Below are 121896 nucleotides of genomic sequence, written 5' to 3'. Positions count from 1 at the left end.
GAGGCTGAGGTGGGAGGACTGCTTGAGCTCAGGAATTCAAGACCAGTCTGGGCAACATAGTGAGATCCAGTCTATACAAACAGTACAAACATCAGCTGGTTGTGGTGGTGTGTGCCTGTGGTCTCAGCTACTTGGGAGGGTGAAGTGGAATGACTGGTTTAGCCTGGGAGGTCAAGACTGCAGTGAGCTATGCACTGTACTCCATCCTGGGCGACAGAGTCAGACTCTGCCTCACAATAAACAAAATAAGGAATCTATAATTGGTTGTGATCAATTAGTTGTAAATGCCACTGCATGCAGATCAGCCTGGTTTCATTTTATATTCTTCTTCTATCTCCAGAATATTTAAAAGTTAAACATTTCAATTTTTAGAAACTCTTATTAAATTTACCACCTAGCTGAAGATTCCTGAAGGACTTAAACAGAAAATCCATGCCCCTCTCAAATGAACAGGGCAATAACTCTACTGAATATAAACTTTCTATTTCTCTCCATTCATAAAAGAGACAGAAGCATTATTGTTTGTTCTCTATTTTTATTATTTGTCAATTTTCCCAACACAGGAACTATAACTCATTTTGAGGATTTTTTTCAGTGCATTTCACAGCAAAAATGAACAAGGGAATCATTAAAATTGTTGTACACAAACCAACTCTTTTTCTTATAATTTACAATTTGTTGAAAAAATTATTGTTTTGCTGTTTTCATCCTACTGACCTCTTTAACAGAACACAATTTATCAGAGCACAAAGCTTAAACTTCTTATGATGATGCAACAGACACAGCCACCTACAATGGCTGATAAACAACAGGTATGTTACACACACTGATTGGAAGACCATATCAGAAAAAACAGAGTAAGGCACCACTCTTGGGAAATTAAGGTAGCTTGCAGTAACAAGTGTTGAGCACCATAATAAGTAGGTGCTCAATAAATACATGAATGAATGATGAAAGCCATAATTAGCTCTATTCTTTTAAATGCCAGCAATTCTTCAACCTCAACAAAATACTTATTTAAAAAAAGATTTGTACCTGAATACAACTTCCTGATCTTTTTTTCTGATACCTTTTCATTTCATTGTTTCTTTAGCATTTACATTTCCTCAAAAAAAAAAAAAAACATACCTTACATGTGCGTTCAGTTACACATATAAGTTCTGAATTACTGACAAGTATGAATAGAATCATTTATTTTAATTTTTAACAGAGGTAAAATAAAGCATACTTATCCAAAGGGATAACACATAATACTGGATATTAACCTAGAGGTGAAAAGAAAGAAGGTAGAAAGTAACAGTTTTATTTTTTAATATTTGCTATTTTCTTTAATGCCTTAGTTCTGGAGAAAGGCTAAAATCTCATCATATTGACATTAACACATTTTTAAAAATTGTCTCTCAAGTGTAATATTTAATAAAACTAGGTACTGAAAAATGTTCTGAAATTTTTCAAGTCAATGTTGTTTTCAAGTATATTAAAATGCTCAGAAGAAAAAATTCTCCATGGTTATAATTCTGATCAATCTATAAATGTACTGTTTAAAAGAGAGTTCCAACAGAGGTGGATAATGGGTAAGTTCCTCAGACACAGGCATACAGTCTTTTTGAAGAAATAGAATGCCTTGTTACCACAACCTGGTTGATTTTTTTTTTAAACACTGATTTCAGGCACAATGGCTGAATCCACTTCTGGGTCATCTTTCTCCTCCTCTTGGTTGGTTTACAAGAGTAGTGAATACTTCAGTTATGGACAGAAAGAAAGACACAAACTCTGAAACAGAGACTTCACTTTTCACTACAAAGAAATCAAAGTCACTGAGTTCTCATTGTTGTGTGTTTCTGCTGCCCCTGTGCAAAAATAGGGGATTCAAACTTAATTTTAGGAGCAAGAACTGGATAAAAGATTCATCTACTGATTCAGGTAACAAGTTTTAAGATGGTATTGCTCACATCACATGAACAGGTTGGTAAGAAGTCCACTGTGTTTCTTTACCACTTTGGTCTTGCTGCAGTATTATGGTGCCCTAGTAGGTACATTCAGGTTTCGCTAGTTTCAGTCTGCGCAATCAGGAAGCAGGTCACTCAGTGCAATGACTCCATTCTGGGAGGATTTAGGGTAAACAGAGAAGAACCTCATTTGGTCGAGTTTTAGATAGTATGTGTCACTCTGCTGGTTGTGTTGTTGGAATTATTTTCCAAAGTGGTTTATGATAAACCCAGCCATCTCCCTGAAACAAATAAAAAGATAAAGAATCATCCCTCTAAAATTATCAAAATCAGTAACCAAAACTAGAAGCAACACCTTCACTGAAATGGAATTCTATTTTCACATTCAAAAAAAAGTTTTTGTGAAGGAATAAAGTCTTTGTGCTTAAGACATCAAACAATGCCTGTGGTTTAGCTAGGATTTAGGTGAGAAGGTATGGTACGGGAGGATCTAGTTTGTGACCCATGAACATTTAATTTTGCAAGAACCATTTGTAGCAATTTTGCGAATTTTGCCAAGATGCTATAGATTGAGCCTCACTCACAGAGTTATGGGCAGCAGGTGGAGTATAGAGAAATGATCGGGAAGGTATTAACTGTTCTCCCTGTCTCCACTGGCACCCCAGAACTCATTTGTTTTCTTTCTTTTTTTTTTTTCCCATGACGGAGTCTTGCTCTGTCAGCCAGGCTGGAGTGCAGTGGCACAATCTTGGCTCACTGCAACCTCCGCCCCCCTGGTTCAAGCAATTCTCCTGCCTCAGCCTCCTGAGTAGCTGGGATACAGGCACGTGCCACCATACCCGGCTAATTTTTGTGTTTTTAGTAGAGATGGGGGTTTCACCATGTTGGCCAGGCTGGTCTCGAACTCCTGACCTCATGATCCACCCGCCTTGGCCTCCCAAAGTGCTGGGATTACAGACATGAGCCACCGCACCAGGCCCCCCTAGCTCATTTTTTCTTTTTTTTTTTGGAGACGGAGTTTCACTCTTGTTGCCCAGGCTGGAGTGCAATGGCACAATCTTGGCTCACTGCAACCTCCGCCTCCTGGGTTCAAGCAATTCTCCTGTCTCAGCCTCCTGAGTAGCTGGGATTACAGGCATGTACCACCACACCCGGCTAATGTTGTATTTTTAGTAGAGACGGGGTTTCTCCATGTTGTCAGGCTGGTCTCGAACTCCTGACCTCAGGTGATCCACCTGCCTCGGCCTCCCAAAGTACTGGGATTATAGGCATGAGCCACCGAGCCTGGCCACCCCCTAGCTCATTTTTAATGATATATAGATGTTCTCACTTAGAAACTCTTCTTTCTTAGAATCTGTTCCTGGTATGGTATATCTGCCTTTTTTTTTTTTTTTTTTTTTTTTTGAGACAGAGTCTTGCTATAGGTCACCCAGGCTGGTCTCAAAAACAGTTGGTATTTATATACAGCCATACTACTTTTAAAAATAAAGATGTATAAGTGATAGCAATTCAACAAAGCCTAGTAAGCTAAAGTTCTCAACCAAGTAGATACATTTTTATCTTGAACACATGTACAGCATACCTCTTTAATAAAATATTTGGTTTTCCAAGGTGTGCCTGTTTCAGTACGATGCCTTTCTTCAGTCCTCTGACGTTCTTCCAGGGTATGCTTATGCTCTGTGGCCTTATCAATTTCAGATTCTCTCAGACAGTCTGTCACATTTTTCCACAATCGCCTGAAATCCAAAAACCACACATTTTACAAGCATTCTTTAAAAGAGATAATTAAATAGAATCAATACCCTCAAAATTACAATAATTTTATAAAATAACATTTCCTAAATCACATCTACAATGTCATGCTTATGAATTCCAAGAATAATGATACTGTGCTGCTGATGGTTATGTCCAGGATGCTGCTCCTTCTGCTTCTTTTTAAATTAAAAATAATTTGTATTTTTCCAGGTTATAAAAGGAGGATTTTTTTGTTTTTAGAAAACTTAGAAATTAACAAGTAGAAAGAGAAGTAAATTTTCAAAGTTGAAATGTAAGCAAGACCAACTGTGCTTCTGGACATGATGAAATAATGGGGAACACATTTATTTTCCTGCCTTCATCAACCAGGAAACCAGGCAACATATAATACGATAGTGGTTTTCAGATACTGAGCAAAAGGCAGTGCAGGGCAGTGATCCTTGAGAAAGGAAACAAATGAGGGGAGTCCTATGAGCGCTCTAACTCGCTGTTCAGAGTGTTTCTAGGCCACACACAGGGAGAGGAAAGCTTAACAAATCTCAAGCAAAAAAAAAAAACAAAAAACTGCCACAACACTTCTTTAGGGAAAGAACTGTTTGTTGAACAAATGGTGCTGGGACAACTGGATGTACATGTGAAAAAAGATGTAGTAAGTTAAACATAAAACTACCATAAACCCAGCAATTCCACTCCTGGGTATGTACCCAAGAAAAATGAAAATAAATGTCCATACAAAGACTTGTAGGAGAATGTTCACAGCAGTATTATTCATCATTGCCCCCAACTGGTAAATGGATAGGCAAAATGTGATATATCCATACAGTGCAATACTATTCAGCAATAAAGAGCAATGAACCACTGATACATGCAATTAATACTTCATGGATGAACCTCAAAAACGTTATACTAAGGAAATAAGCCAGGCATAAGAGATCACACATTATATGATTTATATGAAATATCCAGAAAAGGCAAATTTATAGAGACAGAAAGTTAGTGGTTCTCTGGGCTGGGGGTAATGGGGATTAACTGTAAATGAACATGAGAGATGTTACGGTAGGATGAAAATATTCTAAAACTTATTTATGGTAATGACTGTACTACTCGAGAAAGTTACTAAACATCTTTGTTTCTTCTTTCTTTCTTCCCCCCTTCCTTCTCTTCCTCCCCTTCCCTCCCTCCCTTCTCTCTCCCTCCCTCCCTCTTTCTCTTCTGTTCTCATCTCTTCTTTCTTTTTTTGAGACAGGGTCTCACTGTCACCCAGGCTGGAGTGTGCAGTGGCACCATCTCAGCTCACTGCAACCTCTGCCTCCTGGACTCAAGCAATTCTCCTGCCTCACTTTCTTGAGTAGCTGGGACTACAGGCGTGCACCACCATGCCCAGCTAATTTTTGTATTTTGAGTACAGACAGGGTTTCACCATGTTGGCCAGGCTGGTCTCGAACTCCTGACTTCAAATGACCCGCCCACCTCAGCCTCCCAAAGTGCTGGATAGTATGCCAAAGGTCTTATAGTTTAAAGAATTAAGGCTACATATGTATCTTAATGGCTCCAAAAGGTTTCCTAACACATTTCTGAAAATCAAGTATCAAATTTCCTTTTAAAAAAATATGATACAAGAGATGGCTCAAACATAAAAATGAATTTATAAGGAATTCTCCATAAATAATGAAAGACATTAAAACAAAAACAGAAACATCAAGACATAACAATCCTAAATATAAATGCCTGCCCTAATAACAGAACTTCTAATAAAATGAAGTAACAACTTGCAGAACTACAAAGTGAAATATTCAATTGTAATTGGTAATTTTAATAACCAATCTCAATAACTAAACTCAACTGATAGAATAAATACACAGAAAATCTGTAAGACCAAAGAAGACTAGAAAAATACTGTCAACTCATTTGACCTGACATTTATAGAACACACTCACCTCAGCCTCCTGAGTAGCTGGGATTACAGGCACATGCCACCACATCCAGCTAATTTTTATATTTTTTGTGGAGACAGAGTTTCGCCATGTTACCCAGGCTGGTCTCAAACTCTTGGGCTCAATACACATTCGTGTCAAGGGCACATGAAACATTTACCAAGGCCAGGCACGGTGGCTCATGAATAATTCTAGCACTTCTTTGGGAGGCCGATGTGAGTGGATCACTTGAGGTCAGGAGTTCGAGACCAGCCTGGCCAACATGGTGAAACCCCATCTCTACTAAAAATATAAAAAAATTAGCCGGGTGTGGTGGCACACGCCTGTAGTCCCAGCTACTCGGGAGGCTGAGGCATGAGAATCGCTTGAACCAGGGAGGTGGAGGTTGCAGTGAGCCGAGACTGCATCACTGCACTCCAGCCTGGGCGACAGAGTAAGACACTACTTTGTCTCACACACACAAAAAAAGGAACATTTACCAAGACAGAACATATTCAGAGTCATTAAACAAACCTAAATAAAGAATTCAAATCATACAAAGTATATTCTTTGACCAAAATGAAACTAAATTAGAAATAAATAATGGAAAGATAGCTGGAAAATCTCTAAACATTTAGAAATCATCAACACATTTGTAAATAAGTTCATGAGTTAAAAAAAAAACCCCACAAAGGAAATAAGAAAATATTTTGAAATGAAAACATATAAAAAGTCATCAGATAGAAATAAAGCAGTCCTCAGAGGAAAATTTATAGCATTAAACATTTAGGAAAAAAAAATTGATGAGCTAAACCAGGGATCAAACTATGGCCCACAGCCCATTTTTGTAAATAATTTTTTATTGCAATATAACAATGTCTCACCATTGACTTATTGTCTATGGATGTTTCATGCTGTAAGGGCAGAGTTGAGTAGCTGTGGGAGAGGCTATTTGGTCCACTAAGGCTAAAATATTAATTGGCCTTTTACAGAAAAAGTTTGCTGACCCCTGACCTAAGCTTCCATTGTAAGAAATTAGAAGAAAAAAAAAAAAAAAAAAAGCAAATTATTTACAATGTAAGGAGAAAAAAAGAGATTTTATAAAAGAGCAAAATTCAATGAGAAAGAAAACAAAAATAGATTAAATCAGTGAAGCCAAAATCTGGTTCTTTGCGTAAAATTAATAAACTTTTAGTCACACTGATGAGAAAAAAGATATTACAAATATAAGGAATAAGTATGGGGATATCACTACAGATCCTACATAGATAAAAAAATAAGGTAATATTAGGAACTATATGACAATAAATTTGACACATTAGCTGAAATGAACTAATTCCTTGAAAGACAAACTACCAAAGCTCACTGAAGAAACAGAAAACCTTAACAGCCCTATATATTAAACATATGTAATTTGTAATTCAAAACATTCCCCTAAAGAAAAGAACAGAGCAATATCCCTCATGTATATAGAAACTATAAAATTCATTATAAAATTTTAGCAAATAAAATACAGAAGCATCTTTTTTTTTTTTTTTTTTTTTTTGAGACAGTCTGGCTCTGTCACCCAGGCTAGAGTGCGGTGGTGCAATGTCGGCTCACTGCAACCTCCACCTCCTGGGTTCAAGTGATTCTCATGCCTCAGCCTCCCGAGTAGCTGAGACTACAGGTGCGTGCCACCACGCTGGGTGATTTTTGTAGTTTTAGTAGAGATGCCCGGCTGATTTTTGTATTTTTAGTAGAGATGGGGTTTCACCATGTTGGCCAGGCTGGTCTTGAACTCCTGACCTCAAGTGACACACCCGCCTTGGCCTTCCAACATGCTGGGATTATAGGCGTGAGCCACCACACCAGCCCAGAAGCATCTCTTTATCTGCCCATACATTCAATCTGTGGTGATATATTGATTTAAAGTATATATAGGAAAAATCTGGGCCGGGCATGGTGGCTCAAGCCTGTAATTCCAGCACTTTGGGAGGCCGAGGTGGGTGGATCACCTGAGATCAGGAGTTCGAGACCAGCCTGACCAACATGGTGAAACCCCATCTCTATTAAAAGTACAAAAAAATCAGCTGGGTGTGGTGGTGTGCACCTGTAATCCCAGCTACTTGGGAGGCTGAGGCATGAGAATCGCTTGAGCCCAGGAGGCAGAGGTTGCAGTGAGCCGAGATCATGCCACTGCATTCCAACTTAGGTGACAGAGTGAGATTCCATCTCAAAAAAAAAAAAAAAAAAAAAAAAATCTGGCGTCACACAGATACAGTTTGAAAAAGCGAAGAAATATTTTAACAGATTTTTCAAATAATTCAATTCTTTCATACTGTTTCAAAACTCGACAAGTGGTAATTTTAAAAAGGCTAGTTGCAATGTGGAAAATTAAAGAATGTCAATTATTTTTTCAAATAACTTATATGGAAATCCACTGGTCTAATGTGCATCCTGAATGGATCATTATCCATGCATGATTCTGGATTAGTCATTAGTCATGCATTAGTCATTTGAAAAATACTGGTTCATTGAGTTATGCATATCTTCCAGATGTTGACATACTATACAATATTTTAAAAAATCACATTCAATCATATCAGCACCAAGTTCACCAGAAAACTAATTGGGAAGTTTTCAAGTTCATGGTGGCAGATACAATTTTCTAAAATTCTAATTTTGCCTTGAAGCTCAAATTTTATTATTAGTAACATACTGTCAATTGTTTTTCTTTAAGTATCACATTCATGTCTTTCATTTACAAGAAAAATGTCTACCTAACATTGAAATTAGAAGAACCACAGTTTGTCTATCAATCATTCTTTTAAGTAAACACGGTATTTCATGAACAAAGTGATTAATTCTGCTTGTAACTCAAAAAATTATACAAGTGCTCTTCTTCCAGATAACTACTATATTTCTTCGGTAGCCAGCACAAATACTTATTCATATTCCCAATTTGTCATACAGAATACTAATAAGACATGTACTCTGCCAGGCACGGTGGCTCACACCTGTAATCCCAGCACTTTGGGAGGCTGAGGTGGCAGGATCACTTGAGGTCAGAAGTTCATGACCAGCCTGGCCAACATGGTGAAACTCCATCTCTACTACAAATACAAAAAATTAGTCAGGCGTGGTGGTCGATGCCTGCAGTCCCAGCTACTCAGGAGGCTGAGGAAGGAGGATCACTTGAACCAGGAGGTGGAGGTTGCAGGGAGCCGAGATCGCCCAACCACACTCCTGGGTGGCAGAGTGAGCCTGGGTGACACAGCGAGACCCTGTCTCAAAAAAAAAAAAAAAAAAAAGACATGTACTCAGTAATCCAGATTTTAAAAAAACTAATAATTTGTATTGCTTTTTCAAGGACATCTTAAGAGAAAGGGGCATGCGAGTACATGGCAGTGAAGAATATAATGACTGCTTGTGACATTTGGTGCCACTGCCTAGATTAGTCCTAAGGCCCACCAGTGCTACCCACAGCATTCCTTTTGCACCATCATAAGAGCCCACAGAGTGAAAAATGGTAAATAATATCTTAGTATTGTTATAAAAAAACTGTGAACTTGCAGATGCCCTGAAAAGGTCTCAAGGACCCAACAGGGGTCTGTTAGGATAAATCCCTGTAAGAATTCTTTAAAAATTCATTATTGCTGTATTTTTTGACCCACTCTGAATGTTTGATTGTGGACATTTAATCCCTTTTCACACCTAGTTAGAAATTGTTTGGTTCTATTTATGTGATCTTAATGTAAGATGTTTAGTGGTTCCCTGTATATTTTTTTTTTCTATTTTTAATTGATAGAGGGATATTTTATGTCCCTCATGACATAAAATTTAAACAGTGCAAATAGGAATCTTGTAAAAATTAAGTCTCTTTCCTATTCCAGATCCCAGTACTCTCTTCCAGAAGCAACCACTGTCAACACATTTTGGAAGCTGTACCTTATTAACACATATAGATCCACTTTATTTTTCAAGGTCTATGACACATACTGCCAAAATAACCTCTACAAAGATTGCACTGGTTTAACATCTAATCAGCAGCATGAAAATGCTCACACCTTTTCCCCAAAGAACTATTATTTTAAAAACTAATTTGTCTTATTAATTTGTACCTCTGAATTCTAATTACCCTAAACAATTTTTCATTTCCTTGGTTGACCATTTAAGATGTTCCGATATTTATGCACCACCTCTTCACATCCTTTGCCCAGTTTTTGTATTGGGGTGCCTGCCTTTTTGTTAATAATATAACAAAATTTTTTATGATAAAGTTTTTATGATACAGTAATTCTTTGACAGTAAATGTTTTTAATATTTTTGCTCCATTTACAATGTTTGGTTTTTACTAAAATGTGACTGTATATCAAAGAATCTCACAGCTGGCAAGGGGTTTAACATCAGATCAGACTAATGCTTTCAATTTACAAAGCTGATACAACCTGTGAAGTGACTTGGCCAAGGTCACCAGTTAGTGAAAAGGCTTAGATTAAGATTCAGAGCATCTGACTCTTTCCTGGATAGATGCAAGGATGACATACCTGGATTCAAATGGATCCTGCTTCTCCAGAGGTCTCACTCTTTTCTTCGTCACTGCCAATTTAGTCAAGTCCACATACTTTGTCTCTCCATTGCTATATGTGAACTCAAGAACACTATTCCATTCCCCTTGCACTCTGCATACCACAGTGTTGGTGATGTTGTGCTTTACTTCAGCTGTAACCCTAGAAGCAGACAGAAAAGAAAGATATGCTCTAATAAGTGATATCATGTTTGTTTCTTAGATCTGAAACCCAAGAACACAGCCTGTGAATCCTGTTGAAATTAGTTATACACCTCACTTCAATATGTCAGTGCCAAAGTTAGATTCTTTGTATGTCCTAAGGCAGCTTCCTTCATAATTTGTTCAAGTAATATCAATTTTAATCTTTAGAAAAAATGCCAGGAGTCAAATCAGAGACTTCATTATCATTAATGTCAAAATGTTATCTTTAAAATGCTTGCTATAAACAAAACTATAATATTAAAACTAAATAGAAATATGAAAAAATCAATATTTTATTAGTCTAAAAGTGTTACAACATTACAATCTATTTAACTTTTTTTTACTAGTTAATTCTACTTATTGAAATATTTGGCATCCCTACATTTGAAGTTCTGGATACATCAATCCTGTATTAAACTACATAAGCCTAATTTTAAATTTAGAAACCACACAAACCAATAAGAGGTAGAAAAACACAAAATAATACATTAAAATGTTTAAAATTCTCTTGCCAAGAGAAAAATTAAAAGAGTAGTACTGGTCTCCAAAAACTATAATTATCACCATAGAACTCAGAGAGAACTTAAACACTACTGCTATTGAAGTTTAATGAAGAGTCACCACAGCCATATATATATACAATAGCTATATATATGGCTGTTTATCAGCAGATAGCTGTATTGATGCAGCACAAATACATCAATAGGAACAGGCTAGGAATTGGAACAGGTGTAGTTGTTATTATTATTGTTATTATTTTTGAGACAGAGTCTCGCTCTGTTGCCTAGGCTGGAGTGCAGTGGTGTGATCTTGGCTCACTGCAACCTCTGCCTCCTGGGTTAAAGTGATTCTCCTGCTTCAGCCTCCCAAGGAGCTGGAGTAGCTGGGATTACAGGTATGCATCATCATGCCCAGCTAATTTTTGTATTTTTAGTAGAGACGGGGTTTTGCCATGTTGGCCAGGCTGGTCTTGAACTCCAACCTCAGGTGATCCGCATGCCTCGGCCTCCCAAAGTGCTGGGATTACAGGCGTGAGCCACTGCGCCTGGACTGTAATTATTTTTAGTGAGGTATTTTATGTTCACTCTAGGACACAGATAACAACAGGGTCAGATTAGATAGAGGTTCAGAACTTAGCGAATGATAGGCAAAGGTTAGGGTCTAATCAGTGTACAAGAGAATATGGCTTATCTAGATTCAAAAGGAAATTCAAAAGGTCAAAGCCTAGAGGTTCAAGTGACAGTTCAGGAATCCCAAGTAGCATTTGTCCGGCATAAGCTAAGGGAACAAGAAGGACAAAGTAGAATTCAGGGAGTCCAGTTTCAGTTTTGCAGCAAGCGGTCTGTGAACTCAGTTCAAGGCAGAGGTGTAAGGAGCCCAATAAGTAAACTATTTATAAACCAGATCTCTGGAATCTAAGAGCAAATCAAACATTCACAATCAAGAGTTAAGAGTAATTTTATCTACTAAAAATACAAAAAATTAGCTGGGCGTAGTGGCACAGGCCTGTAGTCTCAGCTACTCAGGAGGCTGAGGCATGAGAATTGCTTGAACCCAGGAGGCAGAGGTTGCAGTAAGCCAAGATTGCACCATTGCACTCCAGCCTGGGTGACAGAGGATGGCTCTGTCTCAAAAAAAAAAAAAAAAAAAAAAAGTAGTTGTATAGTTGTAGCTCACTGGACACAAAGAACACTACGACTATCAGTCAACTTGATTACAGCAGGAATGGGAACTCTGGGTTATGCCTCAAAGCATACGCACTTAAATAACTGCCCTGGTTTCTTGCCAGTGTGACTGTTTCTTCTGATGTCACTGCATGCTTCCTCTCTGATCCCACTTGCCAACATCGTTCCCTTCCTTGAAAATTTACCTCTATCAAACAGGATATGAGGAAGTGACACTGAACATTTATTTAGTCTGTTTCCCATCCACATACACCCAGAATTATATTCTAAGATAATCAGCTCCTCACTTGATCTGTCTTTTACTACCATAGCACATCTCTCAAGTTACTGTTATCTCCCATAAGGCTTTCCAATGGACAATCTTAGGGCCCTGTTCATGACTGCTGGGTATTACAGGGTCCATATTGTTTAGAGCAGCTACACAGCAAAAACAGCACGAAGAGAAGTGGGGCAGGGGACAGGAATCACATATACTACAGGTAGGCCATGAGGAACTTGCAAAGGAGCACGAGGAGGAAGAAGGCCTCATCACTTTGCTTATAACAATTCTTCACAACAGTCTAAGGCAATCATCACACTTCTTCCGTAAAGGGCCAGAAAGTAACTATCTCAGGATTCTCAGGCCAGACCGTCTCTATTGAAACTACTTAACTTTGTCACTGTAGCATGAAAGCAGACAGAAACAAGTACATGAATGGGCATGGCTGTGTTCCAATAAAACTTAATTTACAAAAACAGGTGTCACTAATGGCCTGAGCTCTTTACTTCCATTGTATGTCTTTAGGGAACTGATCACACAGTAATGTTATTATTGGTTTGCCATCCTTGCCCCTCCCCAAGACTGTAAGCTCTTTAACAGGCATGGAATGGGTTTCATCTCTATAGCCCCAGATAGCACTTAGCAGAATGCCTGATAAACAGTAAGTGCTTAATAACTGTTGCCTGAATTAATGAATGAGGAAACAAAACCTCAATTATATTATCACTACATAGAATAAGAGTGAGCAAAAGCATACATACACAAAAGGGTGCCAATGTGTGCAAGGAGGGGGAGTTAACATTTTTTGAACATTTAAAATATGCTGGGCATTTTACATAAATTATTTGTCAAGCCTTGTGAGTATACCATTTCTGTAGATGAAGAAACTAAGGCTCAAAAATTTAGGTAAGGTGCCCCAAATCTCTTTCTGTATTTTTTTTTTGGAGACAGAGTCCTGCTCCGTCACCCAGGCTGGACTTCAGTGGTGAAATCATAGCTTAATGCAGCCTGGACCACTTAGGATCAAGCCATCCACCCGCCTCAACCTCCTGAGTAGCTGGAACTACAGGCATGTGCTATCATGCTCAGCTAACTTTTTAATTTTTATTCTTGTAGAGAGTGGGTCTCACTATGTTGCCCAGGATGGTATTAAACTCCTGGGTTCAAGCGATCCTCCCACCTCAGCTTCCCAAAGTGCTGGGATTAGAGGTGTGAGCCACCGTACCCGGCCCCCAAATCTTATAGTTAGTAAATAATAGAGTCAGGATTTGAATACATGTTTAAAGGACTCCAAAGTCCGGTTCTTCCCAATACTTCTAGGTACAAATTTCCTTAAAACAACTTGACCTGAGGTCTGACATTACCATTATTTTGTAGCTATGATATACAAATAAAAGTTAAGTACTTCAGAGAAATATTTTACAGGACAAAGAGAAATTGAGAAAATAACCCGAAGAAATAAAATTCTGCTCCGATTCAAATCTGTCATTCTGCTTACATGCAGCAGCATGAAACAGAAACAGACTTCCTGCATAAACAGAAGATACAAAGGCAGAGCTTAGGAATTTAAAAGTAAAAGCTTGTACCAAACTACCATAAGAAAGGTATATTTAAAAAGTTACACCAATGATTAACACAAAGCAAAAGAAGTTAGGTTATGGAAAGCGATTCTTTTTCTTTCTTTCTTTTTTTTTTTTGAGATGCAGTTCCGTTCTTGTGGAGTGCAATGGTGCGATTTCAGCTAGGCACGATCTCGGCTCACCGCAACCTCTGCCTCCCAGGTTCAAGTGATTCTCCTGCCTCAGCCTCCTGAGTAGCTGAGATTATAGGCATGTGCCACCATGTCCTGGTAATTTTGTATTTTTTTCTTTTTTGAGACGTAGCATCGCTTTGTCGCCCAGGCTGGAGTGCAGTGGCACGATCTCAGCTCACTGCAAGCTCCGCCTCCCGGGTTCACGCCATTCTCCTGCCTCAGCTTCCCGAGTAGCTGGGACTACAGGTGCCTGCTACCATGCCCAGTTAATTTTTTTTTGTATTTTTAGTAGAGATGGGGTTTCACTGTGTTAGCCAGGATGGTCTCGATCTCCTGACCTCGTGATCTACCCGTCTCGGCCTCCCAAAGTGCTGAGATTACAGGCGTGAGCCACCGCGCCCAGCCGAAAGTGATTCTTAATCTTAGGGAAATTCTGAAATACTTGATAATTCTTCAAAAGCTGTCTGGTTAAGAGTAGAAAGGAAATGGTTATTGAATCAGATAGACCAGTTCTGTTGAGGGTCTTAAAGAGTCTCAATTTTCTTATCTATAAAACCAATACCTTTCCCTCATGGGGCTAGTAAGATTTTTTTTTTTTTTTTTTGAGACAGAGTCTCACTCTGTTGCCCAGGCTGGAGTGCAGTGGCGCAATATTGGCTCACTGCAACCTCCACCTCCCAGGTTCAAGCAATTCTCGTGTCTTGGCCTCTGAAGTACGTGGGATTACAGGTGCGTGCCACCATGCCCAGCTAATGTTTGTATTTTTAGTAAAGACACAGTTTCACCATGTTGCCCAGGCTGGTCTTGAACTCCTGACCTCAGCTGATCCACCCGACTTGGCCTCCCAAAGTACTGACATTACAGGCATGAGCCACCGCGCCCAGCCTAGTAAGATATTTTAGATAATATTTATAAAAACACTTATTTACTTGTTTTCAGTAAATTTTTAAATGTGACCATCAATAGTAGACAAGAAGTTAAAGCTGTGATCAAAAGCTCTAGTTTTATTGGAATATGTCAATTTGATATATCCTCGTCCCCTGCTAAGCTTTGTCTCAAAGCAACCATTTTGGGTTGGCACAGTGGCTCATACCTGTAATCCCAGCACTTTGAGAGGCCAAGGTGGGCAGATCACTTGAGGTCAGGAGTTCAAGACCAGCCTGGCCAACATGGCGAAACCTCGTCTCTCCTAAAAATACAAAAATAGCCGGGCATCACGGCATGTGCCTGTAATGCCAGCTACTTGGGAGGCTGGGGCAGAAGAATAGCTTGAACCTGGGAGGCGGAGGTTGCAGTGAGCTGAGATCGCGCCACTGCACTCCAGCCTGGGTGACAGAGTGTGACTCCATCTCAAAAATAAAAATTAAAAAAAAAAAAAAAAATAACCACTTTGTTATCTCTCTTGTCTGACAATAACTGAGTTATTAATTTATCTGGGACTATCATTGACTGAGATGATGAAAACACTTCAAATAAATTGTACTAATCATCTAACCGTTGCTTTTGATGAGCATCCTTATGAACCAAGATTTTTTTTTTTTTTTTGAGACGGAGCTTCACTCTTGCAATGGCGCGATCTTGGCTCACTGCAACCTCTGCCTCCCGGGCTCAATCAATTCTCCTGCCTCAGCCTCCCAAGTAGCTGGGATTACAGGCATGCACCACCACGCCCAGCTATTTTTTGTATTTTCAGTAAAGACAGGGTTTCACCATGTTGACCAGGCTAGTCTTAAACTCTTGACCTCAAGTGATCCTCCTGCCTCAGCTTCCCAAAGTGTTGGGATTACAGGCGTGAGCTACCGCACCTGGCCAAGAATGGTTTTAAGAAGCAATTTACCAAATGGTTAATTATATCCTATAAAAAACAGTTATATAAACATTGCCAAAACCAAAGTTGAATATTCAAAAATAAGATATTAAATAATTCCCTTTAACAGGTTAAGGTACTGGCTTCTTGTGGTTGCTATCTAGGTGCTAATATCTTAACCATCAGGCAAGTTCTCCAAATCCAAGTCAAATTCTGGATTCTTTATGACTGAGGCAATTGAAAGGCTGTCTTAAAGTTAAAAAATATTTCTAACACAGAAATCTAAGATTTCAACAAAGCACTTGCCTAGGATTTGAGCAGATCAGAATTTTCTCCTTGATAAAAACTTTGCCTCTCTCCACAACTCAGGCTTATGGAGATGAGATGGCCCTATATGCGGGTGAGAATGCAATTAAAATTTTATTTTCAAAGAAAAAAAAGGTTTCTTGACCAAATCTACAATATCTCAACTATGTACATCTTGTATCAATAAATGACATAGAATACAGAATATGCTGCCCTGAAGAGTTAGCAAAGAGCTAAATCTTACATTGTTGTCCCATTCATCTCTAAAGTGAGAATAATTGATAAATAATAAAACATATGCTTTCTCACTTTTTAAAAACTTGACAAGTCAGCCTTTTAGATTTTCTAGATCCTGTCTCTAAGAGCTCCCTGAGATACCAGAAAACCACTGGTTATGTTAACTTAGCTTCAAATAGAAAATATTTTATTGACTGAAAGTTAGCTTTGGGTTTCATTGATGGTATATATAAAAAATTCACATGAAGCATAATTACATTTTATGGAGAGCTACTGAAGAAGACACTGTCTATTATGTTACTCGATATCGCTATGTAAGGACACATGCAACAAATCCCTTTAGAATTTAGTGCCAGGAAAATAGTTTGTCTATCTCGAAAAAGTGATATGCTTCCTTTATCAGACTTTGGGAAGTATGTTGAGCATCATGTTTCTTTATTTGCTTTAACAGACGAATCAGAACTAAAAATTGATTTTTTAGCTATAGTAATCATCTAATCCTAGCTTCACAGTACCACTGTCCTTACCCATCTTTATGGTATTATGACAGACTTTATCTTTAACTATTATATATGAGTTTTTCCTAAAAGCCTTACAAATGCTTTCCAAAAATAGTATCCTGGATTACAATCTCAGACTGAAAGCTTCTTGTAGGCAGATAGTCTTTATTTTTATTTCTCTGTATCTCTAGTATGCAGTAAAGTATATAGATATATGTATATATATGCATGTATGTGTGTGTGTGTATATATATATATATATATATACACACACATCTACATATCCTAAAATCTTTATGATATTACACCACACACTATATATATAGGCATCCTAAAGTGAGTGTGGAAAATGGGAACAGAAGGTGGACATGAGAATGGGGAATAGTTAAGTAGGCTCACTTGGCTGCATCAGAGATAGATGTGGAAAATGAGGGAGTAAGGGAAGACAGGTAGGATATATTTATACCAAATGCAGACAGCAGATAATGTGTCTGTCCCAACTGCAGACAGCAGTTAAAAAAACTAGGCTATGTCTGAGGAAGGAGGCATGGGCATTAAATAAAGACATGAAGAACACCTTAGTTACAATAATTTGTAAGCACAAAGAAGAAAAGGTGTCAAGAATAAGAAAGTTGGCTGAGCATGGTGGCTCATGCCTGTAATCTTGGCACTTTGGGAAGCCAAGGATTGCTTGAGCTCAGGAGTACAAAACCAGCCTGGGCAACAGAAGGAGATCCTGTCTCTTAAAAAAAAAAAAAAAAAAAGAATAGGAAAGTCTATTTCGTTTTTTTTTGTTTGTTTGTTTTTTTGAGACAGAGTCCTGTTCTGTCACCCACGCTGGAGTACAGAGGCACAATCACGGCTCATTGCAACCTCTGCCTCCCAGGCTCAAGCAGTTCTCCTGCCTCAGCCTCCTGTGGCATTACAGGCACCTTCCACCACACTTGGCCAATTTTTTTTTTTTTTTTTTTTTTTTTTTTTTTTTGTGAGACGGAGTTTCACTCTTGTCACTCCGGCTGGAAAGCAGTGGTGCAGCCTCAGCTCACTGCAACCTCTGCCTACTGGGTTCAAGCGATCCTCCAGCCTTGCCTCCTGAATAGCTGGGATTACAGGCATGCATCACCATACTCGGCTAATTTTGTATTTTTAGTAGAGACGGAGTCTCACCATGTTGGCTAGGCTGGTCTCGCACTCCTAACCTCAGGTGATCCACCCACGACTAAAAAATCACATGTGACTAAGAAATACATCAATATTAGCCAGGTGTGGTGGCTCCCAGCACTTTGGGAGGTTGAGGCAGGCAGATCACTTAAGGCCAGGAGTTCGAGACCAGCCTGGCCAACATGGTGAAAGCCCATCTCAACTAAAAATATAAAAAGTAGCCAGGCGTGGTGGCACATGCCTGTAATCACAGCTACTTGGGAGGCTGAGGCACAAAAATTGCTTGAACCCAGGAGGCGGCTGCAAGGAGCCAAGACTGTGCCACTGCACTCCAGCCTAGGCGACAGAGTGAGACTCTGTCTCAAAAAAACAAATGACAAAAAAACAAACACATATCATTGACAATAAGAAGTGCTGGATCTGGAAATTTATCACTGCAAGTTGCTTCCACCTAAGCAACTACTAAAGCACATACACTGGCTTTAATCATTGTGCTTCCTGAACCATTCTTCATGATTAGATATATTTCCACCCTAACTTGTAGCTATAGCTGCCTTCACTGAGGTCCAGATCCAAATCTGTATCCCTTAAAGGCAGAATTGGGCCAGAGACCGCATGTTCATTTGTTAGAAATTCTACTGTAAAGCTCACTAGTTACTTCATCAGGAAAAATTTTAAGAGTAGATATCTTAATGTTACTACTTTTAAAAATAGAGCATGATTTTCAGAATGCCTTAAAAGATGAAATATTTTAAACAAGAAATAAACATTAATACAAATCCAACTTCACGTAAAACAGAGCAGAAAAAGAATAAGGGGTTGTAATACAAAATCAAAGTGGAAGAATAAGAACCAGATAATCATTAAAATGTTCTTACCGATGCAGTTTGCCACCATAAAATGGCTTGGTATGAAAAGTGATGCTGGCTGAATATCCAGTTTTTGCACAGTTGACACTGACTTTGCCACCCAGTTCTACCCAAGGAACAGTCAAAATTGACCGAGCATATGCACAAGGTAGAGAAAATGTGTACTCTTCTCCATGCTCCAACAGACTAAGGATACCTGAATGTGAAAACATGAGGGTGGTTACTATCTTTTTAAAGAAACAGCTAATGAAAAAATCCACATTTTTTTCCTGTCTAGTAAATAAGCATCATTATTTTTCCTAACCTTCATTTAACTTTCAATGAAACTGACTTCATTTATAACTATATCTGACAACATTACCAGGCAATAGTGAATCAGGTTTACTTTCACTATGACATGACCTTTCTGTCAATTTGAGGTTCATGGGCCCAGTAAACGTTACAGTGGAAACATTTCAAGGGTTTCCTCTAATGCTCCTAAAAATAATTTTTTTTTGAGACGGAGTTTTGTGCTTGTTGCCCAGGCTGGAGTGCAGTGGCGTGATCTTGGCTCACTGCAACCTCCGACTCCTGGGTCGAAAGATTCTCCTGCCTCAGCCTCCCAAGTAGCTGGAATTACAGGCGCCCGCCACCATACCCAGCTAATTTTTTTTGTATTTTTAGTGGAGATGGGGTTTCACCATGTTGGCCAGGCTGGTCTCGAACTCCTGACCTGAGGTGATCCACCTGCTTCGGCCTCCCAAAATGCTGGGATTACAGGCGTGAGCCACTGTGCCTGGCCCCTAAAAATAATTTTTTAAAAAAGGCCTTCAGTCAGAGTTTAAGACAATGGTATGCTAAAATTTTATCATTAGTATGAATAACTTTTTAGCAGTTTAGGAATAATGAGATGTTCAATGTTATAAAGTCATAGACATTCATCTAAGACAGTATAATGGGAAAAAATTGTTCTTCATTCTATTCTATGTATATTAAGAAAGAAAAAATGTTGTCTGATTATAAAAACTATGGTCATAATAATTTTGTTTGCCAAATTATAAAATATTTATGGTGAAGCTAGAAGAGATAATAGTGGTAGTTTTCAAACAAATATTATTCTAATGGAGAAAGGAGCTTGTTCCATATTAAGTGATGCTAATTAAAGATGGTTTAAAAGGTTTTATAAAAAGGGGACTATATTAATAAATAATCACTGTATACTAGATAATTAAGGGATACTAAGGATACTCGAGCTACATTACTAACCTTCTAAACTCATTACCTGTGTCATCAACAGACCACATATTGAAGTGGATATATACCACTAGTCCAAACTTTTATGGCATCTCCTTCTTAATAAATGCTCGTTAAGCACTCAGTTCTCAATGTTCACAAATAAGGGCAAGTGTATGATAAATATTTTAATATAGTTAATTTTTAGGATAAGCAAATGGACAAAATGAGATTCTAAAGTAGCCTACAGAAAGCAACATCAACTATTTTTTTTGTATTGCTCTTAATAGTCTTCACAAAGGGCAACAATAAATTAAGGTTTATTGAGCCATTTCATAAAAAACATGGTTCTGGCTATATTTATACATAATGAGAGCTGTCAGATGACAGACAACATACTTGTATATATTTTAAGTCTTTTTTTTTCGAGATGGAGTTTCACTCTTGATGCCCAGGTTGGAGTGCAATGGCACGAACTCAGCTCACTGTAACCTCTGCCTCCCAGGTTCAAGCGATTCTCCTGCCTCAGCCTCCCAGGTAGTTGGGATTACAGGTGCCTGCCACCACGCCTGGCTACTTTTTTTGTGTTTTTAGTAGAGACAGGGTTTCACCATGTTGGCCAGGCCGGTCTTGAACTCCTGACCTCAGGTAATCCACCCACCTCGGCCGCCCAAAGTGCTGGGATTACAGGCGTGAGTCACCACACCCAGACCCATTCCTGATTTTTACTTACTTTCTGTTGAGGATATCGATAACCATTAAATTTCCAATATATTCCATTAATATGTAGCAGCATAATAAAAAATTATTTACATACCTCCTTTATAATTAAAGCATGGTTAAGATATGAATGCTTTTCTCCATTTCTTTTTAAAAAATTTTACATTTGAGACAAGGTTCTCCTCTGTCATGCAGGCTGGAGTACAGTGGCACGATCATGGCTCACTGCTGCCTCAATTTCCTGAGCTCAAGTGATCCTGCCACCTCAGTCTCCCAAGTACCTGAGATTATAGAAGCAAGCCAACATGCCCAGTTAATTTTTTTTTAAATTTTTGTAGAGATAGGGTCTCATTATGTTGCCCAGTCTGGTCTCCAACTCCTGGGTTCAAGCTATCCTTCCACCTCGGCCCAGCAAAGTGTTGAGATTACAGGTATGAGCCACTGTGCTCGGCTTTTCTTCACTTCTTGAAGTATTTCCTTTCTTGCAGTGTGAGAGGCTACCATTTCCAGATTCTTACTGTTACATGAACTGATAGGAGTAACTGTCCTTTGGGAGAGTGTCAAAGAATATGGTTCTAAATGTATCTATTCCTTAACATTTATGACCTTAGACATGTCTCATCACCTCTAGACTTCAGTTTTTTTTCACTTATAAAATAAGCAAATTGATCTACGAAGTGCTTAAGGCTAATGTTACGGAGCTTATAAAGAAGGGTAGCAAACTTTTTTTTTTAACTAATAAAATATGAATGATTTCTGCTGGGTGTAGTAGCTCACAACTGTAATCCCAGAACTTTGGGAGGCTGAGGTGGGTGGATTACTTGAGCTCACAAGTTTGAGACCAGCTTGGGCAACATGGCAAAAATCTCATCTCTACAAAAAATACAAAAATTAGTTGGGCATGGTGGTGCACGCCTATAATCCCAGCTACTGTGGAAGCTGGGGTGGGAGGATGGCCTGAGCCTGGGAGGCAGAGATTGCAGTGAGCCAAGATGGCCTCACTGCACTTCAACCTGGGCGACACAGCTAGACCGTGTCTCTCTCTCTCTCTCACACACACACACACACACACACACACACACACAAAGAGAGAGAGAGTACTTTCTAATGTTATAAAAGTTGTAATTAACTTGAAATATTATTTGGAAATTGGTAAGACATATTACAACAGAACTTAAAAATGGGGAAAACTGAAAAAGACGGTATTTTCTTCATAATGACTATAACACAATCTCAAAATTAAAATTAGAGTGATAGGCTTAATGATGCCATGCTTACATTGTAAGATGACATTCAGAGCAAAGTGTTCTTTGCATAAGAGTTTTCCTTTAACATAAAAGTGGTAGTTTTTTTCCTATCATTATATTTTCATTAACTCTTCAATAATTTCTGTGGAGATTTTTGTTTTTGTTTCATATTCTTGGTCAAAAAACACTGTATTTCCAAAATAATTTTTTCATAATCTTCTGATGAAGTAGAATTAACTTTTATCAGTATATATTTTTAAATATTCTATGAATAGCACCTAAATATTCTATGAATAGCACCTCTGGCCTCCATCTCCTGAAGTGCTGAGATTACAGGCTAATGCCTGGAGGTGGAGGCCAAAGGATCACTTGAGCCCAGGAGTTCATGACCAGCCTGGGCAACATATTGAGACCCTGTCTCTAAAAATAAAAATTAAAAAAATTAGCCTAGCATGGTGGTGTGTGCCTGTAGTCCTAGATACTTGGGAGGCTGAGGCAGGAGGATGGCTTGAGCCAAGTAGGTCAAGGCTGCAGTTAGTTATGACCATGCCACTGCACTTCAGCCTGGGCAACAGAGCAAGACCTTGTTTCTACAAAGAAAAAAAAATTAAATTAAAAAAAAAAAAAGATTTACCTAGGTTTTTTGGTGATTTTTATAATAATAAAAATTTGGGACCAACCTCAATGTCCAAATAAAGGGAAATGTTTAAATAAAGGATGGAAAATCTATTTCATAGAATATTATGCAGTCATTAAAATATGTTTTATCAATGACATGAGAAAATGAATATATTTAATTTAAAAAGCAGGACACAAAACTATATATATTATTAATTCTAATTTTATAAGGCTAAAAGTATGAACATACACACACATAAAAAGTATAAAATATTAAATTATATATATATATGTGGATGCAGGCATTACAGAAGCTTTTATTTTCTGCTTTGTACTTTTCTAGTTTTCCAAATATTTGATAAGAAATATTTAAAATCGCCAGGCAGGTGGCTCATGCCTGTAATCCCATCACTTTGGGAGGCCGAGGTGGGTGGATCATCAGAGGTCAGGAGTTTGAGACTAGCCTAACCAACATGGTGAAACCCCCCATCATCTCTACTAACAATACAAAAATTAGCTAGGTGTGGTGGCGCGGTGGCAGGCGCCGTAATCCCAGCTACTTGTGAGTCTGAGGCAGGAGAATTGCTTGAACCTGGGAGGCTGAGTTTGCAGTGAGCCGAGATAGTGCCACTGCACTCCAGCCTGGATGACAGAGCAAGACTCCATCTCAAAAAAAAGAAAAGAACACAAACGAAAAGAAATATTTAAAATCAGAAAAAATAATTTAAAAAGAGAATTTACATTAGTTCATAGATATACTCCTCCCATCCCCCCAAGAAGCATTCTGGAACACTCTAGGAATTGGAGTGAAAAAGTAACATAATATTTTAAACTTAGAGTTAATATTTATCTAGGGTTCCTAAATTTAAGATTGTAGTTTGATATTAAAAATTATAAAACAGGCACTTGACCTTCACATGCCTGCTTGGGTTTCTTCCAAGCGAACTTTCCTTTCTTTCCTGTTCTAAAGCCTTTTAAAATAAACTTTCATTCCTGCTTGGAAAAAAAAAAAAAAAATATATATATATATATATAAAAAATAATTTTTCTACTTACCTTCTCCAACCATTGTCACGCCTATTGACATGCCTAAGAACTTGCTCTTAGTCCAGACATGCGCATTTACACACATCTTCCTTTCTGTACATTCTGCATAAAATCCTGAGACTGGAGGATGATGAGAAACCTGCTCAGCAACAAATCTGACTGTGTAACAGTCTGATTCCACCTGGTTCAAAGACTCCTCCGATAAAGGAGCATGATTTGTGACTCCCTGGGTGGAAGAACTGCTAAAAACACTGGATGCTACCTCACTTTTTGGCATCTTCCAGGAACAGTGAAATGTTTCTCCAATGATAGGATTGTATGGTTTTTTAGCAATGGCTCCCTTACGGCCTTCATGAAATGAGGTAAGGTAGTACTCAACAAAGCGAATCATTCTGTCCTCAGCTGTGGCTCCATTAGTGATGGCTATAAATAGGTCTGGATGAGACATAAAGTCTGCATACATTTCCAGCAAGGAACGCTTCTCTAGGATAAATGTAGGAAGCACCACCTAAAACAACAATCAATGAAAGAGGGGAAATTTAATCCATGTGTAGCATATCTGTAGACAACTACTCTCTCTCTGAAAACATTTCATTCTAGACGGGTATTAAAAACAAAGTCACAAAGAAAAAGTATTTAGTCACATTAAAAAATAAGCATTCCTGGCCAGGCGCAGTGGCTCATGCCTATAATCACAGCACTTTGGGAGGCCAAGTTGGGAGGATTGTTTCAGCGCAGGAGTTCGAAACCAGCCGAGGCAACATAGTGGAACTGTGTCTCTACAAAAGATACAAAAATTAGCTGGGTATGGTGCCTTGTGCCTGTAGTCCCAGCTGCTCAGGAGGCTGAGGTGGGAGGATCACTTGAGCCTGGGCGGTCGAGGCTACAATGAGCCATGACTGTGCCACTGCACTTGTACCTGAGCAACAGAGTGAGACACTATCTTAACAACAACAACAACAACAACAACAACAACAACAAAAGCATTCTTAAAAGGAAACGCAAATCTGCCCAAGACTAAACATAAATTCAAGAGGGTCAGAAGAAACTTTAAAAAAATCCTCAAACTTCTAGACTGGATAAAAGTATCACCAGGGAAATGGCGTTAAAACTCAAAGTAAATGTTAGCCATGCCTTTGCTCCTTTCCTATGTTAAAATTAAATTGTAGATGAATGACCAAGACATGAGAAGAGTCAATAAATGTCATTCCCTGAGAACAGACTAAAGAGATCACAGACCGAAGCAAAAACTGCAACATATATTTAATCTTAAGCACAAGAGAACTATTTCCAATAAGAGAAGTTTTCATACTTAAAACCAGGTAAGTGTAAGAAAGATTAAATATTTTACTTAAAGCAGAGTTGGGAGAGGCACTGCAAAATGGTTTAAACGTCTGAGAAAGCAAAATCTGGCAATATTTTTCAAGAGCCCTAAGATGTTCTTACCCATTTAGCCTAGTACTTATTATTCCAAGAATCTAGCCTTAGGAAATAAATAATTGAATGAAGGAAAAGCGATGTGAAAAAATAATTAGAACAACCTGTATTTTAAACTACGGTTCTAGCTAACTGAAGTAGGGAACTTTCATTTAATTGACTATTATAGTCATTTAAAAAGATGGTTTTGAAGATGATACAAATAATACAAAAGACAGTGGATGTTGCAGGTTCAGCTGGTGAATTGAACACATGCATCTTAATTTCACTTTCTGTCAAAATTCCACTGAAATTAAATTAACTTCATATAAAGACAAACCCAGAGATACCAGGAAAGTAGACAAAACACAACAAAATTTTGAGAGTTCCTAACTAAAAAGCTGAAACTTAGGCAGTAGGTTACAATATGCAAAGATTCCTAAAAAGGCTCAGGAGCTGATAGCACTAGGTACCTCTGGATCTGGGGATTCACAGAAATGATAAAATAAAAATAACTGAGTAAAATCTGTATGGAAAGCAATTAGATGCCTAACTCAAACCCCCAACTCCACACTGTTAGTAACTACCCTCTTGGACCTCAAAGTCTAGAGGTTTAGCCTCTGGATAAACAAGGTGGTCTATTCTCTAGACTGGAGAATAGCAAGGAATTCTAAGAGAGTGGATACCAAGTGATACATAACAAGGGCATTTAATAACTCCATATAAACTAAACGTTAGCTATTAACACCCTCTCTCATGCAGCCTTCTTCTCCTTTTTAACTCCTTTTGGACTCACCAAGTATGAGATGAAAAAATTTTTCTTCTGGGAAATTTGACTAAACCTAGAGAAAAAACCTAATGATTTTTAGTTTCCCAACAAATGGCCCATCCAGATTATGGGACAATGAAAAACATAGGCGCCACCTACGTGTTAAAGTTTAAAATCAGATTTTAGTTTCCCTAAACTTAATTGTGAGCAGAAAAGAAATACTGATTTCTGAGAAAACCTCTAACTAGGAATATAAAGAACAAAATAAAGAAATAGATTTGGAGGAAACAGAAACCTCAAAGGAGGGGAAAAAACAAAAATAAAAAATAATATCTTCAGACAATTAAGACGATATTATATACATACAAGAATGCTTTTTAAAAAAATCAGAAAATTTAAAAACATAACAATAACTAAAAGTCAAAAGAAGAGTTAAAAGATAAAAGGCGAGGAAATAAAACACAGAAGACAGACAAAGAGAGAAAAAGAAAAGTATGAGAGAAAAATAAAAGACCAGACCAGGAAGTTCAATGGCCATGTAATAAGGATTTCAGAGAAAACAAACAAACAAAAAAAAATAGAAGAAAGAAAAATCATTGTGATGGTTAATATTGAGTGTCAACTTGATTGGATTGAAGGATGCAAAGTACTGTTCTTGGGTGCGTCTGTGAGGGTGTTGCCAAAGGGGATTCACATTTGAGTCAGTGGACTGGGAGAGCCAGACCTACCCTCAATCTGTGTGGGGACCATCTAATCAGCTGCTAGGATAAAAGCTGGCAGGGGAACATGGAAGGACTAGACTTCTTGAGTCTTCTGGCCTACATGTTTCTCCCGTGCTGGATGCTTCCTGCCCTTGAACATCGGACTCCAAGTTCTTCGCTTTTGGACTCTTGGACCTTCAACCACAGACTGAAAGCTGCACTGCTGGCTTCCCTACTTTTGAGGTTTGGGGACTCGGACTGGATTCCTTGCTCCTCAGCTTGCAGATGGCCTATTATGGGACTTTACCTTGTGACTGTGTGAGTCAATATTCCTTAATAAACTCCCCTTTATATGTACATCTATCCGATTATTTCTGTCCTTCCAGGAACCTTAATACAATCATCAAATAAATAATTCAAGTAAATTTCAGAGAACTCAAAAACATGAGTTGTCACACTGAAACGGCCCAAGTGCCCAGATACAATGGATAAAAGAAACCTACATCAATGTTACAACACCAAGACATGATAAAGAGAAGATTCTAAACAATTTTGGAGAGAAAAACATACAAAACAAGTCACAAACAAAAGATCAGGAATCAGAATGACTTCAGTCTTTTCATTAGAACCCTGTAGCACGGAGATATTATCTCTCTTATCATTATTTTTTTTTTTGAGATGGAGTCTCGCTGTGTCACCCAGGCTGGAGTGCAGTGGCGTGATCTTAGCTCACTGCAACCTCCACCTCGCAGGTTCAAGTGATTCCTGTGCCTCAGCCTCCTGAGTGGCTGGGATTACAGGCATGTGCCACCATGCCTGGCTAATTTTTGTACTTATAGTAGAGGGGATTTTGCCATGTTGGCCAGGCTGGTCTCGAACTCCTGGCCTCAAGTGATCTGCCTGCTTTGGCCTCCCAAAGTGCTCGGATTACAGGCATGAGCCACCACACCTGGCCACAAGTAACAAATTCTATTTAAACCAGCAATGAAACATGAGGGCAACACAGACATTTCAGACACACATTTTCACATTTGCTTCTTACAAATCTTTCTGAGAAATTAATGGAGGATATATTCCAACAAAATGAGAGGCAATGAAGAAAGAAGAAATGGATACAGTAAACAGATTTAGCCAAAGAGAAAGCTAAAGGAAATCCTGTTCCAGATTAGAGTGATGTGACTCAAGAGACAGACATACTGAAAACTGTCATTCACATGCTTCATGCTGCCATTGTATCATCTTTTCAAACCTGAGGATAAAATAGCCTAGTGAAACTGATCCCAAGTATATCTGTATTTGGCTTGTGTTGACTATCTGCTGGTGAAGTTCTTACTCTCCTCTCCACGTTCTGCTGTCTGGATTGGCTGAAGATGCTCATTTCCCTGACAGAAGCCTTCTGACTTCAATCTATTCCTGAGAGTTGGAGGTAGGTCAGTTTGCTTTGAAACTGAAAATACTGAGCAGCTCACTCCCCTAGCCCACATTCCTCCTGTAGCTGACTCACACCAAATGCTCTGGGATGTATATTTTACAGGACTCACAACTTTGCCTTATAATTTCACAAGAAAGGGCTCTTCTAAACTTTCTCAATAACTTATAAAAAGCTAAAGCCAGAAACTCAAATGTTTAACTTGTCTTTTTCTGGGAGCTGCTTTCTACAAATGGCAAGACGGTCCTTTCCTTATGCTAAGCTTATGTTAGCTATTCATTTTTTCCTAAACATCATTATGGAGTACAAAAAAGCAGTAAAACTATAGCAAAAACTAGAGGGATAATTAACACACAAGTCAAACTGTTTTATGGAGGAAAAAGAAGAGGATTATAAATTAGAGGGGAACTCTGAGATTCCAAGTTCAGGCAATGTTCTATAACTTAATGTCAGAGGTAGATACATGGGTATTCATTTTATCTTTTTTCTTTGAATGTTTATATGTATTCCATTCAGTCTTCTGTGTGTTTAACACATTTCATACACACAAAAATTAACTGAAAAAAGGAAGTAAAACAAAATTCCATATAAACTATGACAATGTGAAGAAAGATAAAAGTGAGAGCTCTGTTATGTTAGGGTAGTGAAACGATAGACTTTCTTTGGTTTTCTAAAATTTTCTGTGTTTATACTAATTTCATAATATTATTTAAAAAGAAACAAAATGAACAGTAGGAAAATGCATATTACTTATTCACAACATGAAGGCTAGGACCATGGTTGTCTTATTTGTTCCTGTCCCAAGACCTAGCACAGTGTCTGGAATATAACATGGGCCCAGTAAATATTTGTTAATTAAGTGTTATTGTTAGATAAGAGGTAGCTGTAACTGCAGTTTAGTCACCAGGCTCTTTATTTTTATTTATTTGTTTATTTTTTTGAGACAGAATGTAGCTCTGTCGCCCAGGCTAGAGTGCAGTGGCGCAACCTCAGCTTACTGTAACCTCCGCCTCCTGGGTTCAAGTGGTTCTCCTGCCTCAACCTCCCGAGCAGCTGAGATTACAGGCGTGCACCACCATGCTCGGCTAATTTCTTTGTTTTTAGTAGAGACGGGGTTTCACCATGTTGGCCAGGCTGGTCTCCAACTCCTGACTTCAAGTGATCCACCTGCCTCAGCTTCCCAAAGTGTTGGAATTACAGGCGTGAGCCACGGCGCCCAGCCACCAGGCTCTTTAATATTGCCTGAAAAGTATCATTCCATTAAATGTTGTATAGATGTTCTTAATTTGTGGTTGGTTAATATTAATGTAATATATGTGTAACACATACAACTTTCTTTCTTTTTTTTTTTTTTTTTTTTTTTGAGACAGGGTCTCGCTCTGTTGACCAGGCTAGCAGTGGCACAATCTTGGCTCACTGCAACCTCCACTTCCCAGGTTCAAGCAACTCTTGTATCTCAGCCACATGGTAGCTGGGATTGCAGTCGTGCACCACCATGCCCGGCTAATTTTTGTATTTTTTGGTACAGACAGGGTTTCGCCATGTTGGCTAGGCTGGTCTCGAACTCTTGGGTTCATGTAATCCACCTGCCTTGGTCTCCTAAAGTGCTGAGATTACAGGCATGAGCCACCACACCCAGCCACATACAACTTTTTAATCAACAAGGTACAAATGTGGAGAAAGTATAGTATATGCAGTTATTCATGCCATGAGAGAACTTCTACCATGTGGATTACTATCACACCACACTTTTTTCAAATGCTCTTATGCCTCATAAACCTCAATGCTGTTCTTATGCCTTAGAAATGCAAATCTACTCAGGGACTGCAAACACCATGCTAACTAATACCAAACAACTCCTTCAGAAGACTATTCAGTTTTAACCAATTTCACAACTATGAGGTCTTTTCTGAACCATTAATACGAAAATATTTCTAGAACAGAAATGATTCCCAGTTGAAATACTGAAGCTATATAAATAATGAAAGCTTTATGGGTTTCTTTATTAATTCCTAAAATGTCTGCTTCTTATGCTTTCTATTTAAGTTATATTTTCAGATGAACAGTTCGTTGGAAACAATGTTTTTTTTTATTTTATTTTATTTTATTATTATACTTTAAGTTTTAGGGTACATGTGCACAATGTGCAGGTTAGTTACATATGTATACATGTGCCATGCTGGTGTGCTGCACCCATTAACTCATCATTTAGCATTAGGTATATCTCCTAAAGCTATCCCTCCCCCCTCCCCCCACCCCACAACAGTCCCCAGAGTGTGATGTTCCCCTTCCTGTGTCCATGTGTTCTCATTGTTCAATTCCCACCAGAAACAATGTTTTAAATCTACCTTCAATGGCATCAAAAAAATCTCCAATTGACATCTACCTCCTAAAGTCAATTTTGAAATTCCATACTAATGCAAAATTGTTTCATCAGTAATTCAAAGTAAATAATCCTACAGTAATAAATATTTGACATATATAGGTTTTGAACTTGATTGGCTTTTTAAATCAATGTCATGGATTAATTGTTAAGACAAATTAAGGAACACTAGTTAAACTGGGAACAGAGAAAACTGGCCTAAAATTAAAAACTATAGATTAGTGCTTCTCAAACTTTAATGTATATATGAATCATCAGGGATCTTATTAAAATGCAGATTCTGGTCCACTAAGTCTGGGACTGGGGCCTGAGATTCTGCATTCCTAACAAGTTTCCAGGTGATGGTGATGCTACTGGTCTTCAGATCACACTTAAAGAAGCAAAGCTTTTGGCCAGGAATCTGCAAACTGTAGTCTTTGGGTTAAATCTGGCCTCCTGTTTTAGTAAATGAAGTTTTGTTGGAATACAGCCATGCCCAATCCAGTATACTGTCTATGGCTGCTTTCATACTACAAAGGCAGAGTTGAATAGCTAACAACAGAGACCTATGTCCACATAGCTGCAAATATTTACTATCTGGCCCTTTACAGAAAAAGTCTGCAGACTCCTGTTATAGATAATATCCCAAATGTATGATCCGCATGTGGGAAGTAAGTGGAAGTGTCAATGCCTTTCATAGTTTTGTAGGATTACATACTTTTCTTTACATTTTCCAGTATAGTATACCAATGGACTCCTTTGATTTTGTTCTGAAACTCAAAGACAATTGGTATTACTTGCCAGACAACTTCCTGCTGCACAAGAAAGCCAGAAAGCCTTTTTTTTTAGTGATGGAGTCTCGCTCTGTTGCCCAAACTGGAGCGCAGTGGCACAATCTCAGCTCACTGCAACCTCTACCACCCAGGATCAAGTGATCCTCCCACCTCAGCTTCCCAAGTAGCTGGACTACAGGCCACCATGCCCGGCTAATTTTTAGTGTAGAGACAGGGTTTCACCACATTGGCCAGGCTGGTCCCAAACTCCTGAGCTCAAGTGATCCGCCCACCTCGGCCATCTCCTGAGACGGGGTTTTGCCATGTTGGCCAGGCACTCTAAAGTGATCTGCCTGCCTCAGCCTCCTGAGTTGCGGTTTCACCACATTGGTCTTGAACTTCTGACCTCAATTGATCCACCTGTCTCAGCCTCCTGAGACAGACTTCACCTCGGCCTCCCGAGGAGAGTGGATCATTTGAGATCAGGAGTTCAAAGCCAGCTTGACTACAGGCATGAGCCACTGTGCCTGGCCAAGAAAGCCGTTTTTTATGAAAATAAAAAATGCTGATCAGGAGACTAAAAAAAAAATCATAAAAAATAAAAATCACAAAAAATAAAAAGACCAGCCAGGTGCAGTGGCTCACGCCTGTAATCCCAGCTCTTTGGGAGGCCGAGGTGGGAGGATCATGAGGTCAGGAGCTCGAGACCCGTCTGGCCAACATGGTGAAACCCCATCTCTACCAAAAATACAAAAAATTAGCTGGGCTTGGTGGTGGGCGCCTGTAATCCCAGCTACCCAGGAGGCTGAGGCAAGAGAATCGCTTGAACCCGGGAAGTAGAGGTTGCAGTGAGCTGAGATCGCACCATTGCACTCCAGCCTGGGCAACAAGAGCAAAACTCCATCTCAAAAAAAAATTTTAAATTTAAATTTAAAAAGTAAATAAATAAAAAGTACTGACATAAACATGAACAATTACTGGTACAGCCCTTAACAATCTCCATAGCCAGCTTATGCCATTACTTACTCTCGTTAAATCCATGCCCAGCTTAAGCTGTGACAAGAGATGTAGGATGACACTACGTTGTTCTTCTACGGCTCCCAGGTCATCCTCTTTGTGGTCACATGTATCCTCTATCTCATCATCTGCATTTATTTCTTCAGGCTCCTTGATGGAAAACAAAGCAAAAGTCTTAGTATTTTAACTACCTATTCATATCCATTGAGAACAAAAGAATAAATATCAGACTTGAAGACATTTGTATTTGACCTAAGTGAATCTGAGTATGGGCAAAAATCTTTCAGAAATATAACTATTTGGCCATGGTATAAATTTCCTTCAGAGAGCCCCATTATTGCTGATATTGACATATTGCAGTTTTGCCATATATATCACATAGGAACTATTTTTCTTTTTTGGGGGAAAATATAATTTTTCAAAAAGAGTGAAGAATGTCTCCTTCAGCCTCCAGAGTCGCTGGGATTACAGGCGTGCACCACTGCATCCAGCTCATTTTTGTATTTTTAGTGGAGATGGAGTTTCACCATGTTGGCCAGGCTGGTCTCAAGCTCCTGACCTCGAGTGATCCACCCGCCTTGGCCTCTCAAAGTGCTGGGATTACAGGTGCCCACCACCATGCCCGGTCCCTTAATTGCTTTTTTCTTTTTGAAACAGGGTCTTGCTCTATTGCCTGGGCTGGAGTGCAGTGGTGTTAGCTCACTACAACCTCCACCTCCTGGGTTCAAGCGATTCTCCTGCCTCACCCTCCCAAGTAGCTGGGATTACAGGCACACACCACCACACCTGGCTAATTTTTGTGCTTTTAGTAGAGATGAGGTTTCGCCATGTTGGCCAGGCTGGTCTCAAATTCCTGACTTCAAGTGATCCACCTGCCTTGGCCTCCCAAAGTGCTGGGATTATAGGCATGAGCCACCACACCCGGCCCCTTAATTGTTTTTTATACACATTTATAATCACATAACCTCCTCTCATGTAAAATTTACATGTTTATAATTATACTAAACCTTTTTTCTCAAAAGACTCTTTCTTCCTAATTTTCCTTTGTGAAAGACAATACAATTTTATCTAACCATTTAGGGTCAAAAACTTGGGACTTGACTTGATCCAACTCTATATCCAGTCAGTCACAAATCCAATTGATTTTTCATTTGAAATGCACATAATCTATTCATTTGCCTTCATGTCTACTTCCATATCCTTCTATTCACATTTTATTCAAGTCGTATCATGTACCAATTTTCTTAAACATAGTACATTCTTCCCCATGATCATGACGCTATTGTCATTAAGACTAAACCCTTCTGCATTATTTTGATGTTATTTGGAGGCACAATTTACACTGCATTCTATGGAGCAGTGCTCCTGGAATCTTCATTCCACAGAGTACAACATGAATAGTGCCATTCAGAGTTGTAAAATCCAAAAATACTGTGATCATTTCCCATAAACCAGGTGTTCTACTAAATTCATTTTATCCTCATAAGCATCTTACAAGGTAGTATTATCCCTACCTTACCGATGAGGAAGTTGAAGCTAAGAGTGGTTAATTAATTGGTCCACATGTTAGTGAATAGCATATCCTGGGTTCAAAATTACCAGGCAAGCTTTCTCTTCAATAAACGCACATGCCTTAGGATCCTTGCTAGTGTTAGTCCTTCATCTTGAGATTCCCATTCTCTTCCTCCTCCCTTCAAATCCTGTCTCCTTTCAAAGCCCAATTCCAATCCTACTTTCTCCCCAAAGCATTTCTCATGTACCCGACTCAATATGTCTTCTTCCTTTCTCTGAATGCCCCTGTCCCAATAGCCTACGTGGTATCAATTAAGAAAAAAATATATTGCTTTATATTATCATCTTATCATTTTAGTGTATATGTTGTGACTCCAAGCAGATTATAAGTCTCTTCAGTGAAAAATCTGTATCTTCTAATTTTTGCTTCTCCTCTAATTCTTAGCATTGTACTTGCCATATACTAAGCTTAATAAATACTTACTAACTGCTGATTCTACAAATGAGCTAGTCAAACAGCTATAGAGAAAAAAGCATTTTATACATTATTGTTTTTTCTTCTCCCCTGCCAACGCTTGCCTGCAATGCCTGTCTTATCAAGCCAAAACTTTTGCCAACTTTGGAAGTCCCTGTGCCATATATTTCTTTAAAGAAGTAATTTACGAATATATAAAGTACCATAAACTATGCATTACTCTTGACTCAGTAATGCTACTTGGTAATATAACTTAAAGAGATAACCTAAAAAAAAAAATAGGAGAAGGCCGGGTGTGGTGGCTCACACCTGTAATCCCAGCACTTTGGGAGGCCGAGGCGGGCAGATCACCTGAGGTCCAGAGTTCGAGACCAGCCCGGCCAACATGGAGAAACCCCATCTCTACTAACAATACAAAATTAGCCGGGCATGGTGGCGCATGCCTGTAATCCCAGCTACTAGGGAGGTTGAGGCAGGAGAATCACTTGAACCCCGGAGGCGGAGGTTGCAGTGAGCTGAGATTGTGCCATTGCACTCCAGCCTGGGCAATAAGAGCAAAACTCCGTCTCAAAAAAAAAAAAAAAAAAAAAAAAAGGAGAAAAAGTTGGAAACAAGATAATAAAGTGTTATTTATAATTAAAAAAAAAACCCTCCAAACAATCTAGATATTCAACAATAGGGACATTAACTCAATAGACTATTTCAACCTTTAATTATACAGACAAGTACAACATAGGAAAATGCTTATCAAGTAAAAATAGCTTAAAATAACAGATGTGAACACAAAAGGCAAAAAAATCAATATGATTTGTTACAGTGGTAGATTATGAATAGAATCAAACACTCTTCAGCTTCTAAGAAATGTGAAATGAATAATAGCTTATAAAAATATAAACCCTAAGATTATGTGCTATTTTAAGTAGGGTAATACTTGAAACAACTGGCTTGGTAAAGTGCTTACTATGAAAAAGACTTAACTTTTAAGATTATAAACTTAATAATAAATAATGTTAAGATAATAAGAAACACAAGAGATAAACATTGTGCAAATCTCATTAGATAAGTTGTTTTCTAGAAAAAGAAAAACATAAATTTCAATTTTTTAAATATATTTTTATCAAGCAAAAGTAAACTAAAAGTTAAAAGGGCATATAATTTAACCTGGAAAATTCAACAATATAAGAGACCTCTTCAAAAACAATGCAGTTTAAAACGTTTTAGAATCAAGAGTGTTGCTCAGGTGTTAAGTTGATGTGCATGCCCCGACAATGAAAAGCAAACTGACTCTTTTTCAGTGATACCTAATTTTGCACATCAAAATCATATTTTTATATTACCTTACCCTTGCTAATAGTTCAGATTCTGCAACAGGCTGCTCTTCTGGGACTGCTACCGGCTTACTCTGCTCAGTTGAAAAGGGCTGGTCAGCTCCATTTTTATAGTGGTTTGATAAAGATATCTTTGGTTCTAACCACTCGATTGTCGTTCCTGATGGAGTAAGAGAAAACTTTCGCTGAAACTTGCTCATAATCTAGAAAGTTCGGCAGATGTGGATTTTAACAATTTCGTTTTGAGCCTACAAGCCTAAAGCAATTAAACCTGTTAAGAGACCCTGCAAGACAGCCACTTATATCTCATTAGCATGAGCACCATGATTGGGTATTTTACAACAGAGCAACTTGCAACTTGATATCAGATACTATTTAAAAGAAATCAACCCTGAATAGGACTGAATTTACTTCTTGGACAAGTCTGTGAATCACGAAGTATATTCCCAACCTAACAGTTGATTTGCTGTCTTTGTCCCTCTACTGATTAAGAAGTATGCAATTAGGCTTTAGAGAGGCACAGCTACAGGAGGAGTCTGGGACTGTGAAACAGTAAGATTTGTTTCAGTTTGGGATTGAGTCTTACTCTCAGCAACAATTGTCTAACCAACCAAAATAATCCCCCGGATCTAATTTAAGAATTGCAAATACATGTCCTTTTTTGAAATCATTTTTAAAAAGCCCCATACAACTTAAACTGAAAGACTCTTCTACTGAATAAATAATAACTGACCCAGTGAAGACAGTGGTCACATTTGGAGACCTGTCATCTTCTCGGTTAATGATTCAAATGTCTCTTGTTACCCTCAACTAGTTTAACAAAGTGGATTCTATGCCTAATCAATAATGGAAAATGTTCCATTTGATTTCAGTGGCTGATCTAGGTTTCACAGAAGCTTGGTGATAGAGTGCTATAATAAGGGACGCTCAGACTACTGCAGCAGAAATGTAGGAGTAGGAAATGTATTATCCTTTTTTTTTTTTTTTTTTTTTTTGAGACAGAGTCTCGCTCTATGGCCCATGCTGGAGTGCAGTGGTGCGATATCAGCTCACTGCAACCTCCACCTCCTAGGTTCAAGTGATTCTCCTGCCTCAGCCTCCCGGGTAGCTGGGACTACAGGTGCTCACCACCACGCCTGGCTAATTTTTGTATTTTTAGTAGAGACGGAGTTTCACCATGTTGGCCACACTGGTCTTGAACTCCTGACCTCAGGTGATCTGCCTGCCTCAGCATCCCAAAGTGCTGGGATTACAGGCGTGAGCTACCATGCCGGGCCACAAATGAAATTTAGTATTTAATTAATCAAGTATTTATTGAGCATCTAATATCTAGCACTGTGTTACTTGACATACTTTTAAAAAATTAAGTAAGCCTGGGCAACACGGACAGACTCCATCTCTACAAAAACTAAAAGGAATTAGCCAGCCATGGTGGCATGTGCCTGTAGTCCTAGCTACTCGGTGGGCTAAAGCAGGAGAATAGCATGAGCCTGGGAGGTTGAGCTGCAGTGAGCCGTGATGGTGCCACTGCACTCCGGCCTGGGCAACAGAGTGAGAAAAAAAAAAAAAAAAAAAAAATATATATATATATATATAATATATTGTCTTAAAAATAAGCAAATAATTAAGTAGTATAGACTGGAAACAAACTGTTTCATCTGACTAAGAATTATGATTAACAACACTAGAATTAACTCAAATTTCATAGCTAAGCCTAACTCATCCAATGTTCAACACAGGGATATAGTTAAGTAAACCAAAATACATTTGTCTCCTCAAAGGAATATAAATACTAAGCAAATTTATCAATAGCATATGATTGGAAAACATTTTTGATATAAAGTGAAAAAAGATACAAACATATGTTTTCCAATAACAACAGGGCAAAAGAAACAAAAACTAAGAAGAAAAAAGAGAAAACCTGGGATGGGGAGTATACTAATATATCAACAGTGGTGGTTTCTGGTTGGTAGGACAATGCATACTTTTTGTTTCTTCTTTTGACTCTACAGTATTTTCTATAACGAGTATGTTGCTTTGTAAGAAGAGAAAATTTATATTGAACTACTTACAATTCCTACAAGTTATGAATTCACATTCACAACTCACAATTTAGACTCTTCTATCACTTTGGAATGCCCTTTCCTCTACCTCTCACTCCTAAACTATGAATGCCCTTTCCTCTACCTCTCACTCCTAAACTATGAATGCCCTTTCCTCTATCTCTCACTCCTAAACTAATCGGTCTTTGCAGCTTCTCTGTGCCTTTCTCAGAACTCTTTCTACCAGCCATTCAGCTATTCTCCCACAGTTTGTTCCTTTTGGTAGCAGCACCCTATGCGTTATCTTTTTTTTTTCTTCAGCCATTCAGCTATTCTCCCACAGTTTGTTCCTTTTGGTAGTAGTGCCCTACATGTTATTATTATTATTTTTGAGATGGAGTCTCACTCTTGTCACCCAGGCTGGAGCGCAGTGGCATGATCTCGGCTCACTGCACCCTCCGCCTCCCGGGTTCAAGCGATTCTCCTGCCTTAGCTTCCCGAGTAGCTGGGATTACAGGCACCTGCCACCACGCCCAGCTAATTTTTGTATTTTTAGTAGAGACGGGGTTTCACCATGTTGGCCAGGCTGGTCTCGAACTCCTGACCTTAGGTGATCCACCTGCCTCGGCTGCCCAAAGTGCTGAGATTACAGGTGTGAGCCACCGCGCCTGGCCCCTACATATTATTTTATACTTACTATTTACATATTTCTTCCCTAAGTGGACTATGAATGTTTTAAGAGGAACATACATAACTGATTGGCCTCTCTCAATATTGCCCTAACCTACATCTACAATTGCCATTAAAAACAGTTTGTTGGCTGGAATTCTTGAATTTAGGCACACGTGAGGATGAGGTCCATCCTATATCCATCTGAGTAAGGGAAACTGTCTCCTGAGCAGAGACTCTACCTTTCTAAAATATCTTTCTTTTATGAGTAAGGTGAATTAGTTAAATAAGAGAACAATGAGATGTAAGGTATTAAGTTACATCTTAATACAATGAGATGTAAGGTATTAAGATGTAAGGTATTAAGTCATCACTAGCATTATTAAGTTATTGCTCATACAATGTGATGAGCATCTTATTTATAGAAAGACTCATTTTTTTGTAGTCCCGTGCAATAACATTTCCCTAGCACAATTAATTTCAACAAATAGGTGTTCTCAAATAGTGGACATATATATATATATATATATATATATATATATATTTTTTTTTTAATGGGGTCTCATTCTGTCACCCAGGCTGGAGTGCAGTGGTGGGATCACAGCTTACTGCAGCCTTGGACTCCTGGGCTCGGGATCTTCCTGCCTCAGCCTCCCAAGTAGCTGAGATTACAGGCATGAGCCCCTCGCCTAGCTACACATTATTTTTCAAAATGAAAAGTGACTGATAGACTTTTATATACTTGAAAATAATGACAGTGGACTAAGCCAAAACTCAAAAAATAATGCCCAGGTTTCTACTTTGGTCAACTGGATGAACAGATGGATAGTGGGCCACCAATTTTAACAGAAATATAGGAGATGCACATTTTGAGTTCAGTTTTTGACATGTTGAGCTTGAGGTCTCTTCAGGAATGTTCAGTGATATTAGACATTAGTCCTAAAATCATTTTAGATTCAAAAAAAGGACACAAGCATTAAGAATTTGTATAACATCAGCATGATAATTAAAAACCAACAGGCTCTGGTTTTCTTTTCCTTTTTTTAAATTAAGATTTTCTGAAATTAGAATTACAATAAATGCAGTCCTTTCCATGTGTTGGCCTTCATTGTGAAGCCCTACCTTTAATCAACAACTTACCTGAAGGCAATGAGCCCTTCTGATGTGATGCGTGCTGTAACTGGAGAATATGAAAGCAGTCATGTAAGCAGTTCATAGTTGCCATGGAAGTAGCTTTGAGCATTAAGAGATCCTGGTCCAAGGAACTAAGATGGCCAGAAGTAGGAAGGCATTCAATTCGTCTAATTAAGTCTCTTTGTTGTCCTTCAGCATGAGACATCATCTAAGGAAAAAACAATTCTGTGGGTCCTACTCATGATTTCTGTAAAACATGTATACATACAGTTGCCATTTTAATTACCAGATTCAGCTTCTAAGCCATTTTTAAAGACCTACTAGGCCAGGCATGGTGGCTCACACCTATAATCCCGGCATTTTGGGAGGCTGAGGTGGGAAGATAACTTGAGCCCAGGAGTTCAAGACCAGCCTAGGCAACATAGCAAGACCTCATCTCTACATAAAATTTTAAAAATTAGTCAGGCATGGTGGCACATGCCTGTAGTCCCAGCTACTTGGGAGGCTCAAGTGGGAGGATCACTTGAGCCCAGGAGGTTGAGGCTGCAGTGAGCCATGATCACACCACTGAACTGCAGCCTGGGCGAAAGAGTAAAACCCCGTCTAGAAAAAAAAAAAAAAAAGACATATTAGGCCATATTAGGCTTTTTAAAAGTTTGGCTATTTTCATTTAATGAACATTTAATGGTGCTTATCAATTGGGCAAAAGATTGTTATCTAAGGCAGCTGCAATTTTTCTTTGGAAGCAACAAAACTTAAAAGACCTGGCACTTTTTATTAAGAGTAATCCCAGCACTTTGGGAGGCCGAGGCGGGCAGATCATGAAGTCAGGAGATCGAGACCATCCTGGCTAACACGGTGAAACCCTGTCTCTACTAAAAAATACAAAAAATAAGCCAGGCATGGTGGCAGGCACTTGTAGTCTCACCTACTTGGGAGGCTGAGGCAGGAGAATGGTGTGAACCTGGGAGACGGAGCTTGCAGTGAGCCAAGATCGTGCCACTGCATTCCAGCCTGGGCGATAGAGTGAGACTATGTCTCAAAAAAAAAAAAAAGGGAATATTAAGCCATCAAGTTATCAGAAAGATTCTAGAAGATCCTTAACAGGAGAATCAAATACTTCATTCCAAAGTTAAATTAAGTTCCAGTCTGGGCTCTCAACCACTTACTTCTCATACCTTTAGTCAGGCTCAATTTGAACCTACTATGAGTGCATAATGCGTTTCCTGCTTCCTCTTTCCTAACCAACCTTTCTGGTCCTGTTATGCTAATTTTGGACCAAGTACTGGATGCAAGCTTTTCAAGTTTCAAAGATTTTAATACACTCTGCTTTTATTAGGAGCATTGTCCAGCTTTCCTAACAGAACCAATGGAACAATGATTGATGAGCAAGCCAATTTTTTTAGAGGAAAACTGAATTTATGATGCTTAATGACTTTCAGGTATGCGTGGAAGGTTCTCTAATGGGCCATCCTTTGGATACTAGTTTAATTCACATAGAAACTCTATATAGTGGACAGACTCTTTTAGCTTTCAGAGGCTCTGTTCCAGGTGATTATTTTTTTCTTTTTTTGAGATAGGGTCTCACTCTGTCACCTACGCTGGAATGCAGTGTTGCAATCATGGCTCACTGTAGCCTTGACTTCCCAGGCTCTGAGGTTCTCACCTCAGCCTCCCAGGTAGCTGGAACTACAGGTATGTGCCACCACGCCTGGCTAATTTTTTGTATTTTTCTTTGTAGAGACAGGGTTTTGCCATGATGCCCATGCTGGTCTCAAACTCCTGGGCTCAAGCAATCCACCCACTGTGGCCTCCCAAAGTGCTGGGATTACAGGCGTGAGCCACTGGGCCCAGCCCAGGTGATTTTTAATACGGCTCATCGGGGGCAAGTGAAAGAGGCGTACAAAATGATCCTACTAAGCAAATCAGTGTCATATATGGAATAGTCCCTGAAAACATGTACCACAGTTAAGGATCAAACATTTACCCATCCCAGAAAAAAATGTTTCATAAGAGGATGAACTGTATGTAGGTATGATGGTATCTATTAATATATACACATTTATACATGCATATATAGTGTGCTTTGTGTGTGTATAAATGTTTTTGTATACAAATTTAGGAACCAACTCCCACTAATCCAAACTTATAAACAGGTAGAACCACTCTGAAATACAGTGTGGCAATATCTACTAGACATAAGTAAATATAATTTATGATCCAAAAATTACACTCTTAGCAACCTAACCAAGAGATATATACATGCATATGTTCAGCAACTCATGTCCATCAACACCAGAATGGATAAAAAATATTATAGCATAAGCATACAGTTAATATTATATAGCAATGAAAAGGAACAGTTACACTCAACATCCTAAGTAAATCTCAAACACATACAGTGAACTGAAAAGCAGCCATACCCGAACAAGTACATACTATATGATTCCAGTTTTAGAAGTATCAAAACTAGGCAAAATAAATCTATGGTGTTAGAAGTCAGGATAGTGAGGAAGGGTGTTGTGATAAGGGGCATAGAAGTGGCCCTAGGGTGCTCGTAACATTTAACTTCTTGATCCAGGAGGTGGTTCTGCAGAAATTACAAGAGGCACACTTATAATTTGTGTACTTATCTATAGTATGTTATAAGCCAATAAAAGTTTAACAAAGGAAAAAGAATCTTAAGACATTCACAGCATAATCAGAAGTCACAATATAAAAACACTTGAAAGAGAAAATAGTATGTTTCTTTGTGTAGAAGGCCCAAAAGAGCCACCTGCTAGTAATGGTGTTAGAAGTGGTCAAAGAAAGTAATGTTCTTTGCTAGAAAAAATAAAATTAAAAAAAAATAATTGTATCTTTGGGAGGCCAGGGTGGGAGGGTCACTTGAGGCCAGGAGTTCAAGACCATCTTGGGGAACATAGCAAGACCCTATCTCTAGCAAAAAAAAAGAAAAAAGAAAAAAAGTAAAAATAAGCTGTGTGTGGTGGTGTGTGTCTCTAATCCCAGCTACTTGGGAGGCTGAGGTGGGAGGACTACTCGAGCTCAAGAGTTCGAGGCTGCAGTGAGCTATGCACTCCAGCCTGGCAACAATGAGACACTGTCTCTTAAAAACAAAGTACATATATGATATGGTTTGGCTGCGTCCCCACCCAAATCTCATCTTGAATTTCTGTGTGTTGTGGGAGAGACCCAGTGGGAGGTAACCGAATCATGGGGGAAGGTCTTTCTCATGCTGTTCTCATGATAGTGAATAAGTCTCATGAGATCTGATGGTTTTATAAAGAGGAGTTCCCCTGCACAAGTTCTGTCTCTTTGCCTGCTGCCATCCATGTAAGACGTGACTTGCTCCTCCTTGACTTCCGCCATGACTGTGAGGCCTCCCCAGCCATGTGGAACTGTAAGTCCATCCACCTCTTTTTCTGTATAAATTACCCAGTCTCGGGTATGTCTTTATCAGAAGCATGAATATGGACTAATACAGTAAATTGGTACCGGAAGTGGGGAGCTGCTGAAAAGACACCTGAAAATGTGGAAGCGACTTTGGAACTGGGTAACAGGCAGAGGTTGGAACAGTTTGGAGGGCTCAGAAGAAGACAGGAAAATGTGGGAAAGTTTGGAACTCCCTAGAGACTTGTTGAATGGCTTTGCCCAAAATGCTGATAGCAATATGGACAATAATGTCCAGGCTGAGGTGATCTCAGATGGAATTGAGGAACTTGTTGGGAACTGCAGCAAAGGTGACTCTTGTTAGGTTTTAGCAAAAAAACTGGCGGCATTTTGCCCCTGCCCTAGAGATTTGTGAAACTTTGAACTTGAGAGAGATGACTTAAGTATCTGGTGGAAGAAATTTCTAAGCAGCAAAGCATTCAAGAGGTAACTTGGGTGTTGTTAAAGGCATTCATTTTTATAAGGGAAGTACAGCATAAAAGTTTGGAAAATTTGCAGCCTCATGACATAGTAGAAAAGAAAACCCCATTTTCTGAGGAGAAATTCAAGCTGGCTGCAGAAATTTGCATAAGTAACTAGGAGCCGAATGTTAACTCCCAAGACAATGGGGAAAATGTCTCCAGGGCATGCCAGAAGTCTTCGTGGCAACCCCTCTCATCATAGGCCTGGAGGCCTAGCAGAAAACTGGTTTCATGGGCCGGGCCCAGGGTCCCCATGCTGTGTGCCACTTAGAGACTTGGTGCCCTGTGTCCCAGGTGCTCCAGCCATGGCAGAAAGGGGTCAACGTAGAGCTCGTCTGTGGCCTCAGAGGTTTCAGGTGCCTCAGGCCTTGGCAGCTTCCATGTGGTGTTGAGCCTGCTAGTGCACAGAAGTCAAGAATTGGGGTTTGGGAACCTCTGCCTAGATTTCAGAGGATGTATGGAAACACCCGGATGCCCAGGCAGAGGTCTGCTGCAGGAGCGGGGCTGTCATGGAGAACCTCTGCTAGGGCAGTGTGGAAGGGAAATGTGGGGTCAGAGCCCCCACACAGAGTCCCTACTGGGGCACCACCGAGTGGAGCTGTGAGAAGAGGGCTGCTGTCCTCCAAAACTCAGAATGGTAGATCCACTGACAGCTTGTACCATGTGCGTGGAAAAGCCGCAGACACTCAATGCCGGCCCATGAAAGAAGCCATGAGGGAGGCTGTGCCCTGCAAAGCCACAGGGGCGGAGCTGCCCAAGACCATGGGAATCCACCTCTTGCATCAGGGTGACCTGGATGTGAGAGATGGAGTCAAAGGGGATCATTTTGGAGCTTTGACTACCCTATTGGATTTTGGACTTGCATGGGGCCTGTAGCCCTTTGTTTTGGCCTTTTTCTCCCATTTGGAATGGCTGTATTTATCCAATGCCTGTACCCCCATTATATCTAGGAAGTAGCTAACTTGCTTTTTATTTTACAGGCTCATAGGCAGAAGGGACTTGCCTTGTCTCAGATGAGACTTTGGACTGTGGACTTCTGAGTTAATGCTAAAATGAGTTAAGTCTTTGGGGGACTGTTGGGAAGGCATGATTGATTTTGAAATGTGAGGAGATGAGATTTGGGAGGGGCCAGGGGCAGAATGATATGGTTTGGCTGTGTCCCCACCCAAATCTCATCTTGAATTCCCACATGTTGTAGGAGGGACCCAGTGGGAGGTAACTGAATCATCAGTGCAGGTCTTTCCCATGCTATTCTTGTGATAGTGAATAAGTCTCACAAGATCTGACGGTTTTATAAAGAGGAGTTCCCCTGCACAAGTTTTCTCTCTTTGCCTGCTGCCATCCATGTAAGACGTGACTTACTCCTCCTTGCCTTCCACCATGATTGTGAGGCCTCTCCAGCCATGTGGAACTGTAAGTCCATCCAACCTCTTTTTCTGTATAAATTACCCAGCCTCAGGTATGTCTTTATCAGCAGTGTGAATATGGACTAATTATATATATATATAAAATATGTACATATTATATATATAGTGTGTGTATATATATACACACATACACACACATACTTTAAAGCAGACTGCAAGATATAAATATAGTAAGATATATATCTAAAGATATATATAGTATAGTGTGTGTGTGCATGTGTGTGTGTGTGTGTGTGTGTATAACTTGCAGAGTCTGCTTTAAAACAAAGTATATAATTATAGCATAAATGTTAAAAGTTGGTAATGGCTCTCTCCAAAACAAATTAGCTAATCAAATATATTCAAAGAAATGGAAAAGTGATTTGTGAAACTGTTTTAGTGATGGTTCCTTGACACTATAAAACCAGTTCCTTTAAAAAAAAAAAAGAAAACTTCAAGAAAGCTGAAAACTTGGTGAACCTGTGTTTTGTAGCTAGAAATGGCAATCGTAGTGATAGGAGTATATCATTCAGGTGGCATATAATTTGTCTGAAAACCAAATTAGAATCGTGATTTTAATCACTTGTGTTTTAAGTTTCTGTCTCACTTACTAGACTGGTCATTTGAGTTACTCACAGGGCATAGCATAGTACCAGCATGAAGCATGGACTGAAAAGGAAGGGAACTGACAAGTAGTACTAATAAGAAACAGTAAATAGGAAACAGATGATTTTAATAAAGTAAAGCTTTTGTAATAAATTCATTTTCAAGGACAATATGATACTACTCACAAGAGTTAACTGCTTTTAGGCCAGGTGCGGTGGCTCACGCCTGTAATCCCAGCACTTTGGGAGGCCGAGGCGGGTGGATCACCTGAGGTCAAGGGTTCGAAACCATCCTGGCCAACATGGAGAAACCCTGTCTCTACTAAAAAAATACAAAATTAGCCGGGCATGGTGGATGCCTGCAGCATGCCTGTAATCCCAGCCATGTGGGAGGGTGAGGCAGGAGAATTGCTTGAACCTGGGAGGCAGAGGTTGCAGTGAGCCATAATTGTGCCATTGCACTCCAGCCTGGGCAACAAGAGCAAAACTCCGTCTCAAAAAAAAAAAAAAAAAAAAAAAAAAAGGAGTTAACTGCTTTTACAAACTGCTACCTAATCTAACACTAAACTTATCCATAGATCTGATTAAAATGTTTGTTTCAAACTCACACCAATTTATATCTTTGCATCACAACCTCCTGGAACTGGATAATTCTAGAACAGTAATTCTCAAAGTGTGCTCTACAGAGACCCTGTGAGACTCCTTTCAGAGAGTCTGTGAAGTCAAACTATTTTTATATTAATTCAAAGAAGTTATTTGCCTTTTTCACTGTGGTGACATCTGCATTAATGGCGTAAAAGCAATGGTGGGTAAAACTTCTGGAATGATAGTGAAAAGGCAGTGACACCAAACCCACTAGTGGTCACTGTATTCTTTACCTGCCATGAACTCACAGGAAAAAAAAAAAAAAGCCAATTTACTGAAGAATGTCCTTGTAAAGCAGTAAAAATCATTAAATTTACTACATCTTGACTCAAGTACACATTTAAAAAATTCTCTATATAAAAGGTGGGAAGTATATACAAAGCACTTCTGTTGCATACCAATACACAGAGGTTGCCTAGAGAAAAAGCACTTTTGTGACTGACTTGTAAGCTGAATTAGCTGTTTTTTTTTTTCTATGGACTACTATTCAGAATGTGAAAGAATGACAGAAAGAAACTATGGAGATTCAGGTTTGGGGAATGAGGTAGACATTTTCTCAAGATTGAATAAAATAAGGCTATCAATTAAAAAGACAGTATTTGTTACCAATTACAAAATTTGAGCTTTAAAATGAAAATCAGAATTTCGCACAACCTTATCTGATATATCTGACAGCTTCCCAATACTTTTCTGATGACACTGGGGATGTTAATAAATGTGAATTTTACTCACTGTATAATAATAAAATGGATCAATATTTGCAAGATCTGCATAACTCTGTAAACTAATATCTCCAAAATGACTAATGCATGCCTGCACAGTGTTACAAAATCATGGATAGGTTAAAGACCCATTCAAAGTGCAGGACAGACCAATGGATTTTCATGTAACGAAATACAAAAAGTTCACCGATATGTATTCGATTCCACACTGCATCTAACATTTAAGAAACTATCAGTTGTCAAGTTTTGGTATAGTAACAAAGAATAGCCACAATTATCTAAAAAGGCTATTACAATGTTCCTCTTTTTTCCAAACACATTATCTGTGAATGGCCAAATTTTCATCCTGTAGTTCAACTAAAACAACATATTACAGTAGATTGAATACAGAAACTGATATGAGAATTCTGTTGTGTTCTGTTATATATTCTATATGTTCTATACATATATTTGGAACTTAATATTTAGAACTTAACGAACTGCATGTTTTATTAACTAGAATTACTTGGTACACAGTTTAAAAGAAAGAAATGGTGATATAAGGCAACATCAAAGATTTAATGATTCTATACGTTTGAAATGTTTTATATATATATATATCAGTTTCTCTCTCTATATATATCAGTTATATATATAAAAGTTTTTTGTTTGTTTTGTTTTGTTTTAGAGACAGGTTTTACTATGTTGCCCAGGCTGGTCTCAAACTCCTGGGCTCAGCCTCCCAAAGTGCTGGAATTACAGGGATAAGACACCGTGTCCCACCACTGTTTGTTTTTTTATTTTTTGAGACAGGGTTTCACTCTGCTACCCAGGCTCGAGTGCTGTGGCACAATCATAAATCACTGCAACCTCAAACTCCCAGGCTTAAGGAGTTCTCCCACCTCAGCCACTGGAGTAGCTGGTACTACAGGTGCACACCACCACCCCCAGCTAAAATAAAAAAAAAATTTTTTTTTTAGAGACAGGGTCTGGCTTTGTTGCCCAGGTTGGTCTCAAACTCCTGGGCTCCAGCAATCTTCCCACCTTGGCTTCCCAAAGTGCTGAGATTACAGGCTTGAGCCATCATGCCTGGCCTATATCAGTTTGTTTTTTTTTAAAGAATCACCTGTTTGGCTATAGAGCCTTCCCACTAGGCTTAATTACCCTTTTGATCATAAAATTTACATAAAAGGAGTCTGTACTTTTACTTGAGAATTGAAAGATACACACTTTTGAAAAATGACCACGTACCTAGTACGTGACAGACATGAGGAAACTTAGGACATTATATATTCAGGGAATGTTTATGACTTAAAAATTATCTCAGCATACTAGATGGGAAACAATGAAGGCCCTTGAAGACACAAACAGTATTTAAGTTTTTTTGTGACAAAACCAAGCAAGTAAGATCATTTTGTGCATTTTAACTCGACTTTAATTCATACTTACTTCTCTGACTTCCACAAGATGGTCTGGAGGTAAATTAGTTCTTTTGCTCACTGATTGCAGTTTGGAATGTCCAACATTAAAAAAAGAAATGGCATTTTGACTTGGTCTCCTCTGCGATATAGGAGAATTACCACTAGATGCAAGTGAGAAGCTCCGTGACTTCAGAGGAGGATTATTCTGATAGACAAAGAAAATCATTCCTTTTGTTTTCTTCTTTAATTTAGGATTTCTAACCATCTAACTACCATACACTTAAGATTTACACATGAGCAGCGTTTAAAATTAACTTCAGAATTGACTATGAGAACATTTCCAAAGATAATAAAATCTGAGATACTCAAAGCTTAAGCATTTTACATATCCCAAAGTAAACTGGTAATTTATTTAGAAAATAATTTTCTAGCTTTGTGCTGTCAAAAAATATTCTTTCACATTTTATAAATATTAGAATAACAAAAAGTTTCTAATTTCAGATTTTTAAACACCACGAATTTTTTTTTTTTCTTTTTGAGACTGAGTCTCACACTGTTGCCCAGGCTGGAGTGCAGTGGCGTGATCTCGGCTCACTGCAACCTCCGCTTCACAGATTCATGCGATTCCCCTGCCTCAGCCTCCTGAGTAGCTGGGATTACAGGCATGCACCACCATGCCCAGTTAATTTTTGTATGTTTAGTAGAGACAGGGTTTTGCCATGCTGGCCAGGCTGGTCTTGAACTCCTGATCTCAGGTGATCTGCCCACCTCAGCTTCCCGAAGTGCTGGGATTATAGGTGTGAGCCACTGCACCCAGCCTTAAACACCATGATTAACACGAAAAATGCACTCAGCAATATAATACATTTCCTAATGTAATATGCCAAGTATCCTTTGATACAAACTAGTACTTTCTCACTGACAATGACTAGAACCTTGCAGAATGAGAAAAGCTGTTGTGCTGGATTTCCTGAAGACTAGGTTTTAGGCCAAAATTACAGTTTTTAAAAATTCACTTCTGGGGGAAACCACCAGAAGAATGATTAAAAAAAATAGTAAAAGACAAGTTATCACCTAGGTATGAAATCCTTTAAATATGCTGCCCATATATTACTTTTTAGACATCTCTAACCTCAGATTTCAAGTAATGAGACTCTCCTTTCACCTTGAAAAATATTTTTCAAAACACTCCAAAGAAGATATACAAATGACTAACCAATAAGCACATGAAAAGGTGCTCAACATGATTAGTCATTAGTAAAATGAAATCAAAACCACAATAAGATTCCACTTCATATCCACTAAGATAACCATAATAATTTTTTTAAAGGACAATAACAAGTGTTGGCAAGGATGTACAGAAATTAGAACTCTCGCCGGGCGTGGTGGCTCACACCTGTAATCCCAGCACTTTGGGAGACCGAGGCGGGTGGATTGCCTGAGCTCGAGAGTTCAAGACCAGCCTGGCCAACACGGCGAAACCCCATCTCTACTAAAAATACAAAAAATTAGCCGGGCGTGGTGGCGGGCGCCTGTAGTCCCAGCTACTTGGGAGGCTGAGGCAGGAGAATCGCTTAAACTCGGGAGGCGGCGGTTGTGGTGAGCTGATATCGTGCCACTGCACTCCAGCCTGGGTGACAGAGTAAGACTCTGTCTCCAGAAAAAAAAAAAAAAAAAAGAAATGAGAACTCTCAATGAGAACTCTCATATATTGTTAATGGGAATGTAAAAAAGTGTGGACGCTTTGGAAAACAGTTTGGCAGTTCCTCAAAAAATTAAACAGAACTATCACGTGATCCAGCAATTCTACTCCCAGACCCTAGAGAAATGAAATCATATGTTCACATAAAAACTTGAACACTTATAATGTCATTCATTAAAATAATGAATGTTTTCATTATGAAAACTTGAAAGTGTTCATGGCAGCATTATTCATAATGCCTATAAAATGAAAATAACCCAATGTCCACCAATTGATGGATAAAAAAAGTAGTATATCTATACAATAAAATATTAGTCTTAAAAAAGGAGTAAAGGAATAAAGTACTGATACATGCAACAACATGGATGAACCTTGAAAACATGCTAAATGAAAGACACCAGATACAACAAACCCCATATTATATGGTTCAATTTACATAAAATGCCCAGAATAGACAAATCCATGGAATAGAAAATAGAGTTTGCTAGGGGATTGGGAAGGAGAGAACAGGGAGTGACTGCTAGTGGCTCCGGATTTTTAATTTTTTTTGTGGGAGGGATGACAATGTTCTGAAATTAGAAAGCTGCAATGCGGCCGGGTGTGGTGGCTCACACCTGTAATTCCAGCACTTTGGGAAGCCACGGTGGGCGGATCACTTGAGGTCGGAGTTCGAGGCCAGCCTGGCCAACATTTTTAGTAAAGAAACAACTTTTTTAGTAAAGAAACCTGTCTTTACTAAAAGTACAAAAATAAGCTGGGTGTGGTGGTGCGTGCCTGTAGTCCCAGCTACTTGGGAGGCTGAGACAGGAAAATCACTTGAACCCGGGAGGCGGAGGTTGCAGTGAGACAAGATTGCGCCACTGCACTCTAGCCTGGGCCACAGAGAGAGACTCCGTCTCAAAAAAAAAAAAAAGAAAGTTACAATGGTTGAACCACCTTGTGAATATACTAAAAACCACAGGATTATAAGTATATACTTTAAAAGGGTGAATTTTACAGTAGGTGAATAGTATCTCAATTTTAAAAGGCAAAAAATAAAAAATATTCCTTCCTCATTTTTGTATATTAATATTGTATATAAATCTAAATACCTTTCCAATAGCTTCAGTATGATGTTGTGTACATATCTGAAGTCTGCTAACCCAGTGCTGTCGCTCTTTTGCATCTGTAGCTGTTAAAAGAATGTAAAAGTTATTTTACATTTATTTATTTTGGAACACAGTTAATCGCCCACAGTATGAAGGCTGTCACTCTTTTGCATCTGTAGCTGTTAAAAGAATGTAAAAGTTATTTTATATTTATTTATTTTGGAACACAATTAATCGCCTACAGTATGAAGATCAGATCACTGAAAAGCAGATACTGGTCTTACTCTCACTAGAGCAAACTTCCCTGACTGGAGGGAGGCAGGAAAGAGGCCAAAGCACCAACCTTGTTAGGGAACACAGTAGCTGGATGTAGTTACTTCATTAAAAGGATAAATTACATGCAGTGAGGTGAGGATGAGAGACTGACATGTTGTAACTCATAAAAATAGGTTATTTAAAGAAATAACCCCTTAATTATTTGATGTATAATCAATACTTTCAGATCTGCAGGAGCATGCTCACTTAGGATTACCATTATACTTTGTGTATTTATTAAATAAAAAACTTCTACACAAATTAAATTTATCTTAACAGAAGTTATACATTATTTTAATGCATGACATTATAATAAATCCCAATAATGTACATTAGTTACTGAAAACTGCAAAAAGGGCATGTAAACTAAACCAAGTAAAGGGGTGAAATATATAAAAAATATCATTTAAAGTCTATGTTTCTAGATTTCCAGTAATCAGAGTTTCACCTACACAGTTTTTTAGAGGGGCCAGTCCTAAACAAACATACATTGTCCCACTTGAAAACAGTTATTTATTACAAAAGATTTCATAAATTCTCAAAGCAGTTCCAAGGTTCAGAATATTGTATTTACATCACTGATAACAGTAGTTTCTATTTCCAAAGCCCATATGAAAGCATGTAAGACACCAACTTCTCAAAAAAAGAAAATCACAGTATTAATTCTCATATTTTGGTCATACCTCTGAGTTTATATTGTTCCCCACTGGCAGCGTTTACAGTGAAGGTGTGAGAATCCTCATCACTGGGTGATATTACAGCTCCTGCAAGCTGCAAAGTTCCTCTAGGTTTCTGATTTCTAGACTGTTCATTCACAAAGTACTCCAACAGCCCAGCTTCATTGTTTAAAACAAAAAACCTGTAATGATTTTTTAAAATCCATAATTTGTAAACATTTTCCCTCTGCAAACTAAAGCAAAGCAAACTCCAATTACTTACACATTTCAGGGTTTTGCTCTTAAAAATAAAATTTAAAAGCATTTCAAGAGGTACCTGGAAACACTACACTGAATTTTCTAGCAGTGAAGATTACTAAAAATTGAATGAGTTAGGCCAGGCACAGTGGCTCACGCCTGTAATCCCAGCACTTTGGAAGGCAGAGGCGAGCGGATCACCTGAGGTCAGGAGTTCGAGATCAGCCTGGCCAACGTGGTGAAACCCTATCTCTACTAAAAATACAAAATTAGCCAGGCATGGTGGTGCATGCCTGTAATCCCAGCTACTCGGGAGGCTGAGGCAGGAAAATCGCTTGAATCTGGGAGGCAGGGGTTGCAGTGCACCAAGATTGAGCCACTGCACTCCAGCCTGGGCAAAAAGAGCAAAACTCCATCTCAAAAAAAAAAAAAAAAAAAAAAAAAAAATTGAATGAGTTTAATAAAAGATATAAACCCTTCAGCTGAGGGAGAGGCATTTACTAAGTAAGAGGTCTATCAGTTAATGCACGAAAGGAAGCAAAGATACCATATCCTTTCAGAGACAGATTTTTCCCCAGAATTCATTAACAGAGGGTAAACTGCCAAAGGACAAATGGTAGTGAAAATTTTTATTTAAAATTCACCAGAAATAAATCAAAATATGAGCTCTGAGGTTAAGGCAAGATATACTAGGCAAGATATGCATTGTGATTTAAGATTTAATCAGTGAAATATACAACAAGAATAACGGTAAAAAAGATTTGTGAATGAATCATTAAATAAGTCAAAACTAAAGATTACTTCTCCTGTTTAAAAATGAAAAAGCTGCACTTGGAGATGCTGAAACATAAGGACCTTGAAACTAAATGATGAAATGCTGATACACTCTGGAAAAGAATTTGATGAAATACTAATACACTTTGGAAAAAAAAATTGATTTGGTTCTAGATTAACTACTTTCAAAAATACATTTCAGAAATTCCGATTTAAGTAGTGTAATAATTTTTTTTTTTTTGAGATGGAGTCATGCTCTGTTGCCCAGGCTGGAGTGCAGTGGCACCACCTTGGCTCACTGCAACCTCTGCCTCCCAGGTTCAAGCGATTCTCGTGCCTCAGCTCCCAAGTACCTGGGATTACAGGCGCCCACCACCATGCCCAGCTAATTTTTGTATTTTTCGTAGAGATAGAGTTTTGCCATGTTGGCCAGACTGATCTCGAACTCCTGACCTCAGGTGATCCTCCCGCCTCGGCCTCCCAAAATGCTTGGATTATAGGTGTGAGTCACCTCATCTGGCCCCTTTTGTAAAAAGGAACGCTAGGCCGGATGCGGTGGCACACACCTGTAATCCCAGCACTTTGGGAGGCCAAGGCGGGTGGACTGCCTGATCTCAGGAGTTTGAGACCAGGCTGGGCAACACGGTGAAACCCCGTCTCTACTAAAATACAAAAAACTAGCTGGGCAAGGTGGCATGCACCTGTAATCCCAGCTACTTGGGAGGCTGAGACAGCAGAATCACATGAACCCTGGAGGCAGAGGTTGCAGTGAGCTGAGATCGCACCACCACACTGCAGCCTAGGTGACAGAGTGAGACTCCATCTCAAAAAAAAAAAGTAACTCTAAAAAGGGCTGGATGAGATTGCTTGAATCCAGGAGTTCGAGACCAGTCTGGCCAACATGGCAAAACCCTGTCTTTACAAAAAAAAAGACAAAAATTAGCCGGGTGTGGTGGTGCATGCCTGTAGTTCCAGCTACTTAGGCGGCTGGGGCAGGAGGATCATTTCAGCCGAGGTGGAGGTTACAGTGAGCTGAGATCATGCCACTGTACTCCAGCCTGGGCAACAGAGCAAGACCCTGTCTCAAAAATAATTAATTAATTAATTTATAAAATGAAAAGTAACTCTAAAAAGTTTTAAACTTTTAAAATTCATGTTGGGTGGCCAGGCATGGTGGCTCACGCCTGTGATCCCTGCACTTTGGGAGGCCAAGACAGGTAGATCACCTGAGGTCAGGAATTCGAGACCAGCCTGACCAACATGGTGAAACCCCGTCTCTACTAAAAATACAAACATTAGCCGGGTGTGGTGGCGCATGCCTGTAATTCCAGCTACTCAGGAGGCTGAGACAGGAGAATCACTTGAACCCCAGAGGCGGAGGTTGCAGTGAGCCGAGATCATGCCATTGCACTCCAGCTAGGTGACAGAGTGAGACTCCCTCTCAAAAAAAAAAAAAAAAAAATTCATGTTTGGGTTTGGAGAAGTCTGGCACTCTACGTTAGCCTGTTCTATAATAGAACTTGGTAGACAATTTGATCCCGTTTAATATGCCTGCCCCACAACTACCAATTCTACAAAGTATTTGAGATAGCTGGTTTTCCTGCTTCCTGACAGCTTGTGTGATCCTTGGCTGGTTACTTAAGCTCTCCAAGATCCGAGAGAAGCTGTGGATCTGGCACAAGATGGGAACCTAACACAAATGTGTTTGCTGCCTCCAAACCCCTATTTCTCTTCCCCTAAGAACCTAACTTCTGCAAGTACAAAATGCCCAAGCCAGGTGAACAAGCGATTTTAATCCTCATTTAATAGTAACATCTGAGGCATTTAAAGGCTGCTACTTGGACAGATGTCAACTTTTCCCACCCTCTAAGAAGAAGTCACCAAACTTTTAGAAACTGTGGGAAATCCTTCTCTAAAAGGTTTCCCAGCCATGTCTGTCTAAAGTAATATCAAAATATAAAATTATTGGGCCCTATTTATGGTCTCTTAGGAGAGACTGATGTGACACAAATAATCACACTTACCTGTATTGCCACCCAGTGACAAGGTTGGTATACTTCATTAAATAGCCATACACATTTTCCATGTGATCACTGTTTCAAAACGAAAAAGCCAAAGTTAGTAAAAATTAGAAGAAATCCCAGGAAGATAATGGTACAATTTTCAAAATAGCTGCAGATACATATATGCTCTATAAATACCTCAAATTTTATTCAGAAGTAAAATGTATAGGTCAACAGAGGCATTTAATCTCCCAAATTTCATATCTATAGGACTTCATCAATTTCCTCAAAACAAGTACAATACCTCATAAATTATATATTATTATAAATATTCCAAATGTAAAATCATTATACAAATATAAAATTACATAAACGTAAAACAAATATACTACAAATATTATATTATAAATGGGGTGGCCGGGCTCAGTGGCTCGAACCTGTAATCCCAGCACTTTGGGAGGCCAGGGCAGGAGGATCACTTGAGGTCAGGAGTTCGAGACTAGCCTGGTCAACATGGAGAAACTCCATCTCTACTAAAAATACAAAGATTAGCTGGGCGTAGTGGTGTGTGCCTGTAGTCCCAGCTACTTGGGAGGCTGAGGCAGGAGAATCACTTGAACCCGGGAGGCGGAGGTTGCACTGAGCTGAGATCTTACCACTGCACTCCAGCCTGGGCAACAGAGTGAGACTCCATCTCCAAAAAAAAAAAAAAAAAAAGGGCTGAGTGCAGTGGCTCACACATGTAATCCCAACACTTTCAACACTTTGGGAGATCAAGATAGGAGGATCACTTGAGCCCAGGAGTTCGAAACCAGCCTGGGCAACATAATGAGACCCTGTCTCTCTTTATTAAATACATATAATAAATAAATAAGAATAATAAATAAAGCCTACAACTAGAGGAAAGACTTCTTCTCTAGAAATACAGCCACTTGGGTTTCTGCTAAAGTTCTTATACTTCCGGCCCAGGTCACAATCAAGTTATTTATTTCAGTTATTTTGAGATACATTGCTTAGAAAAGCAGAGAGCTATATTTTTTGTTTGGCTCCCCTGTATTCCCCTAAAGAGTTCCTCCTCTGTTTTAGGTACTTAGTACACAGCTCAGCTTCCCGAAAAACTTATTCTTTGCCGGGCATGGTAGTTCATGCCTGTAATCCCAGCACTTTTGGAGGCCAGGGCAGGTGGATCACCTGAGGTAAGGAGTTCGAGACCAGCCTGGCCAACATGGTGAAACCCCATCTCAACTAAAAATACAAAAAATTAGCCAGGCGTGGTGGCACACGCCTATAATCCCAGCTACTTGTGAGGCTGAGGCAGGAGAATCACTTGAACCCGGGAGGCAGAGGTTACAGTGAGCTGAGACTGCACCACTGCACTCCAACCCGGGTGGCAGAGTGAGACTCCATCATAAACAAAAACAAAAACAAAAACAAAAAAACAGAAAAACTTACTCTTTCTCCATTCTGTCCAGTTGCTCCATAATCTGAATATTTGCTTACATTCTGCATCAATCCATAAGAGGTTTGAGGTAGTATACAACCTAAATATTTTCTCAAAGTGCCAAGATATTTCATAATTCGCCATTTTGGGAACTACTCTTTAATCTAGGTTCTCTACACCCAGCTTTCATTACTACATAAATGTCAATTCATAGCCATTAGCATGTAATAAAAAATATCACAACTGAATTACAGTTCAATTCCTCTGGTTTTAAGACTGTATATATTCTTCAAATGTATGTGAACTATGGGGCAAAACCTTCTTAAAACCTTATATATACTTATCTATACCTGAGAAATACAAAATTTTTATTTCAAAGCAATAAATAAAATACATCATCTTTATTTAGTCACTACTCTCATATTACTGAAAGTACTCCCCATTTTGGTCATATCTAATTATCTATATCAGTCATTTAACAGTTCGAGTGACCCTCCTACCTCAGCATCTGAGTAGCTGCAACTATAGGAACGTACAACCATGTCCAGCTAATTTTTAATTATTTTTGTGGGGATGGAGGGGGGTTTCACTATGTTGCCTACGCTGCTCTCAAACTCCTGGGCTCAAGTGATCTTTCCACTTTGCCTTCCCAAAGTGTTGGGATTACAGGCATGAGCCACAAATTTTTAAAAGTGTACAATTTCAGTAACATCAATCGCTAAAAAGATCCCACGTGTATCTTTTTTTTTTTTTTTTTTAATTGCAACAGAGTCTCGCTCTTTTGCCTAGGCTGGAGTGCAGTGGTGTGATCTCAGCTCACTGCAACCTTCGCCTCTGGGGCTCATGCGATTCTTCTGCCTCTGCCTATCAAGTAGCTGGGACTACAGGCACCCACTACCATGCCTAGCTAATTTTTGTATTTTTAGTAGAGATGGGGTTTTGTAAAGATGGGTTGGCCAGGCTGGTCTCAAACTCCTAGCCTCAAGTGATCAGCCTGCCTCAGCCTCCCAAAGTGCTGGGATTACAGGTATGAGCCACTGCACCTGGCTCTAAGTGTATCTTCATATTTCACATCATAGTAATGTTCTGTTTAATTTTCTAAATTATTAATATTTTGTTGACTCATATATCTAAAGAGTTAGCTTTCTGAAAAAACAAAACAAAACTATAAGGATATTGACATGGTTTATTTGGTAGTAGCATAAAGTTAGTTTCAAAAGAACCAGAAATTCAAGTAAGTAAACTGCTGGCCTATTTTTATTATATAAAACAGCTGTCTCCAGATTACAAAGAACCAACTTGAAAACATCCTATTCTTTGGAACAGCTGGTTGCAATGTCCCTCCCTCATTCTTACCCTTTTCCATGTATCCCAATAGCCACTATTGAAGGCAACCAGCTGGTGTGGAACAACTGTGCCATCTGGTGGTCAGCATAAAAAGTGCTCTGTGACTGAACAGCTGGTTCACACTTTCTTTTCTTCTACAGTCTTATAATTGACTTACTGTACAGTATCTCTAACTCTCATGCTTTATTCCTATCTAAAATGTGTGAATTTTCAGGGCCTGGTGTAGTGCCTCATGCCTGTAATCTTAACACTTTGGGAGGCCAAGGTGGGACAATTCCTTGAGTCCAGGAGTTTGAGACTAGCCTGGGCAACATAGGGAGACCCACCCCATCTCTAAAAACAGTAAATAAAATAAAATGTGCAAATTGTTATAAAATATTTTTAATGTGTCTGTTAATATGAATAAAATCTAGCTACTGAAGTGGGAACATACCACATATCTGATTATATTATACTATTTTGTGTTCTATAAAATAGAAGTGATGGTCCAAAACAGACTAATACACTAAAAAATAAGCTATGAGAAAGTTAATTTCTTCTTCAGTCCTCCAAAAACTTCACTGCTCAAGAAACTGGGTATATTTCTGATCTTTTAAACTTGTTAACATTTAATTGGGATTAGTAGTGGAAGCTGATAGTCTATAAAAATAACTGATTAAACTTTGCCAAGTGGCTTTATTACATTGTGTATAGTTTGATACTCATTTTCTCTTAAATATCTTAATAATAACTTCTTCAATTCTTTAACCTCCATTACTATAACATACATATTTCTTTTTTTTTTTTTTTTGAGATGGAGTCTCGCTCTGTCGCCTAGGCTGGAGAGCAGTGGTGCGATCTTGGCTCACTACAACCTCCGCCTGCTGGGTTCAAGTGATTCTCCTGCCTCAGCCTCCCGAGTAGCTGGGATTACAGGTGCGTGTGTGCCACCACGCCTGGCTACTTTTGCTATTTGTAGTAGAGACGGGGTTTCACCATGTTGATCAGGCTGGTCTCGAACTCCTGACCTCGTGATCCACCTGCCTCGGCCTCCCAAAGTGCTGAGATTACAGGCGTGACCCACTGTGCCCGGCAACATACTTATTTCTTAACCTTTCTTTATCAGACTTAAGATATATAAAAGTTTTTAAAATTAAGCTACCTTTTAAACAGTTTCAAATCCTTTCAACTCAAAACAATTACTCAATACCTACTAAAGCACAGCACTCTGAAAAACCATTGAAAAGCATAAGAAAATCAAAAAGGCAATAACTAATAACTCTCCAACTCAAATCTATAATCTAATCTAAGAGAAATATATTTCCTTGAAGAAAAAGACAGTAACATGGGTTCCTGCTACTGGAAAAGACACACAATGGGACTACATTTGCAGCTGCCATACAAATAAAAAAGGCATTAAACAAATACATAGGATTCAGTAGTGAGTGAGAAGGCTGAAATGACTAGATTTGATGACTGATTAGATGTGAAGTGAGACAGAAAGAATGAAAGTGAGAGAGAAAGGACAAGAGCAACACTCAGATTTCCAGCTGGAACAACTGGGTGGATAACTAATGCCTTCACTGAGATAGGGATCACAGAGAAATTTTGGATTTGTTCCAATTTAAGATGTTAAATTTAATGAACCTGCAGGACTATACAGGGAGATATCCAGTAAGGCAGCATGATTAGGGCTTGGTAGTCATCAGCATATAAGCATATAACTGGTATTTGAAGTTACAGCAGTAAACAAGGTCACCCAGGAAGTATTACGAAATGGCAAGAGATGGGCAGGGTCTAAGAGAAATCTCTAAGGAAAAGTTTTAAGGGCAAGGGGAATACAGAGAAGAAATCAGGAACAACTGAGTAGTGGGAAGAAAACTAGGAGTATGGAAAGACAGAAACCAGAGAAAGTGTTTCAAGATAAGTCTGTGGTCAAGAATATTCAGTGGACAGGTGCCTTGGCTCACACCTGTAATCCCAGCACTTTGGGAGGATCACTTGAGCCAGGAGTTTGAGACCAGCCTGGGCATCACAGTGAGATCCTGTCTCTACAAAAAAAAATTAAAAATTAGCCAGGCAGGGTGGCACACACCTGTAATACCAGCTACTCAGGACACTGAGATGGGAGGATTGCTTGAGCCCAGGAAGTGGAGGCTGCAGTGAGCTGCAATCGTGCCATTGCACTCCAGCCTGGGAAACAGAGCAAGACTCTGTCTCAGGCCAGGCACAGTGGCTCATGCCTATAATCCCAGCACTTTGGGAGGCTGAGGTGGGTGGATCACTCGAGGTCAGGAGTTCAAGACCAGCCTAGCCAACATGGTAAAACCCTGTCTCTACTACGAATACAAAAATTAGCTGGGCATGGTGGTGCATGCCTGTAGTCCCAGCTACTTGGGAGGCTGAGGCAGGAGAATTGCTTGAAACTGGGAGGCAGAGGTTGCACTGAGCCAAGATCCTGCCATCGTACTCCAGGCTGGGCGTCAGAGTAAGACCCTGTCTCAAAAAAAAAAAAAAAAAAAAGAAAAGTTCAGTGCTACTGATAAAGTAAGATATGACAAAGACTGAGAAGACTCATTAGACTTACAACCCAGAGATAACAGTTTAATGGAATGATGAGGGCAGAGCCAGCTGGAAGTAACATCAAAGGTTGACGATAATGTCAAGAGGTTCTCCAGCTTGTAGACAACAGAGCTATGGGATTTCTCAGGCTCCACAGTCATATGAGCCAATTCCTCATAATATCTCTCTCTATATATCTACCTATTGGTTCTATTTTCCTGGAAAAGCCAAATAGCAATACCTTAAGGTATTTAACTACAGGCAGGAATTTATCAAAGTTGTAGTCAGTAAATATGAGGTACCAGGCAAGTCACATGTCAAAATCCATACTTTCAACTAGGCAAAAAGTATCCTCCCAAAATGCTTAGCACTTTGGTCCATTCTCAGGATAACAAATAGCATGAAGGGGGGAGTGGCTTGCTTAGCTGAGGAAAAGGCTAATGACATTAAGAGATATTCCTTGCAACAGCTAGTGTATAGCCTGGGATATAATAAGTGTTTATTTGCTGAATGAATTAAGCAATGGGAAGAAAGAAACATAATTTTTCTATGAAGCCATGAGACAATTCTCAATAGCCTGCCCACCTCCTCCCCAAAAAATTCAACTCGCAGACTGTATACTCAAAATCGCAAACAAAATAAAGTCTAACTGTATTTTAATCTATAACAAAAAGTATAAAGTCAAGAGAGGGGTCCTCCCTCCTGCCAAGAGTCTTAAAAATGTTAGCACTCTTTGGCCCTAGAATTTCGCTTTTAGGTATCCCATCTACAACAAATGATTAGAAATGTAGACAAAGCTGGGTGCGGTGGCTCACGCCTGTAATCCCAGTACTTTAAGAGGCCTAGGCAGGCAGATCACCTGAGGTCAGGAGTTCGAAACCAGCCTGGCCAACATGGTGGAATCCCGTCTCTACCAAAAATATAAGAATTAGCCGGGTGGTGCCTGCCTGTACCCAGCTACTCGGGAGACTGAGGCACGAGAATCGCTTGAACCCAGGAGGCAGAGGTTGTGGTGAGCCAAGATTGCACCATTGCACTCTAGCCTGGGCAACAAGAGCGAAACTCCATCTCAAAAAAAAAAAAAACCAAAAAAGATATGTAGTGCAAAAATGTAAGGAAACTAAGAAATCACAGCACATTATTAATAAACCAAATCTTGCTCCTCAAGACTTGGTATACTTCTAACTAGATTTTGGAATAATATTGTATAGTTTCCAGTTACATGCCTACAATCATCTTTCTCTTGTTTTTACCAGCATCTATAGCAGATTTCAGACACAGAAAACAAAAACTAGAGTATAGAAATATGTATCAATTTTCCTTTAACCCCTGCAGAGAAAAAAAAAAAAAGCAGACACTTATGACTTTTTCTTCAAATCAACTCAAAAGAAGAGGAAAAACCTCTAAGACCGTGAACATTCATTTATATTTAGGCCAATCTCCTTTTCTCATCCGCAAACAGGCACTTTTCCTTATAATAGTATTGACAGTGGAAGAAACCACAAAATTATTGTGGTCTGACCACAAAAATTATTTCTATACTACACATTTGCAGACTTTTATACATTTACTGAAAAGTATAACTGTTTGCTAATGAGGAAAACAGATTTATCTGTTAATATGATTAGTCAGTGAGGAGCTCAAAATTTAAAAAAACAGCAGGCCATCAAACACCCTGGTTTGTCTTTCAGTTCCTCTTTTGAATAGTTCTCTTCTGCCCATTTTAATAAGCAGGTGGCATATTTGCAGATTTGTGAATTTCTCTACAAGCTGACATGAAGAATACAAAAATAATGAAAACATGCACATTTTATAAAGTGTGAATATTCACTATGAAAAAGGAAGGAAAGACCCAGAACTGGGAAATCTATCTTCTCTATAAACGGTAAAGAAAGCTGACATCGTATGAATATAAATTACTCTGGAAACAAGAAAATACAAGGCTAATCTAATAAATTAAGTTCTTAAGTTTAATTTTTCAAAAGGACCAGGCACGGTGGCTCATGCCTGTAATCCTAGTACTTCAGGAGGCCGAAGTGGGCGAATCACTTGAGGTCAGGAGTTTGAGACCAACCTGGCCAACATGGTGAAACCTCATCTCTACTAAAAATACAAAAATCAGCCGGGTGTGGTAGCAAGTGCCTGTGATCCCAGCTACTTGGGAAGCTGAGGCGGGAGAATCACTTGGACTTGAACCTGGGAGGCAGAGGTTGCAGTGAGCTAAGATGTGCCACCGCACTCCAGTCTGCACAAGAGGGCCACCGCACTCCAGTCTGCACAAGAGGGCCAAACTCTGTCTCAACAAATTTTTTTTTTTTTTTCAAAAGGTCATCATGAGATTATTTTGTAAATGCCACTGATGCCCTTCCTTTTCCTGATTATTTTGATGATCCTCCTAAAATAAGCCTTAGAATTCATTCTTTCGTTGTTTTGGGTGTGCACATTAATTTGGCATTAATAAAAGAGTGCTTCAGACATAGTAGAGACTCAAAAATATTTGCTACGTAAGTTAGAACATGAGTAAACCATAAAACCAACCATGTACCAAACTAGTTATTATCAATAATTATTCATTCCTTTTAGAGAGTTTATCTACTTTTAATACCTCTATGTAAACACCTATCTAGAAATAAAAGTTCTTCCACTTACTAGCTATGTAACCTTAGCTACATGCAATATATAACTTCATGTACTATACTGTCTAAGTCTATATTGTCATTTAGACTTAGGTTTTCTTTAACTGCAAAATAGGGATAATAATGCTCTATCTTCCTCCAGAGTTGTGAGGATTAAATGTGATAACAGATGTGAAAACATTCTGGATAATATAAAGACAATTATCTACATTTCCAATACTCCATATCTCTGAGGACTGGCTAGATAAGACACTTAAACATTCTGGCAACTTTAGCTGGACATACCTAAAACCAGATACATAATTTGACTCCCCAAGTCTGTTCTCCCCTCTAGTCTTTACAATCTTGAGTCTATTATATTAACTGCCTAGGCATTTTCTGGCATGAATCCCAATAATCCCCGACTGCTGGTATTCTCACACCCTTTTGTGGGACTTGCTTCTGAAGAACAGTGAAAAGTGATGTGAATTCACCTCAGTGCTTAGGTTACAAAAGACTGTAACTTCTCTCCAGCTAGCACTCTCTAGTCCTCTTACTTCCCCATTCTCAAGAAACAAGCTGCCAAGTTGTAAGATGCTCTGTGAAGAAGCCCATGTGGCCAGTGACCAAAGGAGGTCTCTGGCCATCAGTTCATGAGGAACTGAGTTCTTTGTCCAATGGGCCAAAAGGAACTGAATTGCACCAAGAGTCTCACGAATAAGCTAGGAAATGAATCCTTCCCAGTTCAGTCTTCAGAAAGACTCAGAGCCAGAAGACCCAGCTAAGCTGCACTGAGATTCCTGACCCAAAGACACTATGAAATAATAAATGCTGCTGTTTTAATATATTAAATTTGGGGGTAATTTGTAATGCAGTAGTAGATACACCATCTCACACTAAATTTCAAAATAAATTCCAGATAGATTAAAAAGTTAAATATGAGCCTGGGCAACATTGCAAGATCCTGCCTCTGGAAAAAAATTTTAAAATTAGTTGGGCATGGTGGTGTGCACCTGTAGTCCCAGCTATTCCAGAGGCTGAATAGGAGGATCACTTGAGCCTAGCAGTTCAAGGCTGCAGTGAGCTATGATGGAGCCACCACACTCAACCCTGGGAGACAGAGAGAGACCCTGTCTCAAAAAAAAAAAAAAGTTAAATTGTAAAACTACCAAATTATTTTAAAACTTCATGAAAACAACTATTTATTTACTTAATTATTTTTGAGACAGGGTCTTGCTCTGTCACCCAGGCTTGAGTGCAGTGGCACAATCACAGCTCACTGGAGCCTAGAACTCAAGCAATCCTTCCACCTCAGCCTCCTGAGTAGGCATGCCACCATGCCTGGCTAATTTTTTAATTTTTTGTAGAGATGGGGTCTCTCTATGTTGCCCAGGCTAGTCTCAAACTGCTGGGCTCAAGTGATGCTCCCACCTCAGTGCCCCAAAGTGCTAAGGATCAACACTTTGGGTGAGCTACAGTGCCAGCCAAAACCAAGTATTTATAAAAGTTACTTTTTATAATTAGAAATGGATGGAAAAGAGGAATAAGAGGTCTGACTTAAAAGTTTTCTGTATGTCAAAAAAAAAAATTAAAATCTGAGGACTAGTGAAATATTTGCAGAAAGTATAGCAATTTATACAAAATTAAAATATATTGCATGTCATCACATGTTTACTAAATAAAGAACTAATATAAATTTCTCTGGAATTATAGTCAAGAAATCAGTAAAAGATAGCATTTCCAGAGAAGGAAACAGAGTGGCTGGGAAAGTATGTAAAGGAAATGTTTCATTGTATATACACATCCCTTTACCTATTCAAAAGAAGAAAAATCAACATAATATTTTTAAAGGAATATTGGTATTTAATGTTGACATTTTAATAAGAGATATCAAGCATATTAAAAAGAAAAATATTAAGACCTAATAGGAAATGTATAAAAAACACATATGTAGATGTTTCACAAAAGAAAAAAAAAGATCATAAAGAAAAATGAACTAAAAATGCATCAGAAACCTAAACATAAGCACTAAAACAAAACTCCTAGACAAACACATAAGTGTAAATCTTTGTCATCTTGAACTTCACAATCGTTTTTTAGATGTGACACAAAACTATAACAAGAGAAGAAAAAACTCATTAGACTTCATGAAAATTAAAAACCGTTGCACTGCAAACAATATCACCAAGAAAGTTGTAAACCAAAAATAACATTCGAAGGCACCCCACAACCAACTTAAGAGACTCCCCGCTCTCTCCAGACCCAAGTGTGAATGCCAGGGCCGCGGCGCTGCCCCACCCACAGCCCCATAGCGGGTCAGGACGAAGCGCCACGCACAGGGGACCCGCGGCCCTTGTCACAGGTCACACACACACACAAAAAATCATGCTGATTCCAAAAGTGGGCCTAGACCTCTCAAATTAACTGAATATATCTTCTTATCCTACAGTCACTTACCAATAAAAAGTTATCTTCTGGCCAGGCGCGGTGGCTCAAGCCTGTAATCCCGGCACTTTGGGAAGCAGAGGAGGGCTGATCACTTGAGGTCAGGAGTTGGAGACCAGCCTGGCCAACATGGTGAAACCCCATCTCTACTAAAAATACAAAAATTAGCCAGGTGTGGTGGCGCAAGCCTGTAATCCCAGCTACTCGGGAGGCTGAGACACGAGAATCGCTTGAACCCGGGAGGTGGAGGTGGCAGTGGGCTGAGATCGCACCACCACACTCCAGCCTGGGTGACAGAGCCAGACTCTGTCTCAAAAAAAAAAAAAAAAAAATTATAATCTTCTATACTTCACTTCTGTATGTTAATACAGTCATGCATATTTCATACATATGAATATTATTCATGATAAATGTATATCCCTCACAAAATCTTGGCTTTAACCCCTTCCAAGTTTCACAAAAATTTCACAAGCACAAATAAGCACAAAGGCTAAAAAGGACTACAGTTAGGCACATAGGAGTCAATCAAAACTTAAGAATTCATCCCTTTAGTTCCAATACGATGGGATGTGCTGGTTTGTTTCATTCATTCTTAAGGTTCTGGATAGTTCTTTCTCCCTACACTTCATATATGAAAAAACAAAAACAAAACTTGTTGCCTCTCCAGGACTCTCCTCCTGTTCCTTAAGTTGTTCATTCATATTAGTGAAAATTAACAGATATAGACTTTCTCATCAACACAGAGAGCACTGAAGTGGCCTGAGCAAGGCAAACTGAACATCTCCAGGCTCAGGTTTAGTCTATCAGAGGCATTAGGATCTCTACCTTTGTCCTTGTATTCCAATTATTTATGTACATTCCCCTTTCCAAGTCACAAATACCTTCAGGACAAGAATCTTTTCTGATTCTGGACAATCTCTGGACAAGTAAGTTTTGAGCACCAGTATTTGCTAGCCTCTTGAGAAAGCTGAGTTAAACAGTTCCTGCCCTCGCAGTCTATCAGAGAAAGCTGGCTTGTAAATAAATTGCAACACAGGCAAAAGCAGAAGTGAGTACAGAATTAAATCTGAGGAAGCATTAACTCTCTGACTGTAAAGGAAGTTCAGGGATACATTTCTGTATTCCTCAAAAGGTCTTCCATAAATACCTGTTGAATGAACAAATGAACGGATTAAATCTTTTAGGCGAGGTCCAGATCCAAACGAGATGTATCAGTAGCTTCTGGAAGCCAGTGAAAAAACTTTTATCTTTCAATAATTGCGGGATGCAGCCTCCAGGGCATATTCACCCCTACCTCCACCTCAGGAAATAATTTTGGAGAAAGGACCATACCTGTACTGCCAGCCTTTTGCACTGCCACCGCGGCTGCTGCTGCTGCTGCTACTGATTGCACCTCCACAGCTGCTGTTCTTGTTCGGGGTCACCGCTGTGGCCAGGCCCTCCAGCTTTCCTTCGCTCTCCGAGACTTTCATTGTGGACACTGGTTCACCCCCCTGCATCTTAACGCCAAAGTCCACTTGCCCTTCTTGAGCGGGAGAGAACAATTCTGTAGTTCTGTAGGTGACTTTTTTTTTAAGATTTGATCTGAATATGATACCGGTTGCTAAATCACACGGCGGCTGGGGCGGGACTGTCAAATGGTCCAGAAAAGGAAGATACACATTCCCACAGAAGTTAAACTTTTAAGCGGGCAGGGGAAGCAACGAGGACAGATATCCTTCACATGTATCTCTCTCCTTTCCGGCAAAAGCAAGGAGGAAAAAGCATCCGGCGAGAAGACTTAAGTGACATACTCAAAAGAGAAGGAGTGTGGGGAGGTCGCAGATTCTGTAACCAAGACGGCTGGGAAAAGGACGGAGCGCCAGGGACAGGGGACCCGCGGCCTAACCTCGGGGCTGACCCGCCGCGCTCCCTCTTCTCCTCCGCAGGTCCTCAGGCAGTGGGTCCAGTCAAGACCGCTCGGCAGTTCCCGCCGCAGCCCCCGAGATACAGCCTGGGCCGGCGCGCGCAGCCCGGGAGGAGGGTCGGGGAATGAGGCCGCCGGGGCGGGACGCCGGCTCCCGGGGCCGCCTCTCCCAGGGCCAGAGGCGAGCCACTCGGGGCAACTTCCTCTTATGCCCCTGGCCCGGGCCCTCGACTAGGTTCTCGGGAGCCGGTGAGTCTCTCGCGCTTTCTCCAGACCCAAGCGTGAATGCCAGGGCCGCGGCCGCCGCCCCACCCACAGCCCCACAGCCCCACAGCCCCACAGTCCCACAGCCCCACAGCCCCACAGCCCCACAGCCACCCGCCCCGCTCCCTTCCCGCCTTCCCTTCCGGAGTAGCGTGAGCTCACTTCCCTCACAGCCGAAGCTTCTGGCGCCATTTTGGGTCAGGGCGGCTGGTCCCTGAAGGGGGCGGAGCCTCTGGGAGCTGGTAGCTGGGCGACTGGCTGATGGGTGAGGGAGGGAGAGGGAGGGAGAGGGAGGGAGAGGGAGGGAGAGGGAGGGAGAGGGAGGGAGAGGGAGGGAGAGGGAGGGAGAGGGAAGGGGCCGCAATGGAACTAGGAACCCAGGAGGAAGAAACAAAGGAGCCAGCGGCCCTAGAGAGTTCCCTTCTGGTGTGTGAGTGCCCGCCTTCCTAACCACGTCCCAGCCTTCCATTTGAGGGGCTGTTCCAGGCATTTTAGGAAGAAAGCTTACAAAAATAAGAAAGTACAAGAACGAAGCAAACATCTCTACGTTTTAGTCACTTGGGGGTGGGGTGGGGGGGGCAAGCATGACATTGGAGTAAAGCCAATCATTATTATAAATTAAAAAGAAGCTGTCATGGAAATTAGAGATCTCAGAACAGAGCTAGGTACTCTTCCAGACCCCAGACAAATCTTTCACCTTGTTTAGGCCTTGGTTTTGGATTTGTAAAACAAGAATGCATGGGTAGATTTCTAAAGTCTCTCCTAATTGCTAATTTTAGTTTATAATAACATGACTTGAGGCCGGGCACAGTGGCTCACGCCTGTGATCCCAGCACTTTGGGAGGCCGAGACGGGCGGATCACTTGAGGTCTGGAGTTTGAGACCAGCCTGGCCAACATGGTGAAACCCCTTCTCAACTAAAAATACAAAAATTAACCGGGCATGATGGTGCGCGCCTATAATCCCAGCTACTTGAGAGGCTGAGACAGGAGAATCACTTGAGCCCGGGAGGCAGAGGTTGCAGTGAGCCTGAGGAAAGAGAGAGACCCTCTCATATTGTTTTATACTCAGTACCTGTTTTAAGAAAAAAACAACAAGGAAGTAAAATCAAAGACAGGCAGCCCGGCACCAGGCCCGAAACCAGGCCTCGGCCTGCCTGGGCTAAACCCAGTAGTTAAAAATCAACTCATAACTTAGAAACCGATGTTATTCATAGATTCCAGACATTGTACAGAAGAACATTGTGAAACTCCCCGCCCTGTTCTGTTTCTCTCTGACCACCAGTGCATGCAGCCCCTGTCATGTACCGCCTGTTTGCTCAAATCAATCACGACCCTTTCATGTGAAATCTTTAGTGTCGTGAGCCCTTAAAACGGACAGAAATTGTGTACTTGGGGAGCTCAGATTTTGAGGCAGTAGCTTGCTGATGCTCCCAGCTGGATAAAGCCCTTTCTTCTACAACTCGATGTCTGAGAGGTTTTGTCTGCGGCTCATCCTGCTAAAAGCTGAGATTGCGCCACTGCACTCCAGCCTGGACAACTACAGCAAGACTCAGTCTCAACTAAAGAAAAAAAAAAAAAAAACAAAAACCAGCTGGGCATGGTGGCTCACGCCTGTAATCCCAGCACTTTGGGAGGCTGAGGTGGGCGGATCATGAGGTTAGGAGATTGAGACCATCCTGGCTAACACGGTGAAACCCCATCTCTACTAAAAATACAAAAAATTAGCTGGATGTGATGGCGGGCGCCTGTAGTCCCAGCTACTCGGGAGGCTGAGGCAGGAGAATGGCATGAGCCTGGGAGGCGGAGCTTGCAGTGAGCCGAGATTATGCCACTGCACTCCAGCCTGGGCAACAGAGCAAGACTCTGTCTCAAAAAAACAAAAAACCTACCATACAATCCAGCAATCCCACTACTGAGTATCTATCCAAAGGGAAAGAAATCAGCCTATCAAAAGGATACCTGCTCTCACATGTTTACTGGAACACTATCACAATAGCATAAATATGGAACCAGCCTGTGTCCATTAACAGATGAATGGGTAAAGAATTTGTGGTATGTAGGCCAGGCATGGTGGTTCACACGTGTAATCCCAGCACTTTGGGAGGCTGAGGCTGGTGGATCACCTGAGGTCAGGAGTTCGAGACCAGCCTGGCCAACGGGGTGAAAACCCATCTCTACTAAAAATACAAAAATTAGCTGGGCATGGTGGCGCACACCTGTAATCCCAGCTACTCTGGAGGCTGAGGCGGGAGAATTGCTTGAACCTGGGAGGCGGAGGTTGCAGTAAGCTGAGATTGTACCACTCCAGCCTGGGCGACAGAGCGAGACTCCATCTCAAAAAAAAAAAAAAAAAAGAAAAATAATGGAAAGCCAGGTGTGGTCGTGCACACCTGTAGTCCCCGCTACTTGGGAAGCTGAGATGGGGGGAATCACTTATGCCCAGGAGTTTGAGGGTAGCCTGGGCAATATAGAAGACCTGCCTCTTTAAATAAATAAATAAATATAAAAGTGGAAAAAAGCTTGTGGAATAAAAATATAAAAAACATGATTCTAAGTGAAAGATGCAAGACGCAAAAAAGTCACGTACTGTACGCTTCCATTTATGTGAAATGTCCAGAATAGGCAAATCCATCGAGATAGAAAGTAGATGAGTGGTTGCTAGGGATAGGAGAAAGGAGGAATGGGGAATGACTGCTAATGAGTATGGGGTTTTCTGGGGGTAGGGGTAATAAAAATGTTCTGAAATTAGATAATAGCGGTGGTTGTACAATCTTGTAAGTGTACGAAAACTCACTTGATTGTATACTTTAAATGGGTGAATTTATGGTGGATGAATTATATTGCGATAAAGCTATTTTTTAAAAAACAAATTCTCTAGCTTCCACATGGAGAATTAATTTTAGTGGGAGAAAAAGAGGAAGCAGGGCGACTAGTTAGGAGGATATGATAGGGAATGAGGGCAGAGATCATAGAGGCTTGGACTAGAGTGGTGGCAGTAGGGATAGAGAGAAGTAAATGGATCCAAGCTGTGTCTGGGATGGGGCTACAGTACTGCAAATGGACTGGATTTGCGATAGTAAAACCACCTTTGCAAAATTATAACTAAGGAAATTATGACAGTGAAAGAAATCAGACCTAACTGACTCCATCTTGCTTCTAGCCTTTAAGCTGTCCTTGTTCATTCCTGGACACAGGCCAAACTAACTTTAGGAGGGAATTCAGTTCATGGTTTTACTCTGAAACAAAATTGATAATCGCCCTTTCCCGAAAAGACCCCCCTTTTAGCCTGGGGACCAGTATGCCTTTGCAGGACTAACAAATTAGCTACAAGATTAGAAATTACTGGCCGGGTGTGGTGGCTCACTTCTGTAATTCCAGCACTTTGGGAGGCTGAGTTGGGCGGGTCACCTGAGGTCAGGAGTTCGAGACCAGCCTCACCAACATGGTGAAACCCTGTCTCTGCTAAAAATACAAAATTATCCAGGTGTGGTGGCTCATGCCTGTAATCCCAGCTACTCGGGAGGCTGAGGCAGGAGAATCGCTTGGACCCGGGAGGCAGAGGTTGCAGTGAGCTGAGATTGCGCCATTGCACTCCAGCCTGGGCAACAAGAGTGAAACTCTGTCAAAAAAAAAAAAAAAAAAAAAGAAAGAAGAAAAAGAAAGAAAGAAGGGAAGGAAAGGAAAAGAAAAGAAAAAAAAAGAAGAAAAAAAAGAAATTATAGCTTAGGGGTCATGGAGACTCTGGCTCCAAGAGTCTGAACCTCCCCAGATTGCTCCTAGGGATACATCACTATTGTAAAACCTAAGATCAGTGCTTGAGATATTTTGCAGACCCTGCACTGGATGGATCAGCTGACACCACCCAGACCAGTAATCTGGCTCAACCAGTTCTGCCATTCCACTCAAGAATAGAAAACAGCCAGAAAAACTCACTTCGACCCCCTATGATTCCATCTCCAACCTCACCAATCAGCACTCCTCACTTCCCAAGCCTCTACCCGCCAAAAACTCTGATGCCTGAATTTGCTCACGGAGACCGATTTGAGTAATAATAAAAGTCTCGTCTCCAGCACAGCCAGCTCTGCGTGAATTACTCTTTCTCCACTGCAATTCTTCTGTCTTGATAAATCAGCTCTGTCTAGGCAGCAGGCAAGATGAACCAACCCATTGCAGGGTTACAACAGTGCAGTAATGTTCTTACAGGGCTCTCTGCTTCCAGTCTGTGCTACACATGTCATGCATCACAAATCTGGCCCCCTTTAAAACTCAGAATCATTCAAAGACCTTTCATTATTAATAGAATAAATCCAAACTCTTCTGTCCAAGAAAAAAATGGTATGAAGGCTGTTTTGCTCCCAGTAGAAATGAGACATGGAGACTGGCTCATGCTAACCAAACTCACAACAGACTGATGTAGCAACCAGAAAAGCAGCTATCAATTAATAATGAAAAATACAGTCTTGGCCAGGTGCAGTGGCTCACACCTGTAATCCCAGCACTTTGGGAGGCCAAGGAGGGCGGATCATTCGAGCTCAGGAGTTTGAGACCAGACTGGGCAACTGGCAAAACTCGTCTCTAGTAAAAAACCAAAAATGAGCTGAGTGTGGTGGCACATGCCTGCAGTCCCAGCTACTTGGGAGGCTGAGGTGGGAGGACTGCTTGAGCCCAGGAGGTTGAGGCTGCAGTGAACTGAGATCACACCAGTGTGCTCCAGCCTGGATGACAGAACAAGACTCTGTCTCAAAAAAAAAAAAAAAAAAAAAAAATATATATATATATATATATATATATATAGTCTAGGGTACTCAGGTTTGAGTGTTAGCACATTCTGTGTAAGAAACTCAGCAAGATAAACGAAATTATTATCAGAAGGTTATAATGCTTGTGGAGTCATGGCCATGGGAGTTGGTAGGATAGATGTTTTGTTTTGTTTTAAAGCCAAAACTTTTTATCAAAAATGCTTTACAATAGGATCTGAGTTTGACTGTTCCATTCAGCATCCAAAGAGAGAGGAGGACATACTGTTTGAATAAGGAAGATAAAGAAATGTACTTTTTTGAAAGCCATCAAAGAAGGATGTGTACTTCATTTCTGTGCCTTCCCTACCAGTCTAGCTGGGTAAGAGATGAGGGTGTCCTGCCCATGGAGAGAAGCTGCGTATGCATAGTGGTCAAGATCATGGTCTCTTCTATCAGACTGACACGCAGATTCCACTCCCTGTGACCTTAGGCAAGTTAGCTAACCTCTTTGTGCCTGTTTCATCACCTATAAAATAGGAGTAACTGTGTTACTCCCCAAATTCCTACAATGAAGGCCTAACTTCTATGCAATGGTATTTGGAGATGGGGCCTTTGGGAGACACTTACGTTTTGATGAAGTCCTAATGATTGGATTAGCGCCCCTGTAAGAAGAGACACCAGAAAGCTAGCATGTACCATGCCCCAGCCCTCACCACCCCTGCCTTGTGACGGCACTTGGAGAAGACAGCTACCTGCAACCCAGGAAAAGAGCCGTCATCAGAAACTGACCATGCTGGTATCTTGACCTTGGACTATCAGCCTCCAGAACTGTGAAAAAATAAGTTGCTGTTGTTTAAGCCACCCAGTCTATGGTATTTTGCTATGGCAGCCAAGCCAATCTCTCTCTTTGAGGGGTTGTCAGCATTAAATGAAATGACTCATGTCATTTAAAGCACTTAGACTTCGGTCTGACACAGGATGAGCTAAGTGTTCAGCAACTGTGAGCCATTGTTTAGAAGGGTAGGGCTACCTGCTAAGTAAAATGAATGTTGGTGTTTGGTGAGGGCACCCTTCTGCTAGGGACATCTCTGAAGACACATCAAAAAACATATTTCTGAAGACATTCAACATATTTCTGTGGGAGAATGCCAGCTTTGTCTTCCAAATGCAATGGAGCTTTCAAGTTAGAAATTCTAATCAAAAGAGACCCATCAGAGTATGTATGATAAATGTAGAATTCTAAGAACATTACCTGAAATCACCCAGTTTGTGGGTGTCAGTGTGAAAATGTAGATACCTAAGGCCATCTCTGCTTCAGTGTCATCTCCTCCTAGAGACCTTCCCTGACCACTCTATACAGAGTAGCAGTTCCTACCCATTACACTCTGTCCCTTTACCCTGCTTTAGTTTTCTTCATAGCACTTGACTTTTTTTTTTTTTTTTTTTTTCCTGAGAGAGAGTCTCACTCTGTTGCCCAGGCTGGAGTGTGATAGCATGATCTTGGCTCACTGCAACCTCTGCTTCCCGGGTTCAAGCCATTCTCCTGCCTCAGCCTCCCAAGTAGCTGGGATTACAGGCGCCCGCCACCATGCCCAGCTAATTTTTGTATTTTTAGTAGAGGCGAGGTTTTGCCATGTTGGACAGGCTGGTCTCGAACTCCTGACCTCAGGTGATCCACCCACCTTGGCTTCCCAAAGGGCTGGGATTACAGGCCTGAGCCACTGTGCCTGGCTGACATTATATGCTTTGTTATGCATTGTCTGTCTCCTCACTAGAATGTAAGCTCTGTGAAGAAAGACTTGATTCTTTTTTTTCCCCACTGCAGTGTCCCCAATACTTGACCATTGCTTGACACATTTGTTGAATGAGTGGATGAATTTATTACAGTGGTTAAGAACATGAACTTTGGCACAAGCCTTCAAATCCTGGCTCTGCCACTTAGTGTATGTGATCCTGGGGAGGTTACTTGCCTTGGTAAGCCTCAGTTTTTTCATCTGTAAAGTGGAAAAATAGGATGAAATAAACATGTAGAAGGCCAGGCACGATGGCTCACACCTGTAATCCCAGCACTTTGGGAGGCCAAGGAGGGTGAATTGTTTGAGCCTAGGAATTCAAGATCAGACTTGACAACATGGTGAAACCCCATCTCTACAAAATAATACAAAAATTATGGGGCCAGGAGTGGTGGCTCACACCTGTAATCCCAGCACTTTGAGAGGCCGAGAAGGGAGGATCACTTGAAGTCAGGAGTTTGAGACCAGCCTGGCCAACATGGTGAAACTCCATCTCTGCTAAAAATACAAAAACTAGCCGGGCATGGTGGTATGCACCTATAGTTCCAGCTACCCTGGAGGCTGAGGCATGAGAATTGCTTCAACCCAGGAGACAGAGGTTGCAGTGAGCTGAGATCGCACCACTGCACTCCAGCCTGGGTGACAGAGCGAAACTCCATCTCAAAAAAAAAAAAAACAAATTAGCTGGGTGAGGTGGCATGTGCCTGTAGTTGCAGCTACTAGGTAAGATGAGGAGGGAGGATTGCTTGAGTCAGAGGTTGCAGTGAGCCAAGATTGTGCCATTGCACTTTAGCTAGCCTGGGTGACAGAGCAAGACCCTGTCTCAAAAAAAAAAGAGTGCCTGATGTCTAGTGTACTAGAACAAACGCTGCCTGTTTTTATTTTCTCTCTCTAACCCTGACATGCAAGAAAGGGAAGTGTGATTAGTTTCCTTGAAGCACAAGAACCCGCAGCTGGAATGAATGGGAGGATAGGCCACAGAGAAACTCGGGGCAGGGGAGCAGGGAGCAGGGGTGCGGGAAACAGTGCTAATCCCATGAAAGGAGGGCAACACAGGGAGGAATGCAGCCAGGAAAAAAAAGTTCCCACTGAGAATAAGGTTGTGAACCCACAATTTCCTAAAAAAAGAAAACGAGACCGGGCGTTGTGGTTCACACCTGTAATCCCAGCACTTTGGGAGGCCAAGGCGGGTGGATCACCTGAGGTCCAGAGTTCGAGACCAGCCTGACCAACATGGGGAAACCCCATCTCTACTAAAAATACAAAATTAGCCAGGTGTGGTGGCACATGCCTCTAATCCCAGCCACTCAGGAGGCTGGGGCAGAAGAATCGCTTGAACCTGGGAGGCGGAGGTTGCAGTGATCCAAGATTGCACCATTGCATTTCAGCCTGGGCAACAAGAGCAAAACTCTGCCTCAAAAAAAAAAAAAAAAAAAAAAAAAAAAAGAGAAAAGAAAGAAAAGGAAGAAAGACATTCTGAGAAGACAAAGTGTTCACATTGGTAATAGGTTTTACTACTTTGCTGAAACAGAGTTTCAATTAATCAAGAAATCCTTTACCTCCCACCACACTTGCCTGAAGTTTAGGCAGAAATCCTTTTGTGATTTCCCACTCTAATGGAGTGATTCAGCTAAAGGGCTCCAAGAGAGCAGCATTTCTCTTCAAACACTCCCCTGCCAAGCTCAAAGCTTGTTGTGGGAGTGAAAGAAATAGACACAGTTGGTGTTTTTATTTGAGAGGAGGAATGAAGGATGGGAAAGGAGAAAAAGAGTCACTATTTTATTCCAATTTTGATAAAATGAAATTTCCCTCCCATTGTTTGCGTCTCTCCACAACTTTCCCTTGAATCCCTATTGAACTTAAAAGTATTTCACTGGAGCCTTTAAAACTGTATTATAAAATGAGAACACATTTATTTTAAAGCTGTGTGTCCTTTTTGTCCGTTTTTAGACTCATTTGGCTAGCGCAGGTAGTATTTTGCTCACAGGTTCAGTAAAATGCACAGATTTAACTGCAGTCATGTGACCTTTCCATTGTCAAGTGGCAAATGCCAGGGGTTGCCATGGGAAAGGAGAGAGAAGGCAACTAATGCTTATTAGCATGAAATGTCAGGGTTATGAATTCTGGGGAGCGCTCATGTGGATCAGCTTTTGAAATGGTATGTGAGTTTATTGTTTCCATGAAATGACTCATTTGACGGAGAACGTTGATTTATGTGAGAGGGCATGTGCCAATATCTCTTTTGAAAAAACTGCATCCCTTTACCAAAGGAAAATAAAGGCAAACACCAGGGGAGCACTTTCAATATGTACTCCACACAATATTGTGGGGCATTAATAGGTGTTACTTGATTTAAAATTTTTCTTGCTGTGATTTAATACATTTGAAAAACACTAATTTTTTTTAAGTGAGACTAGTTCCTTTATTGCAGAATTTCTTCAGGGAATTAATGTGCTAATGTGCATCATGAATCTTCATAAAGGAGATAGAAGGATGTGCCCAGAAAGCCCCTGGCAGGGAAGGAACTGCACCTTGGAAGGCTCTATGCAGCTAATTTTTTTACTTTGTAGAAATGTTTTTTTGTGTGTGTTTTTTTGTTTTTTTTTTTTTTGAGAGGGAGTCTCGCTGTGTTGCCCAGGCTGGAGTGCAGTGGCACAATCTTGGCTCACTGCAACCTCTGCCTCCTGGATTCAAGCAATTCTCCTGTCCCAGCCTTCCGAGTAGCTACAGGCATGCACCACCACACCTGGCTAATTTTTATATTTTTTATATATTTAGTAGAGATGGGATTTCACCATATTGGTGAAACTGGTCTCGAACTCTTGACCTCAGGTGATCCATCTGCCTTGGCTTCCCAAAGTGCTGGGATTACAGGTATGAGCCACCATGCCTAGCTGAGATGTGGTCTTGATATGTTGCCCAGGCTGGTCTCGATCTTCTGGGCTGAAATGATCCTCCTGCCTCAACCTCCCAAAATGCTGTGATTACACGCATGGGCCACCATGCTTGGCCACTACAGCTTTAAAATGGAATTGGACAACCATACTGAGAGGTGAAGCCAGCTGGGCTTCCTGGGTTGAGTGGGGACTTGGAGAACTTTTCTGTCTTACAAGAGGATTGTAAAACGCACCAATCAGTGCTCTGTAGCTAGCTAGAGGTTTTGTAAAATGCACCAATCAGTGCTCTGTAAAAACACACAAATCAGCGTTCTGTAGCTAGCTAGAGGTTTGTAAAATGGACCAATCAGCACTCTGTAAAATGGACCAATCAGTACTCGGTAAAATGGACCAATCAGCAGGACATGGGCGGGGACAAATAAGGGAATAAAAGCTGGCCACCCCAGCCAGCAGTGGCAAGCTGCTTGGGTCCCTTTCCATGCTTTGGAAGCTTTGTTTTTTGCTCTTCACAATAAATCTTGCTGTTGCTCACTCTTTGGGTCTGCGCCACCTTTAAGAGCTCTGACATTCACTGTGAAGGTCCACAGCTTCATTCTTGAAGTCAGCAAGACCACAAACCCACCAGAAGGAACAAACTCCGAACACATCCTGGGGGCTTATTGGGGATTTCACCACACGTTGAGTACCATCGGACCCCTTTTGCTTGCTATTCTGTCCTATTTTTCCTTAGAATTCAGGGGCTAAACACTGGGCACCTGTCGGCCAGTTAAAAGCGACTAGTGCAGCCACTGGACTAAAGACACGGGTGTCAGATTTTCTGGGAAAGGGCTCTCTAACAACCCCCAACTCTTCGGAGTTGGGAGCCTTGGTTTGCCTGGAACCAGCTTCCACTTTTCCTGTATTTCCTGGCTGAGCCGAGGGTTGACAGAGAGGAAAGCCATTCAGCTCCAGGGTCCCGACAAAAAGTTGGTTGACCCTGCAGACATGAGCGGAACTCTCAAAGTCACATTGCCCAAGTGAAAGTCACCCATCTATCCTATCTATCCTGACCCTTCCCTCCTGGGTCCTCACATCTGTCAGACAAACTTCCTCCTGCCTCTCTTCTCTGAGGCTAGTCCCGCTTCTAAAAACCACTCCCTGTCTCTGGTGCTTTTCTAGTTTCTCCTATAAGAATTATTTCTATTATAAATTTCAGGACTCTGTTCCCTTGTTTAGGTACCTGGGCTCACCAATCAGAAAGACATAATTTTTCACCCAAAGCCCCATCTGGGAGGGGGCACTATCTGGAATTTTAGGATCCCTCCTCAGACTAGCAGGTCTAACAAAAGCTATTCCCGAAGCTAGGATACGGGGAGCCTTAGAAATTATATACTTCCTATTCATTTGATGAGAAGTGAGACCAAAAGGAGTCACTCTTCTAACCCTGGAGATCTCTTCCCTCTCTCAGGGTATGGCCCTCCACTCCATTTTGAGGCATATAATCTTTATAGGATAAGGTTAAGGTCCCAATGCTAACAGGAGAAAATGCTTAGGACTCTTTAACAGGTTTTCGAGAATGTGTTGGTAAGGGCCACTAAATCCGATTTTTTCTTGGTCCTCTTTGTAGTCTAAGAGGAAGAGCAAGAGTCCAGATTTTTGAGAATGCATCGGTAAGGGCCACTAAATCTGACCTTCCTCAGTCCTCTTTGTGGTCTAGGAGGAAAACTAGTGTTTCTGCTGCTGCTTCGGTGAGTGCAACTATTCTGATTAGCATGGTCCAGGGACCGTTGAGGGTTCTTGGGCAAGAGGGGAATCTGCTGCTGCATCGGTGAGCGCAACTATTCCAATCAGCAGGGTCCAGGGACTGTTGTGGGTTCTTGGGCGGGGCAGGGGGATGGGAAACAAACAAACCAAAACCACCGGCGATTTTTTCTTTCAGATGGGAAACACTCAGGCATCAATAGGCTCACCCTTGAAATGCATCTTAAGCCATTGGGACCACTTTGACCCATAATCCCTGAAAAAGAAGCAGCTTATTTTTTTCTGCACTGTGGCCTGGCCCCAATATTCTCTTTCTGATGGGGAAAAATGGCCACCTGAGGGAAGTATAAATTACAATACTACCCTGCAGCTTCACCTTTTCTGTAAGAGGGAAGGCAAATGTGAGCGAAATACCTTATGTCCAAGCTTTCTTTTCATTGAAGAATAATCCACAACTATGCAAAGTTTGCAATTTACATTTCACAGGAGGACCTCTCAGCTTACCTCCACATCCTGGCCACGCTACATCTCCCCTTCCTATTAATGATAAGTCTCCTCTAATCTCCCCTGCCCAGAAGGAAACAAGCAAAGAAATCTCCAAGGGACCACAAAAACCCCCAGGCTATCAGTTATGTCCCCTTCAATCTGTAGGGGGAGGGGAATTTGGCCCAACCCAGGTACATGTCCCTTTCTCCCTCTCTGCTTTAAAGCAGATCAAGGTAGACCTGGGGAAGTTTTCAGATGATCCTGATAGGTATATAGATGTCTTACAGGGTCTAGGGCAAACCTTCAACCTCACTGGGAGAGATGTCATGCTATTGTTAGATCAAACCCTGGCCTTTAATGAAAAGAATGCAGCTTTGGCTGCAGCCTGAGAGTTTGGAGATACCTGGCATCTTAGTCAAGTAAATGATAGAATGACAGCTGAAGAAAGGAACAAATTCCCTACCGGTCAGCAAGCCATCACCAGTATGAATCCCCACTGGGACCTTGACTCAGATCATGGAGACTGGAGTCACAAACATCTGCTGACCTGCGTTCTAGAAAGACTAAGGAGAATTAGGAAAAAGCCCATGAATTATTTAATGATATCCACCATAACTCAAGGAAAGGAAGAAAATCTTTCCGCCTTCCTCAAGTGGCTATGGGAGGCCTTAAGAAAATATACTCCCCTGTCACCCGACTCCATTGAGGGTCAGTTGATCCTCAAATATAAGTTGATTAACCAATCCGCTGCAGATATCAGGAGAAAGCTCCAAAAGTGAGCCCTGGGCACTGAACAAAATCTGGAGGCATTATTAAACCTAGCAACCTCGGTGTTCTATAATAGGGACCAAGAGGAATAGGCTGAGAAGGAAAAGTGAGATCAGAGAAAGGCCACAGCCTTAGTCATGGCCCTCAGACAAACAAACTTTGGTGGTTCAGAGAGGACAGAAAATGGAGCAGGCCAATCACCCAGCAGGGCTTTTTACCAGTGTGGTTTGCAAGGACACCTTAAAAAAAAATAGTCCATCGAGAAACAAGCCACCCCCTCGCCCATGTCCGCTATGCCGAGGCAATCACTGGAAGGCACACTGCCTCAGAGGACAAAGGTTCTCTGGGCCAGAAGCCCCCAACCAGATGATCCAACAATAGGACTGAGGGTGCCTGGGGCAAGCGCCAGCTCATGTCATCACCCCCACTGAGGCCCTGGTATGTTTAACCATTGAGGGTCAGGAAATTGACTTCCTCCTGGACACTGGTGTGGCCTTCTCAATGTTAATCTCCTGCTGCTCACTCTTTGGGTCCATGCCACCTTTAAGAGTTGTAACACTTACTGTGAAGGTCTGCAGCTTCATTCTTGAAGTCAGCGAGACCATGAACCCACTGGAAGGAACAAACTCTGGATACAATATGACTTGGTGAAAAGTTGCTCAGTACAATGGGCATGGCATAAAAGGACATTCTGCCCTTTCCTTCCATCTGTGAGGCAATTTTGGCTCCTCATAAACTGTTCTTTTTATGGCAATTATAGTTGTTCATGTCTTGCAAGCCATAGCCCTCTGACCTGCAACAAAACCTATTTTAGCTCTTCTGGCTAGGCACAGTGGCTCATGCCTGTAATCCCAACACTTTGGGAGGCCAAGGTGGGTGGATCACCTGAGGTCAGGGGTTTGAGACCAGCCTGCCCAACATGGGGTTTTGGTGAAACCTGTTTCTACTAAAAATACAAAAATTAGCCGGGCGTGGTAGTGCATGCTATAGTCCCAGCTATTTGGGAGGCTGAGGCAGGAGGATTCCTTGAAACTTGGAGGCAGAAGTTGCCGTGAGCCGAGATCTTGCCACTGTACTCCAGCCTGGGTGACAGAGCGAGACTCCCTCTCAAAAAAAAAAACAACAAAAAAAACAAAAAACAAAAACTATTTTAGCTCTTCTGAGCCATTCCTAATGTTTTAGAAATAACTGGTCAGATCTTAAACAAATTTTTCACATGTTCTAGGAAATGAACAGATGAACGCATTTCATGCAGACCACAGCCCAGTAGTATCAATTCATCTCAGAGAAGCATAACAGAGAGAGAGTGTCCTCTGCCATGCACTGTGCCCGATTCTACGTGCTTTGAGTCCTGGAGAACTTGAGGCAATGTTTCCTCATTGCCTTTGGCAATTTAAGTTACCCTTGGTAGATGCAATACTGTTGGCATGCCAAGCTGCTAATTACTTGGAACGTTTGGTCAGGCTGCCAGAGGCTAAGGTCAGCTAGTCCTCTGACTTTCAGTCTTCAGTCTTCCCTAAGCCTCAGCTCTCCACGCTTCAATGACACTTTCTCATGGTATCACGCTCTCAGTTTCATGCTCGCCTTTTAATCAGATAAAATATCAAATGTGGTAGTTGAACAAAATTCAAAGGAAATATCACAATCATAACTGCCATATCTCTTGCTATTGAGAAGACATTCTGAAGGGAGGAGGAGAACACATTTTTGTCCTTTTTAGTTGACAAGAGTCATAGATGCAGATGGTGAACAGTAGGCCGGATGGAGACTGTAGGTTAGTGGAGAGTATGTGCTCCTTCTACAGAGAGTATGATTACTTCACTACAACAGGCTGTTGCCAGAAAGTCCTAGTGAAGCCAAGGCTTGTTTTCTAAGAGAAGCCTAGCACTTTGGGAGGCCGAGTCAAGTGGGTCACAAAGTGCTAGGATTACAGGTGTGTGCCACCATGCCTGGCTGCCCTCAAGTTTTAAATGTTCACCACCATTAAATTTTTTTTTTTTTTTTTGAGATGAAGTCTCGATCTGTCGCCCAGGCTGGAGTGCAGTGGCGCGATCTCGGCTCACTGCCAGCTCCACCTCCCGGGTTCACGCCATTCTCCTGCCTCAGCCTCACAAGTAGCTGGGACTACAGGCGCCCGCCACCACGCCCGGCTAATTTTTTGTATTTTTAGTAGAGACAGGGTTTCACCGTTTTAGCCAGGATGGTCTTGAGCTCCTGACCTTGTGATCCGCCCGCCTCGGCCTCCCAAAGTGCTGGGATTACAGGCATGAGCCACTGCGCCCGGCCTAAATTTTTTTTTTTAAATATTGTGGGGACCAAAACAAAATGTTTGTGACCAGATTCAACCCGCAGGTACCAGTTTGGGATCTCTGGTCTACAGTCTGTTCCAGTTGCGAAATCTGTAACTGGAGAAAAAGCATCATATTTCTGAGAGGGACTGATGACATCTAAGTATAAATCTTATGAGTGCCTTTATAGGGCCAAGGGCAGTGACTCACACCTATAATCCCAGCACTTTAGGAGACTGAGTCAAGTGGATTACCTGAGGTCAGGAATTTGAGACCTGCCTGCCCAACCTGGCCAACAGGGCAAAACCCCATCTCTACTAAAAAAATACAAAAATTCACTGGGCGTGGTGGTGCGTGCCTGTAGTCCCAGCTACTCAGGAGGCTGACGCAGAAGAATCACTTGAACCTGGAAAGCAGAGGTTGCAGTGAGCCAAGATTGCACCACTGCATTCTCCCGGCCATATGTAGAGGCAAAGGAGAGTGAAAATGCAGGTGTATTTTGCTACGGCTGTTATAACAAGATACCACAGACTGAGTGGCTGAAGGAACAGAAATTCATTTTCTCACAATTTTGGATGCTAGAAGTCAGATCAAGGTATCAGCAGGGTTGGTTTCTTCTAAGGCCTCTCTCCTTGGTTTGTAGATGGCTGTCTTTTCCCCGTGTTTCTACATGGTCTTCTCTCTGTACCTGTCTGTGTCCTGTTTTCCTTTTCTTATGTGGTATCAAAAGACAAAATTACAACATATTTAGTTATAGATCTAATGGCTTTTATTCACAATTCGTGAATCAAGGCAGCCTCCATTCTACAAAACAGAATGAGAGCTCCCACTGGACAAAGTCAGAACAGTGAGTTTGGTAAAGTGGGAATAAGGAAACAGAACAATAGAAAAAAACAGATTGGTTGTCAGGTGCAGTGACTCATGCCTGTAATCCCAGTACTTTGGAAGGCTGAGGTGGAGTTTGAGACCAGTCTGCACAACAAAAGGAGACCCTCATCTTCACAAAAAAATTAAAAATTAGCTAGGCATGGTGACGTGTGTCTGTAGTCCCAGCTACTTGGGAGGCTGAGGTGGGAGGATCATTTGAGCTCAGGAGGTTGAGGCTGCAGAAAGCCTTGATCATACCACTGTACTCCAGCCTAGGTGACAGAGTGAGACCCTCTCTCAAAAACACAAAACAAAACTGATTGGTTAACAACAGATTACTTCAGGTTACTTTTTTTCTAAAGGTTAAAGCAGAGCAGACTTCCTTATTATGCTGACTGGAATCTCCTATTTTCAGGAAAAACTAGGCTATTTGGGGATCTATCTGCTTCCTTAAAGTTTTAGTTTGATTATGTGACATTTAGCATGAGTGACTCCATTTTGATTTGGTCTGGTCTGTTGGGGCCTAGAGCAGAAACTCAGTACAAAACAATAGCCTGCCATAATTTCTTCTTTTTTTCTTTTTTTAGACATAATCTTGCTCTGTTGCCCAGGCTGGAGTGCAGTGGCATGATCTTGGCTCACTGTACCCTCCACCTCCCAAGTTCAAGTGATTCTCCTGCCTCAGACACCCGAGTAGCTGGAACTACATGCATGTGCCACCATACCAAGCTAATTTTTGTATTTTAGTAGAGATGGGGTTTCACCATGTTGGCCAGGCTGGTCTTGAACTCCTGGCCTCAAGTGATTTGCCCACCTCAGCCTCCCAAAGTGCTGGGATTACAGACATGAGCCACCATGCCTGGCCACCAGCCATAATTTCTGTCGAACAAAGGCAACCACTCATATTGGATTAGGGCTGGCTCTAATAACCTATTTTAACTTAATTACATCTTTAAAGATCCTCTATCCAAATAAAGCACATTCTAAAGTACTGGGGGTGGGCCAGGCCCAGTGGGTCACACCTGTAATCCCAGCACTTTGGGAGGCTGAAGTGGGCAGATCACCTGAGGTCAGAAGTTCGAGAGCAGCCTGGCCAACACGGTGAAACTCATCTCTACTAAAAATACAAAAAATTAGCTGGGTGAAGTGGCATGCACCTGTAATCCCAGTTACTCCGGTGGCTGAGACATGAGAATCTTTTGAACCCGGGAGGCAGAGTTTGCAGTGAGCTGAGATCGTGCCACTGCACTCCAGGCTGGATGGCAGAGTGAGACTCTGTCTCAAAAAAATAAAAAAGAAATAAATAAAATAATAAAAATAAATAAAATACTGGGGGTGACCAGGTGTGGTGGCTCATGCCTATAATAACAGCACTTTGGGAGGCCAAGGCTGGGATTACAGGTGTGCCAGCATGCCCAGCTAGTTTTTGTATTTTTAACAGAGATAGTGTTTCGCCATGTTGGCCAGGCTGGTCTTGAACTCCTGACCTCAAGTGATCCGCCCACCTCGGCCTCCCAAAGTGCTGAGATTACAGGCATGCGCCACTGCACCTGGCCAATAATGTGAATTCTTGATCCTTGCAAGGCTTTCTGCTGAGAACTAACATCAGCATCAATCTGTCACAGATGGTGTTGGAATAGAACCTAAGAAACAAATCTGATCTTAGACCTTGGAAGGCTATTAATTGTTTCAGTGATTAACAGGTGAACTAGGAAGAGAGCTGCCACAGAAAGGGGAGAGTGGAGGCCACTTGTTTTAAGCTTTGCATATCGAATAGCCTTCCATGACCAACCACTGACAGCTGGCCAACAGCAGCAGTGGTGGTGGGGTGTGGGGTCAGACACCATCTCCTGCACCATCAGCTTCTCGTGCCGAATTGCTCTGAAAGGCTCAGCCTGATTTTCCCTTGTCACCAGTTTCCTCTTTAAGGCCAGGCTTTCTAAGGAAGGAAAAATAGAGCACATTGCCATCTCATTCACCTACTCTTCCCAAGCCTATCCTTGGGAGCTTCAAGAGTTCTTCCCTTCTCACACTGCATTCTTTTTTGTTTTTAAATTTTATTTTGGATCCAGAGGATACATGTGCATATTTGTTACATGCATATATTGGGAGATACTGGGGCAGAGGAGATGATTTCATTATTTTTATGGCTGCATAGTATTTCATGATGTATATGTACCACATTTTCTTTATCCAATCCACTGGACACTTACGTGGATTCTATGATTTTGCTATTGTGAATAATGCTGCACTCAACATATGGGTGCCAGTGTCAGACTGGATTCTAATAGAATCAGTGCTGATCTTCACAGTGCTGGGCTCAGTCATGCTGTGGCTGATATTAATTGGGTCAGAAGTAATCTTAATGCACTTTTACCATCTTATACTTCCCTTAACTCCTGGAAAAATCTTGTTAGCCGTGCCAAGAGAATGGTCATCTAGCCTTTTAAGATGATTTTAAGAAGTCATCTTTTTTGGAAGCAATTAATTGAGTAACTGTACAAGCATGTTCATAGTTTGTAACAGAAGAAAATTGGAAACAATCTAAATATCCATTCATAGGCTAATGTGTTCCTTCTGGAATAGCTTCTGAATGATTTAAATTTTTCATAATGGAGATGTGTTCATATGACTTATGCCAAGTGATGGCTGTGGCCTTCTCAGTAGTCCCTCTTCATTGTTCTTGCCCTTTATAATCATTCTCACTGCATTCTTGGTGATCTATTAAAATACAGATATGATTATGGCATTTCTAGACCTAACAGATTTTTTTTTTTTTTTTTTTTGTGCCGAAGTCTTGCCCTGTTACCCAGGCTGGAGTGCAGTAGCACTATCATGGCTCACTGCAGCCTCGACCTCCCAGGCTCAGATGATCCTCCCACCTCAGCCTCCAGAGTAGCTGTGGGACACGCACCACCACACCTGGCTAAGTTTTGTATCTTTTGTAGAGGTGAGGTTTTGCCATATTGCCCAGGCTGGTCTCAAACGCCTGAGCTCAAGTGATCCTCCCAGCACGGCCTCCCAAAATGCTGAGCTTACAGGCATGAGCCACCATGCCCAGCCCTAAAGCTTTTTAATGGTTTGTTCCTCATTGTTTATTCACCACATTCCAAGTGTCTCAGTGCACGTATGGCAGCTCTTCACAAGCTGTTCCTGCCCCCTTCTGTAGCCTCATCTATCATGCCCATACTCTACTTTCCAACTGTACATTTCAACCCTGCATCAGTCTAACCTCTGAACCAAGTGGCTTCTTTCACAACTACCTGGCTTTGCATGTGCTCTGCTGTCTGCTTTCAGTACCTTCCTTCTCCAAAATCAAACTCAAACTCAAGCATTACTGTCCCTCTCCACCCTCAGAAAAGCTAAGTCCACCCTAATATGTTCCAACAGCCCCTCTGGGCTCTTGGCACACTCTGCACAAAGCTGTCTGTGTTCATGCCTTGTCAACTTCATCTTCTCCACTAGAATGTGTGCTCTTGGAAGCTGAGAGGTGTTTTGATGTCTGTATTCTCCACTGAAGCACAAACCCTACTAGTCATTAAATGCTGAATGAATAAAGTATTTCATTATGCTAAATGAAAAACAAATAGCTGTATGACCCTTCTAATGATTATATCTACTAGTTCCTTCTGTTTGCTCTAGCCTATACTTAATCATTTAAATCATATTCACACACACAAATTATTGGGCTGCCAGGCACGGCAGCTCACGCCTGTAACTCCAGCACTTTGCTAGGCTGAGGCAGGATTGCCTGAGCCCAGAAGTTCAAAACCAGCCTGGACAACATGATGAGATCCCATCTCTTCCACACACAAAAAAGTTGGACTGGTGGAAGAGAGGTCCCATACAAAATGTTCAGTCTCGGCCAGGCATGGTGGCTCATGCCTGTAATCCTTGTTCTTTGGGAGGCTAAGGTGAGAGGATTGCTTAAGGCCAAGAGTTTGAGATCAGCCAGGGCAATATAGTGAAACCCCCATCTCTACCAAAAAAATATTTTGAGTATAGTGCGTATGGTGAGACTGAGTGTGGTGGCATGCACCTGTAGTCCCAGCTACTGGGGAGGCTGAGGTGGGAGGATTTTTTGAGCCCAGGAGGTCAAGGCTGCAGTGAGCTATGATGGCGCCACTGCCTGGGTGACAGAGCAAGACCATGACTCAAAAAAACCACACAAAAAAACAAAAAACAAAATACTCCATCTAAGGCCCAACCCTTCTAAGGAGGATCTGGCCTGCTTACAGTAATAAAGCCCATTGGTAGTCCTCAGCCCTTGAAGTCTTTTGCCTTGGGAACTTCACTGGGATATCCTGTCTTTGGAGGATTAGACGCATATCAATTTGACCCTGTAATCTGTCCACCTCACTCTTCTCATTTGGTTTTGCCTCAGGCTGGCACAAGTCTCTACTGTATGAACTCGTTGCCAAAGCAATTTTAAAAAAATATTTGTTTGGCCGGGTGCAGTGGCTCATGCCTGTAATCCTAGCATTTTGGAAGGCCAAAGCAGGTGGATCACTTGAGGTCAGGAGTTCGAGACCAGACTGGGCAACATGGTGAAACACCGTTTTTACTAAAAATAGAAAAATTAGCTGGGCGTGGTGGCATATGCCTGTAGCCCCAACTACTCAGCTTCAGATACTCCAGCAAGCCAGGAGAATCACTTGAACCTGGAAGGCAGAGGCTGCAGTGAGTCGAGATCGCGCTGCTGCACCCTAGCCTGGAAAACAAAGCGAAACTCTTTCTCGAAAAATAATAAAAAAAAAAAGTTTGTTTAAAATCCAGATCCTGCACAAGAATTTTGAAATATGAAAATATTTCAAACATGGTGAAAATGAATTCCTCTAGGATGCTGTGATGGTTAATATTAGGTGTCAACTTGATTGGCTTGAAGGATGCCCAGATAGCTGGTAAGGTATTGTTTCTGGGTGTGTCTGTGAGGATGTTGCCAGAGGAAATTGACATTTGAGTCAGTGGACTGGGAGAGGTAGACCCACTCTCAATGTGGGTGGGCACCATCCAATCGGCTGGCAGTGTGGCTAGAACAAAGCAGGCAGAAGAAGATGGGATAAGCTGGCTTGCTAAATCTGCTGGCTTTCATCTTTATCCCATGCTGGATGATTCCTTCTGTTCCTCCTGCCCTTGGATGTCAGACTCCAGGTTCTTTGGACTTTGGACTCTGGGACTTGCACCAGAGCTCCAGGCCCAGGGAGTTGAGAAGGAGCAACCACTCTGGACTTATTGGTGAGACATGTGCATGCCAGGGGATGGGAAATAAATCAACTAAGGCTGGATGTGGTGGCTCACACCTGTAATTCCAGCATTTTGGGAGGCTGAGGGGGGTGGACCACTTGAGGTCAGGAGTTCAAGACCAGCCTGACCAACATGGTGAAACCCCGTCTCTACTAAAAAAATAGAAAATTAGCTAGCTGTGGTGTCACACGCCTGTAATCCCAGCTACTTGGGAGGCTGAGGCAGGAGAATTGCCTGAACCTGGGAGGCGAAGGTTGCAGTGAGCTGAGATAGTGCCATTGCACTCCAGCCTGGGCAATAAGAGTGAAACTCCATGGAAGCAAGGAAGGAAGGATGGTGGGTGGGGGGGCAGGGGAGAGAGAGAGAGGAAGAAAGAAAGAAAGAAGGAAGGAAAGAAGGCAGGAAGGAAGGAAGGAAGGAAAGAGAAAAGGAAAGAAAGAAAAAGAAAGAAAGAGAAAGAAAGAAAGAAAGAGAAAGAAAGAATCAACTAAAATTCAGGGACCTTCTACCTCAGAGAAATTTCTTTTTTTTTTTTTTATTGTACTTTAAGTTTTAGGGTACATGTGCACAATGTGCAGGTTGGTTACATATGTATACATGTGCCATGCTGGTGTGCTGCACCCATTAACTCATCATTTAGCATTAGGTATATCTCCTAATGCTATCCTTCCCCCCTCCCCCCACCCCACAACAGTCCCCAGAGTGTGATGTTCCCCTTCCTGTGTCCATGTGTTCTCACTGTTCAATTCCCATCTATGAGTGAGAACATGCGGTGTTTGGTTTTTTGTTCTTGCGATAGTTTACTGAGAATGATGATTTCCAATTTCATCCATGTCCCTACAAAAGACATGAACTCATCATTTTTTGTGGCTGAATAGTATTCCATGGTGTATATGTGCCACATTTTCTTAATCCAGTCTGTCATTGTTGGACATTTGGGTTGTTTCCAAGTCTATGCTATTGTGAATAGTGCTGTAATAAACATACGTGTGCATGTGTCTTTATAGCAGCATGATTTATAGTCCTTTGGGTATATATCCAGTAATGGGATGGCTGGGTCAAATGATATTTCTAGTTCTAGATCCCTGAGGAATTGCCACACTGACTTCCACAATGGTTGAACTAGTTTACAGTCCCACCAACAGTGTAAAAATGTTCCTATTTCTCCACATCCTCTCCAGCACCTGTTGTTTCCTGACTTTTGAATGATTGCCATTCTAACTGGTGTGAGATGGTATCTCATTGTGGTTTTGATTTGCATCTCTCTGATGGCCAGTGATGGTGAGCATTTTTTCATGTGTCTTTTGGCTGCATAAATGTCTTCTTTTGAGAAGTGTCTGTTCATGTCCTTTGCCCACTTTTTGATGGGGTTGTTTGTTTTTTTCTTGTAAATTTGTTTGAGTTCATTGTAGACTCTGGATATTAGCCCTTTGTCAGATGAGTAGGTTGCGAAAATTTTCTCCTATTTTGTAGGTTGCCTGTTCACTCTGATGGTAGTTTCTTTTGCTGTGCAGAAGCTCTTTAGTTTAATTAGATCCCATTTGTCAATTTTGGCTTTTGTTGCCATTGCTTTTGGTGTTTTAGACATGAAGTCCTTGCCCATGCCTATGTCCTGAATGGTAATGCCTAGGTATTCTTCTAGGGTTTTTATGGTTTTAGGTCTAACATTTAAGTCGTTAATCCATCTTGAATTAATTTTTGTATAAGGTGTAAGGAAGGGATCCAGTTTCAGCTTTCTACATATGGCTAGCCAGTTTTCCCAGCACCATTTATTAAATAGGGAATCCTTTCCCCATTGCTTGTTTTTCTCAGGTTTGTCAAAGATCAGATAGTTGTAGATATGTGGCATTACTTCTGAGGGCTCTGTTCTGTTCCATTGATCTATGTCTCTGTTTTGGTACCAGTACCATGCTGTTTTGGTTACTGCAGGCTTGTAGTATAGTTTGAAGTCAGGTAGCGTGATGCCTCCAGCTTTGTTCTTTTGGCTTAGGATAGGCTTGGTGATGCAGGCTCTTATTTGGTTCCATATGAACTTTAAAGTAGTTTTTTCCAATTCTGTGAAGAAAGTCATTGGTAGCTTGATGGGGATGGCATTGAATCTATAAATTACCTTGGGTAATATGGCCATTTTCATGATATTGAGTCTTCCTACCCATGAGCATGGAATGTTCTTCCATTTGTTTGTATCCTCTTTTATTTCATTGAGCAGTGGTTTGTATTTCTCCTTGAAGAGGTCCTTCACATCCCTTGTAAGTTGGATTCCTAAGTATTTTATTCTCTTTGAAGCAATTGTGAATGGGAGTTCACTCATGATTTGGCTCTCTGTTTGTCTGTTATTGGTGTATAAGAATGCTTGGGATTTTTGTACATTGATTTTGTATCCTGAGACTTTGCTGAAGTTGCTTATCAGCTTAAGGAGATTTTGGGCTGAGACAATGGGGTTTTCTAGATATACAATCATGTCATCTGCAAACAGGGACAATTTGACTTCCTCTTTTCCTAATTGAATACCCTTTATTTCCTTCTCCTGCCTAATTGCCCTGGCCAGAACTTCCAACACTATGTTGAATAGGAGTGGTGAGAGAGGGCATCCCTGTCTTGTGCCAGTTTTCAAATGGAATGCTTCCAGTTTTTGCCCATTCAGTATGATATTGGCTGTGGGTTTGTCATAGATAGCTCTTATTATTTTGAGATACGTCGCATCAATACCTAATTTATTGAGAGTTTTTAGCATGAAGAGTTGTTGAATTTTGTCAAAGGCCTTTTCTGCATCTATTGAGATAATCATGTGGTTTTTGGTTCTGTTTATATGCTGGATTACATTTATTGATTTGTGTATATTGAACCAGCCTTGCATCCCAGGGATGAAGCCCACTTGATCATGGTGGATAAGCTTTTTGATGTGCTGCTGGATTCGGTTTGCCAGTATTTTATTGAGGATTTTTGCATCAATGTTCATCAAGGATATTGGTCTAAAATTCTCTTTTTTGGTTGTGTCTCTGCCCGGCTTTTGTATCAGGATGATGCTGGCCTCATAAAATGAGTTAGGGAGGATTCCCTCTTTTTCTATTGATTGGAATAGTTTCAGAAGGAATGGTACCAGTTCTTCCTTGTACCTCTGGTAGAATTCTGCTGTGAATCCATCTGGTCCTGGACTCTTTTTGGTTGGTAAGCTATTGATTATTGCCACAATTTCAGATCCTGTTATTGGTCTATTCAGAGATTCAACTTCTTCCTGGTTTAGTCTTGGGAGAGTGTATGTGTCGAGGAATTTATCCATTTCTTCTAGATTTTCTAGTTTATTTGTGTAGAGGTGTTTGTAGTATTCTCTGATGGTAGTTTGTATTTCTGTGGCATCCGTGGTGATATCCCCTTTATCATTTTTTATTGCGTCTATTTGATTCTTCTCTCTTTTTTTCTTTATTAGTCTTGCTAGTGGTCTATCAATTTTGTTGATCCTTTCAAAAAACCAGCTCCTGGATTCATTAATTTTTTGAAGGGTTTTTTGTGTCTCTATTTCCTTCAGTTCTGCTCTGATTTTAGTTATTTCTTGCCTTCTGCTAGCTTTTGAATGTATTTGCTCTTGCTTTTCTAGTTCTTTTAATTGTGATGTTAGGGTGTCAATTTTGGATCTTTCCTGCTTTCTCTTGTGGGCCTTTAGTGCTATAAATTTCCCTCTACACACTGCTTTGAATGTGTCCCAGAGATTCTGGTATGTTGTGTCTTGGTTCTCGTTGGTTTCAAAGAACATCTTTATTTCTGCCTTCAATTCGTTATGTACCCAGTAGTCATTCAGGAGCAGGTTGTTCAGTTTCCATGTAGTTGAGCAGTTTTGAGTGAGTTTCTTAATCCTGAGTTCTAGTTTGATTGCACTGTGGTCTGAGAGACAGTTTGTTATAATTTCTGTTCTTTTACATTTGCTGAGGAGAGCTTTACTTCCAAGTATGTGGTCAATTTTGGAATAGGTGTGGTGTGGTGCTGAAAAAAATGTATATTCTGTTGATTTGGGGTGGAGAGTTCTGTAGATGTCTATTAGGTCGGCTTGGTGCAGAGCTGAGTTCAATTCCTGGGTATCCTTGTTAATTTTCTGTCTCATTGATCTGTCTAATGTTGACAGTGGGGTGTTAAAATCTCCCATTATTATTGTGTGGGAGTCTAAGTCTCTTTGTAGGTCACTCAGGACTTGCTTTATGAATCTGGGTGCTCCTGTATTGGGTGCATATATATTTAGGATAGTTAGCTCTTCTTGTTGAATTGATCCCTTTACCATTATGTAATGGCCTTCTTTGTCTCTTTTGATCTTTGTTGGTTTAAAGTCTGTTTTATCAGAGACTAGGATTGCAACCCCTGCCTTTTTTTGTTTTCCATTTGCTTGGTAGATCTTCCTTCATCCTTTTATTTTGAGCCTATGTGTGTCTCTGCACGTGAGATGGGTTTCCCGAATACAGCACATTGATGGGTCTTGACTCTTTATCCAATTTGCCAGTCTGTGTCTTTTAATTGGAGCATTTAGTCCATTTACATTTAAAGTTAATATTGTTATGTGTGAATTTGATCCTGTCATTATGATGTTAGCTGGTTATTTTGCTCGTTAGTTGATGCAGTTTCTTCCTAGTCTCAATGGTCTTTACATTTTGGCATGATTTTGCAGCAGCTGGTACCAGTTGTGCCTTTCCACGTTTAGTGCTTCCTTCAGGAGCTCTTTTAGGGCAGGCCTGGTGGTGACAAAATCTCTCAGCATTTGCTTGTCTGTAAAGGATTTTATTTCTCCTTCACTTATGAAGCTTAGTTTGGCTGGATATGAAATTCTGGGTTGAAAATTCTTTTCTTTAAGAATGTTGAATATTGGCCTCCACTCTCTTCTGGCTTGTAGAGTTTCTGCTGAGAGATCCGCTGTTAGTCTGATGGGCTTCCCTTTGTGGGTAACCCGACCTTTCTCTCTGGCTGCCCTTAACATTTTTTCCTTCATTTCAACTTTGGTGAATCTGACAATTATGTGTCTTGGAGTTGCTCTTCTCGAGGAGTATCTTTGTGGCATTCTCTGTATTCCTGAATCTGAATGTTGGCCTGCCTTGCTAGATTGGGGAAGTTCTCCTGGATAATATCCTGCAGAGTGTTTTCCAACTTGGTTCCATTCTGCCCGTCACTTTCAGGTACACCAATCAGATGTAGATTTGGTCTTTTCACATAGTCCCATATTTCTTGGAGGCTTTGTTCATTTCTTTTTATTCTTTTTTCTCTAAACTTCCCTTCTCACTTCATTTCATTCATTTCATCTTCCATCACTGATACCCTTTCTTCCAGTTGATCGCATCAGCTCCTGAGGCTTCTGCATTCTTCACATAGTTCTCAAGCCTTGGCTTTCAGCTCCATCAGCTCCTTTAAGCACTTCTCTGTATTGGTTATTCTAGTTATACATTCATCTAAAGTTTTTTCAAAGTTTTCAACTTCTTTGCCTTTGGTTTGAATTTCCTCCTGTAGCTCGGAGTAGTTTGATCATCTGAAGCCTTCTCTCAACTCATCAAAGTCATTCTCCGTCCAGCTTTGTTCTGTTGCTGGTGAGGAACTGCGTTCTTTTGGAGGAGAGGCACTCTGCTTTTTAGAGTTTCCAGTTTTTCTGCTCTGTTTTTTCCTCATCTTTGTGGTTTTATCTACTTTTGGTCTTTGCTGATGGTAATGTACAGATGGGTTTTTGGTGTGGATGTCCTTTGTGTTTGTTAGTTTTCCTTCTAACAGACAGGACCCTCAGCTGCAGGTCTGTTGGAGTTTGCTAGAGGTCCACTCCAGACCCTGTTTGCCTGGGTATCAGCAACGGTGTCTGCAGAACCACGGAATTTCGTGATCCATGAATGCTGCTGTCTGATCGTTCCTCTGGAAGTTTTGTCTTAGAGGAGTACCCGGCCGTGTGAGGTGTCAGTCTGCCCCTACGGAGGGGTGCCTCCCAGTTAGGCTGCTCGGGGGTCAGGGGTCAGGGACCCACTTGAGGAGGCAGTCTGCCCGTTCTCAGATCTCCAGCTGCATGCTGGGAGAACCACTGCTCTCCTCAAAGCTGTCAGACAAGGACATTTAAGTCTGCAGAAGTTACTGCTGTCTTTTTGTTTGTCTGTGCCCTGCCCCCAGAGGTGGAGCCTACAGAGGCGGGCAGGCCTCCTTGAGCTGTGGTGGGATCCACCCAGTTCGAGCTTCCTGGCTGCTTTGTTTACCTTAGCGAGCCTGGCAATGGCGGGCGCCCCTCCCCCAGCCTCGCTGCCGCCTTGCAGTTTGATCTGAGACTGCTGTGCTAGCAATCAGTGAGACTCCGTGGGCGTAGGACCCTCCAAGCCAGGTGTGGGCTATAATCTCCCGGTGCACCATTTCCTAAGCCCATCGGAAAAGCACAGTATTCGGGTGGGAGTGGCCTGATTTTCCAGGTGCCATCTGTCACCCCTTTCCTTGACCAGGAAAGGGAACTCCCTGACCCCTTGTGCTTCCCGAGTGAGGCAATGCCTCGCCCTGCTTCGGCTGGTGCATGGTGCGCTGCACCTACTGTCCTGTGCCCACTGTCTGGCACTCCCTAGTGAGATGAACCTGGTACCTCAGATGGAAATGCAGAAATCACCCGTCTTCTGCGTTGCTCACGCTGGGAGCTGTAGACCGGAGCTCTTCCTATTCGGCCATCTTGGCTCCACCTCAGGGAAATTTCTAGGGATCAGTGGTTTGGGGCCTGTAAAGAATTTCCTTCTAAGGTAAGGGATAAGTTGTTGCATTTGGCCCCTCCTACAGCCAAGAAAGAGGTACAACAACTAGTGGGCCTATTTGGATTTTGGAGGTAGCACATTGCTCATTCAGGTGTGTTACTCTGGCCCATTTATGTTTTTGCACTTGGGCCATATGACCCAGCAGATCCAATGATGCTTGAGGTGTCTGTGGCAGATAGGGATGCTGTTTGGAGCCTATGACAGGCCCCCATAGGTGAATCATAGCGGAGACCTGCAGGACTTTGGAGCAAGTCCCTACCATCTTCTGCAGATAACTACTCTCTTTTTGAGAGACAGCTCTTGGCCTGTTACTCTGCCTTGGTAAAAACCGAACGTTTGATTGTGGGTCACCAAGTTACCATGTGACCTGAACTGCCTATGATGAACTGGGTCTTTTCTGACCCATCTAGCCATAAAGTTGGGCATGTACAGCAGCACTCCATCATCAAATGGAAGTGGTATATACATGACTGGGCTCGAGCAGGTCCTGAAGCCACAAGCACATTACATGAGGAAGTGGCCTAAATGTCCATTGTCCCCACTTCTGCCACCCTGCCTTCTCTTACCCAGTCTGCACTGATGGCCTCATGAGGTGTTCCCTATGATCAGTTGACAGAGGAAGAGAAGACTAGGGCACAATATGCAGGCACCACCTGAAAGTGGACAGCTGCAGCACTGCAGCCCCTTTCTAGAACATCCCTGAAGGACAATGGTGAAGGGAAATCATCTCAGTGGACAGAACTTCGAGCAGTGCATCTGGTTGTGCACTTTGCATGGAAGAAGAAATGGCCAGATGTGCGATTATACACAGATTCATGGGCTGTAACCATGGTTTGGCTGGATGGTCAGGGACTTGGAAGAAGCATGATTGGAAAATGGTAACAAAGAAATGTGGGAAAGAGGTATGTGGATGAACCTCTCTGAGTGGTCAAAAACTGAGGATACTTTTATCCCATGTGAGTGCTCCTCAGCAGAGGAGTTTAATAATCAAGTGGATAGGATGGTCCGTTCTGTGGACACCACTCAGCCTCTTTCCCTAACCACTCCTGTCATCGCCCAATGGGCCCATGAACAAAGTGGCCATGGTAGCAGGGATGGAGGTTATTCATGGGCTCAGCAACAAGGACTTCCGCTTACCAAGGCTGACCTGGCTACGACCACTGCCAAGTGCCCAGTTTGCCAGCAGCAGAGACCAACACTGAGCCCTTGATATGGCACCCTTCCTCGGGGTGATCAGCCAGCTACCTGGTGGCAGGTTGATTATATTGGACCTCTTCCATCATGGAAAGGGCAGCAGAGGTTTGTCTTCACTGCAATAGATACTTACTCTGGATATGGGTTTGCCTATCCTGCATGCAATGCTTCTGCCAAGACTACCATCCGTGGACTCATGGAATGCCTTATCCACCATCATGGTATTCCAATACAGCATTGCCTCTGACCAAGGCACTCACTTTATGGCTAAAGAAGTGTGGCAGTGGGCTCATGCTCATGGAATTCACTGGTCTTACTGTGTTCCCCATCATCCTGAAGCAGCTGGATTGATAGAGCAGTGGAATGGCCTTTTGAAGTCACAATTACAACACTGACTAGGTGATAATACTTTGCAGGACTGGGACAAAGTTCTCCAGAAGGCTGTGTATGCTCTGAATCAGCATCCAATATAAATATGGTACTGTTTCTCCCATAGCCAGTATTCACAGGTCCAGGAATCAAGGGGTGGAAGTGAAAGTGGCACCACTCACCATCACCCTTAGTGACCTGCTAGCACAATTTTTGCTTTCTGTTCCCATGACATTTTGTTCTGCTGACCTAGAGGTCTTAGTTCCAGAGGGAGGAATGCTGCCACCAAGAGACACAACAATGATTCCATCAAACTGGAAGTTAAGATTGCCACCTGAACACTTTTGGCTCCTCCTTCCTCTAAGTCAACAGGCTAAGAAAGGAGTTACAGTGTTGGCTGGAGTGATTGACTATCAGGATGAAATCAGACTACTACCCCACAATGGAGGTAAGGAAGAGTATGCGTGGAATACAGGAGATCCCTTAGGGTGTCTCTTAGTATTACCATGCCCTGTGATTAAGGTCAACGGGAAACTACAACAACCCAATCCAGGCAGGACTACAAATGGCTGACCCTTCAGGAATGAAGATTTGGGTCTACCAGGTGAAAAAACATGACCAGCCGAGGGGCTTGCTGAAGGCAAAGGGAATACAGAATGAATATTAGAAGAAGGTAGTTATCAAGACCAACTATGATCCCGTGACTGGTTGCAGAAAAATGACTGTAATTGTCATGAATATTTCCTCCTTATTTTGTTAAGAATATGTTTGTGCATGTACACACCTTTACTAAGAAAATCTGTTTTATTTTCTTTCTTTTTCCTTTGTCATGTAACGTAAGATTTGTTGACTTTATATCAGCATTTAAGTGTTGCTACCTTTATGTAATAGCATTTAGGTTAAGGATGGGGGTGCTTCCGGCTGTACGAAGGATAGTTGCATTATGTTAGGCGTAATTATGACCTTATTGTATTTATTTGTACATTAAGTATGATTTCAGGAGATGTGTGTGAATGCCAAGTTGACAAGGGGTGGGCTTGTGTTGGTTAATATTAGGTGTCAACTTGAGTAGATTGAAGGATCCTAGATGGCTGGTAAAGTATTGTTTCTGGGTTGTCTGTGAGGGTGTTGCCAGAGGAGATTGACATTTGTGTCGGTGGACTGGGAGAGGGAGACCCACCCTCAGGGTCGATGGGCACCATACAATCTGCTGCCAGTGTGGCTAGAACGAAGCAGGTAAAGAACGTGGGATAAGCTTTGTCTGCTGAGTCTTCTGGCTGCCTTCTTTCTCCCATGCTGGATGTTTGCCTCCACTCCTCCTGCCCTTGGACATCAGACTCCAGGTTCTTTGGACTTTGGACTCTGGGACTTGCACCAGTGGCTTGTAAGGGGCTCTCGGGCCTTCAGCCGCTGAAGGCTGCACTGTTGGCTTCCCTCATTTTGAGGCTTTTGGACTCAGACTGAGCCACTTACCAGCTTCTCCCCCGGACTGCAGATGTCCTATTGTGCCCTTCGCCTTGTAATCATGTGAGCCAATTCTCCCTAATAAACTACTTTTCATATATGCATATATCCTATTAATTCTGTCCCTCTGGAGAACCTTGACTAATACAGATACTTTATCTGCAAATGTATGTGAATTTGCCTCAGAAGTGATTGCTCAAGCTGCAAAGCACTGACCCTTCTGTGCCCCTCAATACTGCTAGTACAGTACCTGAAGTGCACTTACAATTAGTCCTCTACAGCCCCACTGGAAAGTAAGCCCCATGGGGCAGATAGGCTTCTTTTTTCTATAACAGTTGATACATAGAAAAGAATATATATAAAACATACGTCAGAGTTACGGAGCATTGCACTATTTCTTGTCCTTCTATCATCAGTGCCTAAAAAATTCATGGTATGATAAACATATGTTGAATAAATGAATGATTCTTCTATGAATAAGTGAACCATAAAGACCAGTGTCTGCCAGATAAAATATCCATCTTTTGGGCTGGGCACAGTGGCTCACACCTGTAATCCCAGCACTTTGGGAGGCTGAGGCGGGTGGGTCACTTGAGGCCAGGGCTTTGAGACCAGCCTGGCCAACATGGCAAAACCCTGTCTCTACAAAAAATACAAAAATAATAGCTGGCCATGGTGGTGCGTGCCTGTAGTTCAAGCTACTCGGGAGGCTGAGGCACAAGAATTACTTGCACCTGGGAGGTGGAGGTTGTAGTGGGCCAAGATTGTGCTGCTGTACTCCAGCCTGAGTGACAGAGGCTCTGTCTCAAAACAAAAACAAAAACAAAAAACAAAACAAAACAAAACAAAAAAATCCATCAATTGTCAGATAGATAAAGATATCATTCCAAGGTGAACTGAATGTTCCTCCAAAATATATGAGAACCAAATGTCCTCTTCTTGTCTACCTTTCTACCTTTTGGAAATTCAGTAGTGTGGCTCTTTCATATGGCTATGTGGTGGAGACAACAAGCTGTGATTGAAAAACCAGGGACTGGCTGGGTGCGGTGGCTCACGCCTGTAATCCCAGCACTTTGGGAGGCCGAGGTGGGTGGATCACCTGAGGTCAGGAGTTCGAGACCAGCCTAGCCAATATGGCAAAACCATGTCTCTACTAAAAACACAAAAATTAGCTGGACATAGTGGTGCACACCTGTAATCCCAGCTACTCAGAAGGCTGAGGCAGGAGAATCGCTTGAACTGGGAGACGGAGGTTGCGGCAAGCCAAGATCGCGCCACTGCACTCCAGCCTGGGTGACAGAGTGAGACTCCATCTCAAAAAAAAAAAAAAAAAAAAAAAAAGGACCATGGACTAGAGCAAGTTTGTCCAACCTGTGGCCCACGGGCCACATGCAGCCTAGGATGGTTTTGAATGTGGCCCAACACAAATTCATAAACTTTCTTAAAACATTGAGGTTTTCTGTGATTTTTTTTTTTAAACTCATCAGGTATCATGAATGTTAGTGTATTTTGTGTGGCCTGAGACAATTCTTCCAATGTGGCCCAGGAAAGCCAAAAGATTGGACACCCCTGGTCTAGAGTCAGATGATCCTAAAATGGCTTCACCATCTAATAGTTGCATGACCTTGGGCTAACTATATATCATCCCAAAGACTCAGTTCTCTTATCTATTAAATGTGGATAATACTACTTACCTGCTGCAGTTATAGGGAATGAAAATGGATTAATTTCTGATGTTAGTTACTTTCTCACCTTGTTTCAGGTAAAGAAACCTGGTGTGAATATTTCTAAATAGAATGCATTGGAGCCCTGCTATTGATGGCATACCGGAAAGTTGCTTAAAAGCTGTCTGTGCAAAGCGTTCCCATCTGCCTGCAGGTTTCTGCTTTCCTCTGGAACTCATGCTTCCTATGAACATTTCCTCCTTGTTCAGTTGCACTTTTCCTTAGTGGCTTTATGTTGCCTTTTTTTTTTTTTAGGCAGAGTCTCACTCTGTTGCCCAGGCTGGAGTGCAGTGGCACGATCTTGGTTCACTGCAAACTCCGCCTTGTGAGCTTAAGTGATTCTCCTGTCTCAGCCTCCCAAGTATCTGGGATTACAGGCGCCTGCCACCATGCCTGGCTAATTTTTGTATTTTTAGTAGAGACGGAGTTTCAACATGTTGGCCAGGCTGGTCTCAAACTCCTGACTTCAAGTGATCCACCTGCCTTGGCTTCCCAAAGTGCCGAGATTAAAGGCGTGAGCCACCGCACCCGGCCTTTATATTGCTTTTTAGCATCTGTGGCAGCTAATTCCTCCATGGCATCATGGAGTTTTGTCTTTCACATATTCTTGATGAGTCACTTTCATTTTCTCCTTGACTTGATCCTAGAGACATATCAATACGCAACTATGACTCTCTCCTAAGCAATAAAAGAAAGAAAAAAGAGCCGGGCACCATGGCTCATGCCTATAATTCCAGCATTTTGGGAGGCCAAGGCAGGTGGATCACTTGAGGTCAGGAGTTCGAGTCCAGCCTGGCCAACATGGTGAAACCCCATCTCTACTAAAAATACAAAATTAGCTGGGTGTGGTGGTGGGAGCCTGTAGTCCCAGCTACTACAGAGGCTGAGACAAGAGAATTGCTTGAACCTGGGAGGTGGAGCCTGCAGTGAGCCGAGATCATTCCACTGCCCTCCAGCCTGGGCAAGAGAGAGCAAGACTCCATCTAAACAAATAATAAATAAATAATAAAATAAAATAAAAATTTAAATTTAAAAAAAAAGAAATAAAGAGGTCGGGCCTGGTGGCTCACACCTGTTATCTTAGCACTTTGGGAGGCTGAGGCTGGCCAATCACTTGAGGCCAGGAGATTGAGACTACCATGGCCAACATGGTGAAACCTTATCTCTACTAAAAATACAAAAATTAGCTGGGTGTGGTGGCACCCGGCTGAGGCAGGAGAATTGCTTGAACCCGGGAGGCGGAGGTTACAGTGAGCCAAGAACACACCACTTGCACTCCAGCTTCAGTGACACAGTGAGACTCTGTCTCAAAAAAAAAAAAAAAAAAAAGTGAAAAAGGATTCTGTATGGGGTGATATCTCACAGTTTATAGTAATGGTCTGCTACAGCTGTGTGTTCTCTTCTGAAGTACCTGCCATAGTTCTAGCAGTTCTATTTGGTTCTTTACAAGCAGTCCCCACTTCTGGAATAGCCTATGTATTAAAGAGTGTTTACAAAGCCAGTCATTTGAGACTCCCAATGCCAGTTCCCACAGAAATGAGGTTACCACTGGTCATCAGGTTCCCAGGGCAGCCTACGAAAGTCCATCTAATCCAGAATGTTGCCAATCTGCTGCACGAGGTGTACTGTTGCTACTCCCAGTAACTGCACGAGCTTGATTCTGAAAGGGAGAGAGAGATGGTACTTTGTGTTCCAACTCTGGGTGCCAGGGACACAGCCCTCCCCTGCTCCCTACTTGGCTGGACGGGCAGCTGGGGTGAGGGGCTTTTCCAGAAGGGTGCTGGGGAGAAGGGCACATAATGTTTGAGCAGCAGAACCAGAAGTTTGATTCTCTGTCTCATGACATCTTTCTAGTCCGTTCACTCTCAGGCATTTTGAATAATAACTAATAGGAATACTAATGACATTCTTATAGTGTTTTATAGCTTACAAATGACATGTCTTCATGTCTCCTCCCACAGCTAGTTGTCTATACAGTTCTCCCTTGGTATCCATGAGGGCTTGGTTCCAGGACTCCTCTCCCCCTCAGATACCCAAATCCATGATTGCTCAAGTTGCTGATATAAAATGGCATTGTATTTGCATATATCCTAAGCACATCCTCCAATATATTTTATTAGATTTTTTTTTGAGATAGGGTCTCACTATGTTGCCCAGGCTGTCTTTGAACTCCTGAGCTTAAGCGATTCTCCTGCCTCAGCCTCCCAAGTATCTGGAATTATAGGCCTATGTCACAGTGCCCAACTCTCCCATATACTTTATTTTACATATATATATATATATATATATATATATATATTTTAGAGACACTGGAGTACAGTGGCATGATCTCGGCTCACTGTAGCCTCTACCTCCAGGGCTCAAATGATCCTCCTATCTCAGCCCCCCAATAGCTGGGACCATAGGTGCATGCCACCATGCCTGGCTGATTTTTTTTTTTTTTTTTTTTAGTGACAGGGTTTCACCACGTTGCCCAGGCTGGTCTCAAACTCCTAAGCCCAGACAATCTGCCTGCCTTAAACTCCCAAAGTGCTATGATTATAGGCGTGAGCATATCTGGCCTCCCATAGAGTTATTTATTTATTTAGAGACAGAGTCTCACTCTGTTGCCCAGGCTGGAGTGCAGTGATGTGATCTCAGCTCACTGCAACCTCCGCCTCCCAGGTTCGAGTGATTCTTGTGCCTCAGCCTTCTGAGTAGCTAGGATTACAGGCGCACACCAACACACCCTGGTGATATTTTTAGTAGAGATGGGGTTTCACCCTGTTGGCCAGGCTCGTCTCGAACTTCTGGCCTCAGATGATCTGCCTGCTTTGGCCTCCTAAAGTCCTGGGATTACAGGTGTGAACGACTGTGCCTGGCCTGGCCTCCCATCTACTTTAAATCATCTCTTGATTACTTATCATATCTAATACAATACAATGTGAATGCTATGTAAATAGTTGTTATACTGTATTGTTTTTAAAATCTGCATCATTTGTTATTGTTGTATTGTTATTTTTTGTCGTTTGGGTTTTTTTTTTCAAATACTATATTTTCAATCTGCAGTTGGTTGAATCTGCAGATGCAGATACAGAGGACCAGCTGGATTTTATTTATTTAACAAACATTTTGTAATGCTTAAGAGGTACCAGGCACTCTTCTAAAAGGGTTACCAATGTCAGCCTGTTTACTATGGCTCATTAATAAGTTTGACTTCTTTTCTTTTTAAATTTTTAAACCTATGCCTCAATCTCTGTAGAATCACTTTAGAAATGGGTAGCAGGGCAGGTACAGTGCCTCACACCTGTAATCCCCACACTTTGGGAGGCTGAGGGTGGGAGGATCACTTGAGCCCAGGGGTTCTAGACCAGCCTGAGCAACAAAAAAATAAAAAAAAATTAGCCGGGCATGGTGGCACATGCCTGTGGTCCCAGCTACAGAGGAAGCTGAGGCAGGAGGATCACTTGAGCCCAGGAGGTCAAGGCTGCAATGAGCTAGGATTGTGCCACTGAACTCCAGCCTGGGTGACAGAGTGACAGCCTCTCTCAAAAAAAAAAAAAAAAAAAAGAAAGAAAGGAATGAAATAGATTGTGAACTTTAATAATGTTCCCCACTGTATATTGTTTAGTCAGAAAGATCTAAACTACTTAGTCATGTGATCTCTAACTCCATTTCTGGTATCTGATAAGACATTTTCAAGAGTCAGATTCTTTGCCAAATAGTTTAAATATGATGTCAGCCTTTATATTCACAAACTCAGTAGGCTTTCCACCATTGCCTTTTTTTTTGAGACAAAGTCTCACTCTTGTCTCCCAGGCTGGAGTGCAATGGTGTGATCTCGGCTCACTGCAACCTCCAGCTCCGGGTTCAAGCAATTCTCCTGGCTTAGTCTCCCAAGTAGCTGGGACTACAGGTGCGTACCACCACGACCGGCTAATTTTTGTATTTTAAGTAGAGACAGGGTTTCACCATGTTGGCCAGGCTGGTCTCGAACTCCTGACCTCAGGTGATCCACCCACCTCGGCCTCCCAAAGTGCTGGGATTACAGACATGAGCCACCATGCCTGGCCACCATTGCCTTTTTTAAGACAAAAATATAAACTGACCAGGCATAATGGTTCACACCTGGGAGCATGATGGCTCCCAGTACTTTGTGAGGCTGAGGCAGGAGAATTGCTTGATGCAAGAAGTTCAAGACCTCAGCCTGGGCACCATAGCAAGACCCAGTCTTTATAAAATACAAAAAAATTAACCAGGCACAGTGGCACATGCCTGTAGTAGTTCTAGCTACTCAGGAGGCTGAGGCAGGAGGCTTCCTTAAACCCAGGAGTTCAAGGTGGCAGTGAGCTATGATTGTGACACTGCATTCCAGCCTGGGCAACAGAGTGAGACGCTATGTGTTCAAAACAAAACAAAACAAGACACACACACACACACAATCACACACACTCTAGACAGACCCAAAGCCTTAGACAGTGGGGTCTGTCTCTGAGTCCAGCAGTTCTGTGTGCCTTAGCACCTAGAGAACTTTTGAGCAGTAGCTTTATGGTTACCAGGATGCGCTCTGAAAATAGACTTCCTGGCTTTGAATTCTGGCTTTCCCTCTTTCTTTCTTTCTTCTTCTTTTTTTTTTCTTTTAGACAGAGCCTCACTCTGTCGCCCAGGCTGGAGTGAAGTGGCAGGATCTTGGCTCACTGCAACCTCCGCCTCCCAGGTTCAAGCAATTCTCCTGCCTCAAGCTCCCGAGTAGCTGGGATTACAGGCGCCCGCCAACAGAGCCAGCTAATTTTTGTATTTTTAGTAGAGATGGGGTTTTGCCATGTTGGCCAGGCTGGTCTTGAACTCCTGACCTCAGGTGATCCGCCCTCCTCGGCCTCCCAAAGTGCTGGGATTACAGGTGTGAGCCACTGAACCCGGCTGGCTCTCCCTCTTTGTATTTTGTGATCTTTAGCTAGTTAGTTACCCTGTCTGTGCCTCAGTTTTCTCATCGGTAAAATGAGGTTAGTTACAAAGCAGGCACAACGTCTTACTGGCATCCATCTCCCCGGCACTTAGCACAGTGCCTGGCCCAAGGTAGGCAGGAAGTATGCGTTGAACTAACTGTCCAGAGTCCTGCCTCTTGAGGATGGACCCTCTATCTTCTGGGTTTGGGCAGCCACCTTTGGTTTACAAACCTCCAGTCCTAAATGAGACTTGAGGGGGCTCATGTGCCCAGATTTTAAAACTTTCTATGGATTCCACCCGTATTTCAAGGGCAAATTTAGAGTCAGAAAGATACTAATATAGTATGTTGATTTCATTTTACTCAAGTCATTACAATGAAAAAACAGCCAGTTTATTCAAACTGCTCTCTTTCCCTCTGCTATGCCTGCTTACCCTTCCTGCACTCCCAATTACAAGGGCAAATGGATAATCATCTACAGGGTGGAAAGTAAAAAGGATTGATGGGTGAGAATTTAGAAATAGCATCCTATCTCTGGAACGTAATCAGTCTGGGACCATTGATTCTGTTTCATTTTTATTTCCTGATTTAGAGAGTGGTGGAAGTCTGGAGTGTTTATTGTTCCGGGACAGTCCGAGTAAAAGGATCCTTTGACTTGGTTTCATATGCAAACTTTGCTGACTTAGATAGCCAGGCAGAATGTGCTCTGGAGACCTTGCCCTTGAGAGGGTTGTTTTTTGGACTGAAACGCAATCTAATATGCATCCCCAGAAGCAGCCACCTTGTGGTTACCATCTTCTTTCAACCTGAGACCTGGAGCATGGGAGACTGGCTGAATGCTTTTTGATGATGATGAAAGCAGGAGGCTGGAGCAGATAACTTCTTTTTTAAATTTTATTTATTTATTTATTTTAATTTTTCCATAAGTTATTGGGGTACAGAGGATATTTGGTTACATGAGTAAGTTCTTTAGTGGTGATTTGTGAGATTTTGGTGCACCCATCACCCGAGCAGTGTACACTTCATCCTATTTGTTGTGTTTTATTCCTCATCCCCCTGCTGTTCTTCCCTCCAAATCCCCAAAGTCCACTGTATCATTTTTTTTTTTTTTTTGAGACAGAGTCTCACTCTCTTGCCCAGGTTGGAGTACAGTAGTGTGATCTCGGCTCACTGCAACATCTGCCTCCCGGATTCAAACGATTCTCCCTCCTCCGCCTTCTGAGTAGCTGGGACTATAGGAGCCTGCCACCATGCCTGGCTAATTTTTGTATTTTTAGTAGAGATGAGGTTTCACCATGTTGGCCAGGCTGGTATTGTATCATTCTTATGCCTTTGCATCCTCATAGCTTAGCTCTCACATATCAGTGAGAACATATGATATTTGGTTTTCCATTCCTGAGTTGCTTCACTTAGAATAATAGCCTCCAGTCCCATCCAGGTCACTGCAAATGCTGTTAATTCATTTATGGCTGAGTAGTATTCCAACATATATATATATATGTGTGTGTGTGTGTGTGTATATGCACACACACACATATACACACACACACATATATATGTATCTCACAGTTTCTTTAACCGTTTGTTGATTGATGGGCAATTGGGTTGGTTCCACGATTTTGCAATTGTGAATTGTGCTGCTATAAACATGTGTGTGCAAGTATCTTTTTCAAATAATGACTTCTTTTCCTCTGGGTAGATACCCAGTAGTGGCATTGCTGGATCAATGGTAGTTCTACTTTTAGTTCTTTAAGGAATCTCCACACTGTTTTCCATAGTGGCTGTAATAGTTTATATTCCCACCAGCAGTGTGGAAGTGTACACAGATCACTGCATCCACACCAAGATCTACTGTTTTTTGATTTTTCGGTCATGACCATTCTTGCAGAAGTAAGGTGGTATCGCATTGTGGTTTTGATTTGCATTTCCCTGATCATTAGTGATGTTGAGCATTTTTTCACATTTGTTGGCCATTTGTATATCTTCTTTTGAGAATTGTCTATTCATGTCCTTAGCCCAATTTTTGATGGGATTGTTTTTTTTTTTTCTTACTGATTCATTTGAGTTTGTTGTAGATTCTGGATATTACTCCTTTGTCAGATGTATAGATTGTGAAGATTTTCTCCCACTCTATGGGTTGTCTGTTTACTCTGATGACTCTTTCTTTTGCCATGCAAAAGCTCTTTAAGTCCCAAATATTTATCTTTGGTTTTACTGCACTTGCTTTTGGGTTCTTGATCATCAAATCCTTGCCTAAGCCAATGTCTAGAAGAGTTTTCCCAATGTTATCTCCTAGAATTTTTATAGTTTCAGGTCTTAGATTTAAGTCCTTAATCCATTTTGAATTGATTTTTGTATAAGGTGAGAGATGAGGATCCAGCTTCATTTTCCTACATGTGGCTATTACGGCATTTGTATAAGAGACCACCTGAGCAGGCTTAGTGTGAGCAACAAGGCTGTTTATTCACTTGGGTGCAAGTGGGTTGAGTCTGAGACAGGAGTCAGCAAAGGGTGGTGGGATTATCATTGGTTCTTATAGGTTTGGGATGGGTGGTGGAGTCAGGAGCAATTTTTTGCTGGCGGGGGATGGATGTTACAAAGTACATTCTCAAGGTTGGGGAGGATGTTACAAAGTACATTCACAAGGGTGGGGAGGATGTATTATGCCAAGAGTTGGGAGGAATATTACAAGGTACATTCAAAAGGTGGGGGATGGGGGGGAATATCACAAAGTACATTATCACAAGGACAGGGGAATGTCATGATGGCTTGACCATGGTGCAGCCAGCTCAGAGGACCTTACAGTGGCTAGCCAATTTTCCCAGCACCATTTGTTGAAAAGGGTGTCCTTTCCCACTTCATTTTCATTTGCTTTGTTGAAGATCAGTTAGCTGTAAGGATTTGGGTGTATTTCTGGGTTCTCAATTCTGTTCCATTGGCCTATGTGCCTATTTTTATACCATGCTGTTTTGGTGACTATGCCCTTATAGTATAGTTTGAAATCAGGTAGTGTTATACTTCCAGATTTGTCCTTTTTGCTTAGTCTTGCTTTGGCTGTGCAGGCTCTTTTTTGGTTCCATATGAATTTTAGAATTTTTTTTTCTAATTCTGTGAAGAATGATGGTATTTTGATGGGGATTGCATTGAATTTGTAGATTGCTTTTGGCAGTATAGTTATTCTCACAATATTGATTCTACCCATCCATGAGCTTGGGATGTGTTTCCATTTGTTTGTGTCATCTATGATTTTTTTTTTTAGCAGTGTTTTGTAGCTTTCCTTGTAGAGGTCTTTTGCCTCCTTGGTTAGGTATATTCCTAAGTATTTTAATTTTTTTTTGCAGCTATTTTAAAAGGGGTTGAGTTTTTTATTTGATTCTCTGCTTGGTTGCTGATGGTGTATAGAAGACCTACTGATTTGTGTACATTAATCTTGTATCTAGAAACTTTGCTGAATTCTTTCATCAGTTCTAGAGCTTTCTGGAGGCGTCTTTAGGGTTTTCAAGGTAAATTATCATATCATCAGCAAACAGTGACAGTTTGACTTCCTCTTTACCAATTTGGGTGCTCTTTATTTCTTTCTCTTGTCTGATTGCTCTGGCTAGGACTTCCAGTACTATGTTGAAGAGGAGTGGTAAGAGTGGGCATCCTTGTCTCATTCCTGTTCTCAGAGGGAATGCTTTCAACTTTTCCTCATTTAGTATTATGTTGGCTGTGGGTTTGTCATAGATGGCTTTTATTACATTGAGGTATGTCCCTTGTATGCTGATTTTGCTGAGAGTTTTAATCATAAAGGATGTTGGATTTTGTTGAATGCTTTTTCTGCATCTATTGAGATGCTCATGTGATTTTTGTTTTTAATTCTGTTTATGGGGTGTATCACATTTTTGACTTGCATATGTTAAACCATCCCTGCATCCCTGGTATAAAACCCACTTGATCATGGAGGGTTTCATACCAGGGATGAATATGATATGTTGTTGAATTTGATTAGCTAGTATTTTTAAAATATCAGTTTAGCTTTGATATGTTCTCGGATTTGGTTAGCTAGTATTTTATTAAGGATTTCAGCATCTATGTTTCCTCAAGGATATCAGTCTGTAGTTTTCTTTTTTGGTTATGTCCTTTACTGGATTTGGTATTAGGGTGATGCTGGCTTCATAGAATGAATTAGGGAGGGTTCCTTCTTTCTCTATCTTGTGGAATAGTGTCAAAGTATTGGTACCAATTCTTTTTTGAATGTCTGGTAGAATTCTGCTGTGAATCCATCTGGTCCTGGACTTTTTTTTTGTTGGTAATTTTTAAATAACAATTTCAATCTCACTGCCTGTTATTGGTCTGTTCAGGGTATCTAATTCTTCCTGATTTAAGCTAGGAGGGTTGTATTTGTCCAGAAATTTATGCATCTCTTCTAGATTTTCTAGTTTATGTGCATAAAGATGTTCATAGTAGCCTTGAATGATCTTTTGTATTTCAGTGGTGTCAGTTGTAATATCTACTGTTTTGTTTCTTAATGAGGTTATTTGGATTTTATCTCTTCTTTTTTTGGTTAATCTTGCTAATGGTCTATCAATTCTATTTATCTTTTCCAATAATCAGCTTTTTGTTTCATTTATCTTTTGTATTTTTTTGTTTGTTTCAATTCCATTTAGTTCTGCTCTGATGTTGGGTGTTTATTTTCTTCTGCTAGGTTTGCATTTGGTTTGTTCTTGTTTCTCTAGTTCCTTGAGGTGTGACCTTAGAATGTCAGTTTGTGTTCTTTCAGTCTTTTTGATGTAGGCATTTAGGGCTATGCACTCTCCTCTTAGCACTGCCTTTGCTGTATCCCAGAGGTTTTGATAGGTTGTGTCATTATTGTCATTCAGTTCAAATAATTTTTAAATTTCCAACTTGATTTCATTTTTGAGATAACTTCTTGAATCCTCTTTTAGCTCTTAAAAAATTATCGGTCATCTCCAATTATTAGCCAGGTGCCATGCTAAATGCTTTTATATAGGTTATCTCATTTTATTCTCATGCCAGTCTTAGGGAGGAGGTATCATTACCTTGTTGTGCACGTAAAGCTTAGACTCCAGAAGGTTAAGTGATTTGACAAGGTCACACAGATCCCAAGCAGTTAAATCTCATTCATTTAATAAGCATTTATTTTTGGGGACAGTGGCTCCTGCCTATAGTCCCAGATATCCGGGAGGTCAAGGTGGGAGGATTGCTTGAGGCCAGAAGTTTGGAATCAGCCTAGGCAAGATAGTGAGACTGTGTCTCTTAAAAAAATTTTAAAATGGCCAGGTGCAGCGACTCACGCCTGTAATCCCAACACTTTGGGAGGCTGAGGCGGGCGGAACACAAGGTCAGGAATTTGAGACCAGCCTGGCCAACATGGTAAAACGCTGTCTCTACTAAAATTACAAAAATTAGCCAGGCGTAGTGGCAAACACCTGTAGTCCCAGTTACTCAGAAGGCTGAGGCAGGAGAATTGCTTGAATCCGGGAGGCAGAGGTTGTGGTGAGCCAAGATTGCACCATTGCACTCCAGCCTGGGCGACAGAGTGAGACTGCATCTCAAAACAAAAAAACAAAACAAAAAAACCACCCAAAACCAAAACAAAACAAAAATTATCCAGGTGTAGTGGCTTGTGCCTGTAGTCCCAGCTACTCGGGAGGCTGAGGTAGGAGGATCACTTGAGCCCAGGAGCTGGAGGCTACAATGAGCTATGATCATGCCACTGCACTTCAGCCTGGGAGATACAGCAAGACCCCATCTCTGAAAATAAATAAATACATAAACAATTATTGAGCCTCTAGTATGTGCCAGGTACTGGAATAAGCACTAGAAATAATGAAATGTATAAGAAGTAGCCCTGTACTCAAAGGCTCATGGTCTAAAGACAAACATGGACCACTAAACAGATTTCATAATTTGATTTGGTAAATGAGAGATAATTGTAAGGAAAAACATCGTGGTTGCTCAGATAGTGGAATCTGACCAGCCCAGGAGTGAGAAGGCTCCCAGAGGACATGACTCCCTAAATGAATCTTGGATGATGAGTAAGCATTAAGCTGCTCAAAAATGTTTGGACAAGGGTAGGAATATGTGTCCTGGGCACGGGGAGGGAACAGCACAAGCAGAGGCTTGGAGATGAGAAGCAGTGTTATGAAGGTGGGGTGCGGAGGCTCATACCTGTAATCTCAGCATTCTTGGAAGCTGAGGCAGGAGGATTGCTTGAGCCCAGGAGTTCAAGACCAGAATGGGTAACATGGTGAAACCCCGTCTCTACTAAAAAGACAAAAATTAGCTGGGCATGGCGGTGCACGCCTGTAGTCCCAACTACTCAGGAGGCTAAAGTGGGAGGATTCTGGGAGCCAGGGAGGTTGCAGTGAACTGAGATCGTGCCACTACACTTCAGTTGGGTGACAGAGCAAGATCCTGTCTCAAAAAAAAAAAAAAAAAAAAAAAAAGCAGCATTGTGAGTGTAGGTCCACGAACAGTCTGGAGTCATTGGAACACAAAATCACTATAGGCATGGAGTCGAGGCAGATGTGGTAGTCACGAGCTAGATCGTGGCAGTCCTTGTGATCATGCTTTTCCTAAGACCCACACTCTTCCCCTTGAAGCCTGTGCTCTATGAAGAAAAGAATCACTGATGACAATCTAAGGATTTCAGGGGACAGTTATCCTTAGGTGAAAGTTAAAAACAGCTAATCTTCTGGGAGTTGGGAGAGGAAGACATGTTGCAATTCAGAGAATCATTTTTCCTCTGGTAGGCCTCTGGGCCATCTCCTAGTGGACCAAGTATCTACCTAGATAAGGAGTCGAAAAGCTGGAACAATATCGACAGTGTGTATTCATTGGTGATTCCTCTGAAGCCCACATCCTCCATGGAATGGCTGCAGTGACCTCTAGAACAGTGTTTCCTAAGTGACCATAGTGCCATCAAATCAGCTGCACTGGACTAACAACTTCAGTTATGAAGCCACCTTTGCAAAGATTATGACCATAGAAGACGCCTAGCATGGCTGACTCCATCTTGCTTCTAGCCTCACAGGCTGGCTGTCCTCTCTCATTCCTGGGCATAGGCCAAGCTAACCTTTGGAGGAATTTAGTTTACAGTTTAACTTGGAAGCAAGGATAATAGTAGTCCCTCCTTAAAACGGACCCCCTTCTTGTTCAGGGACTGAAACCACCTTTGTGAGACTGAAGAAAGGCTACAAGATTAGGATTATGCGAGGGGCCTGAATTCTGCTAAAATGTAGGCATAGTTAACCTGTAATCAGCCATTGTTCTCTGGTTTGCCTTTCTATAATGCCTTACTGCTCAAGAGTTATGTGGCCGGAGGTCACAAGATTTGTTACTTCCCCAATTGCTCCTGTAGATGACATCATGATTGTAGAACCTATGATCAGTCTTTTAAGATGACTTCTGCTTTCCGGCAACTGACTGACTCCACCTAGCCTCGTGACTCCTGACCCTGCTCAGAGGCTGACTCAGTGCAGAAGGACTGCTTTCCACACCCTATGATTTGATCCCCAACCAATCAGCAGCACCTCTGCCCCAATTATCTATAAAAGCCCTGACCTCTGAGCTCCTGGGGAGACTGATTTTAGTAATAAACTCCCATTTACAACATGGGTAGCCTGTGTTAATTAAACTCATTTTTTTTTTTTTTACTTTTTCCTTCCTTCCTTCCTTCCTTCCTTCCTTCCTTCCTTCCTTCCTTCCTTCCTTTTTTCTTTGTAGTTCCTTGTTGTTGTTTTTGAGACAGGCTAGAGTGTAGTGGTGCAATCGTAGCTCACTGCAACTACAAACTACTACCAGGCTCGAGTGATCCTCCTACCTCAGCCTCCCTAGTAGCTGGGACTACAGGTGCATGGCACCACATTCACTGCCACCTCCACCCTCCAGGTTCAAGCAATTCTCCTGCCTCAGCCTCCTGAGTAGCAGGATTACAGGTATGTGCCAGCACACCCAGCTAATTTTTGTATTTTTAGTAGAGACGGGGTTTCGCCATGTTGGCCAGGCTGGCCTTGAGCACCTGACCTCAGGTGATCTGCTCGCCTTGGCCTCCCAAGGTGCTGGGATTACAGGCTTGAGCCACAGCTCCTGGCCTTTATTTATTTTAAGGCAAGCTCTAGAATGAGAAGGAATCCACTACAATTTACCTGTGAGATATTGGGCAGGTTACTTGACCTCTCTGACTGAACCTTAGCTCTTCATCTATCGAATGAGAAAAATACCACCTGCCTCATTGGATGACTGTGAGGAATGACTAGAAGCCAAGTGTCTGGCCAAAGCAGGCACTCAGCATGTACTAGTCTCCATCCCAATTCATTGGTCCTTTCCTATGAGGATACTGACTGTGCAAACATCTGGTAGGTTTAGTGAATTGGCCTAGTGGGGACAATAAGAACTCACAAATCAGCCAGGTGCAGTGGCTCACACCTGTAATCCCAGCACTTTGGGAAGCTGAGGCAGGTAGATCACTTGAGCCTAGAAGTTTAAGACCAGCTTGGGTAATGTGGTGAAACCCCATTTCTATAAAAAACCCAAAATACAAAATTAACCAGGCATGGTGGTGTGTGCCTGTGCCTGTAGTCCCAGCTATTTGGGAGGCTGAGGTGAGAGGATTGCTTGAGACTGGAAGGGTGAGGCCTCAGTGAGCTGTGTTTGTACCACCGCACTCTAGCCTGGGTGACAGAGCTCCAAAAAAAAAAAAAAAAAAGGGAGGTGGGGAGGTGGGGAGGTGGGGGGGTGGTGGGGGCTACATTACATCAGGGAACCACGAAACCACTGAGCCATTTCCCTAGATGCCTGCTGGTTCTTGTCTCCTCCCTCCCCCTAACCTGATGGAATATAACTGGTGAACACTCCTGAGGGAGTGATGGTATGGTTCCAACCAGTTCAGAGTGGGGCTGTCTAGGTCACAAATCCCAATTCCTGGCTTCCGTAAGGTGTGCAGCCTGAGCCAATGAACTCCTTACAGCCATGGGAAATGAGGTACACGGTGCAGAAGTGGTTTCTGGGGCCCAGTCTAACATGAGAAAAGACACATTTCACTACAGTGTGTGACCAAGAACTCGAGACCAATCTAGACTGGATATCTATGTTGCACAGAGAAGGCCAGAATGACCAAACACAAGCAAATGTAACCAAAGAGACCTGAATCATGATGGAGAAGGAGAAACAAAACCCCTGGCTTATGGGTGGGTTTAGACGGAGAAAACACAGGGCTTGGTGGGGATAAGGAAGATGGGGCAGAGAGAATTCCTGAGTGTGGTAGCTAATGGTTGAGGAGCTTGGTGGAGAAAGGGGAAAGGGGAGAGGGAGGGCAGCCAGGGCCACTGCCTTGCTCCCTAGAATAGAACTTATTCCTCCTCCGTGGCATCCTGTGATCCCTTTCCCTCCCTGCATCGTGATTCTAAACGAGGTCCCTGTCTGCCATCCACTTCCTAATTAAAGGAAAGCATTTTATGTATGTATGTATGTATGTATGTATGTATTTTAGGCAGAGTCTTTCTCTGTCACCCAGGCTGGAGTGCAGCGGCGTGATCTTGGCTCACTGCAGCCTCCACCCCCCTCCCCGCCACCAGGGTCAAGCGATCCTTCCACCTCAGCCTCAGTCTCCCAATAGCTGGGATCACATCTGTGCACCAGCAGGCTCAGGTAATTTTTTTTTTAATTTTTTTATTTTTAGTAGAGATGGGGCCTCACCATGTTTCCCAGGCTAAGAAAAATCTTTTAAAAAAATAAGTAAATAAATAGTGATGACACAGATCATGGTAAACATAGCTTCCCCTTAATAACAGCCTACTATCTCACAGCTGTTTGACACAGTTTATTTCTAATTCTCACAGCTTTGTGAGGCAAACATTGCTGTTCCCATTTGCTACACATGGACGAGTCTCAGCATGACAGTCCATTGCCCCAAGCCACGCAGCTTCTGTGGACCCAGCACACAGTCAGACCCTGGTCCTCTGAGGGCTGCCGCCAATACTGCAGGGTGCTTTATAAAGGTGATGAGAAACTGTATTAGTTTCCTATTGCTGTTGTAACAAAATACCCCAGCTTAGTGCTTAAAACAATGTAAAGGTACTAACTTAAAGCTCTGGCCAGGTGCAGTGGCTCATGCCTGTAATCCCAGCACATTGGGAGGCTGAGGCGGGCAGATCACATGAGATCAGGAGTTCGAGACCAGCCTGGCCAACATGGCAAGACCCCAACTCTACTAAAAATACAAAAATTAGCTAGGCGTGGTGATGCACATTTGTAATCCCAGCTACTCAGGAGGCTGAGGCAGGAGAATCACTTAAACCCGGGAGGTGAAGGTTGTAGTGAGCCGAGACTGAACCACTTGACTCCAGCCTGGGTGACAGAGCAAGACTCTATCTCAAAAAACAAAAGCAAAAACAAAAACCTTTGTTAAACTAAAGGGTGTGGAATAGTAAACTAAACTAAAAATCTTATCCTCTGCTTTCATTTGTTTTCATTTTCATTTTAGTTTTTGATTGCTCTATCCTAAAATATGATGGAACTGGGAAGGACCACTTCCGTGGTTGAGCAACCTGCTTCTCCATTTGGTTCTGAATTTATTATTGTTATTATTAGTATTATTTTTAGACAGGGCCTCGCTCTGTAGCCCAGGCTGGAGTGCAGTGGCACGATCTTAGCTCACTGCAACATCCGCCTCCCAGGCTCAAGTGATTCTCCTGCCTCAGCCTCCTGAGTAGCTGGGATTACAGGCACGTGCCACCATGCCCAGCTAATTTTTGTATTTTTGGTAGAGACAGGTTTTCACCATGTTGGCCAGGCTAGTCTCGAACTCCTGACCTCAAGTGATCCACCTGCCTCGGCCTCCTGAAGTGCTGGGATTACAGGAGTAAGCCACCGCGCCTGGCCTGGTCCTGAATTTAAAAATGCACCACCCTTGACACTAGAGTCTGCCATCTAAGGTTGAGTGGAACTCTAGGTTGTAAATAAATTCTTAAAAGTACAGACTGAGGCTGGGTATCATGGCTCATGCTGTCTCAAAAAGAAATAAAATTAAAAATTAAAAAAAAAATGTGCAGGCTGACTAACTTACAGTGGTGAGGCTTCCAAAACTTTAAGTTAAAAATAAACTGCAAACTACCTAGTTAGAAATGGGCAAAGGACTTGAATAGATATTTTCTAAAGACGATTAAAAAAATGACCAATAAACACATGAAAAGATGCTCAATTTCATTAGTCATTAGGGAAATACAAACCAAAATCCCAACAATCAGGAGGCCAAGACAAGAGGGTTGCTTGAGCCCATGAGTTAGAGACCAGCCTGGGCAACATGGCAAGACCCTATCTCTACAAAAAGTTAAAAAATTAGCTGGCGTGGTGGTGCATGCCTGTGGTCTCAGCTACTCAGGAGGCTGATGAGGGAGGATTGCTTGATCCTGGGATGATCCTGGGAGGTCAATGCTTCAGCAAGCACTGCACTCCAGCCTGGGCAACAGAGTGAGACCCTGTCTCAGAAAAAAAACAATAGCACACAATTAAGATATTATTTCACACCTACTAGTGCTGAGACCAGCTCGGTCAGGGAGACCCTAACCCACGGGGGCTAGAGGAATTAAAGACACACACACAGAAATATAGACGTGTGAAGTGGGAAATCAGGGGTCTCACAGCCTTAACAGCAAACCAGTCATTAGCATTGTTTCTATAGATATTAAATTATCTAAAAGTATCCCTTATGGGAAGGAAGGCATGGGCCAAATTAAAGGATAGGTTGGGCTAGTTAACTGCAACAGGAACATGTCCTTAAGGCATAAATCGCTCATGCTATTGTTTGTGGCTTAAGAATGCCTTTAAGTGGTTTTCCGCCCTGGGTGGGCCAGGTGTTCCTTGCCCTCATTCCCCTTCCAGCTTGGGCGTTAGGGCCATTATGAACATGTCACAGTGCTGCAGAGATTTTGTTTATGGCCAGTTTTGGGGCCAGCTTAAGGCCAGATTTTGGGGGGCTTGCTCCAAACATACTAGGATGTTATAATTGAAAAATAAAAATAAGGCCAGGTGCGATGGCTCATGCTTGTGATCCCAGCACTTTGGGAGGCCGAGGCGGGTGGATCATCTGAGGTAAGGAGTTCAAGACCAGCTTGGCAAACATGACAAAACCCTGTCTCTACTAAAAATACAAAAATTAGCTGGGCATGATAGTGCACATCTGTAGTCCCAGCTACTCGGGAGGCTGAGACAGGAGAACCGCTTGAACCAGGGAGACAGAAGTTGCAGTGAGCCAAGATCACACCAGTGCACTCCAGCTTGAGCAACAGGGCAAGACTCCATCTCAAAAACAAAAAAACAAAGCATAAAAAATAAAAATATGTGTTGGTGAGGATGTGAAGACATTGGAACCCTCATACGTGGTTGGTGGGAATGTAAAATAGTGCAGTCACTGTGGAAAACAGTTTGGTGGTTTCTTAAAAAGTTAAACATATAGAATGTCTATCCTGCCCAAAGCAATCTACTGATTCAATGCTGTTCCTATCAAATTACCAATGTCATTTTTGATAGAATCAGAAAAAAATTCTAAAATTCATATGGAACAATAAAAGAGCCTGAATAGCCAAGGCAATCCTAAGAAAAACTAATGGAACAGAATAGAGACCCCTGGAATAAAGTTGCACACCTACAACCAACTGATCTACAAAGTCAACACAAATAAACAATGGGAAAGGATACCTTTTTCAATAAATGGTGCTGGGAAAACTGGCTGGCCATGTGCTGAATGAAACTGGACCCCAGCCTCTCACTATGTACACAAATTATCTCAAGATGGATTAAAAACTTAACTGTAAGACTTAAAAGTAAAAAATCCTAAGAGAAAACCTGGGAAATACTCTTCTAGACATTGGCCTAGGCAAAGAATTTATGACTAAGTCCTCAAAAGCAAATGCAACAAAAACAAAAATTGACAGTTGGAACCTAAGTAAACTAAAGAGCTTCTGCACAGCAAAAGAAACAACAGAGTAAACAGATAACCTACAGAATGGAAGAAACCATTTGCAAACTATGCATTCAGCAAAAGACTAATATCCAGAATCTATAAGGAACTTAAACAAATCAACAAGAAAAAAAAAACCCATTAAAAAGTAGGCAAAAGACATGAATAGACACTTCCCAAAAGAACACATACAAGTGGCTAGTAAAGTGTTCCAGCCTGGTCAACATAACAAAACCTTGTCTCTACTAAAATACAAAAAAATAGCTAGGCATGGTGGCACACTCCTGTGATCCCAGCAACGTGGGAGGCTGAGGTGGGAGGATCACATGAACCTGGGAGGTGGAGGTTGCAGTGAGCCGAGAATGTCTTGCTGCACTCCAGCCTGAGAGACAGAGCAAGACTCTGTCTCAAAAAAAAGTTCAACAAACATAATAAATGTTCAGATCACTAATCATCAGTGAGATGCAAATCAAAGCTACAATGAGATACCATCTCGTTTCTGTCAGAATGGCTATTATTTGGTGGGAATGCAAATTAGTACAGCCCTTACGGAAAGCAGTCTGGAGATTTCTCAAATAACTAAAAAAAATTTACCATTTGACTCAGCAATCCCATTACTGCGTATATACTCAAAGGAAAATAAATCATTCTACCAAAAAACATCACACTCATATGTTTATTGCAGCACTATTCATAATAGCAAAGACATGGAGTCAGGCTGGGCATAGTGGCTCACATCTGTAATCCTAACACTTCGGGAGGTCAAAGCAGGTGGATTGCTTGAACTCAGGAGTTCGAGGCCAGCCTAGGCAACACAGCGAAACCCCATCTCCACAAAATGTACAAAAATTAGCCAGGTGTGGTGGTGCAAGCCTGTAATCCCAGCTACTAGGGAGGCTGAGGTGGGAGAATTGCTTGAACCCAGAAGGCAGAGGTTGCAGTAAGCCAAGATCACGCCACGGCACTCCAGCCTGGGCGACAGAGAGAGACTCTGTCTCAAAATAAACAAACAAAACAACAACAAAAAACAAGTAGCCAAGAAACTTATAAAAAATGCTCAGATCACTAATCATCAGTGAGATGCAAATCAAAGCTACAATGAGATACCATCTCATACCAGTCAGAACAGCTATTATTAAAAAGTCAAAAAATAACAGATGATGGCGAGGTTTTGGAGGAAAAAAGAACATTTTTACACTGTTGGTGGGAATGCAAATTAGTTCAGCCCTTATGGAAAACAGTCTGGAGATTTCTCAAATAACTAAAAAAAGATTTACAATTTGACCCAGCAGTCCCATTACGTGTATATACTCAAAGGAAACTAAATCATTCTACCAAAAAACACCTGTATTCGCATGTTTATTGTAGCACTATTCATAATAGCAAAGACATGGAGTCAGGCCGGGCACAGAGGCTCACATCTGTAACCCTAACACTTTGGGAGGCCAAGGCAGGCGGATCACTTGAGCTTACGAGTTTGAGACCAGCTTGGGCAACACAGCAAAACCCCATTTCTACAAAATAAAAGTACAAAAAATAGCCAGGCATGGCGGTGCACACCTGTATTCCCACCTACTTGGGTACAGGAGGACTTGAACCTGGGAGGTCAAGGCTGCAGTGAGTTGAGATCATGCCACTGCACTCCAGCCTGGGTGACAAAGTGAGACCTGTTTCAAAAACAACAACAAAACTAAACTAAAAAATGCCAGGTGCAGTGGTTCACGCCTGTAATCCCAGCACTTTGGAAGGCTGAGTCAGGCAGATCGCCTGAGGTCAGGAGTTTGAGACCAGCCTGGCCGACATAGTGAAACCACTTCTCTACTAAAAATACAAAAATTAGCTGGGTGTGGTGGCGCGTGGCTGTAATCCCAGCTACTCCTGAGGCTAAGGCAGGAGAATCGCTTGAACCAGGGAGACGGAGGTTGCACTGAGCCAAGATGGCACCATTGCACTCCAGCCTGGTGACAGAGCAAGACTCCGTTTCAAAAAAAAAAAAGAAGAAAAAAGAAAAAGACATGGAATCAACCCAGGTATCCATCAACAGTGGACTGAATAAAGAAAATGTAGTTATATATACAGCATAGGATACTACACAGCTATAAAAAAGAATGAAAGTATTTCCTTTGCAGCAACATGGATGCAGCTGGAGGCCATTATCCTAAGTGAATTAAAGCAGAAACAGAAAACCAAATATCACATGTTCTCACTTACAAGTGGAAGCCAAATATTGGATACACATATACACAAATATGGGAACAACACACACTGGAGATTCCAAAGGTGTGGGGGAAGGGCTACAAAACTACCTACTGGGTACTATGTTCACTGCTTGGGCAATGGGATCATTAGGCCCAAGCCTCAGTGTCACACAGCATACCCATGTAACAATCCTGCACATGTACCACCCGAATCTAAAATAAAATAATTACAAATAATAATAATTACAAAAATAAATAAATAAAATAAAGTCTTAAGACAAAAAAAGTTAAACATAGAGTTATCATATGACCCAGCAATTCCACTCCTAGGTGTATACCTAAGAGAACTGGAATCAGAGACTCAAACAGATATTTATACACCAGTGTTCACAGCAGCATTATTCACAATAGCCAAAAGGTGGATACAACTCATGTGTCCATCAACAGATGAATGTAAATAAAATGTGATATATGCATACAATGGAATATTATATATCATATAATAGAATGCAGTTGTGCCACATGCTACGTCAGATAAATCTTGAAAACATTACGCTAAGTGAAAGAAGTCGAACACAAAACAACAAATGCTGTATAATTCCACTTGTGAAATGTCACACGCGTCTGTGTGAAGAGAGTCCACCAATAGGCTCTGTATGAGCAACAAGGCTGTTTATTTCACCTGGGTGCAGGTGCGCTGAGTCCGAAAAAGGAGTCAGCAAAGGGTGGTGGGATTATCATTAGTTCTTATAGGTTTTGGGATAGGCGGTGGAGTTAGAAGCAATGTTTTGCGGTCAGGGGGTGGATCTCACAAAGTACATTCTCAATGGTGGGGAGAATTACAAAGAACCTTCTTAAGTGTGGGGGAGATTACAAAGTACATTGATCAGTTAGGGTGGGGCAGAAACAAATCACAATGGTGGAATGTCATCAGTTAAGGCTATTTTCACTTCTTTTGTGGATCTTCAATTGCCTCAGGCCATCTGGATGTATGCGTGCAGGTCACAGGGGATATGATGACTTAGTTTGGGCTCAGAGGCCTGACATGAAATATCTGGAGTATACAAATTTACAGAAACAAAAAGTAGAATAGAGGTTACCAAGGCATGCAGAGAAGAGAGAATGGAGAATTATTGCTTAATGCCTATACAGTTTCTGTCTAGGGTGATGAAAATATTTGGAAGTAGATAGTGGTGATTGATGCACAACATGGTAAAGGTAATTAATGCCACTGAACCAGATGGTTGGCTGGGCATGGTGGCTAGTGCCTATAATCTCAACACTTTGGGAGGCTGAGGCAGGAGGATGGCTTGAGGCCAGGAGTGTGAGACCAGCCTGGGCAACATAGCAAGACCTCATCTCTACAAAAAAGTTTTAAAAAATTGTCTGGGTGCAGTGATGGTGTACACCTGTAGTCCTAGCTACTTGGGAGGCTGAGCGGGGAGGACTGCTTGAATTTGCAGTTGCAGTGAGCTATGATCATACCATGCACTTCAGCCTGGGTAACAGAGTGAAATCCTGTCTCTAAAAAAAAAAAAAAAAAAAGAAAGAAAAGAAAGAATATTATCGAAATGGTGACTTTTATATTATATATATTTTACATCTTTTTTTCTTTTTCTTTTTTTTTTTTGAGACAGGGTCTCTGTTGCTGAGGTTGGAGTACAATGGTGCAATCTCAGCTCACTGCAGCCTCAGCCTTCTGAGTACAAGTGATCCTCCTGCCTCAGCCTCCCAAGTAGCTTGGATTACAGGCATGTGCCACCACACCTGGCTATTTTTTGTGTTTTTGGTAGAGATGGCGTTTCACCATGTTGCCCAGGCTGGTCTTGAACTCCTGACCTCAAGTGATTAGCTCACCTTGGCCTCCCAAACTGTTGTGATTACAGGCATGAGCCATCGTGCGCCGTCCATTTTTTTTATTCTTTCATAGAGACAAGGTCTCACTATGTTGCCCAGCCTGCAATTTTTTAAAAGAGTAAAATAAATAAATAAATAAATAAACCATGAACTTTTTGCCAGGAAAAAAAGAGCTTTCA

At 41.4% G+C, this 121896-nt stretch overlaps 1 protein-coding gene across 1 annotated transcript; it reads right to left on the bottom strand.

Annotated features, from left to right (window-relative positions):
* Positions 1-515: 515 nt before the first annotated feature.
* OSBPL11 (oxysterol binding protein like 11) lies at positions 516-67664 on the bottom strand. Its single transcript, XM_002813196.6, has 13 exons — positions 66625-67664; positions 54925-54993; positions 51896-52071; positions 50901-50980; positions 48136-48312; positions 39425-39626; positions 35588-35733; positions 32268-32408; positions 23801-24299; positions 18957-19143; positions 10147-10329; positions 3532-3685; positions 516-2230 (listed from the first exon to the last, which is right to left on the bottom strand). The coding sequence occupies exons 1-13, from the start codon at positions 66789-66791 to the stop codon at positions 2165-2167; spliced, it is 2247 nt and encodes a 748-aa protein (XP_002813242.4). The 5' UTR covers positions 66792-67664; the 3' UTR covers positions 516-2164.
* Positions 67665-121896: the final 54232 nt, after the last annotated feature.

Source organism: Pongo abelii, chromosome 2 (assembly GCF_028885655.2).
Source record: "Pongo abelii isolate AG06213 chromosome 2, NHGRI_mPonAbe1-v2.0_pri, whole genome shotgun sequence".
In the NCBI taxonomy this organism is placed as follows: Eukaryota; Metazoa; Chordata; class Mammalia; order Primates; family Hominidae; genus Pongo; species Pongo abelii.
Note: the sequence above shows the minus strand (reverse complement) of the source record. Positions and strands in the feature narration are given on the sequence as shown.

Bases quoted from the DNA above. Each gene is read 5' to 3' on its own strand.
- OSBPL11 (XM_002813196.6), bottom strand. From the start codon at position 66,791: ATGCAGGGGGGTGAACCAGTGTCCACAATGAAAGTCTCGGAGAGCGAA. The intron at 35,734-39,424 runs GTAAGTTGTTGA...TTACTCCATCAG, and splicing joins GAAGGGCTCATTGCCTTCAG to GAACGACAATCGAGTGGTTA. The intron at 3,686-10,146 runs GTATGTCATCCT...TTTGGATTTCAG, and splicing joins CAGGATCCATTTGAATCCAG to GCGATTGTGGAAAAATGTGA.